We start from the raw sequence: 133,455 nt of genomic DNA on the forward strand, positions 1-133,455 counted from the left end.
CAGTGGAGGTTTAGACAGAAATCTAAAGAGGGGGCAGGTAACTGGCATGAAGCAGTTAGTTGTCTTAGTTATATTAAACTGTATGTTATATGATCATATTTACGTGGATCAACTCAGAATTATTATTGACTTCCTTGTATAAATTTACTTAAATGCCAGAGATGAATAATTACATCCCTTTACTTGTTCACTTCTATTTTTAACCATTTTAACCTTCATTTGACCAGTGGAGGTCGCACAGGATTGAAAAGTGTCCCTGCTAAATAATGCATCTCAGTGAAATTCCTTTGGGGACAGTTGATGGCAACAAACAGCAAACACAACAAATGAGGAGGGAAATGCCACTTCCCCCTCAGCACCGCGTCCATACCTCCCTAATTTGATCTTGACGTCGCAGACAAACTTTCCAGCGCCTCCGTTCAGCCTGTAGCCAAATCAAAAAGTTCCACATCATTACCAGCTGAAGGTTGCTATACTGTTAATGAGAGGCCCAATTAGCCTTTACTAAAACAAAGAGACAGGGAGGGGGGGACTCAGAGGAATAGTTTCCCTCCTGTATACATTTTTTTAACCATTGCCAAGTTTGCACAGGGACGAGGGCGTCATTTGAGATATGGTGTCTTAGTGAAGAGTGATGAGATTATATAGAAAAGAATACAGAACGTGGTCAAATTTGTATTCATGGTGTTAAAGTGTCCAAGACATTTTCAAATTTGGTGTTATATAGATGCTATATCCAACACTGAATGTTATCTACTCATGTTTGTTTGTCAGCCTGCAGCCTGACCATTCTAGACCATTGACCTCCATTGTTGTCCAAAAACTATTAAACACCGTGCTCCACTGGAAGACAAATGTCTTCATTCCAAAACGTGTTGTTGACATAAGAGTTGTCTAAACTGATGTGAAACTAACTCTAGCAGAGATCTCACGTTCACAGTTGACCAGCTGCAGTACAAATGCGAGGGGCCACATTGGTTTAAAATATGTTGACCACATGGGGAAAAAAAAGGTCACCCAGTCTGGGTGAGGTGTTGTTAATCGTTTTCGGACAACAATGGTTGTCCATGGCGTAGAAGAACAAGCTAGTCCAGACTGCAGACTGACAAGCAACCAAACATGAGTCAAGAAGATTTTAGCATCTGTATAGTGATTGTGGATAATACAATTACTTTATTTATTGCTTTGGAAATAAAATAACATTCACAGTCACACAAATAACAAGAACAATAGAAAGAGTAAGGAAATGTTCCGTGTTGTATGTTGCAAATAGGGGATGTAAATCTAGTAGCTTGTTGATCCTTGGAATATCATATATTAATGGAGAAAATATTTGTATATTGAATATTTGTACATGTACGTGGTAACACCTGGATATGAGGGGTCTTAAATCAGTCCACTTTCAGGAGTTCAAATTTCCAGACTGCTTGTTGACTCATCACTGACATAATACCAACAAGTATGATTTCAATACACATCCTTTTAATAGCACAAAAGCAAAATACTCAAAATGACTGTCTGTTTAGCTCTTATTGACTTGAATATTTACAACATACTCTATCATCTACGCACGTTGTATTCTCTAAGTGTTTGTGTTCAGGTGGTTATCAGTCACAAGTAAACACATCGACTGAACAGAACCGGTTGAAAAAGCCACAGCAGGATGTAAATAATAGAAGCTGGAGGGCACAGTGGGAACCAGGTCTCCCCTCTGTGCCTCCATCCAATGCTGAAAACTCTCTGCCGTCGCCACAAAGCTATTACATACAAGATTTATAAGCGTCACAGAATAATTATGTTGAAATTAGAGACTGGAGGCATTGTGAGAATGGGATAAAAAGGGCTGGATTGCGACTTTAGCCTGAGGCTTTCTGCCTGCCACATATTGTGACAGGTCTCGCATCACAAAAAACAAATTGCTCTGGTCCAATGTGCATGCTTACTTGTGCATTGGTGCGTGTGCGCGTGCACACACACACACACACTCACTCAGGTGCAAACCCTGGTATTCATTGACACATAAAGACACCAAACAGAACAAACTCTGCCCCTACATTCAGCTGGGTACCTATTAGCTTTTACGGAAGGTTAAATCTTAATTTATGAAGTAGGGAGATACATAAGATACAAGTACCCTAAGACTGTACAAAAAGTGCTGTACCTGAGAAGACATACTTGGATACTTTCCTCTGCTGATTGACACTTTATTGTTTGGTCCTCTCTGTATTATTGCTCATATAACAATGATGCATTTGCCTGTAGGAAAACCACAGGTAAAAATGGAACATTTTAACCTGTACTTAAAATGTTCCACCTAAAGTCCGTGTAAGCACGTGTAAGGATGTAAGCCGTTTTCTGTTTGGAGAGAGATTGTTTTTTCTTAAACAACAACGTGAAAGACGTATAAGGACATTTTAATGTTTTTCAAGATGAAATTGTTTGTTCAGCGACATCAGGAACCTTCAGTTCCGATTATGTCATTTCGTTGCTCACACAAAGAAGGTTGTGATCGCGGTCAACCTGCCTTTCCAGAGCTCCCCCAGATGATATTACCTGAGCTCCTAATGATGTAAAACTCCTCAGAGTGTTCATCTGGAGGCATTTTTCAGCCAGAGGAAGACAAGTATTTTAAAATAGGGAAGTCAAATAGAAGTTTAAAAGCATTATTGCATATTTACACCTAAACTAAAGCCATGGGGGGCAACAATATTTTTCTTTTAAAGTTATACACATGTGATTGTGACAAGCTTTTCTCTGTTTGTATGCAGTTTGCCTATTGTCTACAAGACCAGTCAGTCTAGGAAGTGGAGCATGTGAAACGCATGGTCACACGGCTTGCAGTCAATGTTCTCTTCTGCGTCTCTGTGTCCAGTGTGTGGGGGAGGGGGGCAGCATTCTTAGTTGACCTATCAGCAGCCAGAAATTGGTACGAATAACTGATGAGCAGCCAGAAAGACGCGTAAATGAGCTGTGAATGGGGCAAAATGGCCACTTACTCATCCTCATATTTCTCCATTGTTGTTGTTAAAGTAATCAAATTTAACTTGATTACAAGATGATCAGTAATTTGTGCTTTTTCTTGACCAGGCAAATAGACTCACAACCCAAATCATTATAAATTATTCATAATAATTCAAATGTGACTTTCTGATGTGAAAGATTGTTTTTTTTTCCTTCACAGATCTGTTTAATCACTGAACAAACTAGACATGAGCGTTATGTAGGGGTCCTAAACCAGATTTATGGGGGAGGGGGATGTAGCAAATTGGAGGACAGATGAGGAAAAATAGTAAAAAAAAAAAAAAAAAAAGAGAAAAGAAATTGAATGATTAATATTATTATTATGTGTATTGCAAAATATAGTTTATAATAAGATACATCATCACATCGGTGTTGACCTCATAATCGATAATCTGGGCCTGCAATGAGGCTGCTCTCCACTTGAGATTTAACTTGCTTCTCATTTGTTCAGCTTCTTAGCATCGGACAGGAAGCTTGTACTATTGAGGAGCATGGATGGGAAAACGCCTACATTCATCTAATTAAACTAGAGATGAACATTCAGTGAATAAATGAGTCACAATCACTGACACTATCATAATGGCTGCGGCCTTTAGAAGTCTTCAGTGGTTTGGTTTGGGATGGTTGGATGCGATTCCAGTCAAAGAATCCAGGGCAGGAGAGAGGACCCTTGTGTTAATGGGTTTATTGGGGGAAAAAATGCAGTGGACAGACTTGGTGATAAGTGCATACAGTATATAAGTTTAAGAGTCAGAAAAGGTTATGCTATGATTCTTTTTTACTCTCCCTGTCAGCACCAGTATTGTTAAGGTCGGCCATCTGTTTGGAGGTCTGTTCAGATGTTAGAGCAGCTGAGAAGGAAAAGAAAGAGAATGAAAGAGACCAAGCACCATTATTTTACACCCCTGGGTCAATGTCAGAGAGAGCTGCTGGCAAATTAAAGAAGAAGGAAGAAGAGAGCCCTAAAAGTGTTTTAGGGGCACTTTTCTTTCTTTCTCTCCAAATTTATCTCTTCCACATTGCTTCCATTTCTTCTCTTCTAATCAACTCCTTCTCCCATACCCCCGAACTGTCCGTTTATCAGCCTCCATCTCGGGATTTCTCTGCCCTCTTTATCTCTGTCTTTTCTCTGAAAACTTGTCTGAAGCGCGGCAAAGTCTCAGGGGACTGCAGACCTCTCTGTCTCCATCAGCCCTGTCTTTTTCGTCCCGCAGTGACAAAGCAGAATCACATGGTCACTACAGTGAGTTGGGACCCAATAAAATGTCAAAATTGCCAGGACATTGTCAGATTTCCACCGCAATTTATAACCCTGCACACTGATGGTACAGCTGCTTAAGTGTTTACACGTACTTCTCCTCAACACACCTCTTCTCAGGACGGTGGTGGGTGTATACACCGATCGTCCACAACGTTAATACCACCTGGTGCATTAATATAAAAATATAATATTTGTTAATAACAATTTTCACCTCTGGGAACAGTGCATCACATTTTGCTGTGTAGCTGCAGACCGCTGACAGTGGCCGTGCATAATTACAAAGCATGCAGGCAATGTGAAAACATATAGAGATGGGCTCTTTCTGAATGAAGAAATGTTTCTTCCAGTGGCTTGCTTGGTCTGGCTGATACGTTTTTAAGAGTTTTTGGACAATAACCGAGGTCTCAACACAGACTAACAGGTAAACCTGGGCTCCAGACAGACAGCTAACCAAAGGTGAGAAGAAAAGATTCTGTGTTGGATTTAAGCTCTGTGAGGCAGTTAACTTAGTAAATTACCAGAATCATTTTTTAAAATGACTTAAAACTTGGAATAATACATATTAGGGGCTGTAGTGAGTGTTTAGTGTCAAATAAATATACATTTTAGTGGAATCACCTCATTGTTGGTTTTGGTTTTTATATAGAAGATGACAAATTTGCAGTCGGTGACACAGTGTTAACAACACTGAATCGACCATGACATCAAAATTACGATTTGTTTCCCCCCTATCACTCAGTTTAATAGATAACAGTATTTTTTTCATGATCAGCAATAATAAATATTTGAAATCTTAAAACTTTGCACCCAGCTGTGCACCTGCTTTTGGGTAACTGAATAATTCATGTGCCTCTGACGTAGACTACAGTGTGTGTCTGGTCCTTGTCAGGGCAGAATGATAGAGATGACACATAAAGGCGCTGGCGTGTGGAGAAATAAACCAACAGTCTGCCAGGAGCAAAAAAAAAAAAGCCAGTGTGTCCAGGGTAACGCTTTCATCAAGTCCTGCTCATAAAAGTCGATTTACAGGCATCTAGGGCTTTGACCAAGGCTAAGGTGTGTTTGTGTGCATATGGGTGTCTACGTATAGTTCTGTTTGCAGGGGTGTGATCGTAACTCAGCTGGATGGAGAAAAAGTCAGAACCTGGTAAAAACACGTGTTTCAGCACCCGAAGAGATTTTAGCATAGGGACCAATGTGTCTTGCAAAATCAAAACAAATTTAGTAGCTTGTCAAGTCTACACACGCACACACACACACACACACACCACACACACACAGGTGTACTGCGTTAGCATTTTTTTGTATATAAACATACATTTCTATTATAATACATATGATAAAAATGCCATGGATGTTTTATTTAACCAAATGTTTGGTCTAAATGTGTGTTATGGGGAATCAATAGTGCATAATTCCCAGAAAAGCCTTGTTAAAACATGCTTAACTGTGTGAAACAATCCCAAATGAACCTGTTATATATTGTGAGAGAAATATTAAAGGTGAAATCCGAAAATGAAAAAATAAAAAATTGGCGAATGGACAAGATTTGTGTGCGAGAGAAGAAAGATACATCCATAAAAAGGAAGTAACACAAGTTACGCACAGTGAATTACCACCTCGCGTTCCTCCATCTTCTTTCAACATGCAAATCAGAGCAACTGCATTTGCATCACACCTGCCTAAACAAGCAGGAATTAGCAGAGACGATCAGAACACATGAGGAGTTAGAGACGAGATGTGAACAGCACCTCTCCCCAGGCTGATAAATAATACAGCGCTGTGGCTTTTTAAATGCTGTACAAAGCCTTTTAGATACACATCCACTGAGAGGAAGCCAGACTTGATCACAGGGTGAAAACCAGCTGCAATCCTGACAGATATTTGTTCGCTATGTTAACACAGCGATGACACAGAAAGCAAACTAGAAAGTAAAACACTCGCTCACAGCAGGTCTTCTGATGGATGGTGACGTCTCACGTTGATTCATGTCATGAAACTTGATGAGACCAGAATTCCCTTGGTAAGTTTCATCATCAACTTAAAGTGAAGGTCCATGGAGGACATTTTCAGCTAAGCTTTTTTTTACCAGCGTGCTTAAATTTCTAAGCTTGAGAATGAGTGTCGGCAGCACAGCCGTGGTCAGCGCTGCCGCCTCAAAGCTAAAAGGTCCCCAGTTTGAATCCGTCTCCCAGTTTCGTCCCACAGTCCAAAGACATAAATGTTCGATTAACTGGTGATTCTAAATTGCCCATAAGTGTGAATGCTTGTCTGTCTGTGTATGTCTCTGTGTTGGCCTCCTAATGGACTGGGAACCTGGGGAACGAGCACAGGAGCTTGACTTTTAAAAAGCTGTGAAATGTTGCTGTCCATGGTGCTGAAGCATCACGCTGCCTTTTCTTATAGTGCATCCTGGTGCTGTCACTTTCCCAGGTAAGCAACACGCAAGCACGCAGCTATCCACATCGTAGGCACTGCCAAATGTGGGGGATTTCGGCGGAGAACATGGGCCTTGGCTGCCCATGACCCTGTCACCAATTCACCCTTGGACCACTTTGGGTGCGTCCTGACCACTGCAGACTGACAACATCCTACAAGAGCTGCAGTTTCAGGGGTTGTTCTGATCCATCATGATTTGGTGCCTGTCTGAGTCGCTCAAATCCTTACACTTGCCCATGATTTCTGCTTCCAACACATCAACCTAATAGACAAAATCTTAAAGTGTGATTGTAGGAGATAATCAATGTTTATCACTTCACCTGTCAGTGGTCATAATGTTATGGCTGTTCAATGTACAGTATATGTTTTCAGCAACCACCTTGTCATTCTAACACATGCACTTTATCCTGTAGAATTCCTACCAAGAAAGGCTATTAAGGTTATAAAAATAAGTGCCAGCAAACATTTTTTATTTACTTTTATCAGTGCCAGCCCCGAATGGTGTTCCAATAACTGTTAGCAGTGGGCTTATTTACCAGTGACATGCACACATTGAAAATCAGTATGAAAAACGTGCTCCTTCTCCTTCTTAATGCCCTGTTCCCATCCTCATACCTCATTCATGCCTAAAACAGCTCTGGGTTAATGGCAATAAATGTCAAAAACATGTTATCTGCTGCTGGTTTTTGGAAATTAGAGGACCATTTTTTTCCAACATGCACACAGTCCCTGGCTGCTTGTATTCATTTGCTAGGAAGTAGCAGCAGTGGGCATCTGTTAAAAAGTTATGAAATGAGCTATGCACAGCTGATGGTTGCACAAATCTGAATTTGCAAGTACTTGTGATTCTTCTCTATAAGCACGAGTTTGGTAAACCATATTGAACTCGTCAAGAGTTTGATTCTGGCTCTAATTTAAAGAGTAAATGCTCCCATACACAGCTGAATGTCACGTTACAACCATGCTGACCTAGATAAAGCTTTGGAGAAAATGTGCACTGCACTTCCAGACTGAAGCCACGTTTCAGTTTTAATTAGAGGGGAGAACTTTATCTCCCTCTCAGCCCGTCTCTCCCTCACCCCATTCCCCACAGCCACCTGGCCAAGGCAGCAGCAGAATGTAAATTGGGTTCTGGACTTTAATTGGATACTGTACATGCTGGGAAGGACCTACACACACCACCCACACACACACACGCACACACACACACGCTCTTACATTGAAAGGTTGAGCTGGTCAATAGTAACCGGATAGCTGGGCAAGAGAAGCTCTGCAAAGCAATGGAAGTTGGCATGAGTGCTTCAGTTTCAAAAATACAATATGGCGCTTAGAAAAATACAACACATTATGTTTCGTTTCTGTATGTAAAAATATTAGGTTGAACCTAACTATAATAGGAAAAGTAAGTATATCAGAAAACACTTGACCAGGAACGTCATGCAACCATTTGTTTTGAATGGGCACAGTTTCACTTTATAAATGTGATCTCATCTGCTCAGACAGCAAAGGACAAAATACAAAGTTATATAATATAATAAATAATAATGTAGAAATAAAGTTTACACACAATATTTGGTTAGCTATTGGTGACTATTTAAAAATTTGGGATTAGGTGAGTAGGATTGTAGTTTGCAAAAACTGGGGATGAATGTGAGCAGTGTGGCAGCCATATCGCTGCCACACTGGCCGAAATTTTTGTGATAGCAGCACATTTTTTCACGCTTTTTGTGAGAATAGACTGCAATTAGCAGCTCTCAGGCCATCTCTAGCCTGATTCTCATTTTGACAAGTCTGTCAGGATTGAGACCAGTGTTTGGACAAGCTATTTTGGCTACTGGTTAAACTGCCAATTCCAGCATTACATTAAGAGACAAGGGTTAGTGAAATAATTAGTTCAGAGTGTGTGTGTGTGATCTTTTTTGGGAACTCTTCCTTGCAAGGAGCCAGTTGCCTCTGTGAATTTAACAGTTGACAGTGACAAACTGTTGTTTATTCTGCATTTGTGTGTGTGGGTGTGTGTGTCTGTGTGTGTTGTTGCTCTACCTTAGCTTATCGACACACACACCCACTGGGAGATGCTTCAAAGCATGGCATCGCTGTCGGCTGTATCGCTTTGTGTTTCATGCATCCTCTATTCTATATGACACTGTGAGGAAGAGGGGGAAGTGAGGAGATAAATGAGATGACAGGCATGGAAAGGGTGAAAGAGAAAGAGAGGAGAAGGTTCAGGAGGGAGGAAGACAAAAACAAAGATGAGAGAACATGGAAACAAAGTGAGGGAGGTAGAGTGACATGGGAGAGTGGGAAGAGGTGGGGTGGATGGAGAAGAGGGTGTTGGAGGAGAAGAGGAGGCAGAAAATGTAATAAAAAGCAAGTGATCAAAAAAAGGTAGTAGAGAATAGAAGGGACTGACAATGGGGGAGATAACAAGGATGAGGTGATGAAGAGTGGGAAGGAGGAGGCTATTGAGAAGAAGGATTAGATGAAAAAAGAAAAAGAAACAATGGGGGTGAGTAGGAGGAAGACAAGAGGCTGATGGAAGGAGGAAAGTGAAGATCAGGAGGTGAGGAATCTGTGGAGGAGGCAAAGTGAGAAATAACTGATGCGAACTAGGATGTTTAAGAGGAAGAAGAACAAGTAAGGGGTGAGGAAGACGAGGAGGTGACCTAAAATTGGGGGGAGAAGATGGATGAGGAGCTGAGAAAGACAAGCAGGAGACGAAGGACATGATTAGGAAGCAGTGAGGGAAGAGTGAAGAAATAAGGTAAAGTGGAAAAGGGAGGGAGGTTGGTGTAAGGAAAGAAAAAAAAACATGAGGGATGAAGTGAAGAGAAGGAGAAGAAGAGTAGGTGGGCGTCAGGAGTCAGAGTCACTTTCATCACAGAAATTTGTTGTGTTGATCCGAGGTGTGAATACAGCAAATCTGACAAATCTCTCTCACAAACCACCCAAAAAAAACAAGGTGTGTGTGTGTGTGTGTGTGTTACTCTAGGGGACAGACAACCTTTTCAGTGAACACTTTGTATGCGCTTCATATTCGGGTTTGTATCTTCACCGCATGATCTGATGTTATTCAGCTGCTCGGTAAGACGATGCCGGCACCTCACAGACCGAAATCACCACGAACTCATTTCACCACATCCTCACTGTGGTGCACGGCCACAAAGCAACACGGCCTGGGTTTAATCACGGCTGCATGTTGCGTGGAACCCGCAGCTCACACTCTACCTGCCCCAGTGCTGCAGCATCTTCTTCTGCTGTTTCTCTCTCGCAATATGTAATCTACCAACAGGAAGCACTGAAAACTGTCAGATGCCTCCAGCAGCCTGTCAAAGGGCACTTTATATGCACGTCTGTCCAGACTCATATTCCAACTAAGTGGACATTTACGTTGGCGGTCATGATGGACCTACAGATGGATGAACACGCTGAAAACACATGACCTCCTGTGGCTGTGACTGTAAACTTAACAAGTCATAAAGCGACAGAATAATATCGCATAAAAGTCTTAAACAAGGTTTAATTGTGAACTAACTCATTTTTCACTGACTTTAAATTTAACTTAATAAAGTCCCTGAAAACCACCTCTCAGCATGGAGCTTTGTTTTGTTTTTTTACAATTGTAAGAAAATTAAATAGTTGCACAATTTGCTATAAATAGTAGAAAAACAATATCATTTAATACATTTACCTTTAAAATGTGCTTCTAACTTTTTAGATTTGGATTTAAAAACTATGCACTAGTACTTGCACTGATACACAGCAGACATTACATTTTCCTGCAGGTTTGTTATTTTACCAACTTGCTGTGTTGTGTTGAGAGGAGAAATACAGTAGGAGGAACGAATCTGACACCACTGCATTTTCAGAGTCAAGGTTCACTGTGTTTGGCACCGTCTGCTGCCTGCTGTTTTGAATCACATCCACATTTTTTGTAGCACTCTAGTAGATAGATTTCTTAAATATCCCCTCAATTCACTTTGCTAAAGGTGTTTTACTTTCCTTAACATTCCACAGTAGACATTTGACATTTTCCATTTGTGTGTAGTTCAAGTAAGCAACGCATTTACAGTTTTATGTGGCATCAAACTAAGTTTCTGAGCTGCTTGGTGTAATTCTGCTAGTTTCCCAATTCTCACCAAAACTGGAATTTCTTTTTCCTTCTTTTGTTAAATCTGCCAGTGTGTTTACAGGTCTAAATGTGTGTATGCACGTGTGTGTTCGCAGAAGTATTACGAACTGCTCAGTGGAAATCGCTGTATTATCAGTAGACGTGAGCCGAACATACCTGCTTGTTGGTTCAACCTGCAGCTTCACCGCTCCCCATCAAATGTCCCCTAATTTAGCTTTGTCATTGGGTTCAAGTTCAGAGTTGTCAGTTGGCAGCGGACTGTGTGTGTGATCAGAGAATAAATGCTTATTTTGGTCAAGCTCAAAGTGCTGGAGGAACATTAGTGATGCTGAATATAGTGGCTGTTCACATATGCTGCCATAATATCTTTACATACATCACGTCCATGTCATAAAGGATGGGAGTAGCAATGACAAAGTGTTCCATCAGGGTTGGTTGTGAGGGGTGAGATTACTTTCTCCTCATGTGATTGTTTAAGAAAGTCGTCCTTTTTCATACTGCAATGAAACAGTTTTATTTTTTCAGATCCTTCCACTATGAAGAGGACTTTTAACACCCATTACTGTGGATTAAAGGCCAAAATGGGAAGACAAAAAGGATGCAGTATCAAATTTATCCACATTAGCGTGGACTTAGCCTTGGAGGCAGAATGACAAGACTGAGGAAGTCAGACAGTGAAGTGTTGAAATCTCCCTGGAGACACAGACTGCAGAAAGTCGGGGATGCAGTTTCCTCATATTTCTCCTCATCTGACCTTTCCTTCACCGCTTCTTCTTCCGATGTCTGTATGTGTCTGTTTCTTCGTCTTTCAGAGCTGCACAAACACATACATTCGGTGTCCACACACAGCACTTGCATGCAGTCACACATAGCCTACAGTCATGATGGACACGAAATAGAAACTGAGGACGAGGGTGCACACATGCGCCCCCACACACAGTTTTAGGAAATGTTTGTGCATGTTTGGATGATCATGTTAGGTTGCCAGCTGGTGTTGCTGGTTGCCAGGTTTCGTGCAGCCAGCCAGGCTTGTTTACAGCTGTGACCCACACCACCGCTCCTGCAGTGTCTCATCCACCAGCTCCAATGGACTTTGTGGAGTTCTGTCAGAAGAACCACGAAGGCAAATTCCAAATTTTGTCTATTTATCACTTTGTCATCACAGTTTAGTTTTGCATAGAATGACCTGATGCATCTCCTTCCCTGTTTCCTTGTGTTTGCCCAGGTGCGGCCTAAAGGAAGGAACTAGTGGAGACAAAGGCCAAATGTTGCATCGGCTTACTTTGACTTCATCTGGGCTAAAATGATCCACTGTCCACATCTGATTCAACATGGCGAATAGGCTGAAATATCACAGACACAAATCAGATTACTACCAATGATGTAGTGAGTGGCAGACACTCACTGACAGCCGAACACCGGCGTCGTGTATGATGGACCTAAAGCTGAAGAAACTCCAGTAACTTTCGCCACTCTACGGTGTGGCTTTAAAAACCTAGCACAGGCCTCCTAAATGTCAAAAACATGTCCAAACTTTCACATAGAGGACATTAAACAACCTGTGATCTGTGAACGCTAATTTTTATAACCTGTGTCTGTGAACGTCTACTGCAGCTCCATCTTGCCTCAAATACTGTATTTGTTCAAATAGTTATAATATAGTGCATGAAGAGTCAGTGGAAGGACAAATGTGTGCACGGGCACATTCAGACGTACTTTCATCTTTGAGTAAAGATTTGGGCTTCTCCCAAAGCTGTTTGACTCCACTTTGTGCAAGTCCAAGAAAATTAAAACATCACATCAGGGATCAACACCCTGATGAAAGCTGGAAACGATTGGTGAATAATGCATGGAGCACTGGAGAAGAGACGTGTTTTAATTTTGATGGATCACAGTGGTCTGCACTCCGCTGCACTTGGCTGCACTTCATGAGACAGTGGGCACTGTGCAACAATGTTTTTGCGTGGTTGTCCTAATTTAAGGTTTGTTTGTGTCAGGGATACCACTTTTTTTTTTTTCATACAGAATAGGAGTAATTGAAATACGAGTACTTAATACTCACGCGCCATTTCTACCACAATAATTACATAAAATGGTCAAATTGCAACAACTTTTATTGTTACTACGTTGTCTATTTACATGAGGTCTTGTTTATTTTTCTGTTTTTGATGAATAAATACGTAATCAAAAGGTCTTTGCACCTAATTCCAACGAAACCCTGATGGGTTCCATGTCATCTATGTCCACTCTTGGATGGTCCTGTCAATCTCAGTCAAACGATGCACTGTTATTCAGGTTGGATGATGTCGTGTGTTTAACTGTTGGCCTGGTGCAGCTTCTCTGTTAACCCGAAGTCCTGCAATGTGATGAAGCTCTGAGAAGCCGGAGGAGCTCGGGTCAAATGTTTCGTTCAAGCTGATGCACTCGTTCACTCTTTATATCCACATGTTGTTGTTTTTTTAATGTCCTTCTCCGTCTTTTGTTCTTCTCCCCCACTCGTCTCTATCTCTTTCTCTCCTCATCCTCTCACCGCCCCTCCACTGTCCTTGACCGTGATATCAAATAAAGATGAAAGTGTCGCTCTAATCGACATTGTTGCCAATGAATCATTTAGCACTGTTAGTCTAACATCTCAGATTCCAGGTCAGTGCATCCCACTACACGTCCCACTGCCAGCAGGGTTTAGCCTGGTTTGGCCTGCCTGCTGCAGAGTGGCAGCGCTGTGTCTCTGCTGCTGTTGCCAACCAGTAAACGCCAAATGCTTTTTCTGTCCCGGCCATCCCTCAGGCACCGAGCTCCGCTCCGTGGAGGCATTGCCCTGCTGGAACAAAGAAATGCTGAGGGGTGGAATGTTTTTGAGAGAAGGATACATTTACCCCTCAGCTTAGTTTGGGTTGGATTAATGCTTTCACACACTGGCCAAGTTACGGTCTGGTGCAGTGATTCAGTGAATGCATTTTTGTTTTTCTATTTCGCTGCAGTTTTTTTAATTTTTTTATTTAGAACTCTCACTTCCTTATATTAAAACATCTCTCTTCTTCTGGCTAAGAAATGCGTCCAGAACACATCACCCGGAGGAGTTTTACATCATTAGGAGTTCAGATATCATGTGGGGGAGCTCTGGAAAAGCAGGTTAACCACAATCACAACCTCTGTAGTGTGAGCAACGAGATGACATAATGTGAACTGAAGGTTCCTCCAAGAGATGAAGAAGAGAGGAAAGTCATTGTAGGGAAGTCAGAGACAAGTTTAAAAGCATTATGTTATATTTACACCCTAAAGCAAGTTGAAAATTGGTGAACTTGCCCTTTAAGCAATGCCGCCATCAGATTTGCAGACCTGTACACATTCACTCCTGCTGTAAAATGGCAGGGCACCGAGGGCCTGTCACCTGCCAGGACTAGGACTAGTACACTGATCAGCCACAGCATTTAATCTGAGTAGTGGACAGGGAGACAGTCAATGGTGGCCATGATTGGCAGGTGTCAGTGCGATAAACATAGTGTGTTGACATTAGATATGGTGGGATATTTTGCCTGATGTCACCTTTGATTTGAGCAGGCATAATTATAGTCAACACATTTTATTCTGTAGGAAAAAGCGGCTAACTTCAGTTGTATTTTGCTTTGGATTGTACTTGGACCCAAAGCAATGTGAGGTGCTAAAGACAACAGAATGAGTAAATAAATTATCTTTAATATCCATATTCATGTAGCTGTTCATAGGACAGTAGTGGTTTTTTTCTCCTAGGCAGAACAGCATGTAGTTGAAGGTTAAATGAAAATAAAAACACCTGCATGCTCACGAATGCATTTTGCTCGCTTGCAATTTTACATCTGCATAAACTTGATTTGCATACATAATCTTATGCACCGAATGCAACACATGGAGTGTTAACAGACATGCAAATCATATTTACAAGACTAAAAGTTGGAAACTAAACCAAATTGTGCACAATCTGAGGCAGTGAGATCCTGGCATTGTGTTTTTATAGAGCCCCACACCTGTCACTGTGTGTGAAAAAAATTAATGTGTGATTGATTGTGTGGGCAAGTTTAAGAGGGTGGATGTTGTGGTTATTATTATTTTGTATATTTGATTCCCATGGCCCTGCATGGGACTCAGTGTGTGTGGGTCGTTGTAACTGTGCTGCAGTGTAGCAGCCAGGAAAAAATAGGTCAGTAGAGAAGGGCTCCCAAGAAGACGATGTGAACTTGTCACCTTGAATCGTGTTAGAAGCTGTGAAGGAAGAGAGAGGGAGAGACAGATGAGAGGAAGAGGAGGAGAAAAGTGGACGTGCAGAGAGGACAGGAAGCAAGTTAGAAGGAAGAAGTGAAGGGGACAAAAGACAGGAAAAAATGAATGGGAACTGGAAAAGAAGAAAATTAAAGTCCCTTCACTATTGTGCATTGGCTTCATCAATAAAGTAGTGAAAATACTACAACTCAGATCTTCCAAACTACAAGTTGTATGCACTGTTTTGACTCGTACATCTTTTTTGAAGCCAAATTTTAAGAGTAGCATGTGATTTTTAGCTAATCACATCTACTGTGCTGTATGTTTCCTTAAAGCTACAGTGCTCTGCCCAGCCGTCCTTCTTGCTGCTCTGAGACAACTTAACTTTGCTCTTTATAATCCACCAAGCTCTGCACAGCTAGTTGTTATGAAGTTAAAATAAATAAAATGCATTTTTCACACAGAAAAGCCTCAACATGGTTCATATTTAGGCCAAACTGTATACATTTGATCCACCTTGGCTTGGTTTCACATGACAGTTTTGCAAACCTACATCCTGTCATCATAGCCTGTGAAATGTTGTCCAGCACTTTAATCTACAGTACTACTCATAGTTCCTTTACTTCTAAGTGACATTTAATTGGACAAGCATCTAACTAGGACGGGAGATACATCATTTTGTGTCGTTTCAATTAAGTCTGCTGATTTAGTCCGTTTTTATAGTGTTAAGAACTGTAATTAGAGTGTAATGTAGTGCAACGTTTTCCAATTAAAAAAACAGTGCTAACTTACACTTGTGTCTCACAAAACGGCAGCGTTTCTTACAGCACTTTGTTTTAAAGAATTCCTTGTTCCTTAGACTTATTTGGCTTGTTTTGTATCTCACTTGTACGTTTTTTAACTCTAACTATGAATTATGTCACAGAATGAAACTGAAGCAGGCTGGTATTCAACACAACCACAAAATGTTACCAATTTTTCATGTGTATGTATGTGTCTGTTCATGTTAAGTATAAACCCAACTTTTAATTTAGCCAACTGATTTTGAATGAATCTTCTTCAAATGGAACAAACATTTTAATTATTTTCAATTCAAGTTTTGTCATAAAAAAATATCTCAAGTACTATTTAATATACCGATGCATGCCACTGTTACAAACAAACTCAATGAAGTATGTTTGAACTTTTCGGTGAGGTAATGTGTCATGTAAATAATGTGTGACAGGAGTCAGTCAGTCCCTGTACACAGCTGACTTGTTTTTCTATTTGGCTGTGAACATGGTAAATCCATTAACATGAAGGTCAGTGGGTAGTGGACATGAGGTGTACAAGAGCTCAAACACTGCACCTGTGTGTCACCAAATAAGAAAAACACACGGAAACTCAAAAGATCCTGAAAGACTCTTGTCTGGTAACAAATTATGGATATGACCAGCATCAACATATTTGCAGCTTGGCAATCGTGTTAGTGGGATGGGGTGAAGAATCCAGTTAAATGACCTGAGCTCCAAATAGGTTTAAAAGAGTTTGTTTAAAAAAAAAGAAGACGTTTGAGTGTTGGTGATCATCAGGTGGGGGTGGGGGAGAGACAGGAAAAGGTTGGTTAGAAGGAGGTCGGTGCAATGCACATGAGGAATACAAGACGGCAGATGACTTTCTCAATGCACTGCAGTAGGCTCCAGGTGGAAGGAGGTGGAAAGAGAACTCAGTAGCTGGCACTAGTCTGCCACATGGTGATAGAGAGGGGAGGGGGCCAGCTGTGCGAGCCGAAAGAGTAAAACACTTATTTCAACAAGGGTAGCGAACATAAAATAATTCTAACAGAGGGGGACAAAGGACAAATTAAAGTCAGTCTAAGATTGAGGCAGAGCCCAGACAGGGCCAAATTAAAGTAAACAACAATGAACAAGAGGCCACAGGAAATATTTAGGCCAAGGGCTGAACTGAAGTGTAGCAAAGGAAACTTAAACTGGCCTGAACAGACATTGATGCACACAAGGCTAAAGTAAGCATGAGCAGAGACATGAACCAAAACTGGCATTAAGACATGGCCACATGGAGCAGGAGCTTAACCGTACCATGTGCTGTAAGACTAAGCTGGTAAGAGTGAGGACACGAGCTGCGCAGACTGGAATCTATACCGGAAAATACCAGCGTGGCCTCAGCACGGCTATCGAGTCCAAAGCTAAATACGAGCATAAAGAAACACGGAGAAACCCAGACCACAAACTAAGCCTCAGTCTGGAGGCCACCTCAAGTTCAGTACTTGGCTGGTGAGGCAAGTTTAAGAGAATGGCAAAGGGGGGTATATATACTGTGCAATAGTGCGAAGGAAGTGGGCCTTGTGAGCCAAACCAGGTAAAGGGAACGTGGGACAAGCAGCTGGGGACATTCAGCACAAGTGTGTATGGTGGACTATGTACGTTAATGTGACTGAGGGAAGAGGAAACAAGGGACAAAATCAAACAAAACCACCCAAGGACATGGATTATGACATATCCTGCCAAGGCAAGGCTGCTGGGTCTGATCTGTCAGTGTACGAGGGGTGGGGTGCACCCTGGACCAGTGGGCACTCTGTGCCATTGACACTGCACTGGCCACTGGGTTGAGAGCAAAATACGTTTTCTACAATGTGAGCAGGACTCATCGGGGTAATTCTGCTGCAATAATAAAATATTATGAATGAAAACTTAAATTAAAACTTCTACTCTGTAGAGGCTTAGAGGGAGACCAAACCTAAACTCTTTACACATATGTCCTTTAAACAAGAAAACCTAACTGTTAAAACACACCTGACATGGCTCCTGGAGTGGAGCTCAGCAAACTCAGCGCGGTTCCTTCAAACATTTGCAGCTGAAATTTAGTTAAAAACGTAAAATTATTGCAACTACATATTTTACAGCTTACATTAAAACGTAACATATTAAGACAAAAATTAGAAGTACTCAGATATAAAGATCAGATAAACCACCAGAAACCCGGAAGGATCTTTCCAAAGTATTGTGAAGGTGCAAACCTGCAAAACGTACAGACTTTCAGACAGATTAGTTGCATTTGTTAATTTCCCAGCTTAGCCATCGTATGGTTCGACTGTAGCTGTCCAATCAGAGGAAAACAGATGCACAAGGACTGGACACAACCGCTGCCCAGTGTTACCATGGTGATTAGATACTTTGCAGTCATCACTGCACTGTAATGAAACCCCTCTGTACACTGAGACCGAGGAGGACAGTAGAGAGCTTCCTCCTGCTTTAGAAATGTGGATGCTCTGGGCAAAATCCTGGATTATTGAAGCTAATGAAGAGAGAGCTAAAGCCATTCAACCAGCTCAGCCCACAAAACATGCTCGCGTTAAATATGAAGACGTTATAGAAAAAGAAATGTAGAGACAAACAAGGAGAAGCAGGGAAGGAAGATGAGCAGTGAGAAAGTCTGCCTCAGTCCTGCCTGTCACAACACATCACAACTCTGAAGCCATAAAAGGCTCAAACCTGACCTGCATGTCGTGGTGGGAAATATATGTGTGTCAGGTTATAACGAGGAAGTTGTTTTCTGAGATTTAACTTTTGGGAGTGAATTTGACACATTATGGATAATACATTTCCTAAATAAATAACTGAATAATATCAATATTAGTCATGTTTTCCTAAGTCACAGTGTTCATGCCAATACATATTAATTTGTGGAAGAAAAAATGAAGATTAGCCCGTCACTAACACATCCACTACGCTGATGAAAACATCCCATTTTCATTTATAACATTTCAAAAGTCATAGCTGACATTTGGATGAACTTTGATAATTAAAATTCAATCAATCGTTTCAAATGAACAGAATACAAACATGGTTAATATCTTGTCTTGGAGGAGGCATCGAAGTGTCTGGTATTTCTGTTGTATTATGTGTAAGTTAATTTTAACATTTTACCCCCAGTTACTGGTTGCATAAAAGCAAAGGTCAGCTCAGGCAAAAGATGTCAGCACTCATTGATCTACAGCTGTGAGCCGCGATGACATCTTGTGATGAAGCTGTCTCATCCTTGTTCTCCCTAAGATTAAATTTCCACTTCGCTGCCCACAAAAGAGAAATATAATGCACATAAATAAGACGATCCACTATGTATCAGGTAAATTACAGGCAATTGTGGACAAACGTGTTAAAAAATGTAACAAGCTTAAAAACCACAAAATCAATCCAATATCACGTGCACTTGCATCACACAATGGAAAATAAGACTAGTATCTGGTTGTCCATGAGTGAAAACACAGAGAGGAGCTCTTCTGTTCCCCAACATGCAGCCGCTGCACTGTAGAAAGCTAAAACAAAACATGACAGTAACTCAGGTAACGACAAAGAAATAATAGGTCTGGACAGAGAGACTTAGCTGTTCCTAAAACTCTAACCTAAAAACCAGAAAAGCAGGGAAGAAACCCTGGGAAGAAAAGGGGGAGCACAGTGGAAAAGATACGTCCAGTTCTGCTGAGAAGTTGTCAAACAAGATCGTAAAGGATTTCTGTTCATCTGACCGGGACATTTCAGGTCTGGCTGCTCTGAGCAGACATGAAAGCTGGTGAAACTGCTGCCCGAATGCTTTTATCAAATCATATGACGAGACCCTCTCACTCGGAGACAGAGACAGAGACACAGATCAAGCAGATAAAGTTGTTCTGGGCTGAAATTCTTCCTCGAATCTAATACTGGTGCATACATCATCTCACGATACTTAAAGAAACTCATTTTAACAGAAATGTAAAGTCCCACCGTTCAGAATACAGATCGTCACTTCTAAGCTGCAAAGATATTATGGTTATAGTGCCACAAAACCAGTTAGAGTCAGACCAGATCCCTCTGGCTACAAGCACAATACAGGACATCTAGTGGGGAGAGTTGTAAAGAGAAAGGCTCAGGACATCAGTTAACAAAACAACTAACTTCACTATAGATATTAAATTAAAACAAAAACTACATAGAAATGGCAAATGTAACTGAGTTTATAGTAAATAAAAGCAAAAAAGGTTCAAATTGGGAGTTGAAGTAAAACCATCTGTCTAGTTGTGTAGAGAAAAGGCTCTGTCACGTATGACCTCACGTATAACGTCATGCGTTCTCACATACACCTCTTCCAGACAAAGTCAGGAGAAATTCGGGATTGCAGTGCATATGTGACAGGGGCTTATGAGAGAAAAAGAAATCTAAATGAAACCAAACATCTGGGAGCTTCTTGTCAAGACAACACGACATTTCTTAAAAATTAAGGAATTGAACAGGAGGCATTACTGCTTTTAGTCTGTCGTTTTTTATTTGTTTGCCACAAGACTATGACTTGTTTGTGCCTCCTCAGTGTTCTACATCGCTGTTTATGCACACGTCCATCCTACACACACACACAGTTCTCTGGAAGCAGTAGAATAAAAGGAGCAGATTAAATATTAGAGATGCAATTCAACATTAGAACGTTGTTTTTTAATGGTAAATGTTCTGCTTACGGTATATAGCGCTTTATCCAAAGCACTTCACAATTGTGCTTCTTATTCATTCATTCATTCATTCATTCATTCATCATAGGAGGGACCAGGAGTCGAACCACTGACTCTTTTATTTGCAGCCACCGTTTTCTCGCCAGTGCAAACTGGGCAAATTGCCCTTCTGCCATCACATCATGAAAATGGCAGGTACCACTGCTTACAATGGAGCCAAAACTGTACGCTCAAAAAAGTGATGTTTAAAGTGGGCAAACACAGCGGCGCTGCATTGCCGTGTAACTTTTGCCACAACAGTTAAAATTTCCTGTTCTGCAGACAGGCCTTGAAGAAACACATTTAAATGTTGTTTTCATGCGGATGGTAAACACTCACACATCCTGGTTTCATGTGTCTGACTACTGGATTTCCTTGGTGGAGGATTTTTTTCCCCCCTCCGGCCCAGGAAGCACTGAGAGTTATCTGAATCAATAGGACTGAACCTGTTACTCTCCATTAATGATGCTTTGTATGTGTGAGCAGTAATTAGCCTCCATTACCTCGGATAAGAGCTGCATAGAGAGGAGAGCATCAAATTTTAATGAGCCTCTTGTAGCCGCTCTGAATATTTGCTGTGTTTTAAGTGCTGAATCTAACTCTCTCTCTCTCTCTCTCTCTCTCTCTCTCTTCTGTTCTGTCTTGTACACACAAACACACACACACACACACACACACACACCCTCTGGTGCTTTCAAACACATAGACACTCAATACAGGTGATATTAGGTCAAGAGAAAATATCATGTCCATTTAAAAAGGGCTGCTTGTTTCTGGCTGTGAGCCACCTATAAAGCACATTGACCCTTAGAAACACTGTTCCTGTTGTGCGCTGCTTTAAAAAGCGACGGTGGACATTCACTTCATTCTTTTCGCCAAACCAAATGAATTAAAGTTACATTTTGCTCAGGAATGCCTCACAGAAAATGTGCGCGTCGGTGCTCGCACACACAGTCCATAAAAGTATAAAATCTGGGATCTATTATCAACATTGGCAAACATTTCAGGCTTCCTTGCCGCTTCATCAGGCTCACGAGCTCCGACTGTCGTGGACTTTTATGGGCCGAGCGTTGAGTCATTACTGCAAACATTTGTTATTTTTCTTTTTGTGAAGAACTTGCGGTTCCCAGGACCTCTTGCTCTATGATACGATCTGTGCAGAAAGCACTTTCTTTTCACAGTTATGGTAATCTGTCATGCTGTCAGGTGAGAGACTTTGGTGAAAGAGGAAGTGTGAACGGAATGGATTCCAGCCTCTGTGAATTCAGCTGAAAGCTGGATAATTTGTGCAGCTTCGGTTAGATCATTCAAAATTAACATATATGAATATGGAAGCCATGGTGATTTAAATTCACCTGTGTACGATGCTAACAGTACATCAGGGTGTCTGGTAGTATGGTGAAAGGAAAAGCTCCGTTTGGTATCAATTATCGTCTGTAAATATGCAGAAAACAAAGGGGGTTTCTGCCTCCAATCCATCATCTTTTTTCTTAAGTATCGTTATCAGTGGAAATCATTACTCGGCCCCAGAATGATTGCATTTTAACCAGGTTTCTCAGATTTTGGGGGCTTAGTAATTTATTCTAACCCAGTTATGACACTTACAAATATCGACCAAAACTCAGGTTACTTTAAATCGCTTCTCAAAAAGTCTGTCATAATCGTGACATTTTCAATATGAGGCCTCTGCTGTGGGGAATTCAGCACTGTTTGATGAGTATCTGATAAACCTTCATACAGACCCACACACACTTCAGACAGACAGAGCGTCTGCCTCCCGGGCCACTAATGGACACAGAGAGCAGCAGAGATCAATACAACCAGACACAGCAGAGAGAGAGAGAGGAAGTGGTCTAACAGGAACATAATAATGGACCATTGCTGGTGGCTTTAGTTTATATTGCAATTCGTGTAAGAGGTCAGGGAAGGAAATGTGTAAGTGTCTGTGCGTTTTAACGCGTGTACATTACAGTTAAATATTTTCCCTGTCATTAATGGCGCGTTGTTTCTGTACAGCCTATTACTGTTTGTTAAGGGAGAGAAGAGCCATTTAAATGGTGCTTAAAGCAAAGTCGCTGTCGGCCATCTTGGTGTTTTAAAGACTTAAAAATGCACCACAGAAGTGACGGAGCGACAACTGTGGTCTTGTGGCAGCATACTGTTATGAGAAGTAGGGGGTTAGGGGACATAACGGGGACTGACTGCATGGACAGAGTCAGAGATACCACTGTCACACTTACAGAAAATACAGTGAAGTCTCGTCAACCCCTGACAGTAACACGATCATGTGACTAGAAGCACCTTAATGTGTGTTTGAGGCTTTGTTTGTTTTTTTTGTTAGTTTATTGTATTGTGATTTGTCTGCAGAATATTTTATTCCTGAGTATCGTGTTTTTTTTTTGTTTGTTTTTTACCAATGAGAGAAACGCTTTATAGAACACTTTAAGTTGTTGATGCCAACAGAGGCTAATCTGGACGTAACATAGCAACTTCTTTTCCCTTTAAAGACAAAAATGGTTCAGGATGCGGTCACTCTTTAAAGGCAAGATAAAGAGAAAGTTTATAAGGCTAGAGATGCTTTAAGAAAACTTAATGAGTTCAGAAGTGTCATTTAAGAGTTAAATTTTAAATTTGGAACAACAACATCATTCAGAAAATATCAATGCTATGCAGACCAGCTGATTTTTGTAAATACATGAAACATTCTTTTTTTTTTTTTTTGCTCTAGTTTGGGTAGTACTTGTACCTAAAGGAACTCCTAATGCTGAAAAACTCCTCCGGGTGATGCCATTTGGAGGAGCTTTTCAGCTAGAAGCAGAGATATATTCTAATATAGGGAAGTAAGAAGGAAGTTTAAAAGCATTTATGAACATTCACACACTGAACTAAGGCCATAAAGAGCATGTTGAAAATTGGTGAAGCCACTATTTAAGGACATAATATTAAAGCAAACGTCATAGTTTCGAGAATAACATTTATACCAAACCTTCAAGGCTCCCTCCTCCAAGCAATACACTTTATTTTTCCGTTCCTAGGAGGCCGAGTTGTGCCCTGGTGTAATTCTTGAAAAATAATCAGTAGCTCTTGTCTTCTGTGAGCCACATGGCTCATTCCATTCATGTTACTGCAGTGTCCTGTTCTTTGGATTTGTGCAGTTCTGCATTACACATTTCACATTACCCCTAAACTTCTAAAGCCCTAAACTTGTTTTTGTCATGTAATCCATCAGTTAAAAGAAGAAAAAAGAAAAGAGAGAAACTCCCAGATTGGCTTTTTAATAGCTTGCTAATGCCCTGTTTAATTTGCTCGGTGAGGAAGCAGGCGAGTGAAGGAGGGCTGAGGCTCTGAGCGGCGATGACACGTACAGTTCAGCTGGAGTTTTTGACCACTCCACTATTTTCTGTGGGGATATTAATTATGTTCATACGTCAGTGTCCTCTCCTGTTTGTCTTATCTATTACCATCAGTGAAATGGATGAAAGTCATTACACTGAATGATGAGTTTGTGTTCGCCTAGTTTACACACGAGTTCAATTACAGCGTATAGATCTACTTTCAGCTAATGTTTTCTGAAGACAAACAAACCTCCAACTTAATGAGCGACTCCCTAGAACAAATTTGGACTAAATTGAATTAGACCTCGGGCTGATGCTGCCTATGCTGACTATTCTGCACACTCGGTCGTTTGTCAGTGCCACAGAAGGGATGATGTTAACGTGACTTAAAAACAGATCGCGCGGCGTAACGAGCTCAGGACCTGGTTATGAAATGCACGATGTAATTACAAGTCATTTTAAGTCTCATAGCAATTATTGTTAGGTATTATCAGCCACACAAAGCAGCAGCAACCTTGCTGATGAATTGGAGACTGCTCTCATTTGTCACTGTCACACACCCACACACGCACACACACAGATACGGTACGGCTACACTAATATGTGAAGGTCCATGCACCAACACACAATTTAATTTTGTGTTAGTTGTGTTTTTTTGTGATGAGTCCAGTTACTTCTAACTAAACCGTCATGGTTTAGGTAATGGTGACATTTTGGGTAAAAATGATGTTCACCACTGTGGTTCACACTGACAACCTGACAGTATGTTTTCAACAGATTACTGTACAGACCTTCATGGTCCCCTGGGAATAAAGTCTGACTTTTCATCTCAGGCCAGATCAGCATTGTAATTTATCCAATAATTTAGCTTCAATAGATCTATAGAGAAATTGAACATACATCACGCTGACCTAACTATTGGGGAATAGTTGCACGGTGCTAAAGCGGTTACATTGTGTTACCTGTTACCTCTTGTTTTGTCGGCTCAGAAGTTAATGCTCCCATTTGGTATAGATGGGATAAAGAACATCAGGAAGGTGTCTACATCCAGCAGCTGGGAATATTGCCATGACTTAGATTTCTTAGGGACAAAAGGTGATAAAAACATTATTGTAACATGTAAACTGTGTGTGCGACAACAAACTAATATGTGATGGATGAAATGTTGACCCTCCGCCTTTTAGACCCTAACACTTCGGGGAAGTAATATAACACGTAATGCAATGAGTTACTTTTGACAGGTAACAAAAAAAAGGGACAATATTACATTTGAGCAGATTAATTCTATTATATCAGAAGAGAATAGTGTGCTGTGCCAGTCGATGTTTTTTGAAGTGTTATATGTGATGGTCTAAAAGTGGTCTTCAGGCCATGAACAAAAGGAACACATATAAATCTACTTTATTTCAGTCAGCGTCTAGGGGACACAGAGGGGCAAACACACTGGTTCATTTGCTGATTGAACAGGTTAAAGCTCTGTTCCTTCACCTCATTCGCTCATTGATAACACACACTGGATATTAATAAAGCCAAGCTCTAACTTTAATTACTCTCGTTCACACGTTTGTTCGGCTTCCATTGTCAGCTATCTATGAGCAGAAAACCGATTAAACACAACTAACTCCTGCTCTGCTGCCTCACGTAGCCTTCAAATCACCATCTTATGACGACCAAAAAAAAAAAACATGGAGTATAAAATAAATAACTTAAATGGGATCTGCAGGTGGTTTGGCTCCTCGCTGCCTCTGGTCTGTTTCCTTTCAGCCGTGATCTGCCTCTTCATTAACAAAAAGGAACATTTACTACAGAGGATGGGTAAACATAATTTATTTCCTGGTAATGTCAACATGAACTTGCTTCTGTTTTTGAGATCACAAATCAGACACACACACACAAAAGCCCCACAGACATTTTGTAACTGCATCCATGGATACTGTCGGCTAGGTAACAGGGAAAATGCTCTATTGCATTACTGTATTGTGCATTACAGGGATGAGACACGCAGACACACTCAAAATAAACAGGGGTAATAGCTTTTAGGTTGAGCTCCCCAGCAGAAAACATCCATTCAAGGTTGTTCGGTCTTATTTTCAGTATTCAGGACTTATTTTTCTCAAATCAAGAAATAAATTCTGCCAGTTTACAGGGTCACCAACCCAGTGGTTACTAGTTCAGTTTCAGTTATTTCAGGATTTTCCAAGAACAGAGAGCCGAAAGTCTTGGAACAACACAAAATGAACTCAATTTTCAGGTTGATCTTTCTATCACTCAGTGGGCTTCCTCCAGACCACCAGTATGTGTGCTTGTGTGTGTTTCATGTGTGTGTTTTTCAGGACGGGTTACACTCACCTTCACCCATTTCCTTGACCCACTTTCAGTATTGTGTCTCTGTTGTGCCTTTTTTTTAAGCTGTAGAAAGAGAAATCCCATTTAAATCCCCATTTAAACTGACCTTCTCTGCTGCCACTCCACACACACACACACACACACACACCCTAACCAACAGCAGACTGATGGACCAGGCCAATAAACTGTGGACTATTTGTAGCCATTTAAATTTTTTCTTCTTTAAAAAGTGAAGGCTTGCAACCCTGGCTGATAGAGGGGATGTGCATCATCCACATCATCTGCTGTGGACTTGTCTGTTGCAAACCCACACTGGGACATGGATAATTTATATGTATTGATATGCAACGCCAATTTCAAAATAGTTGGGATGATGTGAAAATATAAATCAAAAAAGAGTGCAAGGATTTGCAAATCTCATCAACCCATATTTTATTTCATTCATGGAAAATATTTGCTCATTTTGAAATTAACGGCAGCAACACATCTCAAAATTTGGAAGAGATGCAACAAAAGTGACGTCAGAAAAATGTAAAATTGCGAAGACTTTGAAGATCCCACCGTCTATAGTGTATAATGTCATCAAAAGATTCAGAGAATCAGGAGCTAATCTCTTTGCGGAAAGGACAAGGCCAAGGTCAAAACTGGATGCGCGTGGTCTTCAGGCCCTCAGGCAGCACCGCAATTAAGACAGGCATGATTCTCTATTGGACATAAACTGTACACATCTGGAAAGGCACCATCAATGCTGAAAAGTAACATAGGCTCCCATCCAGACAATGTCTCTTTCAGGGGAGGCCTTGCATATTTCAGCAGGACAATCCTAAACCACATACTGCATCACAACAGCATGGCTTCACAGGAGAAGAGTCTGGGTCCTGAACTGGACTGACCTTTCCAGACCTTTCATCGATAGAAAACATTTGGCTCATCATAAAATAAAAAAATTACACATCATCCCAACTTTTTGGGAATTGGGGTTCTATTTTTTTCAACTGGGTGCAGTGAACATGTCATTCAATGTCAATTCATACTTTCATCCTCTAAATGCCTGCTACAATAAAGGTGAGGTAAACACCCCATCGTGTGAGGGTCAGGATGGACTCTCCACAGACATTTAACTTCTGGGTATGCCACGGCTGACAAACACAGTCCAGTTTCACCTTGCATGTTAGTAGAGTAGTTCATTAATTAGCTCCAATAGTATAGTCAGAGTGCATATAAAACAAAAAATATGGTCCAAAAAAATGCAAAATTGTACCAAAGTGTAACGCACGATTGAGGCTTTGAAGTTTTATTATCAGTTGGCAACTCCATTTTTTTCTGCATGGCAAAAGACAAAATTATCTGAGGGTCCTTGATGACCTCTGGGCCTAACTCAACTCGTAGTGCTGCGCTGTCTTGTCATCTTTGTCCCCCGACATGCTTTTTCGTCCTCCAGTAAAGCTCCTTCTGTCTCTGGGTTGTTATTTTGGTTTGGTTTCTCCCCTCAGGCCAAGCTTATCAGACAGACCCTGAAGTATTGATGCCGAAATCCTAGTCTAGTTTCTGTGTGCTGCTCAGCAGGTGGCTACACACACAGACACACACACACACACACACACATACACATAGATTTCAATGGTGAAGTCCTGAGGGAAAACAGTGAGGCAAAAAAAAAAAAAAACACCACTCCTGCCTTGCCTCATATGGAATTAAAGAGCTTTCTGTCTTCTGTTTCAGATTCTTCTTTAACCTCCAGCCATCCTTCCAAGAAGACAGATTTTGTAGCCTGTGGTTCATCACAGCAGGCACATACATGCACAGATATCTAATAGATGAATCCTTGGCTACCAAACACTGCAGATGTCACCGCTGGGCTGATGAATGTTCTGTCTGCCTGCTTATAACTCAAACATAATTACACTCACTGTTGTGATTCAACCAGATGTGTTGTTAATTCTTAACACACAACAGCTTCAAAGTAGCAAGACAACAGTAGCTCATTTGCCACTCAGGCTCTGGTGCCTCCAAAGATCAGCACTGATGAGGCCAATCAGAGCTGGAAGGACAGAAGGATAAACATGCCTCTGCACACCAAATGATGAGATAGCCGTATGTCATAGACCAAAAGTGATGGCGCATTAGGACACTACTAATGACATGCAACTTGAGCCAGTGCAAGTGTGAGACTTGAATACAATCCACCCAGGCCTCCCGCTCCCTAGTCATCACAAAATAAAAACTCTCCAAAGAAATATTGGCCATGTCTGATTGTCTAAGCGGGCGGTGCTCGATTAAACCTTTTTAGAAGTGATTATCTCTGCACTGTTTGCAGAGCTGGTCAGCAGGCTGCCACAGCACCTCTCCAAAGTAAGATTTGGAGCATATTTCAAGTAAAAGAAAATGTAAAAGTTGCTCACTGTATAGCTAAGGTGATTCTTTAAAAGTCATGACATCTTAAATTTACCACTTGCGAGGTACGGGCCCTAAAACAGTAAAATTGGTAAATGCAGGCTTTAAAATCTGCCACTTGTACGTTAATGATGTAGTTGTATACTGTAACTTGCATTTAAATGAACAGTGCCACCTTAGATTATGGCGTCTAGATCCTGTCCTAGCTTTACAGTGGCTCTCTAACACAAATAAAACCTATTGTGTGAAATTACCTCACATCATTAATTGACCTAAAACTGCTGATATGGAAAGGTTTGTGGGATTCTGGGCCTTTGGCTCTGGTTGACCTGTTTCGATGCACTTGAATTTAAACCGGAGACTTTAAAGGAGGCGAAACGTCACGTGCACTTGGACTCAACTCCTAAAACAGTATTTTCTAAGCCAGAAAACAACACAAGACATGAAAATCAATTACGTTAAGTCACGGCAGCTCATGGATAATTTGAAGTTAGGTCATTCAGGTGAAACAATGTGTGGAATACAAAAGGCAGATTAACTGTTTTACTTTTAAAGACATTACACCACTCATCCAAGAGGCATCATCATGTTCACTGACTGGTCCTGGTTGATAGTTAGTGTAAAATTAACAGTAGGAAATTAAACCTACGGCTGTGCAGGAGTGACGTGCACATGTGAGTAAGAGCAGCAGATGGTCGTTTTATGTTTTGGTACTGTTTTCCTCAGAGCATGAAGACAAATTCCAAAAGACCTGTGGCAGATATTTAGGCAGAGATATAAAAAATACAGGCTAACTACCTGTGGCATTTATTCAAATGAACGACAGATGGTGCAGAACAGATATAGGAGCAGCTGAGAGAAGAGATAAGGAAGCTACGGTGCACGTGGAGCCTGTTTGGTGTCCTGATCTGAACACCTCTGTGCTGGTGGACAGTTCGGAGGACGTGTGTAGTGGAAAGTGTGTTTATCTAACATACTTGTCAGTACAAATCCCTAATAGATTTACAGATGATGTGATTTTATTTTCATTTCTATTTTAAAGGCATAACATTTTTATCTTGATCTACAGTAAACATCACAGCTGATCGAGCTTTAAACAGAAGCTCTTTTTTATCAAAGTTATCTTTGTCAAAGTATCAGCAGATTGTATGGCTGCCACAATGATAACCCGCAAAGCTCATTATTTTTAATTAGCCCCACCTTTTTGCTCTGTTATGCCTCCACCGCTCTGTGCCAAGAACCAATTAAGCTACCAAATAATGCTTGTTACTGCGTTCACACTCAGAGCCTCAGTACTTTGTTCTGCGTTACAGCTGAAGAGCTGTGAACAAAGGCGTGGCCTCTGAAAGCTGCTGGATCTAAACATGGATATACAGAACCAAAATGTTTACTCCTCTCTGATACGGTGCATCTGCTGGCTCACAACAGGTGCACAGAGATGCCACAAGAGCTCATTAAGTGACAAAAGGAGTTTTAGCTTCTGAAAACAAACACTTGTCCTTTGAAAGGATTTCATCTTCCAGCGTTTAAACAGACTCAAACTCACGGAAGAGACGTTTTCTTTTTACATGCGCTTTAATGACATTTGTCTGATAGATCCAAGATCAACGGCTTTTCCCTTCAGGAACGTGTTTGGCACGTTGATTTGGCGTGAGTTAGAGATGAGATGAGATGAGATGCCCAACCCTTCCATTTTATCCTTGGTCCGGGCTCGCCCTTGATCGATGGGTGGGGTGGGATTCGATCCCGTGGCCTTCTGCATCCCAACCCGATGCTCTACTCATTGTGATATCTGTCTAATAATAACAGTGTAAAAACATTATCAGTATTTGGAATCTGACACACTCAGGATTTAAATGTTGACAAAGGTCTTTACTGTGGACATTTTATAGACATCGCAGCATCACCTGTGGCATTAACCAGGTTTAAATTTTAAATGTCTCTGCATTGAATGTGGGTTTGTCTGGACATTCTTATTACATTTTTATATTTTATTTGACCATTTAATGACACATGTTTCAATGTTATTGTTTTGTTTTCTCTTGCTCTGGTTTTCTCCCATCTCATCTCTTTAAGACGGCATTATGTGTTACACCATGGGCCAAGAGGAACAGTATTTAGCTCTGCTGTCAATAAATATTGTACTGTGGAGTGACAGCAAAGCTTTGTGAATCTTTAATCCATTTTTTCATTTCTATTATTTCTAGCTTCAAAATGGAGAATCAGTTTTCTTGAGAAAATGTTATTGTTCTCTCAACATATGAGTCTCACCAAAGTGACCTGGTCAGACTTAAGTTTGCACACCTCATGTTTCACAGTTTTTCTAAATTGCTAAAATACATTTAATGAAACTGGGATCCACTTGATCTTCATCATCACCTTGTTAGCACCGCAGAAGTCTTCTCTTGCAAATGTGTTAACACTTTTCCATTGGTTTCACAGTTTTTTCACACCATTTTTCAAAACAGTTAAAACACATCTTTCTATGACCCAAACCTTTATTGGAATAACTGTGGCAAACAAACAAAAAAAAAAACATGTGTTCCCAGCTGATAGAAATTATTATTAATAACAGTATTTCAACAGGCCACGTCAAAATGTGGATGTACAGAGTGCAGCAGGGTTTAATATGTCTAGTAAATAACCAAGTGAAATGAGTATGTTGACAGCTGTATTTTGTATTTTCTTGTCCATTGTGTAGTGACTGATTGAACAAAAGTATATCTTTGACCATAAACCAGCTCCGAGAAGGTAAAGTGGTTAAAATCAAATCCACCTTTAGTAGCTGCTGTTTTAGTTCTACGCCAACTCTCTTTCTCCTTATTTTTAATTCAGTGCTGTAAAATTATCTTTGTCATAATTTAAATAAATCTGTACTTGACATGTCCTTTATGTTATGTTCAGCATTAAACTTGTCACTGTTTAAATTTCCTTGTTTTCTCAGTCGAGTATTTGTATTTTTGTACAAACATCTCTGAAGTGGAATTGTGGCTGAATCCTTTCTAGTAGAACTTTTACTTGAGTCTTTTTTGTCATGGACCTCTTTGGTAAAATCTTTCCAGGGAAGCACAGTCATAATGACCTCTTTTAGAAAACTTGCCCCTGCCCCAAACCACAAACAGCTGACAAATGGACCACTTTAATGGTATTGAGCACATTTGTTCCCTTATTGTCCTTTTAAATCTCTCTTCTGATTTTTGTTGACTATTTTTTCAAAACACGTTTATCATAAGGTCTATAGATGTACCCATCAGTTTTAGTGTGTGTACGATGTTCACAGAAACTTAATTTTTAGTGTGTAGATTTATATTTGTGGTCGTCCTCTCTCCTTTTCTCCTTTCTCTTCCTTATTCATTTGTGAATGCAGACTAACAAACAAAAAACCTCCACACATTTTTTTCATTGCCAAGAGAAACTCAAATGCCAGCAGCACACTAACAAACTATGGAGCAAGAGGAGGACAGATGAGGGATTGGTGGATATAAAGACGGATGGAAAAATGGAAGCAAAGAGATGGAGTACAGACAGGAGGTGAGGAGGCGGAAAGCAGTTTGGGAACTTTCAGAGTGCACAGCGGAGAGTTTCAGAGGGGCAACTGGGCATGTGTGTTCACATTGTGTCTATCCATGTGGGAAGCTCGTAACTAGTGTGAGCATGTGTGTGTCTGTGTGTGTGCGTCTGTGTGTATTTGCATGTGTGGGTGGATAAAGTATGTGCGATAAGGTTTGTGGTTCACAGAAGTTTGGAAAAAAATCACTAGAAGCACAAACTAGAAAACTGTAGTTTGGAGTTTTTGAAGATACCATTTTTACTGTTTTTCATAACTGCACGCTCTGTGCTCTCAGCCTGCTTTCTGCTTCACGTGACCTTCACCGACGGGGGACGCAAAGTCTTCCAGGAACATGATGTCATCTCTGAATAAAACATGTTGGAATAGAGCAAGAGCTATTTTTTTAGAGGAATGATGTCATTGTTTTACAGGAAAAAGTCTTCTCCTGAGCGCAAAACGATTTAAATGCTGGTGTCATCACAACATATCACATCAGATCTAAAAATATACACTGGCTTCATTTAAACGGATGGGTATATGCACTTACACACTCGCACATAGAATGACTCATAACCCATCATCAGATCTTAAAGATACACTCCCTCATTGTGTCAGATTGTGCTCAGTTGTTCTTCCACGGGTGAAGTTTTTCAAACTGGCACAACTAGCTATTTTACTCTGTCTATAGTCTTTATGCTAAGCTAAGCCACTGGCCTCCAGGCCCTGGCTTTATGTTTAATGCACAGGCATTTTCACATGCAAATGAATAATGATTTATTCAAATGTTGTGCAGGAGAGCGGAGAGGATATTGATTTTGGCAAATAGGCTCTGTCATGCAGTCAAGGTTCTAAATAAAGGGGCTGCAGGTAGATAAGGAGTAGTATTTCCACCTGGTGAAATCTGGACACTGGTAGAACATGAAGAAGTTGTTGAAGCAGGGTGTTGATCAGCTGGTTCATGGGTGAGGCTGCAACAAAGGACGGAGCCTGTGGTTGCGAGTCGATAGATGCGGCAGAAGATGCAGATGGAGTCTGAGGAGCATGATGGAAGCTCTGTGGCTGAGCAGGATTTTGAGAGTTGAGTCATGCAACACCGAGTGATAAAGGTAGACAACAAGGCAGAATCGAACCTTTGGCAGCTAAGAAGTTATTGGATCACACAGAATGTGACAAAGAATTATTGGGTAGGAAGGTGATGAGAAGGTGATGATGTAAATGTTTCTGTTGGCCCGTGTAGAAAGCTGCATGAACCTGAACTGAGGGAAAATCTGGGGATTTTATAAAGAGCTGTATTCATGGTTTTAATTCCTTTAAAATAAATAATAATTCTTTGATTATGTGACTGTGCCAGATACACAAGCACACTCTCTCACAGGAATGCAATAATGACCACGGAAGGATGTTATGCAGCCAGCTCACTCATTTCAGTTTGGCACAATAGCACCATAAAATTATCCATGGGTGATGTGAAATCGCACTCAAGGCCAAGCTTTGCAGGTGCAGGCCTGGACTGCTAACACCGCTTTCTCAAAACAAACAAAAGGCAAAGAAATAGAGACAAATAGAAAAACACACAGACCAAACCAGGTAAAGTGACTTATGAAGGTTTCAACATATTCAATCATCTGCTCTGCTGATCATTTTAGTCAAGCAGTCGAACTAATGAGAGCAAAGAGGAGAAACCGAACATGCAGTAATTACAGGAGAACATCACGACCTCCTGCTTACACACCCCGGGCACAGGAAGTGACACGTGAGAGCAGGCAGTGGTTAATTACTATTGGCCCTCCACCGCCGTCCCACCGGGCGTCAGCCTCAGTCGCTAAAATAATTAATGCTGTCGCCATCATCCCCGGTCCCTGTAGCCATGGTGATGAGAAGATTTTTCCGCTGGGTCCCCCCCTGGTTGTCAAGCAGCAGTTAGCCAATGAGGAGAGTCACTGTCTGTGTGTGTGTGTGTGTGTGTGTGTGTGTGATTGCACAGCTCAATAATGGTATGGCTTTATGCTGCAGGTAATAGTCAGTCAAGTTCGGTTATCTGTCTCCATGTCCTGCGAATATGTGTACAGTAGTTGACACCTTAGCAACCACAAATCAACAAATAAATCAAAAGTTTATTTCAATCAAGCGCTGCAGTGTGGACATTTTAAATCCTCTATGGGTTCAACTCATGACTCACTCACACATTTTCTTATTTTAGATGTCAGTTGCCAAAAGGTCCACTTGTCACTAGGCCAGAAGTTTGTAAAAATTGCTTTGAATTTGTCCATACATTTTGTGTTGTTGTTATATGATTGTAAAATATTTGGGATTGTGGTCAGTTGTCATGCAAACTGCCATGCACATCCAGACACATCCTGAGACGTTTAACGTGAAAATTGACATCATTCACAGAGTGCATGTATTCAAAGCCCTGGACAAGTTACACATGTATTTACGCCTGGTTGCATTCTGCACATCTGATGATCATCATTAAAGTAGAAGTTTTGCTTTCATTGATCAGTGGCCGTGTGTGAGACTGAATCCATGTTCCCTGAGAATTGTTTTGTTATCACTAAATGGTTTTGCAAAATACAATTTCGTTTCTTTTATGTTCATTAATACCGAAACCCAAATCTGTGTTTGTGTTTTTCCTGAAACCTTAACCAAGTTATTTAATATGCTTAAACATGCTTTAATTGATATAAGAACATATTGTAAGAAAATAAAATGTATTATTATTATTATTGTGACAATATGGTTCTTTTAAAACGTATTTTCTGTTGCAGATTAGAAAAATAGAAATATTGAAACTGTATATTTCAGGTGTGTGGTCGATGGGGAAGTGTGAACAGAGATTAAACTCCGGTGGGATCCAGTGGTTCGGTTGAGCTCCAGACTCACCTGGAGTCTGCATGAGCCAACAGCTGCACAAAGGTGGAAGCTGAACCACATGACTGGTTCACTATGCTCTTATCGGAATACTGAAGGACAAATGGGATGAGGAGAATAAGAGAGCAAAAGAGGCATAGAAATAGGCAGCAATGTGTTGAATGAAAAAAAAAGGTTATTTGACACGCTGGAGGTTTTTTGTATTTAGTGAGATTAATGGCAACAAAAGAGTGGCACAACAGAACATGGAGCAACTGAATGTGTCTCAGTGCTGTTTGTTGTTCAGTAATTGACCATCTATAACATCCACAAATGGGATTGTGCACCGTGGACACCTTAAGTGCCACTTAGCACAAATAAGTCTAAAGCTGCTGTGTATGTCTTTCTTTTCTAAGTGGCCGCAGCCACTGTGAAGGTCCTGTAACAGCTTTTGTGTCACTGCTAAAAAAAACCCCACCAGATAAAACTGGAGACGTAGTGCAGAGATGGTGAATAGAATCTGATACAACAGAATCCTGTGAGTGATAATTGGATATATATATACACACACATATATACGTAAGTTGTATTCAGTAGACCGATGGTTGCTCAATAGTTTTAGTTCTCACGTTCTCAAGTGTCAGGCTTAGCAGAAACGAGAGTCCAGGGACCTATGGTGGAGTTATACTACAGTACATGGCTAAAAAAACGGCTGCAGAGTTGTAGGTTTACTTCTTTATGGACACTGCTGGAATAAAAACATGATATTGTGGCTTAAAGTTTGCCTTTAGTGGAACTGAGGGAACTAGATCAAATCGAGCAAATCCTCAAATGTTGTACCACACTGGTGTCCACTGTGGAGAAAGGGGCTGTAACAGTTGCATAGCAGAGCATATTCAGTTACGTGAGTCATATTAGGAACATTTGTCCTGCCTGCGATAATCTTGCAGCATTTCGGGTCACATTGATTTTTGATTTTGGTTCTCCACAGTAATCTCTCACCCACACACAAATGTTGTCCTTTTCCTTCTCTGCTTTCCTTTTTTTCAGCTGCGCTCCTATGGATTGAATCACAATGAATGTGGGAGACAAACAATTTGCAACAATGCACTTGAAAAGGATTATGGGACACTTGACATTTGTGTGCCTGTGTAAGTGCGCGTGCCCATGTGCATCAGCAGGTGTCCTGGTGGTCCTCTATTTTCTGTTGGACCCTCTAATCCTTTTAAATTAGCTTTGTTAATCCCACTTTCTCCTCCCAGCTGCTGTGGCTTCATGCAGACACATGACACGACACCCCTGCGCATACGGGCCGAAGTTTCTGCCTGCTTCAAAGGAACACTGACATTTTCCAAAATATGCTTGTTTGCTGGTTTACAAAGACAGAGTATGATTAGAAAATCAATATTAGTTTCCTCTCTGTACAAGCAGAACAGGACGACTCCAGAGACAATGAGTCTATCAACAGTGATAAACTAATGTTTTAGAAGGGGAAAACACAAGCAGGTGGAGCAGTGGTGAGCACTGTGGTGACCTCAATTTTGAGACCCCAACAAAACCGGCAAGCCAATCAGAGCAGACTAAAGTCTCATATGTGAGGTGCCTCAATTCCATTTTAGACTAGAAATTAAAATACAATGCTATGTTATGGTAATTTGGCTTATTGTGTTTTGGTGTAATAATCAGACTAAAATGAAATAGAAAACTACACAAAGCTACTCATCGAGTGAAATGTTCAACTCTTACTGGGCAGTAGTAGAACTTAATCCTCAGCCTTAAGACTTTTGTCATCAGACTGCCGTGTCAATTTGACTTTGATGTTGTTTTCGTCTGGCAATGTACCCTTTAGATTCAGAATATGCGAATTTAGCCAGATAAATTCTGTATGTACAATTGATCCAATGTTTTTGGGAACTTCAGAACCCTTTTGCCAGGTGAGACGACCAGACAAATCAGTAAGTGTTAGCTGTCTTCTTGGGAGGAGAAGACTATTCTCAGCAGGCCATGTGGTCATTTATCGCTGGCTCCATTTTCTGTAGATTTATATGCACTTTTAATTAAGTTGGGTGTAGAAAATAATGTTGTTGCCCATTTGTCTGAAAGGAAAGGTAAATTACATGTAAGTCTGTTTATTCATAACCCACAATAATGCATATAGGACTATCATATATGAATGAAATAAAATAGAAGCAATTGGGTGTACATGTAATTATGATACTTTTTACTGCATTCACACTTTGCTTTAAACCTTTCAAGCTACTTTTACCTGACAATAACACAACATTACCACTACATTACTGTCGGTCTTCAGCAGAGATTCGGAACATTTAAATATGACTTAAAACAAAAACCAAAACACTACCCATGGAACAGATGCACCTAAATTGCTACACCTCGCCTCAACTCAACCAAACATGGGACTCAAACTCCGGTCTGCAGATTATACACCCACCGCTGTTCCTTTTCCAATAAAAAAATGGAAATGTATCCAAAAAATATGGTGCATTACTTTTTAGGAGCCTCCATGTTATGAAACTGAAACATATAAGTTCATTTCAGTGTTTTATCACTTCCCATCATTAAAAATTTGGCTTGTTTTTTGAAAAATAGTGTAAAAATAATATGGTATAGAAATACATAGGAAGGAAGCATATCTGATACCAACGTAGCACTTCTATTCCCCTGTGCTAATACTGTTTATATATTTCTCCTTCACCTAATTTCTCTCAAATATTCTTTCCAAATCTGCCACCACCGACTTTCCCCAAGATCTGTTTATGGAGGCAGAGTCTTTGAACTCCAGCAGTCTTTACAGTTCAGAGGCTGTGAGGTGGCAGCTGCTAATATCAATGTTAATTATATTTCCTCAACCTCTGTGCTGCCAGTTCACAGGCCAAGGTGCAGTCCTGACAGTCCGGAATTTTCGTTTCGGAAAGGTCAGGTTGGGTGAAGGTGTCGAAGTGTTTATTTTTTACTTCCTTTTTTTTTTTTTTCAAAATGAATGTATTCATGGAAAACAAAGATGAAAAATACAAACAGCCCCAAGTTGCTAAGCTTTCGAGTAATGCTGGAGTGACTAGAGAGGCTGCATTCTTCAGCAAGCATGTCAACATCAAATTAGCATTGCAGCTGGAAGCCCTGGGGACAGAAACCCTGGGAAGCCCCTTTTTTCCCTGCAAAAGAAAACCTGCATGGAAATAATGCTGCAGGGAGAGAAAGAGAGAGAGAGAGAGAGAGAGACAGATCACAATGAGGAGTTTTCTAATGCAGAGGGGCTGCAGCTGTGTCCCATTTCAGGCTCGTCCTTCTGCAAAAGATGGAACCTCTTCTTTAGAGGACTGAAGGTCAGTGGATGGGACCTGTTCGTTCTCCAGTCTGTAGAGAATTCAGCGAGGGTCCCTTGTTCCCTTCAGACGAAATCACTGATATTGGCAGTGCTCACATGTTGGGCTGCGGAGCGTCAAGCTGAAGTAAACCGTAACATAGGTTTACGTCACCACTGTGCTCTGGGGAGCAGGAAAACGCCTTTGTTTACTGTGCACACAATCACAAAGCCGATAACCCTGCCTGACTGCTGACATTGTGTCTAATCTTTCCTCTAAGATCAATTCACAGTTATAGCCTGGTTTTATCAACTCTGTGCCCAAATTGTTTAGTTTCTGTACAGCAACTCTGCAAAAAGCGTAGATTTGTTGTTTCATGATGTTTGACGATAAACATACATATTTATTTCACTGTCTCTTTATTACAATAGAATTAGAAAATATAGGAAATATTTAGACAGTTTTAAAAACATTAAAATGTTAGGGAAAAAAGGGAGAATAGGTTTAAGTGGCCACCACTTCTTGAACTCTCTTGGCCTAAACACAGATTCCTTTTTTTAAGAGTTTGGAACAAGGACCTGTCTCAGGTGCAATGTGCAGCATCCCCACTCTCAGCTGAATGGTTTTGATGTCAACGTAAGAAAAAGGATGCAGGTCTTACCTCAAGGCCTCATCTTGTGCAATGCTGTCAGCCTTGACTGGGTGGTTGTGCCATCCCAGCATCCTTTTGCTTTACCAGCTGCACACTAAGCTCAGTGTTTCAGTTCATGTAGGTTTAGGACAACCAATAATTAAACAGATGCACTTTAGGAAAAAGGTCATTGTTTGTGACAATCATAACAAAAAAGTCGCTGGTTGTAGGGGAACAGACGAGCCTCCCAGCTCCCCCTCTCTTCTTTCTCTTCCCCTCATCTTAGATCCAGCTTTCTGACAGTCAATATTACAAATGACAACTTGTAACAGTGATACTGTTACTCACATCAACAAGCAGTAATTATGTCAGGAAACTACAAAATTCAGATTAACATTCTAAAGCTCTGAAGAATTACTTGGAATAATGAAGTAAAAAGGCAAACAGATTACTCAGATATGCTAGTCCATTGTCCAAGTCTCTCACTTTGACCTCCAGGTTCAATTGGTCAAATGAATGAATTTAGCATTAGATGCTACACACATTAACTAAATGTGCATTACAAAGTAATTTAACACATCAACCTGATATCCATTTATCTCAGGCTTCTGAATTCAACTCTACAACCCTCCATGATTTTCTGACTCGCATTTGTCTGCAGTCAATTTATGCCATGATTTAACCTAGTTTTCTATTCCCCTGTTAACTCTGCTGTTCTTCACAATTAGCGTCCAACACTAACTGGCTCTTAGTTAGCTATTAGTGTCCTCTCGTACAATAAAACACTCCACTAATAACTACTGGTCTCTTCCCTCTCTCCCATCTGAAAAATACATAAACACATCAAAGCAATTCAATTAGATACCCACAAAGCACAAAACAGACATTATAATATTACGCAGATGAGGCAATGAGAAACTGCTAAAATAAGTTAATTAGAAACCATCTGGATTTGCATAAAGATCTGCCAGGAGAGGCCACTGACTTTAAATTGTGTCTTTGGAAAGATGAATTTAAAATACGAATAAAATATACATTGCATTATATTAGGAGGAAGCCAAGTTGAAAATGTGGGACATAATGGAGACACCATCATTTTAATTTAATTTAATTTTTCAGAGTCAACAGAACTTCAGGACTCTTAAGGCCATGGATGAATTACCAAATTGGCTTCCTGGTCACAGACGCAGGTGTCCAAGAGGTTGGGGGCAGTGGATCTATGTGAAATACACACAATATTCATTATGAAGTGAGTATTAATGTTGAGCATAACAGTTCCCCCATTGGTGTGTGAGTGTCTGTGTGTGTGATTGCGAGTGCGAATGGGTAAATGAGAAACAGTGTTAAGGGCTCTGGGTACCAACAAGTGCAGACCATTAACCATGTGCAGACCATTCGTTTGAAATTCAAAATGCTGAGTTAAAAGATGCAACAAAGAGATGAAGAATTATCCCAGAGACAAAATATGCATACATGTAAGAGACCAAATAGAACGATTAAAACGATTACAACAAACAAGTGAAAACCTGCCAAAATGTGACACACAATGACCAGAAAAATAGATGTTAAATGACTGGAATAAAAGACAAATAATCCCAATGTGACACTACATGAAAGCAAAGCCACAAAACATAAACCATAAACTATTAAAGAGAACCAAAGGCAAACAAAAAGCAATCACACAATCCAGAAAACCACTAACAACGGACTCAAAATGTAGTGAAAAATGACTAAACCAAAAATCGCACTAATAATGAAAAACTACATAGTGGCTTCATTGGTAGCTGTTTCTGTCTCTTTCAATTTGGGGATCCTGTAAAGGAGGAGTAGAGGAGGCCCTTTGCCTCTCTGTGCCCAGGGGCCCATTTTCTCATGATCCGTCCATGCTTGAGGCTACACTGGCTTTTCACACAGTTAATGCATGATTTGGGTGTGCAGCCCAACGTAGAACACCGCGGCATGGCAAACAAAGGATTATAGTTGCTGAAAAAGGATTTTCAGAAACAGGAGTCAGAATTTCTAACAGTTGGGGTGGAAAAAAATCAATGATGCTGCTTCAGCTGCTCACACTGGACGTACACCATATTGTCTTCAGATGTGCCATTCGTGACTGATATTGGATTATAACCAATTCATTTTAAAAACAATAGTCAAGATAGTGATTGAAAACACACAAAGATACGAGTGTACTGACAAAACTCAGAGATTGGGAATTACCATGAAAAATTATACATATTGGTGTTTAAAGTCTTGATAAGTGAGAAGAAAATGTCAACAGATTCACAGCCTGCGGGGCAGAAAACCCAAATGAAGGGGCTCACTCTTTTCATCTTCCTGTGCAAAACTCATGCACTGAAAGCAGTTGGCAGCTGCAAAGCAATTAGAGCCAGGATAAATCAATACCTCCCAGGATATGACACGGTGAAAAGGCTTCCTTTCATGCAAGCAACTAAGTATAAAAACCAGTGAAAAAATATTTATAAAGTGATGGGGGATGGGAGAGAGACTGGAGCTGTGCGATCAGTGTCAAAGCACTAAGCAGCAGCAGGGCTGATGGAGCGAGTGGGAAAATAAAAGATATGCAGGTACCGTGTCTGATTGAACAGATTAGGGTTAGAACCCTTTTTTTTTTTTTTGGTTTTAAAAAATATTTAATCAGCACACTGGGCTATCGCAAAAGTCACCCCAGTCTTTTTAGTTTCTTCACCATTAGCAGATATACTAACCCTCAGGTAGCTGCTGTGAATAGACAGAAATAATTTTATAAATATTTTCAGTAAACATTCTCATATATTATACAAGTATTAACTCGTAAATTGAGGAAACTGACTTGGTTTTAACAAAAACATTATGTATGTTTTTTGGGAATAGACTTATTGCCTGGATTCATCATCCACAGTTATTCTTATAACTTTTTTTGGAAATGTTTCTGCGACGTGCCATAAAATGATCCTTACCAAACAATAATGGTACAGTATAGGCTTCACTTGGTCAAAGAATGGTCCTCATGTTCTTCTAGTTGTCCATCCAGTATGTGGCCTCAAAAACGATGCAGTGGCGGCTCTGTAAATGGTTTGTGCTCCAGCTGTTCTGCCACTTCCTGATGCCAACACAGCCAAATAATCAAAGAGACGAAGGTCACAAAATAAAAAAAAACAAGGGGAAAATCCTGTGTGAACACTGGTGTTGTTTTCCAATGGTGGAAAGACGTCAGGGTGTTGAAAAGCATGAAGACTGACGCAGAGTCAGCGTAGGTTGAATTTAAAGGCTGTTTGCCTGATGAATTCAAAGGCTTCAATGTTTGATCAAACTGAACTTACACTTTACCAAAGTAACTCATTTGGATGATTTCCGTTCTATATCAGCTAGAGTATCTAAGACTGTAGAGCCTATTTTGCAGGATTATCATTAAAACCGTGGGGGTGGCTGTAGCTCAGCTGGTGGGGGCGGTCGTCCATGGACCACAGGGTCAGTGGTTCGATCCCCGGTCCACAGTTACCACAGGCTCAGTGGTTCGATCCCTCGGTCCCAGCTATATGTCAAAGTGTCTCAGGGCAAGACACTGAACCCCTAACAGCCCATTCCCCTCCCCAGCTGTGGAGTGCCGGTAGAAATTGGGGAGGTTTGCATCAGGAAGCGTAAAAACTGTGCCAATCATTATTAAAACCATGAATCACACAAATTTCCTGTGATAGAAAGAAAATTGTTCTGATCATTTGCCCACATTTGTCTGACTAAACACAGCCTCAAATATAATTTCATTAACAACATCCAGTGCATAATGTTGCAGAATAACCTTTCCACATTTGAATTAGGTCATATTAAAGTATGTTTGCACTCACCTTCCCATTTTGACATACTTGATTTCATGTTTTGTACAAACACTAATTGACTTTATGTTGCTTTCACCTACTCGCATTGATTTGTTGAGTTTATACGGTCTGATACTGTGGATTGTGCTGTGCAAAAACAGAGATTACGTCAGTGAAAAGGTTTGGATTCTTTTGCTGAAATTGCTCCAAGGCGAGATAGAAAAGCACATTTCAACCTACTGAACACTGATCCCTGATCTGTGCCTGTGGTGGGCAAGGGTCAGCATGGGAAAAATGAAACGCTGGCCACACAAGGCTCCTGATCAACATGGTCAGTAAACTCTGATCTGCTTTTTGACCCTGAACAGCAACATTAGTACAGCACATTTCCACGATGAAAGGAACCATTCACACTGATCCATAAACTTTAAAGGCTGAATGTTTAGAGTATTTTTTCTACTGTGACTCAGGTGAAGGATTGGTGCTTGTTCAGCCTCTGCAAACAGTTTTCATACACAGGTGAGGTGCACAGCAAAGGTCTGAAAATAATGATCATCCTCTCAATATAGGCCACATTAGCATCACATTAACCTTTGGGAGGTGTGTGTGTGTGTGTGTGTGTGGTGGGGTATTTCTGTGAGATGGAAAGAGGGATGGGGTTAGAGGAGAAAAGGGTCAGACTCTTTTTCTCCTTCCTCTATCTCCTTTTTCCTCTTCCTCTCTTTAGTTCCCCTGATGATTAAGTCAGGTACCACCCTCCGGTCTCCAGCTTCCCCTTTCTTTCTTCTTCTGCTTTTTCATTCTGTTCTTCTTCTTTGTCATTTGTGCCTCTTTTTCTCTTGTTTGTTTTCAGTCTCTTTTGCCCTCTTTTGATTATAACTACCAACACATTTAGTTATTTTCTGTCAAACAAATCTTTACATTTATGTGGAATAAGTTTCTAGTTTTATTTAGGAAAGTATGTTTGATGTGGGGCGCTGAGATGAACTGGTCACCGGTCTAATGTGTACCCAGCCTCTCGGCTCCAGCCTCGGGAACCTGAACGGGATAGGTGGCACACATAATAGACAGATGGATGTTTAAAGGGGGTTTTCCATGTTTTTTTGAAAGGTTGTGGAAACCCCTTATCCCTTATGTGGACATTAAACAACAAAGCAACTAACTATCTGGAAGGGACTAAACCACTCGATAAATGTAATCACCAATGTCCAAAAACATTTTTTGCTTTTTTTAAATATCCAAAGTACCGAAAGTGTGTCCCCCTTTTTTCCCGAAAAAACAGGATGTGTAAAACACGTCAGCTCCTGTTCAACCTGTTTGGCCTTAGAACAAGAAAACATGTGAAACAGAAGGTTAAATGAGACTTGAATAGATACTAGCGTGTTCGGTTGTATGGGATGGAGGGTTCGGAAACTTAGCTGTTTTATGATATTTTTGATGCAGCAGCAGTGTTTTTCAGGGTCATCATCAAGGTTGACTCTTGGCTATGAAAATGGTTTTGGTACAGTATTTGTTTTAGAAAAGCCTTTTTTTTTTCTTGTTTAGAAAAAAAACAGGAAATCAGTGGTGCTTCCTTCTCTAGCTTCAGTTGAAATCGAGATTACACCTTTCCTCTCTCCATTAAAGTCTAAAGTAACACCCCAGTTCACACACACTCAGCAGGAGACTGACAGGTTCCTCACTGTCAGTGAATACAGGAGCACAGTACAGTAACTGCTGCAAGGCACTGCAGTATATGGTATATATTTATGTGTATTCCTGACACTGTAGCTGCCTAAATAATGGATTTTATGGAGCACAGTGCAGCAGCTTTGGGTAGAAGGCAGGAAGATGTAACATCCTATAGACTTGGAGATAAGAATATCAATTTCACCAGTTCTGCGTTTAGCTTAGCACAAATAGCCGAGGTCTACAGCTGTTCGCTTGCAAAATAAGTGAATAAAAATCTGCCCTAAATGATATCCTAAATTAACAGATGTATATAGCTCACAATTATATCTTTATGTATTTAGTTGGAGCAAAAGCATAAAATAAATCTAAAAATAGCTTAGGTCTTTGGTTCTGACAGACCCAGACAAAAATGCTAAAATCTTACTCAGGTATTTGAATTTTTTCTCTCTAAGGAGTAAAAAAGAACCCATCTCCCTTGTATCTTCCTTTTGTTTCAAGGATCATGCTATTTCACTCTTTTCTCCTAGTAAATTGTAAGAGAAACATACCTGAATCATATCCGACAAAACAGAAACTGAAGTGAGCCTAAAATGAGAATCACAGTTTTGTTCCTTGAACCCTAGAAATGCAAGCTTTCAGTAGTATATTTATTATATGAGTATGTAAAACATGCAGCTCTTTTATGAGAAAATATGGTTTCATGGTTTTATTTAAAAGATTTAACCATCATATTTAACTAGACAACACTATTACTTTATAAAGGTGCTTCATATTCAAATGCACACTCTGTTCTCCCCGACCAACAAGGAGCAAACCGGGGTTCAATGTCTTGCCCAAAGACAGATGCAGGCAGACCTGGGGATCAAACTACCATACCCATGATTTGTGAACAACCTCTCAACCCCCTGAACTATAGCTGCGCCATTAATAATTAACCTAAGTGTGTCTTGAAAACCCCCACAGCTTTAAGGAAAAAACACATTTAATTGTTTGGAATTGGTACCAAGTCAACAATAGATTTAAACTTTGTGCCACTACTGCATTTCTTTAAATGTATTGACAATCTGTCTTTGTATGGTGACAGTTAATGACATTCATTGTCCCTGGTAAATGAGCGATGGTGCAATTGATCAGTCATGTTGTCTATCACCTGCCATGTGCGGAACTCATTAAATCTATATGATGGATGGTTATCAGAAATTGTGCTTAGTGCAATTAAAGTTAAAACTATTAAACACAACACACATTCTCTGTCTCTCTCACACACACGCATACAATAACAATAGAAAAGCACAACAACAGTGAGGTCCAGTTTCTCGAGTGTCATATTTTCCAAGTAGAATTTAAAAATGGATGTGTGTGTGTGTGTGTGTGTGTGTGTGTGTCCATCTTTCCTGCTTCCTCCCATTTTTGAGCCCAGCATTGCGCCTCTAATGGAGAACAAGCCTGTTAGAGCAACACGCCACGCTTTACTTACAGCGCACCAGGGAAACGAACACAAACACAAACACACACACATGCATGCACGCACACACACTCTCAAAAAAAAAAAAATCCTCATATATTCATGCAAAAAAACACAGAGAAATGCATCAAAATACAGAACACATCCAAACAGATGAATCCTTATGGAAACAACAAGCACTGGGTTCCATAACAGGGAACTCACAAACACACACCAAACACTAAACACACCCTCAGACTCGTCCCAGTAGAGTACACCACCATAGCAACAAGGCTGCAAACAGCTAATCTATTCAGTGATGCAGCAGTCGTCTCTCGGCACGGAGCAAAGCCTCCAATTATACTTTCATTTGTTTGTCACTAATTTTAAAGTAGACATGACAATCAGAGGAACGGCAGCTCTGTTGTTTACAGTTTACAACCTCAGCATCATTTCATACAGCAAGGCTTTATACTTTGGAGCAAAATGCTTCAGGCTATAGGATTGTATTAACTTTCAGATGTTGTGACGCGAATGCTAAAAGCATCCACACCGTGCAATAACAGCAGCCCTGCAGGTTGACTGAATGTGTGTCACTGCGTGAGGAAACCTTGATGAAACAAAACTAAGCTAAGTTGCAGCAAAATAAACAATTGCTGGTAGTGTTGCTGATTTTTGACCTTTATTCAGAAATCAAATTTTGCTCTATGTGGTGAATCCAGCAGGCCAAAGCTGGGGTACAGCCTAATGACAGCTGGTGTCGGCTTCAGCACCCTGCAGCTCTGTAAGTGATGGAGATAATGGATCGCTGGATGGACTAACCAGAGTAAAAAATGGACACACACAAGCTAAATGCTGAATTAAACTAATCTGAATCCCAGTCACGTTTAGTTAAGGCTGAAGTTAAACACTAAGATGAGGGGAATTCAACAAATCCACAAAGGCAACGGCTTCATTATTGTGGAGGTAGCTGCTGACAAACGCTCTTGCAGCCGACCTTCACGGCCTGGGCAACTAGGTTAACTAACTGGAGCCACTGATCATTGTTCTCTGTGGTAAAAATCAGTTTGCGGCTTTGCTTAGCAGGGTGTTGGCAGCAAAGTCTTCATGTTTTGTGTTTGTGTAGAGCTGGTGATCTGACGTGTTCGCTTTTTAGTTTTGCTTCTATGCTTAATCTACACCCAGAGACACCTCTGGTTCATTAAATGGTGCGTTTATTTGATCTCAGACCTTATAGAGGATGTGCAGCTGCGTAGGAGTATGAGTGAGGGGAATCACCTTTTCAATATGGCCTAATTGTTCCTATTATACTCTTCTGTTTTTAGTGGACAGAACAACTTAAAGAAAAGAAAATTACTTATTGTTATCTTCTGTTATAATTTCTGAAAGGTCCTAGAGGACGAAGGCGTAACTAGTTAGGTTTACTCAAATTACATTTTAAAGATTTATTAAACTTGAATCAATGTTCACACATAATTAAGTAAATTGTCAGCACAGTAACACAGTAACTTCTACTTGAGTGAAGGATTGTAATCTTCCCACCTTTGGAAACGAAGAAGAGACACTAGAAAAAGAGAGATGTGAAATAGGAAGGAGGGTTTCGGGGACAGGGAGGTGTGGTAACGGGAGCCAAGCATAGCAAATTGGACTGAATTTTCCGCCTGGGTGATTTCAATACACAAATGCTTGCGTACATAACCATGTTTAATAAGTGCCGAGCTAATACATTGTATAATCTTCTCTAAATTAATGTTCGACACAATTGCCTGTAATTAATTCCTGTCACGGCATATCCAAATGAGAAGATTTATTTAAATCTGTCAATCATAGAACCACGGAACCTGAGGCAGATTATTGCCCAGTGTGATATGATAATGTGTGGCCGTATGTGTGTGGTATGTTTAAACATCCATTACCTGGGCCTTCAAAGAGCCAATGACGAGAGCCGGCCATCAAACAAAGGTCAGTGTGATGACCATAAGAAGGAAAATGCAGCAGCCTTTTGTTTTATGGCTTCATAAAGAACATAATGTCTCCAAGTGCAATTTAAGCTTCCCGCATCCACCAACCAGTCAGTTAGAGGCTTTCGCTTCTCCACACTTACCTTTAAACTCGTCATTGCTTCCCTTTAGGCAAAGGTGCAACTACAATCCACATAGACTATGCAGCTTATTTTTTTACATTTTTGGAATAACTATTTCATGATTTGTTCCCACTAGTAGTAATAAGGAAGCAAGGTTAAGCATGTTGGGATTTCAAAGGTGTAAAATTACAATGATATGCGCAGTTTTCACAACATTTTGTGCAAATTTGCTAAGAGAAAATGTCAACTTGGCTCTTAGTCTGAAATAATTTGAGATGATTTACAACTCCACAAATTGTTTATTTTTCTTATGATGGGTCTTCTGAAATGGTACATTTTAACTTAAAACTTACATTTTAAGTTTAGGTCACGTCGGCCTGTTTAGTGGCTTAATGTATAATTTGAGCATTCAATCCAATTCAAAACAAATCCTACATATAATTCCCTTGTTGTAAGGAAATACTCCAGATAACATGCTTAACCAACCTCTCTTCTCTTTGTTGCTCATTAGTCACTAAATCAAAATTTAAGCCATTTTCATACATGCGCTGGAACCCTGAACTCCCCAGTTAACCCGGGGGGATCTGCATGTGAAAACACGGGTCAGTGTCCAAGTCAGACGACCTGGAAATGTGTGTAATGTGAGTGATCCTGTCCTGAATTGTTGGGAAGATTTCAAGCAGAGCAGCACGGCTGTGGTCGTGTCCCTGATGGACCATGTCCTGTCTGTGTTGAGTTTGCATGTTCTCCTTGTGCTTGCACCAAAGACATGCATGTCAGGTTAACTGGTGACTCTAAGTTGGTGTAAATGTTGTAAATGTAAGTGTGACTCGTTGTCTGTCTGTGTTGGCCCTGAGATAGACTGGAGACTTGTCCGTGGTGAGAGGAGGACAGCTGGGATAGTCTCCAGCCCCCTGCGACCCTGAACAGCAAAAGCGGATACTAGGCTTGCGATACTCATGTCAGCAATTATTGAAAGTGATTTTAAAAACATTTACACACAACTTAGTTAATTGTGTCTACTTCCTGTCCCACTCATCGTAACTGAGTCATTTGTTGATGCAGCTCAGCAGCTTGGTAATGTGTCCTCATTTTTAACACTGTTAATAATAAACCCACCCTGAGTTTAGATTAATTGATTTTTGGTTACTTATTCCTTTTACAGTGTTTAATTGGGGCTTTTTGCTAAGCTAAGCAGTATTACTGTAAATTATGTAGTTGGTAGAGTGGCCGCTCAGACCACAGGGTCTGAGGTTTGCTCCTCCCGACCCCATGTCAAAGGGTCCTTCCGCTGCTCCACTTACCACTATCTCATTCCTGAATAATATTTCCTCTTTATTTTCATCAGCTGCTTTTTGTTGTTTCATTAGACGTGTTTGTTTTTGCTGAATCCTGCGCTACTTGCCAAGGAGAGTCGGGGTCCTCTCAGGGAGGTCTGCGACTGTTAGTGTCATTGCAAACTTTGCACACAGCCAGTGCTTTACATAGTTTAACCTTTGTCAGTCCTCGGCGGCCCCCTACTGTCCTGGGATCCCAAGTAGTTGCCTGTCTTACCTGGTGGCACAGACCACCTCTGCATCTGGCATATTAAGAACTTAGTCCCAACTTATGGTATGAAAACTTCTGCCTAAAGGCTAAAAAAACATTTTGTATTCAATGTTTGTGGCTACAATGTGCAACTAAAGCACCAGCATGAAACTTCACTGTAAACTGACACAATCAGATACACCCAGTTCTCCCTCTCCCTGCTTCACTGGGCTCTACTACTGTCTGTTACGCTCCCCCATGCTCCACACGGCCATTCAGGTACTGTATTAGTTGTTATTAAATTACAATAAATCAAAATGCTGCTTACTATATAAGCAGATATAACAGAAAATTTCTAATTGGTCAGAAGGGCGAGCCTCAAAAAAAACCCTTTAAAGTCACATACTGCAAATAATTAAAGTAAATAATAATGAATGTTAAAAGTGGGACCCCAAAGAAAGTTGGTCATCCAGGTATAACAGCAGAGATAATAATAAGACTTAATTTATATTTTTTCAATGCACAATTGCAATTTTAATATTGGAATATATAATATTTAAATGTGATGTTTAACTTTCTCAGTTGTAAATTGTTACTCATGTTTTTGCTTCTACTCGGTTCTAGTTAGAAAACACACACGCATGCACACACACACACAAGCCTGTAGGCGTGTGTTTTTTCTTTATTAAAAACCAGAAAGCACAATTAGCTGCAGAATATGCTTAACCCTGTATCACTCCCCCAGCTCGAGGATATATTGCTTCTTCCTCTCCATTATTAAAAATATTACAAACATGAGAGGAGGAGGACGGGAGCAGACAGGAAATATCACTGCTACGTGTTTAGCAAGGGAAGGTCGGGAAAGTGTTCGGTTTAGTGGTTTGTGTGAATCAGACAGGATGTGTCTTTGTCTATATGCTGTGGGTTATTTTGGGAATGAAATATACAGCAAAAGTGAGACTTATAGCTGGACTTCAGAGTTGGTGTGGACTGTGACATTCTCTGTCTCTTGTTCACTGACATCAGGGTTAAAACATGTATGTGGCTTTAATGTGGCAGTTTTTAAACCAATGATTGAATTACTTCTAAAACATATTCCTCCTTCTAGCTTGGCTGAATGTGAGCTTCCATTAGCATTTTCATGCACTTTTTCAGATTGTGCAAGCAGTAATGCAATATTTATATATTGTTTTATTCTTGACTAAGCTGGAAAGGCTGGAAATTGTGTTAATTGTGGGTCAAATCTGGTGATATTACTGTCCATGCCAATGGATTTAACCAGTTTTGGATGTTGTGAACAAACTGCTGTTATAACAGACCTACTGAACACTATGTTGTTATTTTCCATTGCTGATGTTGTGAAATGTGAAAAGTTGTTCCTGTGTTATTTTGAGGCCTTACCATGTTGCTCATGGTTCACAGCCTGTGGCTTCACCTCTGATTCTCTCTAGAAGACAGAAATGTTCTGCTGCCTCCTGATGTCTGGCTCAGTGATCCAGCTGTGACTCTCGAAACAGAACATGGCGCCGGGTCAAAGAGACAAACAGTTTGTGTGCTCTCTGTGTTGTCCACCTTGATTCAGGGTCACATGCCTTCTCTGCTGCACCCAAGAGGACTTTGTTGTTGTGGTGTTCTTGGGCCTGCTTCAGTTTTCAACCATAAAAAGATTAATATTTACAGTCTGTGGCTTAAACTATAATCTTACTTAGCACCTTTTTATGCATATTGCAACACAAGCCTGCGGGAGCAGTACTGGGTTTGGCTGATGTGGCCAACTCTGAACAGTTGTGTAGTATTAATCTAGTCTCTGTTGACAATTTTTATTGTGATGTTAGGGTAATCTATAAGTCATGGTAAGTCACAAATATAACAAAGCCAAATAAGATATTAAGTCAGATAGCTGACATGCTGTCATAAGTTGTACTATTTCTGATTTTGTATTTCTGAATAAGTTTTGACTCATGAATAATTCTTTACTTTTCATTTCCCTGGTGGTCTTGGTCTTTCACAGACATTAGTGCAAACTTCACTCTTCTGTTATTGTCACAGATCGCCAAATCATTGCAGAGTTTGAAGGACAACTGCAGTTTTTTTTTTTACCTGCTGTGTGTGTCCTCTAAAAGTGGGTATGGTGACTATTCATTTTGTTATCACTACCTCTGCTGCAGAGATTTGTGGAAATGAAAATCTGAGTTAAACAGCACTCATTAACGGAAACAGATTTCTACCAAAGTCATATTCCTCCAGATAATAATTAGTCCACTAGATAATAAGACATTGCACAAAAGCACAACAGTAATACAATGGAGCTTGTACCCATACCAGACATGTGTTTGGGTGCAGGTTAATTCATGCATTGGAAGCATACTGGTACCAAAGAGCACAGAGGAGAGTTTGAAGGGAGCCTGCAGGAATTCACTGAATAGGAGAAAACTGTCATTCAAAACACCTACAAAACAAAAATAGAGTTACCTTTACTTAAGAAGTCTTTCTGTTTTTGTATGTTTGATCATGAAAACATGCTTTATGAAAGTGAATGAACATATAAACCTAAACACACTGTTGGCTGTCTTCAGTAGTAGGACTGATATAGGAGAAGGTGGATTATTTGTTTTAGCTTAAAGTATTTTTTTGTTTTCTGTTTAAACACATTGTTTGGAGGCTTTCTGTGGAGTCTTTTATGCACATTGACAGGAAAACATTTACCAGAAATATAAAAATAGGTTTTGGGTCGTATCTACATGTGTAAATCATGTTTGACACACATAGCAACACAAGGGCAGTGTAGACGGCTAAATTAATAAAAACATGGAGGCGTATTGGTTGCATGACACATGTTATGCACATGCCAAAAACGCTTTTTATTATATCTGGTGTAGAAACCATGTACAAGTTGGCCTCACACACGTGTAAAATGATATGATGATATAAATGAGTGACTTGTTAACAGTGATTTGACTTAAACTGTGTTGATTCTAAACACTCTCAGAGGCTAACACTGATTGTCCCAATGACTTCAGGGGCGGAGCAGTGCCCCTGTGCTGTCTGGCCTTTGCCCCATCTCCGCCAAGTCTGAAGAATTTCAACATCTTTTTAGCCAAACTACAGATATGCAGCTAGCCCACAGTAACCACCATAGCAGGCTGAGTGCATACCTCACAAGTCGGCGCCACATCCCTTAACAGTCAACATGGCCTGATGCTAATTTCAGTGGACACTAATGGAAATGGGGTTAACATGTGGGTTGTCTTAAATTATTATATCTATGTTTGTACCAAAGTGTAATGCCCAGTACAGGCATGGACACAAACATCTCTTTCTACAACTGTTCTTGTCCTCAACATAGAAATAATAAAAACAGGGTTCTGAGCTGGAGGAGACTCTTCATCAAGATTACAAAACTGATTGTAGTTGCACCCGCACAGATACTGCAGTAGACACAGATCAGATAAGATGTTTACAGTCTACAGTCCTAAATGTTTCTGAGCCTACATATTCCTCAAACCCAGGATAAAGGATGGTATGTCTGAGCTTTCTGAGGCAAGGATATGATTATGATGACCTCCTACCTGAGATTGTTTCACAGTTCAGTGGTCTTTCTGTCAACTTTGATTTTACAAATTCACTTTACTGCCAGCACACTTCCCTCTGTTCATACCTAAACTGACTCAATTGAATCTTGACTAGTAATGACTACAGATTTTATCCTAATTTCTATTTTACTATCCTGAAGTTCCAGCTATGATTTGATTATGGAGACGCAGTGCTAAAATCCCTTCCCTCTGCTCCAACCATTTCTCCTCCTCCTCTCCCTCCAATTCCTCTCTGAGCCAAAAGAACACAACACAATAATAAGATTATAACACTGAGTGTGTGTGGAGCTTAGCAGCGATGCCCAGATTTTAAAAGGTTGTGTGGTGGAGAGACATGCAGCCCACACACACAGCTTTTGGATTTTCTCCTTTTGGTGGTGTTTGGTGGCTTTAGCCAGAAACTGAAAACATGGAATTACACTAGAGATCCATTTTACCGTGAAATTCCTTCTCTTTCTGCCTCTCCTTTCTCTCGTTTTTCTCTTAAGCCTCTTTGTCTGTTTAATAATTTCTTTCATTTTCTCAACACAACAGAGGAGACAAAGGAAAAAGGCTAAACTGTGGGTAAAAGCAGCATGGGTATTGGTACTGTAGTAGTAGTAGTAATTTTCAGCACAAGCACTACTGTTGTATTGCTTGTACTTATGAGTAGTATTGGAGTAGTATACGAGCAGAAAAGTCAGATAATTTGTAGTAATGATGAAAGTATTACTACGTAGGTGTAGGAGCAAGCATAGTTAATTGTAGAAGTAGTTCCTTTTCCTGTCCCATTTCTAGTTTGTAATAGGCTACTGTAAGAGTGGTAGTAGTAGTAATGGCAATGGGGGGGTTGCAATAGTAGAAAGACTACTAAGTACTATGGTGGTAGTTTCAGTAGCGGTAAGAGCATGGGTGTCAATGATAATGGTAAGGTAAGATTTCTACTACAACTACTACCACTACTAATGGTTGTAAGAGTGCTACTGGTATTAGCAGCAGTAGTAGTAAGAGAGGACTACTACTACAAATAGTGGAGGTAGCAGGATAAAGAGTAACAGTGGTAGTAGGAGGACTGTTAGTGGTGAGAGGAGGAGTACTACTGGTAGCGATGGTAGTAGAGGGAGGCATCCCAGTAGTAGTAGTGGCCATATCAGTAGTACTACTAGTAGTGGAAGTGGTGAAAGTAGTAGTATTGATAGTACTAGTAGTAATTGTATTAGTATTAGATGAAAGATAACTACTACTGTTACTAGCTGCAGCAGTAGTAGGAAGAAGGTTACTGTACGAGTAGTAGCACTGATAAGAGGAGGATCACTAGAAGTAGTTGTTGCCATGGTAAGAGCAGGATGACTACTACTACCTCTACTACTACTAATAGTAGGGGCAGTACAACTAGATCGAAGACTACTAGTAAAAGCGGTGGTAATAAGAGAGGAAAAGTATAAAAATAGTAAATGGTAGTAATGATGGTATCCGGTTGAGGAGAAGAAAAGTTAATATACCTGCAGGAGTTGTCTATTGTACTGCTACTATTATATTATATGGGATATTGTAGTACATACAGTAAATGTAATAGTAGAAGGGTTAGTAAAATAGTAGTGGGTTGGATGTGGCATGTGTTAAGAGCCTTATAGGCAGTTAGTTGTAGTATTGATCCATACTCCTCCACCACCCATCAGCTCCCTCCTCCTCCTCCTCCTCCTCCTCCTCCTCCTCTTCCTTCCTTGGTTCCTCCAGTGGCAGACTGAGCTGTAAAAATCAATGGGGAAAATGTCCTGAAACAGCCGATATAGGAGCCATCTGGCCGTTGTAGTCCTCAGGGACCGGCAGCATGTCCCCGGGGGATGAGACACATGGAGGAGAAGCTCAGACCCACAGTGACAAGAAACACAGGCGCACAACAACACAAAGGAAGTGTTAACTCACTAACATGTAAATCGTCAGTATGGACTACACATCACGGTGCTGTTGCATAAGAGAGAAAAAGATCGACAGACGAATACCCCAACACCTGTTTTTAGGCCTATTCCACTTATTCCAAGAACATTTAATTGAACTGAAATAATCATACGTGTATGTAGTATTTAGTTTGCCAATAGTATTTAGACTTAGATAAGCATTCAGCACTGGGGCTTTATGTTCAGTTGTTATTCAGTGCAGTGGACATTAAAAAACATATTTCCCCAAAATAAACAAGTAAGCAGGTTCTTCCCCAGACAGACTGTCCCTCCAACTTTTATCAAACCTGGGCTGGAGGTGGGGAAGCTCCAGTGTCTTTAAGATGACCTTTAATAACACCACCTCCTGCAGCTTTGCTTAAAACTTAAACAAAGTGCCAGAATGCATTACTCTCCAGGCTTTGTCAAAATTAAAGCAGTGTTGTCTGGGACATCACATTTGAGTTTCAGATTTTGACCTTTAATTATTGCACCCTCATTAAGCCAATTAATGTAATTTGTAAGAATAGTTGAATGTGCGGCGGTTTATGTCGGGGTCAGAGGAAGAGGAAGACTGGTCAGGTTTAAATTACGTAAAACTAGCTGCAGAAAACTGGAAAAAGTCAGCAAAAAGAAACAGAAAGGAAAATCGATCGGTAGAAGAAAATGAAAGAAAAATAAAACGGAAAATGAAAGTAAATGGATAACAGAAACAAAGAAAGTCAAAGGGGAAGAACGATTAGAATATGGTAAGTGATGAAGAAGAAGAGGACAGACTGGATAAAAGAACATAAGGAACATGTGTGTGCAGCAAACTGTAAAACATAGTCATCGTGTAAGAATCCACCAGTACTGTTTAATTACAACTGAGCCACTCTTAAAATACTTTGAGATCCTGTTGGAACTGGTCAGTACAAGTCTTTCTCTTTGATTTAATAATGGCTTTAATATATCAGAGGAAGCACCTTGTCTGTCCTCAGGCGTCAAATAGGTCACTGATACATTGTGTCATGTACCAATAATCAATACACACCCAATACAGACACATTTACCCTAATTTATGACAATGTTTCATGCAAGAATATTCTATTTATGTACAAGCACATGCCTTAAAACCAACCCGTGTCTAAATGTGATTATTCCAAAACAGCTTCCAATATGCATAATGTTATCTCATGTCACTTACTCCTATAAAATACCTATGTTTGTCTTAAAAAAGGTTACACAATATAATCCTCTATCAGTACATTTGGACAGGATAATTATGCTAAAATGCAGATTGTAGTGCTGTTAAAGTGATGTCAGTGAATGCTATAATAATGGAATGGCACATTAATTTCTCCACAATTATTTTTCATTTGCCCTTCTGTTCAGACAATTACTGCCAAATTAGCCTTGCACGCGTTAGGAGTTGGTAAATGTTAAAGTTTAACCCGGAAAGCTTTGGGTCAGTTGTTTGTTAGTTCTACCTATGCTAGACCGACTGACTCCTTAATCTAAAGTTGACATGCTGTAGCGAGTGTCGACATTTTGGCACACAGATAATAAAATCAAAGCTGGAGGAGCCTTCGATGTCACTTAGATGCCAGCATGTCTCCCATTTATTTGCAGCCATGGTGAACAGAGAGTCAGTGTCAAACAGTCAAACATATGCACCAGCATCACCCACATGTGTGTTTCGCAGGGCTGACAGCAGATTGACAGGCAGCAGAGGTCTGCTGTACCTGTCCGGTGTAAATGAACACAAGCCGCAGTCACCCAGAAATGATTCACTGCATCAGGAGTCAATCTCACCACTGATAAACGAACCTCCAGGGCTACAGAGATACTTCACTGAGCTTATGAGAGGACCCCAAACTGGTTAGAGGCTTTTAAGGATACGTTTGTTTCCGTTTCTTCTTTTATTTGCCACTCGACAACATCGATTGCCAGAATTATCGCCAATAGTTTAACATTTAATACGACCATTTTTCACAGTGACTGAAAGTAAACGCAGCACTAAATCCCTTCAGTGTGACTTTTACCAGATTAGAGGACATGGGCTGTCCTCTCACCACTGCTCTTCACTAAAACAGAAACATTTGGAAACAATGTGAGTTCAGGTCAGGACAAAATTTATTTATAGTGTGGAAACAACAGCATGCAAATTAATTTCGGTCTATTTGTACTTTGATTCAGGGAGTAAACTAAAGTGAAAATTGAACAGGTGGGAGGATCGGGCTGAGCTCTGCCCTTCGCTGCTTCCCTGCTTTCCATGCACACATCCCCACATGAAAACCACATGGTGTCAAGAGTCTCTGCTGTGAAGCTGTCACACTTCAGAAACACAGCACTGCAGTTTATCTCCTGCATCAGTGCTGCTGCTTCTGATGCTTAGCTGATTCTTTCTGCAGATTCATACCAGTGTTTGTGTGTGTTTTGTCTCTGTTGCCTCACGCCAGCAGCACTCCTGGTTTCTCTCCCCTCTGCCTGTGCAGCCTGTAATGACTGAGAGAGGAATGCTGTTGGTTTTATATAGGCCTCTAAAAATAACTCACCCCTCACTGCCATCTAGGGCCGGACTGACGGCTTCCTGCGGCCAATAGCTTCTCCGTATCTCAGCAAGCGCCGCCCACTCCCTCAGTCTAAGCGCCTCCTTAATTGGACGCCAGCGACATTATCAACCCTATTTACCTTATTAGGTCACGCATGAAATTGACTGACAGGTGGCTCCTCCCCTCCCTCCCTCCCCTCTTGCGCCGGTCGCCTGGATTGCGGCGGGGTCCAGTCTACTGCTGGAGGAGCAAACCTGGCAACCTGGCAGCTTGTACGGAGACCTATTGGCAATCTGGCAATGCGGAAATAGATCTGGCACCCCCCGTGAGCTCGGACTGAGGAGAGAGGCGTGACAGCACGAGTAGAGGCGAGCGGGGATTGCATTGGCAAATAAAATTGAAAAACTCATTCTTTCCTGTTAGCTTTTTTCTTTTTTTAATTAAAGTGTTAAGGTGCGCTCATCTGCACCAGCTGAGGTTTTTTTTTTCCTCCAGCGTTTCTTTTTTTATTTAACAAGTCAGAGAAGAAGAAACAAGAAGTGCGATTTGTATCGTCTGGATTCCGGACTTGTTTACTGAGTTTTCATCTCTGCATCAAGCATGGATGTGTTGGCGAATTACAGTATTTTCCAGGAACTCCAACTCGTTCATGACACTGGGTATTTCTCCGCGATGCCTTCCCTGGAGGAGAACTGGCAGCAGGTCAGAAATGATGCGTTTTCTATTCTTTTCCGGGAAACTGAAGGGGTTGTAAAGTGGGATTAAACATAATTCGTGCGCAGGTTGCTGGTTTCTTGTGTGTGCTCCTAGTGTTTTGCATCACCAGAGGGCTCCGGAGCGGCAGGAGCAGCAGCAGCCCCGCGTAGTCGCGTCTTATTTATTTATTTATTTTTTCTTTTTTTTCTTTTTTTCGCTCACATGGAGCACGGCGAGGTCCGCTGACAGGAGAAAACACACACACACACACGCACAGAGGGAGTGGGGTGAGGGGGGAGGAGGGAGATACAGACAGAGCACTACGCACTAAAAGCTGTAACAGACCAAAAGCAATTTGGGAAATAGCGGATAAATATTGTTACCATCTCTCTCTTTACGCACACGCTTCTCACTATACGCACAAATAAACCCTGAAATGCACCTTAAACATACTTAAGGCTTAATTAAACCCCTTAATAATGTCAACGTAAATGCAAGAGCGCGACGCTGTTCTGTAAAATCCCACATGATAATATTCAAATTTCACCTAAAAGCCGTGGAATTCCTCCCACTAGTAAACATTTTTCAAATGCTGCTGGAAAACCTCTGAAAATGTTCTTGAGCGCAAGTGTTGCTTAGCCCCTAAGCACTGAGGTTTTGGAGACATCAGGAACATTTATAGTTTGGTTGGTTGAGTATTTACTTCAGGTTTTTTTTACCTCTCCCTTACTACATGTACTTTAGTTACCTCATTGGCAAAATGAAGTGCTCTAGGAAAACGGTGCAAAAGGCAGGAAGTCCATGTGAGGATGCTGTTGATGTTTTAGAGATATGAGTCAGCAGGAGCACCGTTCAGGGCTTATGTCATGCCAGTGTTTGCCATAATGTTCAAATTTAATTAAAAAAAAATTAAGGGGGTTTATAGGGTTGAAACATGGATTTCCTGTAACTTTCCACTGAGCTTCGGATGCTGTTGTCCTGCTATACTTAGAGCTGCCACTGCGTTTCAGTTCAGACTCAGAGTGAGAGCTGACTGAAGGTGAAAGTGGAGTGATTTGGTTTTTCCGTCTGAGCTGGTTATGGGGAATTTGAGTGTTTGAATCCTGGAGCATGATGCTGTTTTTAGTGACTCATCTGATCGATCGACCAGTCTGTCATCCCGATATGTTTGGATTAAACGCGCGCACACACACACACAAAGGCCAGGGAAGATGGACACATGCCTAATAGCCAGTGACTTGTTCTTAAATAATAAATCTGCATCTGCCACTGTTTGTTTACCGATAATCCTACTAAATTATGCATTATCACCACTGGAACATACAGTACCCTCTCCAGGACGGCTCACAGACTCTATCTGACATGTAAAATATCAATTTGAATGGTATTAAAATAGATAAAAGGGCAATTATGGTGATTTTCTATGTACAAACCACATGTAACCACATTAGCATATTTGTGGTCTGTGGGAGGAAAAAGTGCACATTTTTCCTCTTTGAGAGCACGTGTCTGGATGAGGACTTAAAACACATTTTATGTCCAGAATATGAAATGTGGTGTCAGTTTGACAAATGTAGGAGCAGAATATAATACTGGGATATCAGGTGATATAAGTTTGCCCCATGGAATAAATAGAAGCTGTTATTTGGAGGCCATCTTCAACCTCATGTGTGAGTGGTACCACCTTGTTATTCTACTAAAAGTCCCGACATTGAATACTCAGGTGGTGATGGGACAGTGTGTGTTTGTTTATCACAATAGTCCTGTGTGAAGCCCACACTTGATTTTCTCAGTTCTGGCTGTCTTACTGACACAAAGCCACACTGCCTTGTCCTATATTTAGGCCAAATAGCTCATTGTATCATATCCTGTAACCTATTTTTTTGTCATATTATTAATTGTTTGAGTGGTTTCATAGAGTTTCAGGTTCTAATGTTGTGTCTCATTTTCCACAATATGACTGGAAAAGCAGTTTTAATTAGTGCCTAGAGACAGACATGTAGAGCTCAGGGAAAAGTCCATCCACTCTTTCATTAGTACTTGCAATATACTGTTATACATATTTCAGCCTAATACATATAGACCTCTTTTGCAACTATAATGTGAGTGCACGTTGCGATATCGTTTAAAGTGAATGATGGCACTCAACAATCTTCCTCCACATTATGACCAGTTGTTTTGTTGTCATAATGTGGAGTCACATAAGTCACAGAGAGAGATTGTTTGGATCCTCATTAGTTGTTTCCCTGTCAACAATTAGTGGCAACCGGAGACAATTAAAAGCTTTTTGAAAGTAGACTTTGACATTTTTTTTCAATATGCTACTCTTGTTTTTACCGTGAATTAGAAGGGACATTACAATTACAAGACACTCTGTTTAGCCGTACTTAATAAAAGCACTTAAATGAGGGCTAATTGCTGGTGGAGCACTGTACATGTTTTGCTTTCAACAGCTTTAAGCTTTCACCAAGCTTTAACTTTGAGTCACATGTGTTTGCTTCTATAAAATATATTTTTTATAATAATAATGAGCCAACGTGTGCTTTCAATGTGAAAAGACTTGCATGCACTAATAAACCCCCATTAAACAAGGTCCTCTGAGTTCTTTTAGCCTCTTTTAGTTTATAGTTTGGGTTTTGCAGGACTGTATGTTTGTTTTATGATAACCCCACTGGATGCTGGATGCCCAGCACCAAACAGGAGATAAAGTAAGCAACTAGCTGGTGAAGGAAGTGGAACATCCAACAGCTAACAGGACGGATATTTTTGTTGGTGGGGAAAAACAGTGGAGCTATCGCAGGCCATCTCACATTCATCATGTGAAGGGAAGAATGGTTTTAATGAAAGCTGACATAACTTCAAGTCTGCAGGACATGTGAGCAGGCAACTGTTTTTCCTAAGTGTCTGCTTGATGTGGGGTTATTCTGTTCTTCTAAGGTATGTTTCAGCTAGCAGTTTCCCCCTGCTTCCAGCGTTTGTGCTAAGCTAGGCTAATAACATGCTGCACCTGTCTCTCTAATGGACACACTAAGATGAGAATGCTGTCAATATTTCTCACCTGAATCTTAGTAAAACATCAAACCAGCATCCCAAGTGGCAGAATTTTCATGCAAAGGCAAAGACTGAGGCTAGGCACACCCACATTTTTTTCCACTCTTCTTCCTTCTGTCTCCCTCTATCCTCTCATTCACTCCATCACACACACACACACACACACACACATGCTTGGCTGGCATGCACTAATGGAAAGCTATGGTCTGGCAGGACTCATCCCGCCACTTTCGACAGTAATTGGCCGTTTGCTGTCAGACAGACAGAGAAACACACACACACATACAAACAACCAGATTTATGTGTGTTATTTATCTTTCCTGTCTGTCCCTGCATCATACGCCTTAGTCTTGTTTCCTCGTACAGGCGTCTTTTATCAACTGCTTTGCATCATGGCTAAACATGTGGCAATGGCTCTCTCTCACTCTTTTTCTCTGTGTCTGTCTGTCTCTCTGTCTCTCTCTCTCTCTCTCTCTCTCTCTCTCTCCCCTGTCTGTCAGTGTTGTTGCCTCTGACAGTATGAGCCTATGTCGTGCGTATAATTGCTGCATCTTTGCAGGTTTGGGATGATGTGATGGGCCTTTAGGGATTTGTGCATGTGGAGTGTCCAAAGATAAAATGGAAAACCCAGACTTCCCAATTAGATTTAATCCATTTATTTCAAAGCAGAGCCATGCCAAAGTCTGATGAGTGACAGAGGAAAAAACAAAGATGGTGAAAAACAGAGGGCTGAGTGAGGTGAAAACTCCTGCAGAGGTTTCATGTGGTTGCTGTAAGAACAGATCTACATTTGCAGGCTGATACATGGACGCTGTCTGCAGGTAACAGTCTCATTTTAAAGACTAACAGTGCTTTAAAGTGGCTGACTTTCTCTCTCCTGCAGTCTCTTTCTTGTCTCATCTCTTAACTTACACGCTCTGTGTGTCTGTAGTTCTTTTAAAGCTGATTGATTTATTTGCTCTGCTGTTGTTACAGCACTATGCTAGACCAACCAGCTCTGTGTTACTGATATACAGTACAGTGTCTCCATTAGGCCAGACAAGCCTGCAACCTACAGCTGTGAATTTCTCTCACAAGTGCATTCTGCCTGCATTGTATATGTTACCGCAGTTTATGTTTAGTTCATGCATATTCATCTATTCATTGTAGGTCTGTCCATTGTACAGTGTATCAGAAAAGAAATGTCCGCAAACAATAACTGTGAGTCTTTACAATGAACCATCAATTTAGCTGCCGTAACTCAATCTATCTGTCTGACTTGTTGATTTGATTTGGTGGACATGCTACAGAGCTGGGGAGGAACCACTGCAGGGTTCAGTTCAGGTCAAAACATACTCTGAACTACTCTTTGGTGCAGTTCTACCGGACTTGTTGATATTCATGGGAACTATTTTACTATCACTGGATTCTTTAATCACCTCCGTTGGTACAGAAATCTTTAAATCGTTTTGTTTTGTTCTGCACAATAATGAAATTCAGTCCGACTCAAAAAGCTTCTCATATACAGCGTTAATGTTAGTAACCTGTTAACCTACTGCATTAATCATTGCATGGACTGTTTTTTTTCCCTCTGCATATCTGTATATTGTCTCCCTCTCTCTCTGCCTGTGGCTTGAGGCTTGCCCAGGGAAGTTTGACAAGATAATGAATTGCAATGTATGCTGCAGTTTTTCACATTTCACAGCCCAGTGACTCTGTGTGTATGGATGGAGGGGATAGGTGCACTGGATGTTGAGCGGGGAGGGGGTGAACATCAGCAGACACAATAAATGAGGTAAGATAAATAAATGCTGGGGAAAGTTTGTCAGGGACAAGAAGACCTTTTTTATCGTCTTTTTTTCATTCCATCTCCTTGTCTCTTTTGCCATCCGTCTTGTATTACCACAGACACGCGCACACACACACACACATACACACAGAGTTATGTAATTGTCTGCGGACCACAGCTGCTTCCTCATAGTCAAAGTAGACGAAAAAAGAGACAACATAAAAGGAAGAGAGCAGCACATAATGATGAATGTCGACAAGTAGGAGTGCAGCTGATGATTATATAATAACTAATTAATAACAAAAATCAGGTGGTAGCACTTTGAAAGCCAGTACATTTATATTATTATCAGAATGCATCAACTGGAACCTTTTCTACCCCGATTATTGAATTGCAAATTTACTACATAAATCTTGTACTGGAACAATGAACCAATTGATTAAGGAAATGAATTTGTGATGTTTATAAGTTGTAAAATTTGCCATATACTAGATGAATCCAATGACGTTCAGCCCTGTAGTCATACTAGATGGAAAGTATGTACAAAGCAATGCAGCTCTTTAGCCAGATCAGCTGCCTTGGCGTTAACATCAGAATGACTTTAGTTTTGACGCCATTTTTACTTATTTGTTGACATTTCTGTTGTTTGCTTTGGCACCTGAAAAGTACTGTAGCTGCAAGAAGGTTAAAGGAGGCTGTTATGGGTTTTTAGCTGTTTATAATTTAATTCAGAGGCAAACCTGCTAAGCTCATGTTGATTAGCAGAACACAGGCCTGTTTAAATGTGTCAGCCCTGTGATTGATTGGCAGTACCTGACTCATGCCCACTGCATGCTGGGACTGACTGTATCCCGCTGTTACCTCAATGGGAAAAGCATTATGCTAAGATTTTCTATTATTGGTCTAAAATATCATTTTTAAATCCACAGTTCCGGTACTACCTTGGTATTTTTTTAATTTAGACATAGACATTTGCAAATGTACGTTATTTTCAATTGTTATTCCTCAAGCCAGAGACACATTTGGAGCTGTAAAAAACAGAAGAAAAAGCAAGCTTACTTTACAGGAAGTCACAAACATGCTTCTTCACTTCTTACAGTGTGGAAACTGGTGCCAATATTCTCCTCAGTATGAGCTGCTCTAATCGGTGCAGCCATTAATTTTCCTTTTTTATCATGTGCCCAAACACACACTCACACAGTTATTGTCTTTTCCTCATAATTTGAAATCATTCGAGTCAAACGCACACACACTCGCGCTTTCTCTCGCCTGAGAAGCCACAATTCAGTAAGTGAATAAGGCATTCAGTCCACGGTGGCAGAGATTAGATAAGAAAGTGAGCAGTCAGACTGCTGCGGCAGGAAAGCAGAACAAATGAACTGCACTCGTGATGGAGAGAGCTTATACTGTGAAAGCCATAGCCCTGATCTTTCAAGATGAGTGGTTTTCTATGGAGGGAAACTCCCCAGCACCATTGACCATGGAGCTCCATTGCTCCAGTTTAAAAGGAAATTTGCCCATTCATCTAACCATGCTCTAAGCACATCTGAAATATCCTATTGGACACAATGTGCTGCATTTATATATTGATTTGCTTTCCTTTTTAAACAGAAAAGTTTTTGACATTATAGGAAAAGCATTGTCTGCTCTGACCTAGCCTAGCGCCATCAAAGGAGATTAAAACCCACTTTCTAATAAATAACACAACTCTTAAAACATTGAAATATCAGTTGAAGTTAAGTCAATTATTTGGACTGAACAAGGAACTGGAAGACATCACCTTTACTTAGAGAAATGAGCATTTCTTTAATTTTTGTTTAGCATTTCATATGACTCGCGGGATAAGCAGAAAGGACAAAAAAATCGTATACCAAACAATTCCTTGAATCGAATTTGAGACTATACTTGAGGGCTCAAGTAATCACCACACCAGGCTTCCATTTGTAACGCACTTGATGCACAAAAGAATTGTGTGTCACTTTTGTGTCCGGGCAGAGAAATAATGCTTTAGCTGCACTTTACTGCACCATTTTGGCATTTTTCTATTTATCTGTAATAGGAAGGAAAAACACTTAGTAAAGGAAAACCTTTTCTGAGTGGGCTGCTTAAGTAGATGCTGTATCTCAGAGGAAATGGACAAAGTGACAGCATTAAACCATAATCATAGTTTTAAATATTTTTGACCAAATGGAAGTAGTTCTAAAAGCTCTATGATGCCATATTTCCACATTATGAATAGAATATATATTTTATTTATCTCTATTTTCTGTCATGAGACTGAATCTGCTGGTCAAACACTCATTTTATTCTTTTTTTTTGTTGTAATAAAATCCTCTTGGTGATCACAGGCTGAGCTGTGTTGACACACACACGGAGACGCACACACACAGGTGTGTTGTGTTGTGTAGTGTGTGCGGGTTTCTGTCACTACATCCTGCTGAGCTCGTGTTTGCAGACCAATTGGCTCAAGGATAAAGCCTTGTGACCTGGCGTCTAGCCAACCCTCCCATTCTCTACTCACCCAGCTCTCTGTCTGTCTTTCTGTTCCTCCCTCTCTGCTCCCCCCTCTGACCTTGCCCCCAGTCGCTCGCTAAAATCCTTTTGTTTTTTGCACATTTTACAGTTGCACAAAGCTAAATGGAAATTCTTGGAATTTGTAAATGTATAGAAAGAAAAACCAAATACAAAAATACTTTTTCTCTGCTCTGAGGTGGAAAAGTTGACGTGTCAGCAAAGAGAAGATGCAATAAAATCTGATGGGTACATATTTTTCAAATAAACAAGAACTTGGTAGAAGCCTTCATCCTTTTTGTTTTTCTTCTGCTCCTTAAAAATTGTCAGAGAAGAAAGTTTCCCAAATCCCCCAAAAATACCGAAACAAAGGTGAAGGCTGATAAAATCATAGTTGGTTTTGACAAAACAATTCATAAAATGATGTACTGCAGTTTACTATGTTGTCTTGTTGGATTAGGGTTATGCTCTTCATTCCTCTGATTCATATTGTAAATTGCAGACATTTTGCCTATAATTTTGGAAATTAATTTAATGTCTGCACATGTGGACTGAAACACACCCTCTTCCTGTCTGTGTTGTCCATAGCTGCTGTACTTAAGAGTCACCAGAGTGACTCACGTGTACTGTGTGTGTGTTTTGGGAATGACATAGTGCAGAGGATGTTGACAGTGGAGGAGGAAATTTGTGCGTATGTGTGTGTGTGTACTAACTTGCCGAGGCCTACAGTTGGCAGTATACGATCCAGGATATACACACATTTGCTGCTGCTTAAACAACTTGCTATGTTTTGCTCTTTTGTACGTCTGTACACCTAATTGTGGTTCATTGTACCACTCTGTGTCCACATTATCTCATTTTCAACCTTCTGACACGAGAAGAAAACAAGGCTCAATTTGTTTATTGTTAACAGCGATACACAAACAGTTACTGTAACTGTGGAAATATGTATTTTTCTAAGGCTGCTACTTCCCACAGAGATTGACTGAGATTGTAATTGTATATCAGACTTTTCTTGGAACGTTTTTTGACAACTGCTCTGCTGGAGTAAACAGGGTTTGTCTTGGTCATGAAATACAATTCAATTCATCTTAATTTTAGGTTCTTAAAATTCTTAAGCCCTTAAAGTTTTACATATGATTTTCATAAGATCATGTTTAGGTGAAGTTGATTATTTTACATCGACAGGGCCTATTAATGCGTCTATGTATATGTTGAAAACTGGTCACTCTCAACAGAGTAGTAATGTCTACAGCAAGGGCTTGTGGGGGAGAATGTAGAGGTGGAGTGTGTGTTTCTTATCCAAAGATGAGAAGACAAGTGTCCAGTGGTTGCGCACATGGTTCTGTTAATGTGCGAGCGAAGATTAATTCGTGGCTCTCTCATCATTTTTTAAACTTGAGTGATGCTAGGAATCTAGGTATGGAAGACAATTAACCAATTTTAAAATGCACTTAGTTTAGTTCAGTTAGTTTTTTACAGAGCTTAGTTTTAAAACAGCAACACAACACAACTTGAATAAACTATTAATGAGCCACGTACAGTTTCACCACTACGTCTTCCAATCTACCCCAAATTCTTATCAAAATAATCCTACTTAGTCAAAAAACAATTATCTTTATCTGATGAACAAACACCTGACGTGTTTGTTGGGTCTGAGCTTTGACTGAGAGACAGCTGTACTCGTCTATACAACCGTCATATGGCGAATGTACGTTTTTTACAAACATTTATTGACTTTATAAATTTGACTTAAAAAATGTATTTATGCAAGAGAATTTTGTGAATGTCCTCGGATACAAGATAATGTAGAATTATCGCCACACAGTAAAAGTGTGTCTGTATGAACCGAGATCCGGATGTCACATTGTTTCAGGGCATTTGACCAATATAATGCGTGTGTGTAGGTGTGACTGATGTCTGTGTTGAGACAGAACAAGAGACTGAGCTGCAGCGAGGACAGAGCTTGCCAGCATCCCAGTCTGACTTTATGCATGCATGATTGGTGAGCGTGTGTGTGTGTGTGTGTGTGTGTGTGGCACAGTAAATGGGTCAGATGCAGCGAAGAAGGGTGACCTTGGGAATTTGTCCTGTTTTTCTTCACGACTCTGCCGACGCTCGTCTTTGTTTCAGAGAGAGAGAGAGAGAGAGAGAGAGCATTTCTAGCATATCTTGGCATTTCAAGGTTAGGTTGTGCACAAAGGAAACTTGAAAACAAACCTGGGCCAAAAGTTTGTCAACAGGTTTGGACTCATTTTTCTCATATCTCCTTTCCCCTTGTGTTTTAAACTAATTGTAATTATATGCATTTGAAATGAAACACAAGTGTCTTGTCCCTTCACCAAAATTGATTTGAAATTGAAATTTGAACCCAAAATTGGGTTCAAATTTGTGGTAAATACCTGACATGTTCTATTGTCTCCTTCTGGTGTCGTTTCCACTTGCTCCAGCTCTCATTGGCTCAGTCTGACCACTGGATATCAACAGACACATACAAACAGCTGCAGGGTCAGCAAAGTGAAATGTCTGAGTCACTAACTGCAGCCACATTAAGCCATTATCTCTAGTGCCTTTCCTTCTACCACTTCACTGATCTAAATTTGTGTTGTGGATGTGACTAAAGTTTGGAACTAAAATATACCTGATTAGATGCTTTTTAATGTGATGTTAATATCAAACATCTACTCTGGTCTTGTTTCCATCACTTCCAAATATCACATCTTCAAACCTTTTCAGACATTATAATCTGTTATAATTGCATGTTATGCAAGGATGTATTTCTAAATCAGGCCAGCTGCACGCTGTTGCATGTGGACAAATGGTTGTGGCGTCTGGCCCAGCAGTGGCATGCCTGTTATACTGGGATATGTGGGTCGTCAGCTATTTTAATCCACGATGTTGCCAGGAATACCTGAGGGAATAGACAATTGCTGGAGAGTTTGTGTGTGTGTAGATAAATGTGTTCCCGGGCCATATGTACATGTGCACAGATGTGAACATCGACTGAGGAGAGAAAGATGACAGTTATCATTGCAAAAAGACAGGAAATCAGATGCTCTGTCCACAGCCATGTAAGTCCATTTGAAAATGCTGTCCATGCTGTATGTCAAAGCAGGATCTGTCACTTTCCGAAAAAATGGAGAAAGTTTTTGTTTAAATCTTTACCAGTTTGTATAATTGGACTCTTTGGTTTTTCTGTAGCAGATCAATTCATTTCAGCCCCATTGAATATAGAATAGAACTGAAACAACTAATCACTGAATTGATTGGTCCATCCACAGAAACCGTTACAATTGATTTATGAATTTTGTCATTTTGGGGCAGAGCTGCCAAATATCATTGATTTCAGCTGATCACATGAATATTTACTCAGTGTAAATGTAACATCTCTGAGTTATGGACAGTTAGCCACATAGAAATTGAGTTGGGCAACCTTAGTCCTGGATAATCGATTGTTTTTCAGGTTTTATAGACAAAACAATTAATTGACGAAGGAAAAAAATAATTAATTAATTAAAGCAGAGTTGCATCACTGTTCTAAATCTATTTTGATGATGTATTTTGAACATACAAAGATGTGTATGCTGTGACATGAGACCAGTCCAGTGTCCACTCTATAGAGTCCTTAAAAGTACGGCTGGTACTATGTAAAGACAAATTATGTATTTTCCTATTTATACACATTAGTGTGACATGGCTTTAATTTCCAGCTGAAAAAGAAACAAACTTCTCATTGTAGCCAATTGTGTGAGTGCGAGTGTGCGTTTGCGTGCGTGTGTGTCGGGTGAAGTAGGGAAACAGCTGAATTATTTAAGGATGAACTCCAGGACATAGCAAAGTGGCAAAATAGAGGGTGTTTCTCTTTTACCCCCAAGACAACTTTCAAATGCAGAGAGGGCTTCAGCAGGCTGTTTGGACCCCCCCCCCTCCCCCCGCCACACACACACACACACACACACACACACACACACACACACACACACACACACACACACACACAGGCACATATGAGTCATGTGTCTACTCTTTCTTTCCAGCAGCACCACTAACATCAGTGGCTTCCTCAAAACACAAAGACCTCTGGAGGTAAAGGAAAGATAGAGGGAGAGACCCTGGTGTAAAAAAAAAAAGGGTGATGACAGTAGAAGCCTCCCTGGAGTCAAGCAGACATACATGACACACGCACAAACAAACACACACTCTTGTAGATCTTTCTGTATTGTATTCATCTGTACATTTGACTCTTTATTTAACGAGTTGTGTAGTTGAGTTTGGAGAAATTCAAATACAAAGGTTGGATATAGAACAATATAAAAAAATCAAACAGGCAAAAGTTCTTCTACTAAAGCTTGAAATCTTAATTAAAATGCCCTAAAATAACAAGAGGCTTGCAGGTATTTGTTGGCCTGGACAGTAATTCTGTTCAGTGTTTAAGCTTCTTGTCATAACAGTGGACGTACTTGGTGTGATAAAGATGTTTGGTCTTTTAAGATTAGTGATGATTTTTTACTGATTCACGGTTCACAGTTTCTCCTTACATATTTTAAAAGAACAGTTTCTGCACTGATAGAACTCATTTGTCAATGCTGAACAAAAGAATCAGAATCACACACGTGCACACACTGAACTCATGTAATAGTTCTACATTGATTACATGTTACTGCGCAGACCTCAATTAATCATTCTGATACAATTTGGCTCTCTTTGATAAATTCACATTACACATAATGAAGTGAATGAATTTAAACGAGCAGAACATAAAGGAAGGGATCAGCTGCTGTTGTGTCTTAATGGATTGACCCTTTCAGGATATGAGTGTGTGTGTGAGGGGGGGAGGAGGGATGATGTGAGGGATGAGGTCATTGTGTAGTGTGAGCATGCGTGTCTCTGTGTGCCTATGTGGGTTTGTGTGTGTGTGTGTAACAAAGGCGGTTGGGACTTCGATGTGCATGTATAAGTGATGACTTCACTCGTTATTCATTTATTTATGACCAGTGTTGCACCTCAAGCAGTGTGTGTGTGTGTGTGTGTTTCATCTTAAAGGAAAAAGACAATTTGGTAGTCTGTGCAGTGATTTTTGCTGGTAACATCAGTACTTCTAAACACATGAACCTTTATTTGCCACCAAAGGCATAAAAACTGAGTTCATCTGATAAAGGGACAGTCCAACATTTTTTTGAAATCCCCAATATCTACTTCATGTATGTGCATCCACCACAGAGATGCAGGACAATCCAGATTATGTTTATGCCATCTTTGTGCAAACACCTGATGCACATTGAAACTGGCTGCCAAAAATTTTTAAAATACACATTATTAGTATTTACATGGATGGGTCACTAAACAGGCTTACAGGGCAGAGGCCCAGGGGCCCAAGAGGTCGGAGTCCTTATTTTTGAAATTCACATAGCTTAGTTTAAAGATGTTTGCAAGTTGAATTACTTTGAGCAGTCAAAACCTATTACCAAAAAATGACCAGAAACACACATAAAATGATAAAAACAGACACAAAGAGACCAAAAACTATTCCAGAAACAAAAAATTTGACAAAAAATAGACAAATAATGACCAGAATGAAACATGTTGACACTAAATTGCCAAAGATTGAAGACTGGTTGTGATGGTTGAGAAGACCCAAAGAAGTATTTAAAAAAAGACAAAAAGACATACAAATTGGCCAAAAAGATACTGAAGATTAACGAAAAACTTACATTTGCAGTAGTTGAGTTTCTCTTTCAGTCTGGGGGTCCTTCCATGTATGAGGAGGGGGTTGGGGGTCCTTTTACTGGCAATCTGTCCATGAGTACTTATTTACTGATAAATTACCGTGTTTCCCATAGCCAACAGAGGCACCACCTGTGTGAAGTCGAGGTTAACAAGGTAAAATACTGTTAACCGGTATCCATAGCAACACACATCAGCAGACTCAGAAGCTGATGTGAGCAGAGGGACTCTAATGACCTCTGTTTAATATCTATGTTCTACACTGTTTCAGCCAATTTGATTAATTTGCACTTAGAAAGGAGGAACATTTGTCAGATGTTTGTGCGCATTCTCTGTCAAGTGCCAACATCTGACGACTTTTTAAAAACAAACAAAAGAAACGGTTGATAATTATATCGTCGTGTCATTTTTTTAGTAACATCAGTTTAATGTTTCTAACGAATTTCTGTCTAAATACGTAATAATGAATGAAACCTGAGCACATGAAAAGCCTGTGTCTTGTCTCTTGTTAGAAGCATCCAGCAGCAGCATGTGTCTGCCAGGTGATGTTGTGTAATGAAGCCTTGGTCTGAGTCAGGACACAGATGTGTGCACAGATGTGCTTTGCTGAGTGAAAACAAGAGTCAGTTTCGCGTAAAATGGTGAAATTTGCACACATTGAAATAGAGATAAGTGAATATTTTGGCTTTTAGGTTTTGTTCTGCCTGTGGACATTGCGCTGATGCTTGGAGTGCGACCTCTTGTCTGTTCTTCTCTTGTCTTTTCTTCCTTTCAATCACTGGACCAGTCATGATCAGACTGTGTTTAAAATGAAAAAACAAGGCCTTTCTACTTGGCTCGAGTGTTGATTGAAGCTTCACACTCTGGTTCTCTTTGGTCTGTAAACACTTCACCGAGCGACATCATCGGCCAGTCAACAGTGGTGTTGACTCTCAGCCTGATACACATCAGCAGATCCTCTGCACATGCTCTGCTGTTTTTCAGCACAGGAAAAGGCTTCAGCACATGTAGTTTTCGTACATGTCTTTAGTAGAACCACATGTCTCAAGGAATCCTCATGAATAAAAAAGTTACCAAATAGATGAGTCCCTTTTTATTGTTGCACAGTAGTGCACGCTGAGGTACAACCAGACCACAGTCTTTAACCTTTAAGTGCTGTTAAGTGCCCAGATCAACCATAAATGTTAGTAATGACATAGACACAGAATTGAATGTTGTGCCACAAGATTGAATATTTTGGTAGAAATAAAACACTTGCCTATTTGAGAACATTTTATTGCTATGTTCAATAGTAATGTATTTGCTGTAGCTAATTAAGTTAGTCAGAGTCAGTTTGAACATAAGTGTTTTTACATCTAAGACATATATTCTGTAGTTTTGACTGTGATGTTATATGATCTGACAGGGACCGTTTGCAGAAAGCTCTGAGCAGTGACACACACACTGTTGTTTATATGACCTCACATAGGGGAAAGGTGACTATCTGCTGCTTCCACACTGTTATTGCCGGCTGAGTGCCTCTCACTCGCCATCGTTCTCTGAGCATCTTTTCCTTTGTTCTGATGTCTTTCTTTCTCCTCCCACTTCTCGTCACATCTTTGTCTCACCGTGCTGTCTGCTTTTCTTCAGCCCTCTCATCGCTCTGAGCAATGAAGATTAGTCTAGCCTGTGCATGCACACACACACACACACACACACACGCACACACACACACACAATCCAGCTTCTTATAACAAGCTGTTAACCCCCATTTATAAGTTTGGCCTTTGAATCAGCTTGGTGAAAGGGAGCGTAATCCCTGCCGGACGATTTAATGGTAATCTCCATATCCTGATTAGATTACACACATAAACATACACACGCACACACACGATGTCTTTAACACATCCAGGAACATTCTTTGAACTCACAGTCGCGATGAAGTGAATTGTATTAATGCCTTTTTGCAGTATATCTGATGCACTCCGCTTCATTTTTACAACTATTTTAGCATGACAACCTACAGAAACCCTCACTCACTGCTGAGAGAGACTGTTAAACAAGGTTTAAAGTCACATTTAAGAAAGATAAAGTTTAACCTTCATGGCCATTGGTTTGAACACAACAGGTTGGTACCCGACAATCTAGAAGAATAATTTAAAGCCATAACATGTAACTTAAATCCACTCCGCTTCTGTATTAGTGTTTGTCCCCCAGCTGCTCCCCTCTCACAAACAGCCACAGCTGATTTACAGAAGGCGTAGACAGGACCTCTTCAACCTAAGACACATTTGCAGCATATTTCCACAAAGATAGGATTTGAAAAAAGAAACAATTTGTAGGTCTAACAGCAGGTTGAAAAGCATTGTGTCAAAGGTTAACCCCCCAACAGTGATGCTGGTGTGCTACACTCACATTGAGTACACATCTCCATCAATGTGGCTGGTTGAGTATTTCAGACATTGTAGACCAGGAAAAACACAATTTCCAGCAAGTGCTAAGTTCCATTTTAACTTGCAAAGGAATCTATGCCATGTCCTGTGTGAACAGATGATTTTGTTCTTAGGTAAGAAAACATCTGTTATTTGTCCTGGTACTAGGTACAGAACTAATCGTCAGTGAATGTTTAAAGCTTCAGCGAGGGGGGGGGAAATAAAACCAACCGTAAGAGTTCTATGTGCTAACAAATAAATAAATAAATAACAAAGAAGTACTTTGACCTCGAACAGAAAGGTCAGCTGGCTGCAGTAGTGACCTGCCAGTCAACAACCTGTTTGGATGACAATGTGTATGATTGGCGTTTGACAGATGCTCATTGCTAAGCTAACTGAACAGCTGATGGGTCGGGACCTGTCATTTGCATGTGTGTGTAGGTTTTATACATTAGGAAAGCAACACAGAATGCACAATATGTACCTCTTGTGTGAAGCGATTGCCCTGTTCGTGATGCATTGAGGGACAGCACAGAATGTAGGATGTCTGTGCTTCAAAAATGCTTAAACCTATTTTATCTACAAAAAAAAGACCAGCAAACAAATATCTGAGGTTGAATAATTGGGTCCGTCCCTGTTCAAACCTACTGCTACAGATTTTTCCTTTTCATTTTGCGACATGAAAAGCAACCAGACTCACACTAATACCAAAGTTGGTACTCCTATAATTAATTATTCAAGTCATCCCAGCTGCAACATCCAAAATGTTAATTGTAGAGTCAAGACTATGGTTAAAGGGCAACAGATGTGTTATTATTGTTTTAATGTATTTATCTGCTGTATTTATCAAATTTAATGTACTCCATCTGTTCTCAATAAAATATATATTCACAAAAGTCAATCATTTTTGTGCCATGACCTCCACACATGGATGTCCTGACTCCAGTGAGCAGTGAGGAGGTTGTTTCAGCGTAGCCAGCTGCTGACACACACACACACACAAAGCAGTCATTAAATGAATGTATTCTTCGGATTGCAAGCTGTCAGCAATATACTAGTAATACATCAGGGGGTAAAAGTCAGCATGTGTGCTGTAGTATGCAGTCTGTCCTTACACAAACACACACACACACACACACACACACACACACACACACACACACACACACACACACACACACAGAGCACCATGGTGCTGACATCATATATAAACACCATCATTATGCAGAACATCATTTAACAGCTTGTGGTGTCTGTTTTGTTCAGACTGATGTGTGGGTGATAAAATCAGGCTTGTTGTTCAGAGTAGAAGCCATTTAAACTAAATGATCGTCACCAACAATAACCTCATTTAACCGGATGAGAAATGGGAGATGAGCGACAGTTCACCAAATAACTCCTGGGTGAACTAATGAGCTCTCTGCCAATGTGGAGATGAAAATCGGAATTTGGAGCTGCATTTGGAAAACATTAATAATATGTTTCTTCTTTATTTACTTATGGAGTGATTTGTGTCAGATTGAAAGCCCTAATTGTGCACTGCCTAAGTGACGGGCTGTGTCTTTTTACGTTCCCCAGAGGATAATGCCCAATGATTTGTTGACCTGCTGCACTTCTATCTAGTGCACCAACATCCAAATCTTAATCCGTCTATGTTAGAGTGTCTGACCATTCATGTTGCATCAGCATCAGAGTAAACCTTTCATTTAAGTTACATCAAAATCATCATAGTTTGCTCCATGTTTCGTACTGTTGCATCTGCTGAACTTTGCACTTTTAATACACAGTTTAGAAAGCTTTAGACTTTTAGTTTTTTCAACATGTGGAACCAACAGCTTTCCACTTGTGCAGCTATAAACTAATCCTGTGTATTTCCACAAAAATAACATTTTATTCAAATAATTTTGAAAATCTGTTTGCTCTGGAGGCGTAGTTGTTGATTCCAACCATATGAGCTACTACTCATAAATCTGCATGTGCCCGTTTAATCCAGATGAAGGGTACCAATCCCACGGGTACTTAAATTGCTTATGCACGTGAACCTGGCCTCCACAAAGTCAGCAAGACTGTGAGCAGCAGGACGCCACAGCCATAGAATTAGCATTACAGTGTGAGGCTTTGTTATATGTAAAGCTGGGTCTGCCCTCTGACGGCGCCTGCGGGCAGAGAAACCTGATGCTTTAACTTCTTTTCCGTGACACAAACATGACATAAAAATGTCCATGAACTCGGTCACACAATGTAAGCCGCTCTCTAGGACCCTCCACAGGGCAGCAGCATGGTAAAGGCCACGCTCAGCACAGCGTGACTGACCTTACACATACTTCTGCTAAATCATACACACGTGCTGAGTTATAGATGGCCTGTCAAATTGTCACACGCTGTAGAAAATGCAGCAGTAATATCAGCATTTTCTAAAGCAGGATTCAAAGCAGTGCTACCTGCTGACAGCAGCTGATACTGAAGTAAAACTCACCTCACTCCAGAAAGCACAAGTATAAAAGTAATCAAATGTGAATTTGCATACTTATCATGATTGGACCAGCTGCCATGCATGCACTGCGGTATGTCTTTCAAATACCTAAATAAAGCCAGAACCCCCTCCTGCGGATTTGGATGGGAGATATACTGTGTGAGTGTGAAGAGTGCGTCGCCGTGTGCACGTACATTCACATGCGTGCTACCTCTCTGGCTCGTTGGCAGCAATGCAGTCCCATATCTCAGCATTAACATAATGTTCTCCTTCAGTGGGTTCACTGGGTTCAGTGCAGTGCTGTACAGCATAGCTGCTGGATACAGACATTACTGTATATTAATGGACACTATTTTTGTTTCAGTGTTTATTTGATGTGCATGTTGTGCAGTATGTAATGTAATAAATGAAAGTCTGCAAGATTGTCTCAGGTGGCAGCAGCTTTATTCTCTGAGTTTTGACTTTTTATATTAAAAGAAACGTAAAATCCATGTGAGCCATTCAGTATGCAGCAGAGGTTAAAATGCTGGCTTTGTTTTTGGTGCACTGAATTATTTACATTTATTTCTCAATGGTTTCAGTCCACAAACAACTCTTTTATTAAATATCCACTGTATTCAAGTCAAGAAATGTTGCAGGGTTCTGCACGAAACGACACAGACAGTTTGATTGTGATAAGTATAATTAATTTAGAAAATGATTAGTGTTATCCTTTAATGTGTCACTTAAGCCATGACAAGCAAGTCCAGGTTGTGTCTGTAAAATCGTCCCACACCCTCTAAAGGCCTGACTTACATATAGAATCATTTTTTTTCTCTTTCTCATATCTGTTTAGTTGTGTTTTCTCTGGTTTTTGCCTAATGCCGTCCATGCGGTGTGATATTGTTGAAGCTGTTTTGTTACATTGCTTGTGTTTTTTTTTGTATTTTCTGAAGTTGCATTGAGCTCTCGGGGCCATTGTAATATGCAATGTATGTAAAAATATGCTATGGATAAAACATAAGGAGACACGGGAGAAGTATACTGTGCATCTCCTTAAACACCTAATTAACATGGTGCTTAAATCGAACCAAATATTAAAACTGAAGAGGTCTTAGTTTTATGGATCCATCTAACTATCGTGTGGATGAAGACTGATGTCTGTGCCATTTCGGGGACATTAGACCTTTAACAATCAGCAGTTTATTTGTCAGTAATCGTGAATAAAGCTTTATAAAAACAGCACTGTAAATGTTCGTTATACTCACCTCAGGTTTAAAAGGAGAACCACATGGAAATTGTGCCAAGTAGCCTAACTGGTACAAATACACGCTGACTTGCTTCCATTTTGTGCTGCACTAATATTTGGCTTCAAGACCGTTACCAAAGTGATAACGTTGAACAAGTTAGCAAATGGTGGAACAGTACCGATTAAGTAGAGGGCAGATTTCAGACCTGGTCCCAGAGTGTCTCGGCCCTGACGGACAGGGGAGGGGACAAATGAGACTGTGTCAATATTGAAACAGGCTAATGGGCTAATGAATGTGGAGAGTTCTGCCTAATGTTCCCAACAGAGCTCCAAGCAAAACCATTAAAGCACTTTTATATGAGTAGACAGGCACAATGCAGTAACTCGATTTATGGGGTACTTTCATGGTCAATTAGGAAGGGAGAGAGGGGAGAGAGGCCTGATAGGGGATGTCAGAGTGTGTGTGTGTGTGAGAGAGAGATCCAAGCTTATTAGCTGTAGACATGGTTACATCTGTTCTGTTTGATATTGTCCTGAGCTACACTATTTTGATTGTGTCATTGTGATCAGTGTGTAGACAGACTGAACAGCTACAAGATAAACCTGCTGTCAACTAAACATCACATTCATCATATAAAAGGTGCACATAAGCGACCAACTGGACAGTGACTAATATCAACTTTAATAGTCACACAGGAATCCTCCAGACCTCAGTGTGTCAGACTGAATAATAAAGTTTGACATTATTTTTATGAAAGCAAAAGTTCCCTATGGAAACATCTTATCACTTTCTTTATTACCTTTTACACAGCTGACCGCCGGTGTGTCCAAATGTCCTTTCATTTTAAAAAATGTCCTGGTGATTGTGCCCTTGGGTGTTTCATATAAAATGACAAGGATCAGACCTGCAGTGATGAAGTTGGTCACTTGAATGTCAACACAAGTTAAACCAAGGACTTACAGTAAGCACTGATCTAAAAGGACATAAATTGAGCATTTTAGTTAAATGAGAGTCAGGTTTGTTTTCTTATTTTGTTCAATTCAATTAGAGAGATCTGAACAGTGCTGGTACACTTGAGTGCAACTCAGGCCAACCACCCCAAGGTCTTGGTTTTAAAATTGGGTGGTGAAACAGAGCTAATAGCTCAGCAGCACAGATACAGAGTTTACCACTTCTCAGAAGCACATGCACATCCACTGAAATTAATGAATGTTCTGATCTGTCTGGCATGATTCCTGTTACATCTGAAAGTGATTTAAAGTATAAAAGGAGGGACGTTTCAGAATTCAGTGGGATTGGCATTTTGTCTGCCAGTTGCTTAGGCTCGTAAGGTTCAATGCAACTCTCCAGAAAAGAGTTGCACGTGTGTGAGTGAATTGTCATGTGAGATTTGTTCTGAAATCTGGATTTAAGGTGCTTTTTTTATTGCTAATTTGTTTGTCTCATTGAGTCACTGGCCTTATGGCTACATTAATCCATCCATTATCCATTCATTCATGCCAGGGGCCCCATACAGCATGCAGCCACTTTACAGATGGATTTGCCAAAATCACAAGAAGCAGTGGCAACATAATTAATGGCTGGACAATTTTTAAGTGCCACAGCAAGTTTAGAAATGCTCTAGCTTTCATCAGTGGATTATGGTACCACAAGATCAGCCTCTGTAAACCCTTGATTCTTCGCTAATGTTGTGTACTAGAGATAAAACATAAAGAGAGATACTTTTAAAGAGAGACACCTTTCTCACACTTCTCGGCATATGCTGCTCTCTGTTTTACACAGAAACACTCCCAACTCCAAACTCTCTGTTGTGTTACTGTTGTTTCCCTCAGAGAGTTGTTGCGGCAGGAAAAGTCAGTAGAGTGTATTTTTAGTTTGGGGAAAGAATGAACCAGGTAGTGCAGTTTCTCGTCTCTTTTTTATGGTACATGCAGAGCAAAATGACATCTCCTTGTTGAAGAGGCTGTGCCCCATCACAGACACTAGAGCTGGAGTTTTCAGATAATTGGACATCTGCTGCTGTAACGGTATTCAAATTTAATAACACATTAAACAAGTTTTTTTTGTTGTTGTTGTTATAATCTATCAACACATTACAAGGGTCTCAGACACAGAATGTGTGTTACATCTGCAGGTGTAAAGTGTTGCTTTCTTTCCTAATTTACTATCAGCTACAATAAGTGGTGCAGGTTGATATGATAGTGACAGAAAAACCCACCACTGCAGGGGCTCTGCAACCTGCAACAAGCAGTGAGTGAGTGAATTACAAGCCAACTCCATGAGGTGTTTCATCTGATCTGTGCATCATCATGTCATCTCTGTTCATGTCATCCTTTGTCCTCTGTCGGGAAAACTACCAGCTTTTATCGAATCACTTGGCTGAAGTGTCTCTTTACCTCTCACATTAACTCTCATTTAAGTTTCAGAGTCAATGATTTGCCCAAAGTCAAACGTTCAACGTTCACGTTTAGTCTGTGGCTCTCAAACCGTGGTGTGAATGCTAGTGAACAAAAGCACTCAGAGTAAAACCCACTCAGCGCGTCAAGTATCTCACATACACTGTAACCATGTAGGGGACTTTTGACAATTGTTCATAAATGTAAGAATGTTCGGACAAGCAGAATGTACAGTACAGTAGCTGGGCGAAAGGAAAATGTGTAGAAATATTACAGTTCTCCCAAGCAAAAGATTTAATGTCATGAGCCTGAAAATCTTAGGCAGTTTAAGAGACACAGGAGAAAAACTAAATTTGGTTTGGATGAGGAACCAGATAATTCCGACCACCAGTGTTTACAGAATATTTGTAAAAAAAAAAATTGCAGTTGTGTTTTTATATTTTAAGAGCCATTTAGTTTTTTATTAAAAACAAAATTGACAGGAAATCGTAAAAATTCAATAAAAAGACACTGATGTGTTCAAAGAAATATTCATTCATGTATAATTTGACTTAAAGGTTAGACATTGTCTCCATCTGCGTTTATGTATATGTGTGTTCACTGTCTGTATATGACATGGGGACAGCAAGCCCATAATTTTTCCACCCTAGACAAATGCCTCATGGTGGAGGACAGGCCGTCCGACATGACAAATGACCTGCAGACAGAGAGAGCGAGAGACAGACAGAGAGAGTAGCTCCATTAACAGAAAGCACAACAGACAGAGGAACAGATGATTCTGTCACAGATTTCAATCCTTCCATCTCGGCCAATTAATGAAATAGCTATGGGACACTCACACACACACACACACACACACACACACACACACACACACACACACACACAGAGCGAGAGGGACAAAGAGAGAGAGAATGGTCATAAGCCTGGTTAAGCAGTATTAAATTATTCTTCCAATTAAAAGGCCATACCTGCTTTGTCCTTTTAGAGCTCTGTGTGTGAGCATGTGTGCATGAGTGATTAAGCTGTTAATTAATTTTATGTCCTTGTATTTAATAACCGTGGACAGTGAAAATGGTGTGTGTGTGTGTGTGTGTGTGTGTGTGTGTGTGTGTTGGAGATAGAGAGAAAGAGGGAGATAGACAGACGATGGGTGAGTTTGTTCTGGCTAAAGTCTCTTGTGACAGTTGTCGAGGAGGAGAAACTGTTGGGACACATTTTTTTGAATCATGTCTACAGTGTTTACAATAAGCTGCACAATACTGCAGTGTTATTGTTTACTGACTTTACATGCAGGAATATTTTCGTATGAACCTATAAGTGCAGGTGTGTGTAGAATGGCTGCATGATCATTACTGTGTGTGTAGGTTAATATTTGATTGCTTCTCCAATTAATGTTTCCTTTTCATTTTTATTTAACTGTGATTGAACATTTTTCATGCAGACAAGGAAACAAGGAAGAGGAGAGGGTAAAATGGAATAAACAAATGTGAATGACAAAGGAGAAGAGGATGGAGGGAAGGAGAAACAGGACCATGCAGGTGACCTTTGCTTTGTGAATGGAGAAGGAGGAAGTGAAATGTGTGCAATGGAGAGAAGAGGAGAGAGGAGGTGTTTGTCGAGGTGAGAGGGAGGGGGAGGAGGTGGGGCACGGGGTGTGGTGGGGGAGGCTGCTCAAAGGCATGAAAAGATGAAGAGAATAGAGAGAAGATGGAAAGAGAGAGAGAGAGAGCAGTTACACAGCTGGAGAGTCTGAGTGCTCTCTTCCATCAGAGACTGTTGATTAAAATTTCATTGGCTGAAGCTAGAGGTCGGAGGTGAGTGTGTGTGTGTGTGTGTGTGTGTGTGTGTGTGTGTGTGTGTGTGTGTGTGTGTGTGTGTGTGTCTGTTTGAGAGCTCCAACATGAGCAATAAAAGCATGCACTCACTCACTCCTGTCCTCTCGCTCTCATTGGCTAATCATCTTTCTTTGTTGCTGGAGCTCAGTGCTTTCTAATTGGCTCTCAGCTGTCAAACTGGTCCCTGTTGCTCGCTCTCTGCGTTATTTTAAGATTAAAAGTGCTGAGTTACCTGCTTTCCGGTGCTACTTGTCACTCGCGCCGTTATCATTTGCACAATGCTTTACTTGAAAATGTTGGTTGTAAACATCCTCAGACATGAACTGTACTGTACGAATGTCCAATATACAATTAAACACATTTCAAAAGTAGTTCATAGGCATGATGTTTAATTGTTGCTAAGGCAACGAGTCATTATTAGCAAATTAAATATTAAATAATTTGTATTCTGAATTACCTTCTTGTGTAAAAGGGGTCTTAAAAAATATAGCAAAACACATAGAAATGTGGTCAACTTTTATTTATCTGCGATTTGTTTTAGAAAAGTATTTGTTCATTGAAAAAAATACTGATAGATTCATTATTATTAATTATTTTGTTGCATGCTGACAGTGATCCTTTATTTTTTCTTCTCTAAACTACTCTGAGATCGAAAACTGAGGTGATGTTGCCTCCTCGCCTCAGGTCTCGTCACAATTTAATCTCAGAGCCCAAAAGATGCTTGTGTGTGTGTGTGTGTGTGTGTGTGTGTGTGTGTGTGTGTGTGTGTGTGTGTGTGTCATGCTGCGTTTTCAGCTACAGCTGGGGTTAGGGGATACCTGACAGCAATCACAGGTGTTCGCACAAACACAGTGTCACCTCTGTCACTGCATCGTGTTGTGTCGTCTGTGAGTTGCAATCAAACTTATAGCTTTAAGCTGTTTTTGACTGTTTGTGTGTAGTAAGTCAAACCCGGACCACACTATATGTTGTCTACATCCCAATAGTTGGAGAGTTATTGGCCATCCATCACTCATTTTAGCACCCATCGAACTGCTGCCACAAGCCTTTACCGCTTTGCCTCATTAAAGTCAAGAGATATGTTTCTGTTCATCATGAAATACAGTTTTCTATATCAATGCATGATTATTCTTGAAACATTAGAGGCAGAAACATCTTGAATGTGAGCTCCAAGGCTGAATTGGATAAGAAGAAAATGATTGCAGTATAAGCGAGTTTAAATGAGTATTACTGTATCTACTTTGAGCTATTTTGATCAGGTTGCTGGTGTAAGTTAGTGTGAATCCTTGCAGACACTGATGCAGTAACTCAAACAGCCCTTCACAGGCAGCTTCATACAAACTGCACTTCAGTCTCTGACAAAGCACACACTCACTCTGCAGCACTGATGCTCGCTCAGACATAAAGGAAGCAGCTCGCCGCCAATGGCACCCGTTTGATATTGTACATACGCCCGAGCATGAGGCATTACATATTCACACACATCAGTTAAAAGTCATTATTCTCTTCTCACTCTTACAAACACACACATCCGCCGTGTACACAGCCGCATCGACGAATTAGTTGAATAAAGAGCCTCTTTTTGCCTTTTCTTTTGAGTGGCTAATTAGCCATCAGAGCCCGCTGTGTGGAGAGAGCGAGATCCATCAAGAGGTAGAGCTTCAAAGAGCAGTTTATAGAAGCCAAAGCACTTTAATTAGGATCTCTTTGTACGAGAAGGCAAAGAGAAAAACATAATTTGAAGCCAAAAGCTGTATAATGTGGAGAGAAAATAAACATACACTAATACAAACACTGATAGAGAGCCACAGAAACAAACTCAAAGGATTAGATTCAAGGAGATGAGATCCCCACAATGGGGCTCTATACAGTAGTGTGAGGGGAGAGTGATTCCTCGTACTGGAGCGTCATCTTTCTGTCTTCACCAGTGAGGCTTGTGTGAAAACAACTGGTGCACGGTGATTTAAAATAAATAAAATAATGTGGGGAGCGTGCACTGAAGTGGTGTACTCTTCATTTGTGGGATTTCATGGCTGTAACAAGTAGAAACAGAAATGTTAATGCTGTTTACAGAGGCCTGTGCGTTCACATGGAAGTAACGTGTGGCTAAATGGGTCTAGTTTTTATTGCTTTATTTACCAATTATGTACAAATCAAATATACACTTTATACAAGTGATTGGCTTGCATTACCACAAAATAGCTCCAAACATCAGCCAGTGGATTGTTCTGTGTGTCTATAATGAGTTCAGTGCAAATCTCTACATGGCACCTCATTAACCACTGTGTAATCGTGCATGCATGCTGTCTTATAGTGCAGTGGACATATTGGCTGAGTACGCTTTTGATTTCACTGCAGAAGCATTGGTTTATATACGGCAATTGACTTTATGTCCTGACAATTTGTCTCTCAACTTGTGTTACTCAGTGTGAGGCTGTAGCTGCAGCAATCAGAAACAAAAATCCAGGGGCTACTACTAAACTTGTCAGGCTTGGACACTGAGCAGGTGCTGGTCTTTTCATTTTCCGACTAGTTTTCTGGACTGATCTGTTTCTGTGATGCACATATTTTATATCACTGTTGTATCGCAATTTCATGGGCATGAAAAACTGTTGTCTTCTTCTAAGTCTGTATCTGACGTCCACATGTACAGTATTTGTTATGGTGCAGGCAGGCTGGCAATACACAGAGAATGATGAGAACAATTTAAAGAATTATTTAGGGTTTGACTCTATAGTAGGAACGATAATGTTGCTGCAAGTCACTTTTGGCAACGATTCCTCTATCTGTAGACATTTTTTTAGGAGTCTAAGACATTTGAACGAGGCTTGTGAGTAGATAATCATTTTATTTTAAAAGTATCTAAAAAGAACAACCCATTCTCCTAAAAATTTAATTTCTCCACAAATAAAATGAGAATATGGTCACATGAATGAGGTTGTAACATTTATTCTTAAACTGGTTCGAAAACTGTAATAAAAACAAATCCATCCAGAATCAAGAAATTGCAAAAGCAAAAGTGCCTAATTTCTCATAGGTAATAAAGTTGTGAAGTCGCCAAAGTCACATTGTTATCAGAAAATTCACTAACTGTCCAACACAGAGTTGCGTCACTTCTGAATGTTTCAAGACTTTGTGGAATCAGAAATGTCTTAGCAGCAGATCTGTCGGTTCTCATGTTGCTCAGTCACTCATTTATGCGGCAATAACCGCACAGTAAGTGTCACTTTACAGCGTCATGTAAATGGCTTAATTTCACCAATGTACTAATGGAAACGTTGGTAATAATCACATGTGCACTGTGCACATGTAAACACAGATGGAGCTTCTCCTGCTGAATCCACTTCAGTCTGTTTGCTGAGCTCTGTCCTCGATGATCCTTTGTCTGTCAAAAGCTCTTAGCACTTCCATCCAGAGCCCTCTGCTCTTTGCATTTATTATTAATGGACCTCAGCAGGCTGAGAACACACACACACGCACACACACACACAGGGAGGACCTGCACGTCACTGGTAGCTATTTTAGACGAGATATTAAATCAAACACTCAAGCATGGAGGGGAAAAACATTCATTGAGGGAACTGTGGATGGAAGAGGGAAAGACAGAATTTTTCCATTGTTTTTTGTCTCTAGATGTGAATCATTATGTAGATGTTCCCAGGAAATATCCACAAACCGATCACAGACAATTTTAACTGATTATACCTTCACATAATATGTGGATTCACTGCATAACAGTGCACATTCAGAGATTTCAGACGCTATGGTCAACAAGGCTGTGGTACACGTTTCCTTCAGCAGTGTCCTTGTTTCACCTTGACCTCTGAACAATGAACATGGAAATCACACAATCGCACCGATACTCTGAGAAATATACAAACCAGTAGATGGTCTATTAGTCCTCATTTCTTGCTGTTTTCTTCCACTCCAATAGAAGTTGCAGCAAATAGTCAGAGCCCCCAAAAACACACATAATAGAACTTTTCTTGTAGTGCTGTAGTGTAGATAAAGGTCCACTATAATCCCCATGGAGAGGATATCGGTGAGTGAAAATAAGTTTTAACATATTCATAGTAATTAATTATGATATTCTTGAATAAAACACTGCTCCTTATGCCACTTTCACAGCTAATCATACAGACTGTAACCAAGAAAAACTGAAATGGTGGCTCACGAGATTAACGGTTCCCATTGGTGGCGAGAACAAATACCTGGTTTTTAGTCAAGTTTGTAAATTAACAACATATTACATCAATAAAACGAGCAATATAGTGGATATGTTTCCTAAGAAACATATTTGCTTTTGCAGTTTAGTTTCATATAAATGTAATTTCTAGGACACAGGTTGCTTTTTACGGTACCCTCCAAATGTATTGGAACAGCCAGCCTAATTTGTTTTTGCTGTACACATAAGAAATTTGGGTCTAAGATCAAAAGATAATATCAGCTGGAGTTTGACAATTTAATTTATTAATTTGATGTCATTCAAACTTCAGTAAAGTATTGGAGCAGACATTTCTAAAGTAAAAACTATTTAATATTTCTTTTGCTTTCTACTCTTACGGTAGCCTCTTTTAGTTGTTCTTTGTTTTCGGGGGGTTCTCACCTCTTTAGCGGGTGATGATGGTTCGGCGATTTCCTCTGATGAAGTCTTTTGCTGAGTTGACATTGTGGTTTGAACCATTGTCTTGCTTCATGATGAAGCTACTTCCAGTTGTTTCTGATGGATTTTTCTGCAAATGTATTTGGTTCTGTACACCCCTGAGTCCATCCTGCCGTGACCATCATTAGTTAAATCATCACTGTAGATCATAGCGCCTCTTCTAGAGGCAGCCGTGCAGCCGAAGCCATGACACTGCCGCCATCCTGCTTCACAGATGGGCTTGTATGGTTTAAATCATGTTGATGCTTTCTTCTTACAGACTTCAACCTTCAACCACCTAATGAGGTGTTTTTGGCGTCTGTATTTTGAATGGTGGACTTTGATAAGTTTACTCCTGCTCTGGAGAGATTGTTAGTGATGAAGTTCCAGACCATTTGTTTATTTCTTTACAGCTCTCACAATGCTTTTGTCAGTGTCTTTTGTTATTTTCCTTAGCTGTTCTGTGTACATTATACCAATTATTGCATTGGCTTTGCCTGTTGTTTGAGATTTCAAATAGCTTACTTTTTTCCCATAGACAGCTCTAGGGTTGTCATGTCTAATAAATCCCTTTATTTTAACAACAAATACATTACAACCCACGGATAAAACTCAGGGCTAAAAGCGAGATTAGTCATTTAGATTGTTTGAAAGTCAACCTCACAGGACATCCGGGCAACAATAAACACCTGTCCGTCAAATGTTCCAATACTTTTGGAAGAGACTATATATATTTTTTTTATTTTTTATTTTTTTTACTTCCATACCGAATCTGACTTCTTAGGTGTTCAATGTACCCTTTTGAAGGGGGCAGCTGTAGGGTTCGTCGTCTAGGAATAACTCAAGTCAGAATTTTCTCCAGCACAATATCAATGCAGCATTACTTCTTTTTTCAGTCCTTCATTAAATTTCTTTTCAATAAATTTCTTCTCAAAAATTGCAGCTAATGTCACTGCAGCATTTTCTAACTGGATGTTTTCTTGGGCTCTAGTTGACTTTTGTCCTAAACTTGTTATATGAACAGTCTTTTACAATTTAACATCAGCAGAGCAAGTTTTCTTCAGCTCAGTATGTCATTGTTTGTACTGATGATTCAACAGGTTTTTCCAGCAGACGCTCACAAAATATTTTTTAAGGCAGAGATGAGAAGAAGTGTTACCGCCTGTTCTGCTGTGTGTGTTATCCGATGTGACCTTTCTCCATATGGTGTGGGACTGAGCAGGGAGACAGGAGGTGATCCCTACACATGCTATCAGTCTGAGCTGTTTGCCAGCAAGCACACACATGAACACGCTGCAGGCTCTACATGTCATTGTTACCTGATATTCATGGTGTGTAGGAGAAATGGGACGAAGGAGAAGGTCATATGTGTGATGTCAGAGGCGGTGCGTTCACTGTCGGCCGTGGGTTTGATTGCTGCTGCTCGCGCCTCTTCCAAAGCCCGCGGCTCTCTCTACCCTCTGTCCTTCTCGCCCACCTCCCACAGTCCTCAGCATCGGTCCAGCCCTTGCCAGGAGACACACAGACCTTTCTATTTTTGATTGTAGTCCAAGTGAAAACAATGGTACAGTATGGCTTTAGAAATCCCTAACAGACTGTATTCTCTGTATCAAAGAGAAGTAATATTCACGTCATGTAGCTGTGTCTTATGAATAATGTATGTCACAAACTGCCTAGTACATTAGAAAAATATACAACTATATGCACCGGATGAAGGATGAATAGAATAACATCTTATATAAGTGAAGAAAAATCTTATTTTGTTAGCTTTCTTGCAAAGATCTTGAGAAATATATTTGTTATGTCAAATGTTTGGGGATAAAAGAAAAAATTCAACTCACATTAATAAAACAGAAAACACATTCAGGGTAAAAACTGCATAAATTATATATGAAAGTATCTCTCCGGATGACCTTTGCATTCTTGCTATTTCTTGAATTATGTATCTTCACACAAATTTAGTTAGAACAACATTGCTCTGTCTATAGGTTAGCAAAATTACCCCAGCTTAAATGACTTTGCATTGTCAAAGTGCAGCATTAATCAAAACGATGGTTGATACCTGAGATTTTAAATTGTAAGGATTTACAAGTGCTTTTTAATTTCTTTAGTTCAAATGTGTAAGAGCTTCAAGTGAACGCTGAGTTGAGAATATTTTATCTGGATAACGATTGTTGATATTATTTTACTGACTTTTATACCTTGTAACAGTTTGTGAGCACAATCCACTGATTGTAAGTATTTGTTTTAAACCTAAGTATTTGGGTTTTTTTTAACCTAAGTAAAGTATTTGTTTTGCACAAACTTAAATTTTACTTTACTCTTAAACATTGTTTTTTACAATGACATGGATAAGTAATGATACCTTATCTTAACATGTGTTAAGCCTGTCGTCTGATTGGTTGGTTTTACAGTACCTCCCAGCTTCTGTTGTAAAGTGGATTATGTTATAAACCCCATCTGAACAACTGGAAACAATACTTTGATATGACAAGACTCACTTTTCATCATAATTTCAATCTTAATGAAAAAGAATAGTGTCCAAAAGCAGCAGAAGGGGGACCAATGAATTCATGGACTACTAATGCAACACAGACCCAACAGTCAAATACAACATTTAAGAACTCTGTAAAATAACCACACTTTGTGCCTGTTCTGTTTATCATCATTTAAGAAAACTTGTGTGAGATTTATTTTACCCTTTTGTTGATAATTTTCAGCAGACAGAGCTGCCCTGTCCCCGTCCATAAGTAATCAGTGAATGATGTACTGAACTCATCCTTCTACTATCAAGCTCTCTTGAAATAAAGCACTTAAACCCATAACAGATAACCTGATAGCTGTTTGATAATCTCCAGTATTGGTTTCCAGATACATTAGCAGTGACTGATCTAATTTTAAAAAGAGATCTAAAAGCCCCTTTAGCATACTTAACTAGATATTGTATTACACATGGCGATAGCTGGAAAGAATACACATGCTAACAAATCACAGCGAGAGCCTGAACAGAAGCTTTACAAAAGACATTGTTACTGGGCATCGCCATTGTTTTTTTTAACATAAATGCTTATCGCTTTCTTTATGAGGCAGCGCAGCCTCCCAAAACATATCTTTGCTTTTTATTCATATGCAAATGTGCATCCTTAGGAAAAATGCTTTATTTTAACGGGAAGAAGAAAAGGAGGGAAAAAAGGGGAAGAGCGAAGTTCAGCTTATCACCACTCAACAGATGTTCAGACTACATGTGCTGGTTTGTCTGTCTCGTCACTGAGGGTGAGCGGAGTAAAGCTCCAGTTCCTGGCCTGTCTGAATGGACAGAGTCAACCAGCCGCAGCTTAAAAAAAAAAAAAAACATTTGTATAGTGGATGTAATTGGCTCCGATGACAGAAGTGGAAAGAGCCTGAGGATCAGGATGAGAACCGTCAGCTGCCAAAAGCATTTAGCCGAGCAGTTTGGTTTCCGAGTAGATGCAGTAAAGGCACGGAGCTGGAGGACGGTGATGGAGACAGTTAGGTTCAAGAATGTGCTGAGTGGGTGGTTACAGAGCTGTGGGCTGGGCTCCTGTCTCCTCTCAACAACAACTGTCACAAAAACACAACCTTTACAAACACAGGACCTGTTTACCTCAGTTTATGTTTTAAAAGCTTTGCATGGCTTTAGTTGATGGTGTAGATGTTTGTTAATGCTTTTAAACTTGGACCTCAAGACAAAATTAGGGTTAGGCAGTGACAATAAGGTTAAGTGATTGAGGTCAGGGGAAGCTTTTGGTCCCTGCGATAAGCCCCTGAAATGCTCGTAACTTCCTGTAAAAGCATCCAGTCGACCATCTTGCAGCACTCTCTGTATGTTTGCCAGCAGCCATGTACCTCTCCCATTTTCCAAGGAAGGAGGAGCAGAATTTGGGGAAGAAAATTCAACCTGACATCACTGGTGGTCAAACCAGTGGTTGGCATTGTCATGCAAAAATTTTTATTTCCTTAATAAAAACAATGTGTGGGATCAACACATTGTCATGCATATGTTGTTCTAGAAATGATGACACTACTGTTCTAAACATCTGGTTTGCATCTGTGTGCAAACTCTTTTTAACCTTTTCGAATAGTGTGTAATAGGGCTTGAGTTTTGTTTATGTTTTATCTCAGACAGCTGTGAAAATGTCACTTTTATCGCTTCAGATCATAATCTTCTATAGTGGCTACATGTGTCTCGTCTTCCCTGTGATACAGGGCAGACAGGATTTCAATAAAAACCTGTGTTGCAGGTGGGGGAGATCAAAGCAGGAACAGGAGCGACTAAACGGTCCCATGAAGACCTCAAAAGTGCAACGGGTAGTTCAACTGAGGGGAGGCAGGAGATACCAAAAATGTAAAAGTTAAGAGAGGAACTTTGAGGTTAGAAAAGTAGGTTAGTGACCAACAGGTTTCTGGCACAAATCCCTTGAGATAAGGAGGCAAATGCCCTTGACCAGCTGACCAACAACTGTGGTGTTCTGCTGCCAAATCTGGACCTATGTAGTTGTTGAAAAAGAAATTACAGATGCCTCTGATATATCTGGATAAAGCTGAACAAACAATTCTGAATTCTTTGTTTGACTTTCCCTCCATCATCTCGCTCTCCTTCGTTCCTCTATCTTGCGACATAACTTCCATGGCTGGTTGATTTGAGTGAGCAGAGGGAAACGGGCGAGGCGTCCACAGTTCAGGGCTCCGGAGAGCTTGACCAGGCAGCAGCAATCAATCACAGACTAAATCCCTCGTCTCTCAGGACTGCTGTGTGCCAGGTGTCATGGTCAACAGCTGCAGTGAAATATCAGGTCTGCACTGCGTGTTGGAATGAAAATAGACTAGTAAACAGGCTCTTTGAAAACTCAGAGGGAAACTAATAAAATGCACAATCGCTGCATTGGTTAACCAATAGATGTTTGTAATTTCCTGACAATCAATAAATTTCCTCGATATTAACGTAACAAAAAGTCTCGGGGTGGATAGTTGTGTGCATACTTTAAGATGTGTGACATGATGGAGTGCTGTCCCCGTTCCTATGATCATTAGTTGTATTGCCCGTATAAATACATTTTCCCCCAAACCTTCATCAAATTCTTTTATTCGCGAAAACCTAACCAAACCCAAACCACACAAGGCAGCAGATCATGCTGAAATGTTCGTGAAAGTCATTTTTGGAACAGTCATGTACTGCAGGTTGTTTTAGAAGCCACTGACAATATCATAGAGGCAGGATTTAAACTAAAGCCTCAGCAGCAACAACTAATCCTCAAATATTAAACAGGCAAGAAAGATACTTGCAACAAGGCAGGAGGCAATGATGTGATGTGGCGTGCGAGTTTATAAAGACGTCTTGTGCAGCAGCAAACTGCACATGATGGTATCGGCAGCAGTGAAACCCCTTTGAATTTGATTGACTGTTATTTGTCAGACATTAGTCAAATACCCGGTGATCCATGCTTGCTGTAGCACAAATGAAATGCTGATGTTCAGCTGATGCAGCACAGCTTTACTGGTCTGCCTGGAGTAACGTAGTCTAAATAACAGTTGTGCTAAGCCTGGTGACTAACGGCCAGTAAAAAGTGATGCAGCAGCCTGCATGTGTAGGTGGCGTGACTGAAGTGACCTGCACTAACAGGTGTGAAGTATGTTTGTCTGACCCTGCTGTGCTGTCTCTTTTTGTTTCATGTAGACGTGTCTAGAGTTGGAGCGGTATCTACAAACGGAGCCCAAGAGACTGTCAGAGCTCTTTGACGAGGAGCTGGACTGTCTCTTAACGCCGGCCTTCATGCAAGGTGGTGACAGCGATGAGGATCTGATGGATCCCCTCCTCCCCAGCCTTCCTGATCAGCCCAGTCCGCCTCCACTACTGGCAACTTTGCCCAAGGTCCAGGCCAAAATCCTCCAAATCCCCAACCCTGGCATGACCCAGGCAGAAGCAGGGACTGAAACCCTCACAACCAAGGAGCAAGTCCTGGGAGGAGTCAGTGCCGCACAGCTGAGCGCTGCTGTTACATCCCTAACACCGCCGTCATCACCAGAGCTCGGCCGTCACCTCATCAAACCAACACAGACACTCACTGCGACTGCAGATGGTACATTAACACTTAAACTGGTGGCAAAGAAGGTGGGACTGGGCGCAGCTAAACTGGTGGCAGCACGAGCATTACCGTCCCCGCCGAGCCGAGGAGCAGCCCTCAGTGACAGCGAGCAAGGGGGGGGAGGAAGTCTGGGTGGAGATGTGCCGGAGAACAAGAAGAGGGTCCACCGATGCCAGTTTAACGGCTGCAGAAAGGTTTACACCAAGAGCTCCCACCTGAAGGCACATCAGAGGACCCATACAGGTCAGTCCTTCTGTAAATTCACAATTCCCTGCAGCATGAGCAGTCTATAGTAAGATTTCAGCTCTGCAGTCCTGCACTTTGAAGTGAAACTGTTGCTTTGGGTTCATAGTCCTGACTTTCAGCTGTACTTTGTAGGTATTTACAGGACTTATAGCCCTTGTATACCTGCAGCATGCAGGAAACCTGTAGGACTTTCAAATGTATCTGCACCTCTCGAGAAGCAATAATTTGTCAAACGTGACGGTGCCGTTGTTTGTGATTTATGTTTAGTCAGTGCTCACAAATTGCTTGTGTGAAACTGACCCAGAGCCCTGCAGTTTTAGAGCAGTGCAGGAGGACAGCACACAGATATGCCAGCTAAGTTAAGGCTACATGCTGTAATGTTTCAGTGTGTAAATGTGAGACACATGACCTTAGGCCGGATGTGTGTGTTTGTCGCCACTGAAAAACAGACCACATGCAAAATGGATGGGAAGCAAGAAAAGCTTCTGGGGAAATCTGCACAGAAACACTTGCTGCTAAGACCTCTCATCTTCTTTTGCTTTTCAGATGCTTCTTTAGATTTATTAATTTCCTCCTGATACCAGCTCAGGGCCAAAAGGCCCTGCCTCAGTAACTGCCTGATGATTGATAGATTAGTAGTAAATGGCTTTGCGAATTCAGCCGTGTCCGACTGGGTCTGACATGCAGCTTTAGATGCTAACTACAGCTGCCTTGTCAGTGAACCTCAGACAAAACACACACCAGGCAAGTGTGTCGAGGGTCCAGTAGCTGTGGGATTTCTGTAGTGTTAGCTTGTGGAGACGAGCTTTTGTTAAAGAGGCAGCCACATCAGCTATGATGAATGGATGATTTACACCAGTGTTAAAGAGTACTGAGTGACCCTAACTCAGCCTGAAACTTTTTTGTCATGGCAAAACATGTACTTGTTAAGGAGCCATTAGTTTTATTTCTCTGAATAATTTATTGCAGGAGATCTTCCATATGTTATGCATGGGGTCTTTTTTTTTTATTTACAGCAAAAGGAAAAATGTGCTTCAACTCTTTAACAGATTGCACCTCTAAAGTAGATTTCAAATAAAAGAAGAGTGCAAAATAAATAGATTAAATCAAAGTATTTGGTCAAGTACTGATGAGCTACATGAGTTTGAAAGATGTCAGATGTTACCACAGTGCAGCGCTATGAGATTTTACTACCCGGGAAATTTGGGTTGTAACTTTATCATTAGTCACTGCAGGTACAACGAAGACATAGGTGAAGTGTTGGTCTGTGTTTGCTCAGTGTCATCACCATGTACAATGGCAAAAATGTACATGTTAAGCTGTGACTGGACGGTTTTGGTGTGATGTATCCACCATTGGCAGACACACCAACAATTTTGTCAATTTGCTTTTTAGGTTGTTCTTTTTTCTGTCTCTGTAACTCACATTACATAAGTAGCTGATTTTATGCACTGCAATGAAAATATATTTACTATATATTACTCACATTGGAGCTTTGCAGTTGTTGCTCAAAGCGACAGCACTACTTTGAAAGTGACAGGAACCGGTGTACCACAGATTTGTGCATTCTTAGAAATCCATTAATCTGTTTTCAACTTAAAATTTCGCCTGAACTGGACATCTTTTAGCCTGCAACTGACGTTGAATCCATCACTTATCTGCAGCATGAGGCCTGCAAAGGCTTGTACCACCTGAAGCTAGCATTATTCAACTTTAACCGCAGTGTCGTTTACAGTATCCGGAGCAGTTTGTGGCCTCTGGTCTTCATCTTCTACTGTTAGCAGTCTCCTTGGTGTTCACCAGGATTAGAGTACATAGCCTGCAGACCTCCACTGTATTAATAGTGGCAACCTTGGCATCATTAATCCAGCGTGGTACAGGCTTATATGAGCCCAGCGACCATCCCATGGCTTTAAGTATGGCATTAGGTTCCAGGGCAGCACCTAGCACCCCACAGCTGTAGCTCTATTATATCTAATCCAGAAGAGAGCTTTCTAGCTATCTTTCTCGTAGCATGACAGCGAGCTGCAGCATCTTTACTTTTCTGATTATTGTAGAGTCTAGTCAATGCTAACCAATGATGAGCTTTTTAAAGCAGGATCGTTCACTGGGGGAAAAGCAAGACACCCTGAAGACACTTCACTCTGTGTGTGTTTGTGTGTGTGCTGTAAACGTGGGGGCGGTGTATTCCCTCCCGATGTGTTCATTACAAGTGCAGCGCTGTGGTTTAATTAGCCTAATCCTCTTTTTGGGTTATTATGACCATAAATCATTGAACATACATGTAGGGAGGGATTAACGTAGCAGAGACTAGAGGGAGGATCAGCTGCAGAAAGCCTGCTCAGCATCAATATACTTATTGTCACATAGTGCACACCAGAGGCCATTAGATACATCATTATAGTGGAGTGTCAGGAAAACACTGTACATGTGCTGCAATTCCACATTACGTTGGTAATTGGATTCGTCTGTTCGTATCCAAATCTGCAGCTGCGATGTGAAGTCAGGTTTAGGTTTCTAAAATGAAAATGTTTAATTAGGGAAGAGTTGTAACAGTAATAGATGTACAAATTAATTCAGTAAATCTCTCAAGTCCCAAGACAGAGCTGCTCTGAATCAGAGCCAGTGTTTTCTGGTTCTCTGGGTGTTTTTTCCACTCTGCTGGGTGGATCTCCAAAACAGTAGATGTCTGATAATTGTATCATCATCGTTATTCAAGCAGCAGTCCAAAAGAATATACTTAACTGCATTCTTGGCTGTTCAAATTCTTCAAATCAGTGTGCGGATTCTTTTTTCTACAACTACCACTAAACCTGATACAATATTTGGATATGCATTTATACCAATGCAGCTCATGGGAGTGATTCCTGCAGTTTGGATGAATGCACTAAGCTGCTGTCAGATGATGATGTGCTTCCATTACAGAAACCAGAAAAATGTTTAGACAAGCTAAGCACAGAGGAGAAAGTAGAAAAAAAAGATAAAGAGAAAACCTCTGTTACTGTTTGCTTTAAATCCAAATTTAAATCTTTGTGCAAATGGATTTTGCATATTTTGAGACCAGCTACATTTTCAGGCAGCAGGTGAAACCTCTGACAGATAACTGTGTTGCCTGACATTGTCTCAATATATTTATTTAGAGAGTCGTTTTGCAGCTCCACAGTACATATTTTAACATTGTGTATAGGGCCGTGTTGCACCAGTCTATGATGTTACACTACTGGTTTTGTTTAAAATTCATTCATGTCAGGGAGTAAACTCACTCTGCTCCGGTTTCCACTGGAATCAAGATGCAATTGGCTCTCACCCAGCTGTCGCTGAGCTCTGTCACACCGTATTTGCATAAAGTCAAGCTTTCTTCAATTTTTCCTGTTGCATCACTGGAGTCCTTTTGTGTCTGTCTCACACAGTGGGGGCAAACTGAAGGACTATGCCGGGTTTTTGTTGACAATGAATGTCAGCTGTCACTGACCAAGGGATCTGTTGCTGCTACTGTGAATGCTGTGTAACACTGGATGAATGACAGCTACATGTCACTGACTTTCCCAAACAGCAGTGTCATACAATAAATATTTTTAAGGAGAAGCAGGTTCACAATCCCTATCCCATAATCCTAGAGTCTACAATGCAATACTACGGTTGTAGCCACAATGCAAGTTACAAATGTTGGGATGGGCAAACCTGGTCGTAAAGACAGTGTGTTCCCCATGCCAGCAGTTGTGAGAATAGTATCTGTCATTATGAAATGTGCCAATTTGAGTGGCCACCAGGGACCCCATCTTTTAGACAGGCCTCAAACATTTACCTGGTTTGCCTCTCCTGACAGCACTCTGTTTACATTTCTACGCATTGCTCAATTTCTATATGTTTAGGTCATTTACATGGTGTCTGTTGATACTAGCTTCAGTTTGATAAGTTTAATAACTTTAGGGAACAACCAGTCTACACTAATTGGTGTGAGGGTTATTTATCATTACGATGAGTCGGAACGGTTTGGTAATCTGCTGTCAGTCATTGGATGAATTATTCGGATTAGACAATAAAAAGAAAAACTTTTTGTGACTAAACTCCTTTTTTTTAACTGGACGCCTTCAGGGTGCTACTGCAAAAAACAAGTAGCATAGAGCAGACAAATGTGAGGGTTACCTGCAACTCAAAAGCAGTGTGCATGCTCTCAATGAAAAAAATTACAAAAAGCTGCCCCAGGCTGCAAAAACGCATCCCGTCTGATTAGGCCCTAATTGTAGTTCTCCAAGACTTCTTACCCTGCTACGAACCCACCCTCAAAAAGTATCTTCATGTCAGGAAAACCTTCTTGTAACCCCAGACCTCCGCACACATATATGTACATCTTTACTCTGCCCACTAATTTCAACCTCCAATCTCTCTCTTTCTCTCTTTCTCTCTCTCTCATTCAGTTTGCGTTGCCAAGCAACTGCATCACACTCTTCCATAATTGGTTGGTGCCTGGTGGATTGTCCATGCCTGTTAATCTCTCTCTCTTTCTGTCTATCTCTCTCTCTCTCTCTCTCTCTCACTCTCTACCACCCACCACCCCTCACACACCCCCTTTCTCTCTTTCTCTCAGTTGCTAGGTGACTTTATCATGCATCCTTGCCTCTCTGTGCTATAATTGGCTGGCGTCATGATTGCTGTGGCGTCAGGCCCGAACTGGCCTTGCTTCATTCCTACATGTGTGTGTGCGGGTGTTTGCGGGGGATCCTATTGAAGGAGATAGGGTGCTCTGGCCAATTACTGAAGACGGGTGTGAAACGGCCGCCTGTCTGGCACCTGCGGCCCCCACTCCTACCCCATATAACACACACGCACACTTGTGCAGGTTGAGAGTGTAGCATTTCTCCAACAGGCCTAGAGGATAAGCTGCAAAGTGGTGTGCTATTATATGTAGAAAATATTGGTCCAGTCTCGTGTCCTGACTGAGGACACTGTAGAGCGAGCAGGAGGATTCATATACACATATATCACCCCTGAAGAATCAACATGGCTGATTTTAATTCGGACCTAGAAGTAAGCTGTTGTCTAATCTGTTGTCTAATTACATGTTTTCACACTTTTCACAGCTGCACAAGAGGTTTGTGGGTTGGTGCCAAAAAAAACTTTTTTCTCGACCTTCCCCACAAAAGGCAATAAATACCTGCCTTATTTTGAATTTTCCTACTGATTGCACCTTTCTCTGTCTCTCCAACCTTAATTCATAGTCATACAAACTGTAGACATGAGTTTTATATAGAAACTGGTGAGCTAACCTGCAGACCCACAGCTCATTAATCTTAGTGTCCAGATATTAGCCTTAAATGTATGAACCATCTGTCCATCATTTGTCCTTGTTTTGCCACAGTGAAAAAAATTTAAACTCTCTGCACTTATATAGCTTTTTTTCTACCTATTGGTACTTAAAGCACTTTACACTGCTTCTCATTCACACATTCACACTCACAATCACACACACATGATGGGGGAGCTGCTATACAGCAGTCCAACACTCACCGGGTGGAGGCCAGCTGCACCCCAATTGCCCATGTACTGTAGACCTGATATTTTTCTCCTGCAAGTTCCTTAAGCTCCTCCTGTAGAATCCAGCACATGCTGGTGAATGAAGTCCCGTTTGTTCTAATTCTGCCCCAGGTCTTCCATTCCACTCCTCCAATGTGTCTGAACCATTCTCCACCCAAACCTTGTGGCCATATGGGTCAAGATTGTTCTCCTTGTTATCATAGGCTAATATAAAGCTTCTATCACTGCATGGAAGCAATTGGCAGTTAAGCTTACAACCCTTTGTAAAAGCCAATTAGACTAATGAAACAATCAGCTAAACCAGACATTTTCTTTTATTGTTTCTTTGTTACTTCAGATATTTTTCCTTTATACAACTGATGGATATGGATTTCAGATGCTTTCTGGCTTTAACAGCTAATGTAGCTTCCAGCAGAGATGAGGAGCATGCATAAGAGGTCTGGTCAAAATTCAAACTGACCTGCACAAGAGAAAAAGGTCTTGTGAATATTTTTTTCAAACTTGTAGTCAACTCAAGTGCTATCAAAATCCCTAAGACCTGTAAACAGACCTGGATCTGTAAAATTAGTAAAAGTCAGTAAATATTCTCTCCAACAATAATGCAATTGTTGTTTATGACATAATTATAAACAGCCTTTGTTAGCCTTTCCTATCACAGCTATGCTGATGACACACAGCTCTTCCTGTCCTTCCCACCGGATGACTCCACTGTCTCATCAAGCATTTCTGCCTGTCTCTCTGACATCTCTGGTTGGATGAGAGAGAGACTTTCAGCTCAACATCTCCAAGACTGAAGTCCTTGTCTTCCCAGCCAGACCTTCGACACAAAACAACATCAGCATCAACATTGGATCTACAGTGATTGTCCCCACTAAGTCGGCCAGAAAACTGGGGGTCATCATCAACGACCAGTGGAGTTTTAAGGACCCCATCTCCTTAGTCTCTAGAGCATGCAGATTTGCCCTCTACAACATCAGGAAGATCAGACCATACCTCACCGAATATACCACTCAACTCATATTACAGGTGCTGGTCATATCTCATCTTGACTACTGCACCGCCCTGTTAATGGGGAGTATCAGTATGCACAGTCAAACCTTCGCAGAAGATCTAAAATGTGGCAGCAGGCCTAATTTTTAATCCGCCAAAAAGGACTCACAACGTCACAATGTCACACAACTCTTCTGATCTCTACACTCTACACAATCCCTCCCGTCCGCTGCGCTCTGCCAATGAACAACATCTGGTGGTCCCAGCACAGCACAGAAGACCTCAAGCAAAACTCTTTAACTCAGTGATCCCCTCATGGTGGAATGAGCTACCAAACTCTGCACGTTCAGCAAGCTCACTGCCAGTATTCAAAAAACTGCTGAAAACAGAACTCTTCCTAAGCACTTCAATCGATATTTTAAAAATATAGATTCTGCTTTTTCTTGAAATTAAATCTCATGAAATGTAAACACTTTTTCTGATAGGACTTTGCTTTGATGTTTTCTCCTTGACTTAGATTTTTGCTTGACTTGTACCCCAGTTATAAGTCGCTTTGGATAAAAGTGTCTGCTAAATGGCTAAATGTAAATGTAAACAATGAAAAAGGTTTCAACCGTTAAAATGCAATATTTGGACTTCTGTTTAATGTATGGCATAAACAAACGATGCTACTTAGTAAGTCTGAACAGTAGGTGAGAGTAAGATGTCGTTTCCCTTATACCCTGTGCTCTGACAACCGACGTGTTACCAGAGGAAAAATGCCTAATGGTCAGACAGCAACCAAAACCTAGATCCCTGTTGGGGAAATCAGCAACTGACTGCACGAGATTTGAATCGAGAATTTGAATATACAAATCCAGAAGGGCACAGCTTGTGAGCTGGAATTCATTTCGTCCAAGGACAACTGCATTACCCTCCTGACACGTTTTGTGTGTTGATGAAAGAAGACTCCAATCAAAGAGACTCAGGAAGCCTGTGTGTGTGTGTGTGTGTGTGTGTGTGTGTGTGGATGGGGGGGGGGGGCTTAGGGGAAGACGGCATCCTTCACAGTTGGATGTTCCTGTAGCACATCATCTCTTTTACTTGTAGTTGCATCACCTGGCTCTCATAGCTGCCCTGCACTTCAAATATTACTCTTTGTGAAGGTGCCTCTGAAGGCACTTGGTTTTTTTTTTTTCTGCCATGATGGTTCAACACGGTGAATTAAAGCAATTAAAGTTTAGAAAATCAATCTCACATGTGGAACTCCTGATGATATGTGGAAGGTGCTGTATGCCCTGCGGTGTGGTTAGGAGATTATATGCAAGGAAGAAAATCAGAACAGAACCTTTAGATATTATGTGTCTGCATTTAAATTGTCTGCACATTCTTTTAAAAAGTGTTCCCTTACAGGGCATTTTCAGGTGGTGTAACATTATTTCTTAACTAAAACCCAGCAGTAACAGCAGTTACTCTGGGTAATCATTTCACTTTCGTTGCACTGTTTCTGTTTTAATTTCATTAAGTCAGAGGTTGACTTGTACAGTATGTAGCTTTGTCATTTTTCACTTACCGCTCACCTTCATTCTAGCTCTGAATGTTTTGCCATCATTCAAACATTTTTGAATTACTGCAAAACTAAATTGTGGTTGGTTTGAAACCAGGTAATGGCATTTTTGTTTTCGGTGTCACTTTAATTTCCATCGTGTTTGATTTAACTTTTCAAAACTAATTTTATTGTATCAGCCCCATTGCAGCTTCACAGTGAGAGTGACAGCACGACTCAGAGGAGATGACCTTGACAGGAAACATTATGTTTCGTTTTTCTTTTTGACTGTGGAAATTCAAAATGCCCCCAGTCATTAACACACTTGGAAACCCATCCTATTCTATTGCATCCTATTATATTTGCCACATCTTGTGAAATGCTTCAGTTTTCACATTAGCTCCACTTTGCTCTGGATGAGTGTGTTTGTGGCTTTATGAATATTAGTGTGTGCTGTGATGGGAGTGGAGGGGCTGCTGGGACATCTGGCTAACTGACTGTAAGCTGCTGTATTACTCCCCATTAAGAGTCATTAGGACCCCAATTATAGTTACCACCCACCAGATATCTCTCTCTCTGTATCGCACTCTCTCACACACAGACACACACACACATGCACACTTACAACACTGAGGGGCACACTCTAGAGGTCTGCAATTAGGTTTGGTCTTTTTTTTTTTCCACGCAATGTGAGCAGTGGGGAAAGTGGTTTGAATATTTGAAACTGAAAATGAAATTGATTTAACACAACACCAATCCTACTCCTTCAGTGTTGAAGTAAAACTAACAAAGTTCCTAAAATAACATCAACCACAACAACTACACACACAAACAAAGGCATGTTAAAAAAGACTGTTCAAGGTTTCCTGTGAAAGACAACTCTGAACAGCATGAGGGGGGGGGTTCAGTGAAAATCAACCTTTTTCACTCTGCCTCTAAGACAGCAAGTACAGATGTGCACGAAAATATTTTAGTACTTTAGATAGTATAAAATTAAATAATAGACCTAATACAAGTCCTCACACAATGAAATGAAAAGAATGAGTTTATGAGACTCTCATCCAAAGGCGATGTAATTCAGTAGAGAATAAAATAATTGATTTTTATTAGAATTTAAATTTAATATAAATACGTTTTTGCTTGGATTGACATGTCTACAGTGGAATAATGCATCTCACTTTAAAATTACTGTATTAAAAAGGATTTCTTTTAATACTCTAGTAATAATAATTGAAGTGATGTAGAAGACCAGATTTCCTGCTCAAATATACTCTGTGAGAAACACAGTCTTATACAGATGTTTACAGATGTCGCCAATATGAAGACAGACTTTCCTACACTCTACACACACAGTTCCAACTGAAGAGGCACATACACGCAGCTGGAAGCCTTTCTATCATGGGGAGATAACTACAGGTTGAGAACAATAGACCATCTCTTCTCCCATCTGGTGAACCGGGGGATGAAACTTCATTTACATTTCAGATCCCACCACCTCAGGGTGTGTGTGTGTGTGTGTGTGTGTGTGTGTGTGTGTGTGTGGGCAGGGAAGCAGGGGGTTGGAGGGTTTGTGATAGAGTGAACAAAACGAGATTCATTTCAGGGTGAATTTGGGATTATGAATTAACACGCCTTGGTGCTGAAAGACTTCATTTACCACTAATTGAATGCATTGGCTCATTGAAATTGCTGTTGTGTTAAAGCTGGACTGCCTGCCTGGCCTTTGGGTGGTGTGTGTGTGTGTGTGTGTGTGTGTGTGTGTGTGTGTGTGTGTAGGTTTGGGAAAAGCCAGGGGTGGTAACCTGTGTATCAGTGAACAGCTGTAGTTTAGACGTGTTAAATTAGATGTAGAATTCATAATAAAATGTGACACCTCCTCTTTTTATTTCTCTCTTTCTCTCTCTCAGGCGAGAAGCCATATAAGTGTTCATGGGAAGGATGCGAATGGCGTTTTGCACGCAGTGACGAGTTGACACGACACTACCGCAAACATACCGGAGCGAAGCCATTCAAGTGCAACCACTGCGACAGGTAAACAGACACACACATCCACTGTGAGAGAAAACATTCACATTTGCACATAAGCTCTATGCAGGACACTGGTGCTTTATTTTAGCAGTTTGTAAATATTATATTTCAAAACACAGGTTTCTTCTATTTCAAATGCAACAAAACTGATTAGATTTTGAAACAGGTGAAAAAATTAATTTGAAGAAATCCACAGACACTAAAGGATTCTGGGTTTTGTTCAGAATTACTAACTTCTGCAAAACTTTTATTGTCCAGGGTTCATGACTTTTGAATGTTTATGTGATGCCCTGTGGCCTTACTGTTACTAGTAGTAAAGTACTGAAATACCACAGGTAACCTCTTTAGGTAAATTAGATTTGGTGTGTAAAAACAACAAAAAGAAGGCTACTTGCTCATCTTTGAGAGAGGGGGGCTTACAGGCTTTGTGCTTGGCTACATTAAAAACATCACAGAGCTACCTCTGTACTGAACCTGCAGGGAAGAAAAACTTCCGGCTGATATCTGGGAAAAGCACATACAAGCTTGTAAATGAGTTCTGTTTGCATAACTCTTTCAAGCTTTTCCTTGAAATCGATATACTGATGGAGACAGTTGGCTATATCACAGCATAACCATTTTAGCTGAAACAAAATGGCTTCTGTGGATTGTTTGGAAATACCCCTGAAACAACATGGAGACAGAGGCTTTGACCGATAATAAATTAAATTTGTTTTTCTACCATCCCTACTCTACGCATCTTATGGAATTCAATGTGTAATAATCAGCAAAGTGCACATCTCCGTCCTTATGCACATGGAAATCACATTACTTTAATACAAACGTTTGATACAAAATACTGCAAACGAGCCGGTTTGAAGTTTAGAAGGGACGTGAGCATTTTGTTAAATATATATTCCTGTGTAAAAGAGGAGCTCAGGTAAGTTCTTATCTGTCAGGATGTGTGTACAGTTCAGTCAATTTAATGATAAGAAATGTTGTATTCCTAAATTTAATTAATTCCTAATTGTTCACATTGCGTGGCAGCCACAGGAATACGTGCGATATAAATGTTATTCTGCTTCTGTTGAGAACTGGGCTGAAAATGGTCTGCTGTTATGTTATCTGCATAGTGGGGGAAGATTTTACTCATGGATCAAAGTTTAGTTTTTTTTTTTTTGATGAATCATGTCTGACGCAGTTTAACCTCAGTGGAAAACAAAGGTATAGAAAGAAAAAGAGGGGAAGAAAATTTCCAACTCAAATCAAACTCAATCCCCCCACGGACAAAAGCCAGGGACGTCTTTGTCAGTCTGTTGAGAGTCACATTGTCTCTTTGGCTTTTCTTCCTCAAGGTAGACAGAGTGTGTGTGTGTGTGTGTGTGTGTGTGTGTGTGTGTGTGTGTGTGTGTGTGTGTGTGTGTGTGCTTACTCATGCCCCTGTGCTGGCAGTCAGATGGATTCTGGCTATTGGCAGACTGGTTGCATCTAATTGAGTGGCACCAGATGCCAGCTCCACTTTAACATACACTGTGCATGTGTTTGTGTGTGTGTGTGGTTGTTTGTGTGTGTGCCTGCACTACCTTTCTGATGAAACACACACACAGGCTTTTGCCCTAGAGACAGTGTAATTGGCTGTTGTGGGTTCCCTCTAGTTTGGGTTTTAGACATAAAACCCTCCAGAAACCTGCTGGAAGCTTCTAATCCTGGCTGAGATTTGGGACTGTATTAGCTCCTTTCTGGCACGCACACACACACACTATATAGAGGCACAACACACACATGCATGTAGAACTGAGAAGCATTTATATGCAAAGTCATATTTAAAAGCTGCGAACAAATTTAAAAGTCCAGACACACTTGGATCCAATATGAAAGGCATGAGCTGTGTCACAGTTGAGTCTGCAGACTCTGTGCTGATGTTAGAGTTAGTTATTTGTTGTGTCCAAGGCTTCCGAGATGAGGGTTTTGTTCATTTTCTGCAGTGACAGTGCTGGTCACTTACAATTGGAGCTTTTCTAGACTTGGATGGAACCTCTCATGTTATAACCATAGAAACTGAAGCAACAAAGCTCTGATTCTGACATCGTGGCTATAGCCATGGCAGCTGAGGATGATGGGTGCTGTGGCATTAATATGTCTTGAGTCAGTAGTAGCCACCATGAGTTGAGCTTCAGATCAGCTATTACCTCTAATACAGAATTTAAAAAAAGGTCTTATACGTAGAAAAAAATGCCCAAATGCTAAATTAACAATATGCCATATTCATTTGGTCAGTACTCTGAGTTTTCCTCCTACAGCTGATCCTGTAACTTGTCATGTAGCACCAACATATTAAACTATCAATTTAATACTTTCCACCACCATTTCTACGGTCATGTCTTTATGAAGACCCTTTTTCATATATGCTATTATAACATTTTACAAACTTATCGAATGTGGAATGGTCTCCAGGCACAGAAGCAGAACCTTCACTTCAAGGTTTTTGAGCCAAGCTTGTCTCCTTACCAATCAGAGAATTTTAATGACTTTTGGCATCTTCTTATTTATTCTAATATTGCAACTATGACTGAAGTGGTAATGTTTTGTAGCTTTAAATGTACATTAGTACAACCTCAGACTATACAGCCTCAGTTATTGTGACCAGACACTCTTAGAGTCCTGATTTCCCAGTTCCAGAGTTTCCCTGTAAGAGTTCTGATGGTCTGATTAGAAGCTGGAAACATGGTTAACATAGCAGGGATCTGCCTCAGTCTCTACAGTAAGACACACATACATCTGTGGTGGGTGGAGCCAGCCAAATATTACCATGAGAATAGCAAAAAATGGCAGTCATGGAGAGGTTAACATTAGATAGACTGTTCAATGTGACACATTTTCTCCAGGGGAAACACACACATACAGACACACACACACACAAACACACACACTGCAGTCTGTCATTAATCCTGCCTAATCAAGCAGGGACCCCCTGATGTTTCCATGGAGAAGGAAAGATGAGAAGTGATGAGGAGGAGGACAAAAAATAAGTGAGGAGGAGCAGGGAGAGTTTAGAGAAGAAGAGGAGGAGGAGCGTGTGTGTGTGTGTGATTTGGGGGAGTACCAGCTGGTCTGGCTGCTCCGCCCTCCAACAGTGACACAGTAACTGGCATGGCCATCTGTCCAGTCACACAAACACACACACACACATACACAGATTGGTAAAGGTGTACAGTAGTTATCACATGGCCACCCATGGTTTGACCACAGAGGACCATGAGCAGAGTTCAACACTCACACCATGTTCAACAGGATTCTTTCTGTGCATTTTCCATAAAATCACTGTCCACACTGAAAATCTAGTTAAAAGAAAGTTAAATGTCTCAGTCTCATTTTCCTGTTGGTTAAAGTTGAAAACTGAAAATTCACTGACTATTTTTGTGGCACAGCAGTTGAACAAATTGTAACGAATCAACACACTTGATCCAGTTGGGTGTTGAATCCTCAGAGAGACAAATAAGAATAACAGAAATAGGACAGCACTCATATGGAATCTTTTTTTTTTTTTAAATAATGCACAGCCGTAGTGTTACATGTACAGACAGGTGACAAATTAAAGGGAAACAAAACAGCTTCAATGCTCCTTAGCACTGATCGTCAAAGTCTCTGTAACTTTACTGGAGGGCAGAAAATATCCCAGTCATTCCGTGTTTTGATGATGGTAATGAAGAGCACTCTGCCTGTCCAGAATCTCCCAATCAGAATAAACTGCTCAGTATTTTTGTACATGCCACAGAGGTTGGATGTTACTGTAATGGCTCAGTTGTACTATGCAGCTCACATGTGTAGAATGTTCACTATATCAAACCAGACAGCATTAAAGCTCCCGAATAATTAATTTAAAAACAATTCTCATTCACCCTCTCACCGGAGAACATGAACAGCCTCAGTGCCCATAAAACTCATTCACTGTGTGGTTATAGACTTTGTTTTGTTTTTACCAAATGTAAAGTAATTCATATGGCTGTTTATATAAAATAAAAAGAGGTTTTGCATGTATTTCTACCTCTAACAAAAATGATGCTTAATTTGTCAGAAAATCACGCTCTACACAGTTATGGCAAGAAAAGTTGCCACTAGCTATCGTGGCCAAAAACTGTGGGCGTTACTGGCATGTTTATTTAACTAAGCGCTCTCTAATAACCGATGCGTGTTTGCAGAACCTGAGGGGTAAGTCATAAAGTTTACCAATGCTGGGGTCAAAATATCGCAAAATTTATGAGCCACATCGTTAACACACATTAGAAAAGGGCTGTAAGTGGACACAAAGGTGATATGTGGGTTGGTTCATGGGTTTAACATCCAGTGTACAAATGTTATGACATTGCAGTAATAAAGGCAGCTTAACAATATTTCCATTCATTGTTTAAAGGTTAGTTGCACCATCTTGTTGGGCTTTCTTCTACTGCAGTGATTTAATGCCACCTGACAGGAAAATTAGCGCCACCAGCAGTTTATCTCAACAAATCAACCTCTAGTATTAGCATAACAGTAGTGGGTGGAAACGCACATTAATCATGTTTAAAATTCTTTAGCCAATTTGTATAAAAATGCAAAGTGTTTTTTTTTTTGTGGGGGGGGGGGGGGGTTGGGGGAGGAGGGGGTAAGGTGCTGTTTTAAATGTTCACATGTAAGTTTACGGCATCATCAACAGGATGTGGCGGGTTAAGAACAGCTAATATAAGGCCGGTGTGTCAGCCAATCAGCCAGTAGCATCAATGAGACCTGGGCAGCATATATACACAGAATATATGTGCAAATACTTCTTAGTTTTATGTACATCACATTTTCAAATTGAGGCAGTGCTTTAAGCTTATTGGCTCCTGGTTGACTTTGTGATGAAACTTTATTGATCAAGCTGAACATTTTCCCTCGATGTGAAGCTGAACCAACATAACCACGCTGCTGATGTAATTTCCTGCTGGATCGAACAACTGACAGTAAGAGAACGCAGCACAACAATACGACTTTATTTTGTACCTCTAAATGTCTGGATGGAACAACATGCTGTCTAAACGCACACGCACACACACACACACACACACACACACACTCCAATACAAAGAGTAGCCTTGACTAATTAATAATGAATAAAGCCCCTGGCAAATTGAATTTTTAATTTATCTTATTATTCTCTCCCACATTTTGTTTTGCCTGTCCTGTAGTCAGAGCCTTGTGATTCACTTTTACTGTGCACATTCAGCTTTAATGTCTGAACAATGGCGAAATAAAATTAAATACTTGTGACATTCCGAATCTTATATTAAACATCACCGGCACCTGGTTTTATGTTTCGCTCACACCAGGTGCAGTCACTGCTCAGTTAAATGGCCCGGCATTAGAAAGCACTGCCAGCCTGTCTGCATTAGTGTCCATGTTCACAATGCATATCCAATTAGTTTCTACAATAGTGTTTCACTGTGAGCTGGAGGACTGCAGAGCTGTGGAGGTCTGGCTGTGATTAATGGAGCTGTTTGAGTCGTATGTAAAGAATCACTGAGCCTGAATCGGCCTGTATTCGTCTTTACGTCGTGATTTCAATAGCGTGACATAATGAGGTAAGACTATTGAAACTGACTGTAGTTTTAAAATGAGGTGCTTGGATCTCAGTAGTTTTACTGAATGTGTGTGTTAAGCCATAAACTCTGTGTCTGAATTTATACTTCTACCTGCTCTGCGGAGGGAATAATCTCAGTCACTTAAATATTGCTATATAGCAGCTTATATAAAAAGTACTTTTATAGGAAGTATGTATCAATTATGACATGTTCCTTGTTAAATAACTTTTAACTAGGACTTTTGGTATTTCTTTGGAAAATCTACATTTTTACACGGGCTGAAAACGTGGCTCATGTGGACTGGAGCCCAGTATTTGTCAGTTGTTATCTTCACCAAACACCTGCTAGTTTGCTTATGTGGCTAACGTCATCTACTGTGCATCCAACCCGGTCTTCTATAAACTATGTTCTAATGTTTTAGGAAACAGGGTTGTGTGCATCACATGTCGTTTGTGTGTCCGACTAAGCATCAAACTCGTGCAACCCAGTGCGCTTATGTTTGACGGGAAAAACTAAACAGAGGACATGGTGTGTAGTTCAAGTAGGGGAGCATGGGACCGAGTGTTGCCAGGAAATACACAAAGCCGTGTGTGTGTCAGTGGGCCTGGCGGTGGAGCATCTCCAGTGAATACACATTGCTCATGGGAAGTTCAAGGGGCGTGGGATTATGGAGGGTTCCCAAGAAATACACAGAGACAGTGGGCATTGAAGGGGTCCCAGGAGTGTGGCACAGTTATTATACATGATCTGCAGTGCTGCTCAGAGACATTTGTCACTTTGTTTTGTCCACATGTCTTGTAAAATGGGACTAATTGCACATTTGCACGTCTGTCGTCATTGAGCGTTTATGTAAGTTGTCTCTGTTGTTTTCCGTTGTGCCCTTTCTTTGCTTCAGCAGTGATGCAATTTCTACATGTTAATCAAATCATGTCACATGCCTTTATTTTTCATAGATATTTAATGTATCTTTGGGATGGGAGATAAATATTTCTGATCTGGTTGCTGTTATGTTCCCTGCAGGTGTTTCTCTCGGTCAGATCACCTGGCCCTGCACATGAAGAGGCACATCTGAGGGCAAGCAGAAAAGGAGTGGGAGAGAGCGAGAAGCAAGAGGAGGAAGAGGAGGAGGAGAGATAGAAGGAGAGAGGGATGGGCAGTCGAGCTACCAATCGCCCGCCTCGTTCACCCTGTCCAAAAACCAGTCGGCGGCCATGACGCCCGCAGGGCAGAGCATCCATCTGAAAGGGCCGTGAGGATAGAAAAGACCGACCACCGTCCCATCAGAGACAGGGATTGGAGGAAAACGAGGAGTAGCTAGATTGTTGTTTTTCTTTAATATTACACATTCACACACTTGCAATAGTAAAAAGTCCACATACTTGTTTTTGACTGCATCATGCTGGTGAACCCCGGCTGCTCTCGTGCAGCTCCGGGGTCTTGGACACTGCCAAAAAAACATATACCCATTTTGCTTGCTGAAACATTACATCGCATTTTTTCCTTCTTTGTATTGAGTGCATTAGTCATAAGGTCACTTCAGGTGAAGAAAACTTTAAATAGCCGTACAGTCAGATATTAGTGCTTTACTGGCTTTTGAAATCAAATACTCAGCTTTTATCTTTTGTTTTTTATGTACTGTTTCTCATACACGGAACATAAGAAAAAACCATCTGCCGCAGTCAGCTTCAGTAATCTATGTGAAGAAAACAACAATGCCAGATCTGCAGGAGAGAGACTATACGACTTCTAGCATGGCTGACAATCGAACCCAGGGGTCGGACACTGGGTGTTTCGGGGCACCCTGGGACCTCAGTCAGCAGGTGCCACTGCAGCTCTCAGGCTCTCCTTCAGTGGGTGTTTGCAAATCTCACCTTCACAGAGACGCCTGCCATCTCCGCAGGCTGTCTGACAGAAATGCGCAGCGACACTTTCTTCCTTTTTTTTTTTTTTTTTTTTTTCTTTTTTTACTTAGAGGACGCTAATTCTTCTTATTGTTATAACAAAGAATGACACTTTGTTCTTTTCTCTCTTAGAGAAAATGTCTTAAAATTCACTGAACTGTGTTAAAGAAAAAAACTGAAAATCTAAGATGACTTCAACAGAATGTGTGGGATGAGAAGGAGAGTGTTTTAATCCCCATGTGCACTGACTCTGCTTCTATGGTCTGTAAGCAACCAGTGGATGAACAAAAAACTAAATCATACCAACTCTCAGAAAAGGGATTTGTATTTTTTTGGACTAAAATAAAAGCAGAGAGCAGAGAGGTCTTTTTTTGTGTGTGCTGCTCCTTCTGCCCTGCGATTCACTCCAGCTGAAAAACAAAACCCTGGCATGACCCTCCATGGACTCGCACTCTACCAGAGTTAGGCAGAGGACGTGCTAAAAACTGGAAATGTGATTGTTTGGGGGGGTTTTTGTGTGTTTGTTTTTGTTTATTCTCAAAGTCATCCTGGAGCGCTTTAACAGACTCTGAGATATCATCTCCCTGGCAGCAGGGCGAAAGAGGAGGCAGAGGAGCTGTTTTGGATTATTCATGTGCGACTAAAGACGCCGACCGACCTCTGCTCGGTGGTACCGGACAAACACAGTCACACACCGGCCTGGTCAAATTTGCCTGTTTCGTATCCATTGACTGCACTAATTTTTTTCAATGTTATCTGTGCTTTTTTTTTTTTTTTTTTTCTACAACAAAAAAAATATAGAAAAAAACATGGAACGCAAAGAAAAAAATCATAAAAAGACTTTGAAAAATACGACACAAAAACAACACTATCGCTCCACACGTTGCATACAGAACAAGCACACATGCTCAGACACACACAAACACACACACACACACACACAAACTTACACAGCAGTTTCCTCGCTCACGGCTCTTCTTGAGATAAGACTAATAAGATTTAGGAAAATAATTATTAAACTAATGAACAGAGTTGGAAAACAAACCGCTGCATGGCAGGCTTTATTGCAAACACACACACATAACAGCTCATGAACACACACACAAACAAACACACACACACACACACACACTTCCTGGAATTATATGTTCTGCTCCCAAATCTTTTTTCACAGTAGGAATTTAGCAACTGTTGTTTAGTAGAAGAGTATCTTAGCTCTCGGCTGGAGGTAACAAATGATTCCAAATCCTTTGAAGTGAGAAATCAGCTTGTTCTCAGTTCCAACAATCACCCACACACATCCCTCGCTACAGTTTGTGCCTCTTATTTAATCAGCATTTCTACTTTAGAGACTCTGGTTACATGAGTATGTATGAGCCGCTGTTTTCATCAAAACTAAACACACATATAACAACTGCAGCAGGTCTTTTAGCCAGACTTACAACACTGTTAAAGACACGTTGATAAAGACAATTCTCTTATGCCTCACGGTGAATTTAAATGTCCTCAAGATGAATTCGAATGAATTTGCGTGACCAAGCAAAGCATTCTCACGTCGGGTCTGGGCAGCTTTTAACCACTACAGTAGTAGTGCTTTGGAGCAATGTTGTACATTATAAAACCCATTCTCAGTGTGTCTGAATGCAACAATGCATGAAGGAATGTAAATTTGCTGAGATTGTGATTGTGTCATCAAAATTGCTGCGGTTTTAAAGTTGGACTTAAAGCTACAATATGCAACTTTTGGAAATTAATCTACAGACAGCGTGAGACTGGAAATCAATCCACTCTACTTAGCCCAGACTGTCAGGTATTAGTCGTTATGAAGTTACAATAAAATATAAAACCGGCAAAAGGGTCAGTCTTGATCACAAACCTGTAGAAGGGAACATCTCTGCACTTCTGCCAGTAATGTTCATTCTTGGAACCCTTGTACAGCACCTTTACACATTTACATACGTTTTGTGGCATATTTCTACGAATAAAAAGTAACATGTTGTAGCTTTGATGTTTGATGAAAATAACGGCTTATTATTGTGATTCATTAACATAAAAATTATACATGAGAGGTGCAAACTGGTGCATGCACATCTTGTTTCCTGCCTGCTGAGTGGTTGCAGAAAAAAAAAAAAACTAGCCTTGCAATCAAGGCATTACTGATATCGTCAACATCAACACCAACACCGCTCCTCCATCCGCCCACCACCACCTATATGCCCCGTAGCGCACGCAAACAGTCTAATACTCACTGCTGCTGACTGGTGCGGCTGGGTGAGGGTGCAGGGTTCCTGATGCTCGCGGGGTGTTTCACATCCCAGTGTGCCCAGTCATCGTGCCAGTCGGCCTTGCAAGCCTTCATTAGGTGAAACGGTGAAAACATTCCCCTTCAGGGGGTTTATGGTGCAGCTTCGAACAATCGATACCAAAAACCTCCAGCGTGGAACTGCCCTTTAGCCATGGGCAGAGTCTCCCTGGTCAGGAGAGATCAGCGGGAGACCGCCTCCATATGAGGCCTCAGTATCCAGCGGCAGCTTTCTCTACTAACTCTCTCTTCCTGCTAAATATGACATACAGCAACCCATATTCGAAGTAAGTCGAGTGTTTCCTGTTTGATTTCCTTTTTGTTACCAGTTTCTGTTACAAAAGCTGTATTGATGCTTGTTTTCTTCAGCTTGGGTGACTCACACCAAAGTCACACCAAAACGTTGAGACTTGCAAAGGGATGTAGAGGGAGCGCTCCTAAACAGGACGTACAATCACAGAAGGTTGGGGATCGTAGCACTTTTGAGAGGCTTTTGATGGCGTGAGTGCGTATTTGTGTGTGTCTGGATCCCGTTAAGGAAACTGTGAGGGAGGCAGTGGTTCCGGAAAGTGGTTGAAAACTAATTTCTAACTGTGCAACATGTGAGAGAAATGTTGATACATTTACTGTTGGAAGATGTTTTTAATATAAGCAATGGCTGATAATGTGTTTATTAGCTTTTTGGTTTATGCCTTTCATACATTCAGACAAGTCACGGAGCTTAAAGTTAAATTAAAGAGTTGCAAACTTGTGTCACGCACTTCTCAGCCAGACTCTCAGATTAGTGTGGGTTCTTTTTTTAAGTATTATTATTGTGGTGAGGGGGGCACTGAGGACTCATCGTTAATTTCCTTTTTTTATTTGAATCCAAATTCATCATTGTGTATTGTGATCGTTTGAAAATTTGGTTTAAAACAACAACAAAGTCTAAATCCGATTTTAAAACACAATTTTCTGCACAAACGGTGCAATTGAAACATTTTATACTTGGTGAAATTAAATGAAAATGCTAAGTCAGCAGCTCATTTACATTTTTTGCTCATTTGTCATGTCATTTCGTATTGCTAGACTCATTTTCTAAACTGCTAACACCGAAAGAGGACCCAATTCACAGAAACCTAAGAGGATATGCATGATATTGCAGCCTAAAACTAATTTGCATCCATAAAGATATATTAACATATCACCATTTTAAGTGGAAATCAATGAAAAGATGAGTCTTGTTGAGCCTTAAGTACTTTCCAAAAGGTTGCTTCCTTTTCACGTGTGTGTTTTGTGTTTGACGATTACACGCTGGGAATTTCATGTGCCGTTTTTTAATGGAAATGTTCGAATGCACAGTTAAAATCATAGTGCTGGCCAACATTCTCAAAATTTTGCTTAGAATCTGTCCCCTTGTTAATTAAGATGCCTGTTGACATCTCAGCGATCTGAAAGCCACTTCAGAATTTGCATTTCATTCCCCTCTTGTCTCTGTGTCACAGTGTTGCTCTGGGTCTCCTGTCGTCTCTCAGGCTCCTTCAGGCAGTATACCCACTGTAGCCAGCAGATATGGTGTAGACCAAACACAAGATCCATTCAGATATTTGTAAAAGAGTCTAACCTTTAATGGAAAAGGCATTTTAAAATGGATATCAAATCCATAAATCAGCTCTTGCTTTTTATCTCATGGATTTCAGATAAAATAAATTACCATTTATCTGAAGTCCCTTCAGATATTTAATCCACTCCGTGTCCCCCAACCCTCCCTCTTCCTTTACACTTAAAGTGCCATTCTTGCTTCCTTCCACCCCATCCCACCATCCTCGCTCCATCTCTCCCTCTCTTTCCACAGCAGTTGTCCATGCACATCAGCTGCAGGAATGATGAATGCACACTTTATACATTTTTGCCCAAAGATTTGCATATTTGCCAGTAAACTGCTGTGAATGTAGAAGCAGTGGAACGAGCCGAGAGCCAGAGACGCAGAAAGGGGAGTAATGGATGTAAGGTGGAAGGAGGGGGATTGTTTTTCTTACGCCGCCCCATCAAATCTTAATTAGCAGCATGTTCCAACTCTACATGCTTCATATCATTCTCAGTCTCTTGTCTACTGTCAGCTGGAGCCGAACTCATACTTCACAAATGTAAAATATCTTCTCATGGTCTTATAGGGTGCCCAGTGTAGTGGCGCTAGCTGCTTAAGCAGGAGTGAGGTAGCTTTAGTTGAAATTAGCTTCTTAGCACACTGCAAATAGCACTAAGTCTCATATTTCAAAGTGAAAGGTGGCGGGAATCTGTGGAAACATTAAACAGGGGTCTGTGGTAACCATGGCTACATCACCAACCTCCAACTGGATTAACATTCGCATAAATCAAAGTTTAGAGCAAATCAAGAGGAACTGTAGTTGCTTTCACACTGGGAGGTTGGCTCAAATGTGGGAGAGAGTCACTTAAAGGCTTTTTGCAAACTCAGACGTAGAAGAGCCCAGTTCAGTCTGAACTCAGCAATTAGCACAGAAACTCGGTTTTCTTTTCTTAAGAAAGTCAAGCAGACAAGTGCGAAAACGGCTTTAACACATCACGTTTGACCACATGCAGCTGTTTGGACATTTAGATAGCCAGGCTTCAGTTTCCACAGATGAAGGATTATTGCTTCTGGCAGCTTTTGTAAATAGCATGAGATCTTAAATACAGACCGCTCTGTGTGAAATGAACCTTATGTGGCGACAGCACCGTCAGACATTTCAGCATTTCTATAGATCTGCTTTAGTTCTCGCAAACGTTGCACTACATGATCATACTTAGCTACGTATAATTGCACTCTCCATGTGCGCGCACTGCTAGCATAGTCTGTTGGAGCACTCTGTCAAATATCCACTTAACATTTGTTACATGTCCAGGATGACTTTTGGCACCAAGAAATATGTACTACATGTCCACTTGCGATAGGTCCAATGCCTTTATCATCATCATCACCATCAGTCTGGGGGGGACTTTATTGTACTTTAGTCATTCTGTGACTTGGTTCAGTTTTCTTGGTATCAGTGGCATCCCAGAGTGTCTGTCTATTTCTACTGTGTTTATTCATGCCCCACGTGTCCGTATACGAGAGATTCACAGATCTTTACCCCTCTCCTTGTGTCTGTACGTTTCACCTCACCCAGTCGAAACCATAACACTCAGAGCTTCATGGGGCCCAACATGCACATAGTCTTCAGACATTGAGCTGTACTAGGACGTGTTCTCAAGAGCTATGCAGCTTGTGAGCTCCAAGCAGTTCTTTAGGGAGACTGCAATAACTTATCCACCTTTCCAGCTACAAGTCCTTGCTCAGTACAGTTTGGTTTCCATCTGTCGTCCTTGTAGGTGCTTTTCTGCCAGTTTATCAGTTAGCTGATGCATTATTGCAAAATTCATTAATGTGTTTGGCCTGTCGTCTCCCTGCATGTGTGAAGAGGATTGCTGCCAAAATTTCTATTTATTTATGGTTCATAGATCCATAGATCTTCGTTTTGATCAATAGATCTTCAGTTTGGGATAAAAAACACCTACTTTGAATGTTATCGTGCCATTCAGTGGCCATTGCTTGTTGTTATCGGCACCATATGGCCCAGCAGGTGCCTTTACACCAGTAAGCTCATTAGTTAATTTATCATGCAATAATATGCACCACAATGTCATGTTGTTTTGGCCCCAAATATATGCTCCAGTTTAGCAACAAAAACAAGACGGTTAGGGCTACAGAAAGATCGTGTAGTGAGTTTAAATAATGAAACTACATTGACTAAAGCTACAACCAATTTTAAATGGGGAAACAAACTGGTGTCTCTTGTCTCAAAGACCTGTGTTTTATCATCCACCCTGACCACTTCCCAAAAAGGACTTTGCTGACTATGTATTATGTCACCAAATGCAACACTGCCACCTGTCATATTTACTATATTATATATTTACATATTTACCGAGCCACAACTATGGGCTGATAATGATACAGATCATACCAGTCAATTTGTAATAAATGCTAAATCACCATTCAGTGACATGAAATCAATCGGCTGATAAAACATCATTGCAAAAATGTCCAATAATAAAAAATGTACGAATATATGACACCTGTAGATTAGTTCAGTTTGAGGTTAGGACAACATGCTCATGTTGTTGCCCAAGCGCATGTTCTTGCACTAAATTGTTCATCCATCTGCAGTGGAACTGATGAGCTATAAGGAATAGGAGCCAAATTAAGACCCATATTGGAGAAAAAAAAAAATAAATAAATAAAAAATTAAGAGGGCTGGCTATAGCTCAGTTGGTAAAGGCAGTTGCTTACGGACCACAGGGTGAGGGGTTCGATCCCCGGCCCTGGCTATATGTCGAAGTGTCCCTGGGCAAGACCCTGAACCCCTAACAGCCCATTCCCCCTCCCCAGCGATGCAGTGCCGGTCCAAGCCCGGTAGAAATTGGGGAGGGTTGCGTCAGGAAGGGCATCTGGCGTAAAAACTGTGCCAAATCAACAAGCAGACAATGATTCGCTGTGGCGACCCCGAACCCACGGGATAAAGCCGAAAGGAGAGTAGATTGGAAAAAAAACATTAGTTTTTAAAATGGTACTGATTAGCATCCACAAACTAGTAATGTGACAGAAGTGATTTTGGTGTCAATCCTCAAGCCACGGTTTGGGAAAAATTGCCAATCCAATGTTGTCATTTAGTGAAAGCTGGTATTTTAGCACCTTTCAAGCGTCTAGTGTGTGTACCAAGTCATCTCAAATCACCTGTTAGGGAATAAAAACTATATTGTCTTGGATGAATGGACACATAGAAAAATGAAGAAGACAGCAGATGTGTTTTTTCCATCACAACATCCCTAACACTTGTCCTCCAGGGGCTCTGTAACTCTGATACCTTTCATACCAACCTTTGATCCATAAACCTTCACTTCACACCCGCCTTCCTCTCCTCCGTCACCTGAGGTTTTTTTATTTTTCTTTTGGTTTTTATTTTGAGTTGTCTTACGATTTTTTGCTGTACAAAGTGTTTAAAATATTATTTGTATTATATGATGTTAGTATGGTAATGTTCTTTATTAAGGATGAAGAAAATTTATTTTTGTTACTGGTCTGTTTCATAATTCTTTTCTAAATTGGTATTGTAAGATATCTATGCAAGAACTGTTAAGTGGAGCATTTTTATTTAAGAATGTAATATGTGTAATAAACGGTAGAATCTGCTCATGTCTCTCTAGAATTTTGTACATTTAAAAAATAAATCACTGAACTCCATGAACAGGTCTATACATATACATTTTGTTTTTTTTTTTGTCCTTTCAGCTTATCCCGTGAGTTCAGGGTCGCCACAGCGGATCATTGTCCGCGTGTTGGTTTGCCACAGTTTTTACGCCGGATGCCCTGCCTGACGCAACCCTCCCCAGTTCCTACGAGGAAACCGACACAAGCATTGGGGAAACATGCAAATTCCACACAGAAATACCACAGTCTGCAGGTAGATTTGAACCAGGGACCTTTCAGCTGTGAGCGAGCATTGCTAAGCGCTTCATCACCGCGCTGCCTTTCAAACACCAGTTGTAGAGGCATTTTATTTCGAGGGACTGTATGTGGCAGTGGAATAAGGGAGTATTGTTACAGCTCATTTATGAACGGACAGTCAGGACAGCAGGGCTGGGGACAGGCCCACAATCTCACTGGTCTTCCCAGGTGACATCCCCCTGCCAGAGTGAGAAGTGGTGGGTACCTGATGTTTTGCAGATAAAGTAAGAAAGGGCCAGATTGAGGTGGTTTGGACATGTTCAGAGGAGAGACTGTGAATATATCGGTAGAACATTGCTGAGGTTGGAGCTGCCAGGCAGGAGGTCTAGTGGAAGACCAAAGAGGAGATTGATGGATGTAGTGAGAGAGGACATGAAGTTTGTTGGTGTAAGAGAAGAGGATGCAGAGGACAGAGTTAGATGGAGGCAGATGATTCGCTGTGGTGACCCCCAAAAGGGAACAGCCCAAAGGAAAAGAAGAAACATCTTCTTACAGAGCTCTGCCTCCTCACAGCTAGAAGGTTGTGGGTTCACGTCCCGGCTGACTGTGCCCTTTATTAGTGGAGTTTCCATGTTCTGTTTCCTGCAGGTACTGTGGATTTCTTCCACAGACCAAAGACATGTATGCAGTTACAGATAATGGATGGTTTGGTTAAAGTATATACAATCCATATACTGCATCAAAAATTCTTGAACCCCCTGTCAGACAGATGCGTTTAGACACTGAATTGGGGGTTTGTCACAAGTTTGTCTGCCAAACTGCTCTGGACCTTGAAGGATTCATCATTTAAATTTGAAACAACATTACATTCCTTAATTTAAAAACTGAGAGAACTGTGACTGATTACAAGATATTTTATTAGTATTTGAGCTGCAGCTTGAAGGAAAACACATTCAGCATTAATATAAAGCTGGCTTTATACTTGTGCAATAGATCATTTGAGAATATCCGTCATGCTTTTATCGTATATCTCATATTCATTTTAACTGAAGAATAAGCCACAAACCGAGGAACAAAAACAAATAAAAGGCCCCGTTCAACATATGCTATGGGAGCCACAAACTGAAAGACATAAACCGACTACAAATGAGGCTGTCATGTTTTTTGCAGCCATTTTCACCTCTTTGTGGCTATTTTGTCCGTCTTTATGACTGCTCCTTGGCTCTTTGGTAACTTCTGGTCTCTGTGGGATTGTTTTGCATCTCTTTGTGGTCATATTGCATCTGTTAGCAGAGCTCCATGACTTTGAATCAAGAAATATTAACATTCACTCCACACAGAGACTCCGGCCCAGGGGGCCCCTGACCTCCCCAGCCTGTGGCCAGTAGGGTCGTTAGGTAATTCATCCATGTCTGAATGCGAAAAAAGTCATTGAGTCATTGAAAAACTTTTTTACAAATAATTTTTTCATTTCTTGACTTCTTATCTAGACATAGGTGTTGTCTCTAAACTGTTAAAGCTTTGGATTATCTCGAGGTGTTTATGAACATATCGCAGATTTGTTGATGTGGTGTCAGAGTTTTGGAGCCCACCTTAATTATAGGATGAATTTAATTGAGGTTTTTCACCTCAATTCAGTCTGCAGGCCTTCACTGTTGACAGGACAGGCAGAAAAATCAAAATATAACCTTCTCAACAATGACTGAAAAAACCCCTATACCGGCACCCAGATGGACACATCCTGTCTTGTCGCCGGCGGAAGTGCAGACACAGCCATCTCATAACTACAACAAAACGGCTTATATTCTCAACACTGGTGGTAATTAAGCTCTTTATTACAAATTAAAACAATCTCATGAATATCTATGGGTCTCCCCTGCCTGTAAATGGCCTCTTCAAGGCTGCTGTGACTGTCCTGGTCTTTAATTAGAGCAAACCTGTAACTGACAGAGCCGACATACAAACCAATGACACGGAGAGTAGTTGAGGTAATTAAATAATTAATGGGTAATTGGGGATCAATTAAGTGTAAGAAAGACAAATTTTATACAGCATGTCTGCTCTGTAAGTTTGTCCTCCTACATAGAAATTGCTAATTAACTCATTAAAAGGGACCAAACAGCGATTGTATTTTATGCACTCCTCTTATTTAATTCATCCTAACTTGTCTCTTGGCTTTTCTGTAAATACAGACTTTGCACTTGCACACATCCTTATGTTTTCTTTGCTTATGGAGCACTTACGATGCTGGATGAAGACATTTCAGCAAAGCCAACGACGCAGAGGATTATTATCGTTTTCTCAGCAATGGGCTGTGTTGGCTAAAAAATGGGAATTCACAATGCTGATTAGCGTGGGCATTTTGAAGTTTTGCAAGCTTATTCACTTCTTCTCGGAGGTGAAAAAGGGAAGCGAGTGAGCTGTTTATAATCTTATTCAGCAGCATTAGTCTGTGCAGTGTTGGGAAGTGTTTACAGAAGCAGCAACCATCAGCTTTCTTTACCAGGAGAAATAAACACAAATGTAGTGGACTGCACCAGTGACTATTCTATACTTATCTCCCAGAAGGACTGCGTCAGCTCATTTGAGTGACTCTTTGACCGCACTGTCCACCACCATCTATCCAATATAATGCTGCTTTGTACTCGGGGACAATATCACAACAGCTGTGCACACAACAACTGAAAATGATCCGTGTCAACTAAAAGGAACCGTTAATCCATCTAATGCACATCACACATCGAAAAGTATCATCATTCATTTTGAGACAAGCTATACAGGGCCTACAAAAAGTATTCCTTCATTTTTCCAAGTTTTCAGCTTCGTTATATTACATTGGACCATGGCTTTTGCAATCACTTACAGTAATTTCAGTTTTATATTAGTAATTAATCTGGATTACATTGTAGAAACCTTTTTCACTCTGATGCAAAATCTTAAGAAAAAAACTGTTGCTAAAAAGGCCAAAGCAAAAGGGCCATGATTCAACATAATAAACCAAAAAGTAAAAGGAGGCGAATATATTTTCTCAGGCACTGTACACATGTCATATATTTGAAAATGTCCGCACACGATTGCTAGTGTTACAGAGGTGTTGCTACATGTATGTTTCCTTGTTGGACAATAGGAACTTATCGTTAGATTGGGTCCATTTTAATATTAAGATGTGAAATCAAGTGGAGAGTACACACACACACATGAACACACAAACTGAGACTTACTAACACTACACACCCACCCACACAGAAGAAGAGTAGGATACTGAATATCGGCCCCTCAATAGCAGATTATTTAGTAAAGACTCAACCATCTGGACTAGATAATCATTTATTTACAGCAAAATCCTATGTATTGGTCTGTAGAAGTGATTGTGCAAAATGATTGGACTTTTTCTTGATTCGATTTAAACTTTGGATTCTAACACAAAAATGAATGCTTTCTAATAATAAAGGATTTCTAAAAGATATGGTAATATGAAGAATTGTAGATAGAATACAAATATCGTATTTTAAAAAGTGAAACCCTTTACATTATAAGCCAGAAGATCAAGGGGTCAATTCAGTTTGAATATATCTTTGATTCAGAAGATGATGCAATTTATTTTGATCATTTATTAACATTAATAAATATTACTAGCAACCCAATATTTCTTGTTATAAAACAGTAGCCTGCAGCAGTTTGTTTTGGTGCACTTGGATGTGATATGTTGACTAAAGGAACCGCGAGCTCCCACCATGCTGCTTGGACAGGTGTGTTCCTGGTGTTCTGGGTTGTTTCAGTCTGCCAAATTCAATACAGCTCCTGCCAGAATCTGGAGGTGGGAACCCTGATTAGCTGTGACTCTTGTCTTCCTGAGTTTCAAACACTAGCTCTAAGATGGAATCTGCGTTGATAAGCTTTGCCTGCTCGCCTCCGGATTTAAGTTTTGTTCCAGTCTTGCTGCATCGCCTCTACGCTTGCTCACTAGATTAATGCAGCACCATATTCGGTTCATATGGGTGCAGCTTGTACATATATAGTAGTGATGTTAACAGAGGGGGAAGAAGGCAAAGGAGCTTCTCTGAAACTGTAGTGGCTTAGTCTGCAGAGGCCAAAGGTCAGGCATCTGGACTCCCGAAGGTCACCAGAGCAGAGGAAAGTAGTGTGTGTAACTTGTGTCTTTTCGTGGTTAGATAGATGATCTAATTGCAGCGGGTGTCCACAAAGGTCCTCAGACAATCAAGTCTTTAGCTTATCTGCTACTTACAGCCACTCAGGAGGTCAAACACACATTAGACTGCTATCACCACTAATCTCTGTCTCCCTGTCAGTCTCTGTCTGCTCCCTACTCCTCTCTCGCACACACACACACACACACACACACACACACACACACTGCATGTGTGTCAGTAACCAGGTCATGGACAGCCATTTGGAAGCCCTTCATGTAAGCAACAAATCTGGTTTCTCTTAATTACGTTCAGGGGTTAGAGAAACTTTGTAAACTTGAAATTTTAATGAGAAAAACTCATCCTAAATATTGTATCAGCTTCTGCTCAAAGACTTAGTAGAAGTAAAACTGAATTTCAGGTTCCTACAGCTAAATATAAATCTTTATACAGTAGTCGATTTAAAGTGGCCGTTCTTTCCTACTTGCAACTTAACTTTTGTGATTTTAGGTGATCATGAGCAAGGCCATATGTAAAAAACACAAGCAGAATGGATATTATGACGTATGATTTGTGGTCTTCTGTTTTGAGAACACTCTCCTTGTCACATCCACCAGCTCAGTTATGTTGGGAGATATTTCCACCGCTCTGCTAAGGACTAGCCCAGAAAGTTGGTGTGTATGGAGAGAGGTCAGATAGAGCCAAAGAAGGAAGTGGAACGTGCAGGAGCTAAAAACAATGGGGCCGGCAGAGAAATAAGCAGATTTTGGAATTGTGTATCATCCCAAACTGTTTCAGTAGAAATATGCATTTAACACATCAAGACACATTCACTGTGTGAGTAAAAATAGCCAGGGGGCTTCTGCACTACAGCAACATCTGCAATACATGTCTAAATGTTCCCACCAAAAATATCTCAGTCTTCAGCATGATTTATGGTCTTATGTTGAATCTAAGTGAGGCTACACAAATGTCTAAGCCATTGTGAGCAGTAATACTGTTTGCTAGTGTGTCTGTGTCAAACTGCAATTCCCCCACCAAACCGCACATTTCTGAGGGTAGTTTCTGTGCCGTCCTGTTGTTTTTTCTGAGCGACAGTGATTTTTGTTTTTATTTTTTTGTTGTTTTTTTTTTGTTTTGTTTGTACAATGTACACAATGAAACTGATCGGATCATGTTGGACTTGGAGCTCATAGATGTTGACCTGCAAGGCAGGAAGTACAACCGATGTCGTAATAGTGTTTGTTGCAGCGATCCAAACCACTACACTGGAAGGTGGCATAAAATGCTGTCCCCTACAGACAGGGAGGAGACACGATGTGATTGCTGTCCAGCTGCATGTAAATGCAGATTTCCTGTTTTTGTGTTAAAAAAATGAGCTTAAGAAACGTCTTATTCTTAAACTCATTCTGCTGTTTCTAAGTGTCACATACTGTTCTACACAATCTTTACAAAAGGACAGGGTTGGAGTTTAAAATACACACTTTTAGGTTTTAGTAATGTTATCTGTAACCCTACAAGAACCTATCCTGTTATCCTTGTTTGATTGCATGGAAATAGAAATGGAATGACCCTTTTATAGCACTCCTGCTGCCTGAATTAACCATAATGTTGTTCATTGATAATCATTAAATTAGGGTGTTTGTTCTTGGTTTGTTTGCTTTTTTTTATTTGATATTTATAGATTTTTACAGTTTTAAACATTGCTGATATCAAAGCCTCACATAGTTCCCAGTATTTGTAAATTGTCTTATTACTCCGGCTGCATGAAAAATCAATGAGCACGAAAGGTGTTTGTGTAACATCATATTTAAAGCTTTGTTATACGGCCAGTGATAGAAAATTGTTTGCCAAGTTCCAGAGGAGGAACACCCACATGTACACTTTGAACAGTAAAGCGTCTGCATCCCAAATCCCTGAATGACAAAGTGGAATTCGGATGTAATCAGGTAACATTACAGCTTTATCCGCAACAGTAATCTAGGAAATTGTCGTCTTTGTGCAGCCGATGAGCACTGCGTGTTCTGCTTATCGCACAGAGTCAAATATCCAACAGTGATGTCTCTCAGTCACAGTCAGAGCTTCTATTATTTGGTTGACTTTATCACCGACTCTACAGTAAAGCTTTAAATTATTCAGTGCATGCACAGATAGAGAGAGCAGGAGAAATAGGGAGGAGGCATTATCTTTGACAGCAGCCTCTGTTTTTGTCCTCTACTGTCTCACTGCACATCAGTTCAGACAGTATGCACCAGACTAAACCCTATTCTCCGTTCTCCTTTCTGCTGTTTTGTGAATGGTTTCTTATTCCTCGGTTCGCTCTGGAGTTGTATTAGTGGACCTCTGGGCTAAATGTGTCCCATATTCTATGTTTGTGTAGTGTCCTGTGGCGTCTTCTTGTGGTATTTGTTTTATGTGATACTTATGTGATACTAAATCTGCAGAAAAAAATGAAGTAAATTAAATATATTTAGACACTGTTGATGATTAAAATTTAAAACAATTCCCATTAATTATTAGCATAACTTAGAGTCTTCTATTAACTTCACAGCAAGTAAGCATAAGTATGAATATTACTTTAGGCAAACGTAATGAATTCACATTTGCTTGGGGTGAATTGAAGCTTTGCTTTCAAGGATGTTCTTATTTTACCTAGTACCAAATAACATACAGTATTTATATTCAGGAAATTCAGGAAAATTACAGGAAACTCAAAAAAAATAAAGCAGTGACTTGTTAAATTTGATGTTTTCTGTATCTACCTTTCAGATAGACAAGTCACGGAAACACAGACAAACTGGCTCATATAATTTCACAACAACAGTCTGAGCAAAGTCTTTATGCTTCTTTGCCTGCAGCAGCCATAAAGGAAGACTTTTATTTTTTTTTGGCATGTATGTCTTTCTTCAAAACACCTTCACAGAATTCCTTTATACATCCACTTGAACTTATTGATTAACTGATTAGATTTTAGTGGTCAAAGATCAAAGTCAATGTGACAGAGGGAATTTCATCACATCTGGCACAAACGTCCACTTGGACTCATGGAGGAAGTGAGTAGAATATGATTCTGGACAGATACTCACATAAACCGCAGTTTCACACACTTACTTTTAGTTCTTACTGTGCTCATGCACTTTGCTAACCTTTAAAAGCAAATGTTTAAAACTGTTTCTCTGTCTCATCCTTACTGTTGACCTCCCAGCTGGCCAAGTCTGCAGGCAGAAATCTACTTCACCAATGATAAAACAATATACATATATCTACATGTACAAAACAATTTACAATCACATACATAAAACAATATAGAAAGAGGGGACCACAGAGCTTCTGAGGGCTCTTCAGAGATTTAGACATTTAAAGTCTCTTAAGATTCTGGAGAAATATCTGTATCATTTTTGTGTGTGTGTGTGTGTGAAATTGTAGAAGTGGATTTAAGAAAAAAAGGGAAAGAAGTTGTTGAGGAACAATGTGAAATGTCTGAAAGTCAGATTGATAATTCATTCCTAATCTTAAACTCTCTGTTTTCTGCAGCTGGTACATCCTGCAGTAGCCAATGGTAGAAGAGGAAAAGGAAGAGGAAACCTGAATTAACACGCGGAAACACACACACACACACACACACACACACATACACAATCAGTTTCATCTGACTCATGCTTTTGGGTCATTGTTTGAACATCTGATGATAAATGTGCAACAAAGAACATAAAAAGGAGACAGAGCATGGGTTTTCTTGCAATATACATATCAAAGTTAAATTAATATCATCTCAATTTTACGCAAATATAAAACACTTAAATAAGTAAATAAAATGGGTATGAAATTCCTGTATATAAGATGAAAAAGCTTGAACTTTTTGAGTGTTGCATGTAGTGGAGCTGGAGACTTGAGGGAGACCAAAAGACACAAGCACGAAGACAAACTTGACCCTGGTTCAAAGGTCGGGCTTTTATTGTTTTCTAATGCATTGTAACACAATACCTAAGAACCTAGACTAAGCGTGTAGGTATTGTGTGTGTATAATGAAAGCAGTCACTGCCATCGTTCATTCTTTTTTCAGTGAAGGCATCATTTACAAAACAGTGTCAAGATAGTCAAAACAAGTGGGTATCATATAATCCCTACTGAGCTTTAGTTAAAGGATGACGGGAGAATTTTCTACTAAAGAGACTTGAGTAGATATGCAGTGTGCTGACAACATATTAATCGCAAAATGATCAACAAATGATCTTTTGTGATTAAGGGATCTCATCACAAACTCCATAACAAGGAGGACAATAAGCACTGTCGGTATACGGTGCACAGAGGGGTGGAAAGTGACCAAATATAAGTACTTTATGACTGTACTTAAGTATATTTTTCACGTATCTGTACTTTTTACTAAAGTAGATTTAACTATGGTTACTTTGATTTTTATTCCACTGAATCTAAGATGAAAGACGGTATCTCTACTTTTTATCCCACTACATTGCTGTTCCAAGTTGCGCTACAATCACATTACTTTACAGATTTTGTAATAAAGCACTTTTTCCATTTTCTCCGTCCATGTTCTTATTTAAAATACTTATTTGACATATTAGCAGTACTCAAAGTGAGCTGGTGGGCAGTAATTTTACTCTTAGCTTCCTGAACTTGAACCTGGTGTTGACTACCTCTTATTCCCACTTGACTTAAGGAGTTTAGAAATAAAACTGAAGAAAATCAGATCTTTAACCCATCATTAATGTCTATGACCATCGAGTAGATATTAGCCCCGCAAACTTAAAGCGGCACTGGTTCACAGAAAAGGACAAAGAAATTTTTAATACTCTAAGGAAAATATAAATCATGTACTTACTTACTTTTACTAGAAATTTCAGCGGATACCTATACTTTTACTAGAGCTCATGTTTATTTGTACTTTTACTTAATTACAGTTTTTGAGTACTTTTGTGTGGGAGAACACTTTCCCTCCCCACAAATCAGAGTACGGGTCCTGACTTTAATTCCTAACAGGAAAATGCACAGTCATAAATTGCGCTACCGAGCTTCTATCGTCCCGGGTTCCGGCTCTATCTGTGTTGTCCTTATGTTCAATAACCTCTGACAGTTCACACTGTGAGCCCACCCTGGAAGGTAAGTGTGTGTGCGCGCACGTGTATAAAAAGACAGGATGAGTCTGGCCGTGGTGTTACATGAGTATTTGCCTTATCTTTAGAGCACTTGTGGCATTTCTCAACGTTGCCATCACTTGATTATTGGAGAACATAACCAGGAGATTGATTCATCATGAAAATAATTAGAAGTTGCAATTAGATTGAAAAGAGCTCCACCTCGATCAGCTACAACTTATTTTACATTGAACGGAGTAGTAGGCTAAACTAATGATATGTAATATCATTAATGACCTTTTACTGCATTGAGTTCTTTTGTTTACTTTATGTATATTCTGTTATCATACACACTTTTGATTTACATTATCAGTGGAGTTTTAGTACTATTAGTTAACTAAGGGAGGAGAATCATTTTTTCATTGTACTTTATCATAATTATAGTAGTATTAGAAATAATCATCATCATCATCATCACAATCAATATAAATCAAATCAGCAGCTTTCGGCTTGTCACTTCAGAGGACGCCACAGCAGATCGTCTTCCGCACGTTGAGTTTTTTTTTCTTTAATGCCGGATGCCTTTCCAGCCGCAACCCTCCCATTTTAATGGAACTGGCACCAGGGAGGTGCTTGATGGCTGGGCGGGGCCACACCTGGTGGGCTGCATTCCAACCCAATGTTCTACCACTGAGCTATGAGCTATAATGAAACTATGGTATTTTTGAGCTGGTTTCATACTGTGAAAAACTCCTACTGTTGCAAACCTAATCTTCCAAAAACCTGAGCTGTCTTGGCTTTACCTCGGTAGACTTAAGTACAGTGGAGCAGCATCACTATAGGAGCAGCTGACTGTGTCAGAAAAATCACTTAATGGAGCTTCAGCACTCTAAGTAAAAGCTAAAATTTTCCTAGATTAGTCTGTGTGTTTGTGTGTGAGAGAGAGTGTGTGTGCTGTCAGCCTGTCCTTGCTGTGTCCAGCAGTGACAGCAGAAGCTTTGGTCCTGTCACTGCTCATCGCTGCTTCACATCCACAGCGCTCACAACGTGTCAGTGTTTCTGTTCCACATGGAGGCCAGTGGGGCATCATTACCATCTGGCTATAAGGCTATACCGATGTCAAATATAGGCCAGTGAATACACACTCACACACACACATGCATACACGCACACTTACACACTGATCATCCACACAGTGTGCTCCTAGTGCTTGGAGAGCAACAGGGGGAAGGAGGCGACGTGGACGTGAGGCGAGCCGCTGTGACAGTCCGTCCAAATTGACCGCCAGCGCTCTGGTGGCAGTTGGCCTGGTTCCTTCTCATTGCACTGTGACATTCCCTCAATCAGTGCTGTATCACACACACACACACATGTAGAGCCATGTCCCCCAGGGACGCTCATTGTCTCACTAGACTATCCATATGAGTCATTCTTGCCCTGACTACAGCTTCCAGTAAAAACACATATACAAACACACACACACAGCTGAGATACCAATTTGTCTCTTTTTTATTCATCAGGAATAAAGCTCAACACATGTGGCCTGTTGGGAAAAGTAGAGTCCGAAATGACAGAAAATGCTCCCTCTTCGGTGTAATTGTGACTGTTATGGATAGCACACGTCCTTTTTACACGCGGTTTAGGTGCTGGGCAGTGGCTTCATCAGGGCTTGTTTGCTGTGTGCAGCTGTGGGAAACAATGCTGAAAAAACCGACAATAAATGTTCCATTGAATGAGAACAATGACAGAGGCGGCTGAAAAGCTTCACTTAGCTCCAGAACACACATCTGCATCTGTTCTTACTCACTGTATTGTGGTTTTGCTTGGTGCTCTCAGTATGGTACATACCAACAGGCTGGTCTGAGCTGGTGAGGGCTTGTGAAATAACTGTCCCCCGATCGTCCACTCTTTCAGGCTTGTGCGGTTCTGTTCTTCGGCCATCACTACAGGATGTCTTCATTTAATACTTGACGCTTCAGACTCGTCTTTACTTCCTGTTGCGGAGACTTGTAATACGATGCACATGTCTGCACTTTCTCCTAACAGGAACAATATTGCATTTCTATGCTAATTCCTGTGTCCAGCTTTCACTTCAAGTGGCTTTTTGAGGCTTGGCCTCATTTGATCTTTCTTTTTAATTCTTTATTTAATTTATGTTTGATTGAGGTCTGTCTTGTTCTACAGTCTAATGCCTGGCTGCATAATAAGGTTAGTGATAATAAGTTGTATAAACTTAAGTTTTGGTTGATCATCTTTGAATATTTATTTTAGTCAGTAGATTCACTTAAAGATACTGATGTGTCAAAATGGGAATAAGATATATGCACTAAATTAATTAATCTTCAAGTGTGTTTCCAAAAATTATATTAAATATTTAGAATATTAATTGCATGGTTCGCTTTTGGAGTAGAACTACATAAATAAGAAATAAACCCCATCGACCACACTATAGTGAAGCTGATTTCAGTCAGCCATCTAAACTCTGTGTTTAACAGTTTCTCTGGGACCCGATTGGGCTTGAGGTACATATTCATCATGATCTCCACTAAATTTAGAAAGAAGCACATGTTATTATGTATATGATGCAAAATGTTATAAATTGTTTTTGCGTAACTGGTTGAAAACAGACGAATCTACTGAGCTCATTCCTGGCGAGTTTCACCTTGTCCAGACGTCTTCTCGGAGCTGCTGGTCTCATTAATCTCCTGTTTTCTCTCTGCTGCCATCTTTCCTCTCTTTTTTCTTCATTCATCCCTCGCTCCTCCTCCCTCCTTTCCAGACAATGATCCAATTAGCTGCTAGCTGCCGTGGCACCAGTTGCCTGCAGATGTCAGATGCCTGTGAGTGTGTGTTTGTGTAACTGGCTCAGTAATTACCAGTTTTCTTTACTCCTGCAGCTCAGTAACCTTGTTCTGAGTTCTGACTCTGTGTCTCACACTGCTGATTAAAGCCTTTAAACTGTCCTATAGCTTTGTTCAGCTGCACTGCGGTGGAAGTTCTAGGCTGGGACGGTCACTGTGAAGTTGCACACGACGTGTGTGAGACAGTGTTCATGCATTTTAAATGGATTTACTGAGGTTCATTGTCCACTCGAAATGATACACATCAAAATGTCAAAAATCACAGGGGAAATACAGCACAAAGAGATGATGCTGAGCTGCAGGAGGACCTGGTTACAGACAGACGATGGCCTTTTATGGAAAAGTGGTTAAGTGTAGGCAATAAGGTCAAGTGGTTAGGGATAGAGGAAAGCCACTGGTCAAAGCAATAAGAACCAGAAACATAAAATAAAACACTGCCTTCCAGAAGAAAGTGGACAATATCTGGCCAAGGTTAAAGGTTGACAACACTATCTTGTCTTTGTCCTGTCCAATGCTAAACCCAAGAATTATAAAAAAAAAAAAAAAACTCATGTTGATTTTTTGTGAGCATACAAAATCACAGCTATTACAGTATAACTCTAAGTTTCTCTGGCAGAGGTAAAGGTTTGGGTTTGATGGTGTGGGTACTATGGTCCCCACGAGCATCGTAAACACCATTTTATAGTAAATCCTTCACATAAATTTGACTGAGTCGTCATTAATGACATCGGTGAGAATGAAAAAACTATCAGCTCCATTTAGCTGAAGGGAAGTGTGAGTGATAATTCTCTATCCTTCAACAACCGTGTCGTTAATTTAAGGACTGCTGTAAGTCACAGAGGATAAGTGTATAAAATGTACTTTTAATAATGAAATTCCTAAATCTAATATATGTCTGTTTATGTTTTAAGATTTTCCACTAGTGATGTGCCTCTGGTGTCAATAGAAATGTGTTAATACTGGCCCTGATTCACTCCTCATACACTAGTATTCGGTGTTTATGATTTAACCATGAGTGCGTTGATCTGAAGGTTTACGGCCTTACGGCAGTGTTTTCAAAAGCACCTCTGTTCTCCTGTCCACACTGAAAAGCAAGGCCTGCACTTAAGTGTATGCACTGCGAAGAACGTTTCTGAAAAGCCTGGGGGTTGGAATCTGCCGGCTGAGTGCGGTCTGAAGGCCAAATCAGCGGGAGAAAGAATCGTTTAAAAATCTAGCAGCGTTATTATGCACATGGTCATGGACAACGTGTGCATCCAGACAGAGAGATGCACTGTATTGCTTTGTGTTTAAACGTGCAGTCGTGATTTATCATCCATCAAAATTCTCCTCTTTTTTTCCCCCCTTTTGTTCTGCTTCTTTTCTCTCCATCCTCTGAGCCTCTTTCATCAAGGTCCCCAGGTCAAAGGGGGACAGCAGCTGCTAGAGGCTGTTTAGGATTGTGGGGGTTAGACCTCTTATGTTTAAGTTACAGCACTGACAAGGCAGGAACTCAGTAGGGGCTTCATCTTTACAGTGAGTCTCATAGTAATGGAAGCTCTAAATATCAGTAGATGCTATGTCATGTTTTATTCAGTAATTTTATAAAGTCGCACCAGAGATCAAACAATGAGAAGCTGCTTCGAATGTTATTCCTACATTCAGTGGTCATTAGCCGCAGTTCTTTATTGGGCTCTACCAGATCTCCTGGAAGCAGTTGTCATGCTGTTGATCACGGTTACCATAATAAAGGCAAAGGTAGTCAGGTTCAGACGCAAATACAAATTGGCAACACCAACTATGTATTTAAAGCCGAAAATAAAGATCTGAATTCATTTTAAAGTATTGTTTTGTCATTCAGATCATCCATACTAACCTTCATTGGACATCTGCTACGTCGTCAGACGACGTAACTGCTACGATGGTGAGTTGCAAACATCATATTTGATATGGATCGTATGTATAAAATGTGACCAGATAACATCTTTTTGTCTGCCAAAATATAAAATTTTGCAGTAAAATATGCGATCTTGCAGTTTGTCTCACTGCAGCATTATTGTTATGGTTGTGTTTCTCACAGCTGACTCCCAGAACAGCCGTGGTAGCTGTGCACAGATATTGCCCTTTTTGGGTGGGAGGGATGTCTCTTCTAACTAATTTTTTAAAAATCAGTTATTCTGCTTGATTTGTAAGCATTAGAGAGAATTCATTTGTTGTCCTTTTAAAAGAAAGACTACGTTAAAGCGCTGGGCCCAGTGTAGCAGAGCATCGAACCTGTCAGTCTGTGGGTTTATGAGCTGAGAGCACTTTAGCCAAATATTCTCTTCCTTTTCATTTTATACACTGTGTTCACTTTCAGGGCAGAAATCCGTATTTTTTCCCATCAGAAAAACAAAACGCAGAAGGTAAATCTAATAAAATTTTATGTAAAAGTGTTACAACCTTTCAGATTTATCTCACAAACCCTCAGGTGGTCCTGACCCTTACACTGGGAATCGCTACTAAGTAAATATGCCTCAGGCTGTAGCTTCTATTTGGCTGTATTACACACCTTATCAGAGCCCAGACCTCCATCACATATTGATTTATTTCAAAGTAAGTCTTATTGGCCTGAGATGTCAATATCACGGCACCTGTGTGAGAAATTTATTCAAAGGAGAATCAAGGACCTCTCAGGAGTTCCAACTAATCTGGAGAGGGAAAATTGCATCTGCCGGATTCCATTTATAAACACATGGAATTTATCGTAATGGAACTAAGTTAACCGAAGCTCATTCGCTCACTCTCATTAGCTTAAAGCGGCTGTAGGACTCAAATGACGTTTTAACTCCATGAATAAGTTTTGAAAATGTTTTTACCGGTAAAAGAAATGCCTATATACTGTACATTTTGTATTGTTTTTTATTTTTTTAAGCCCATTACTTAACACAAATACTGGATACAAGAATTTAAGTTTTTAAAAACATTATCCATTAAGCCTTATGGAGTGAAGGTTTTTAAACAACAACAGATCACTATAGCACAGGTGAATAAACTAAGACTTTGAGTGACAGACACCGTGTTGAGTGGAGGATTGTTTAAAATAAAATTAATTTAGAAAATTAGTTTGTGGAAGAAACACCATGCTGCTTCTTCACCCCTACATGCTCTGTTAGCTTCTTGCTAATATTTGGACAGCCTGTAATAAATTATGTCTTTTAAATGTATGTGTGGAATTCAAAATACTGCACATGTGCTTTTGTAAAGGAGACATTTGTGAAAGAGTCGGACATGATTTCACCACAGATCAACAGTTCATCATAAACAGGGCTGTAACCCTCAATGACGAGCAATGATTGGCTCTCACAGCTG

At 40.5% G+C, this 133,455-nt stretch overlaps 1 protein-coding gene across 1 annotated transcript; it reads left to right on the forward strand.

The window, feature by feature from the left end:
• The first annotated feature begins 57,827 nt into the window (after nt 1-57,827).
• Nucleotides 57,828-117,767, forward strand: klf7b (Kruppel like factor 7b). Its single transcript, XM_067516154.1, has 4 exons — nt 57,828-58,315; nt 92,048-92,699; nt 102,660-102,783; nt 109,377-117,767. The coding sequence occupies exons 1-4, from the start codon at nt 58,214-58,216 to the stop codon at nt 109,426-109,428; spliced, it is 930 nt and encodes a 309-aa protein (XP_067372255.1). The 5' UTR covers nt 57,828-58,213; the 3' UTR covers nt 109,429-117,767.
• Nucleotides 117,768-133,455: the final 15,688 nt, after the last annotated feature.

This window comes from Channa argus, chromosome 9, assembly GCF_033026475.1.
Source record: "Channa argus isolate prfri chromosome 9, Channa argus male v1.0, whole genome shotgun sequence".
Classification (NCBI taxonomy): Eukaryota; Metazoa; Chordata; class Actinopteri; order Anabantiformes; family Channidae; genus Channa; species Channa argus.

Excerpts from the sequence above, each read along its gene's own strand:
- klf7b (XM_067516154.1), top strand. The coding sequence starts at position 58,214 with ATGGATGTGTTGGCGAATTACAGTATTTTCCAGGAACTCCAACTCGTT. Across the intron at positions 58,316-92,047 it reads TGGAGGAGAACTGGCAGCAG|ACGTGTCTAGAGTTGGAGCG; the intron begins GTCAGAAATGAT and ends TGTTTCATGTAG. Across the intron at positions 102,784-109,376 it reads AAGTGCAACCACTGCGACAG|GTGTTTCTCTCGGTCAGATC; the intron begins GTAAACAGACAC and ends TGTTCCCTGCAG.